At 48.3% G+C, this 144,179-nt stretch overlaps 2 protein-coding genes across 3 annotated transcripts in view; one reads left to right on the top strand and one right to left on the bottom strand.

Moving 5' to 3' along the window:
- Window positions 1–75,379, top strand: part of SLC4A3 (solute carrier family 4 member 3) — a 513,414-nt gene extending 438,035 nt beyond the window's left edge. The window contains exons 14-21 of one of the 2 annotated variants that reach the window (XM_078679131.1): window positions 1,640–1,834; window positions 6,117–6,323; window positions 11,648–11,737; window positions 24,293–24,459; window positions 54,331–54,584; window positions 58,276–58,445; window positions 58,910–59,083; window positions 69,304–75,379. In XM_078679131.1, the coding sequence (XP_078535257.1) occupies window positions 1,640–1,834; window positions 6,117–6,323; window positions 11,648–11,737; window positions 24,293–24,459; window positions 54,331–54,584; window positions 58,276–58,445; window positions 58,910–59,083; window positions 69,304–69,381 (1,335 nt within the window). In that variant the 3' untranslated portion in view covers window positions 69,382–75,379. Of the gene's footprint in view, window positions 1–1,639; window positions 1,835–6,116; window positions 6,324–11,647; window positions 11,738–24,292; window positions 24,460–54,330; window positions 54,585–58,275; window positions 58,446–58,909; window positions 59,084–69,303 lie in introns of those variants that run through there. The other variant, XM_078679132.1, reaches the window with a different exon arrangement.
- A 4,301-nt stretch (window positions 75,380–79,680) lies between these two features.
- LOC144824378 (uncharacterized) lies at window positions 79,681–123,181 on the bottom strand. Its single transcript, XM_078683490.1, has 3 exons — window positions 123,081–123,181; window positions 113,299–114,552; window positions 79,681–80,590 (listed from the first exon to the last, which is right to left on the bottom strand). Exons 2-3 carry the CDS (start codon window positions 114,535–114,537, stop codon window positions 80,432–80,434), a joined length of 1,398 nt encoding a protein of 465 aa, XP_078539616.1. The 5' UTR covers window positions 114,538–114,552; window positions 123,081–123,181; the 3' UTR covers window positions 79,681–80,431.
- Between the last annotated feature and the right edge of the window lie 20,998 nt (window positions 123,182–144,179).

Below are 144,179 nucleotides of genomic sequence, written 5' to 3'. Positions count from 1 at the left end.
GTCAGACGAGTTGAGAAACAAACTGGCTTTTATTAGCAATACTCTTCAGAGGAGTCCAATCTGACCTGCACCCTAAGATGTCTGCCGAGGGACCGATCCCCCAACAGCCCACAACACATAATCATTCCTCTCAGAAGCCTCCAACCACACCCACATCTGAAAGTTACCGGCCTGGGCAGAACATGATCAAAGGAGGCACAGAAGGATGGACTACCACCTGCCAGATGGGTACATGCTAAATGTAATTCCATGTAACCGCGCTGAGTCTCAGCGTCTCCTAACGTGGGAGCAGAACTACACACTCCGGTTGGTATGCAAAGACAGAATGGCCTATTCGTTAGTAAGTTGGGAAGTAGCCTTGAACAGAAGAGAATATAATAACGAAATACAGTGTTCTGCTGAGGCAAGCGATACGAGTAACAAGGCCTAATTCAGGCACTGCCTAAGCAGCCTAATAGAGATTACGAAATACAAAATGGAGTCACACTTGCTAACTAAAGCTTGCACGTTGTAGGAATAACTCAGTGGGTTGCATAACATGAATGCACATGGTGTGTATTTAGCCACACACTGCTAACTTAATATAACATGTAACAAGAGCATAGCAGGAATGGAGTTTTCAAACCTAACAGGTGTGAGGGTGGAGAGCGAAGGGTCAACGAGACCATCTAGGTTGGAATTGACGTTGGGTGAGGGACGATGAGATTGGCAGAAGGGGAAGGGTGGTTAAGGAGGGGGCAGATTTTGTGTTGTTCACCGAGTTTTTTATGGTGGGGAAAAGACATCAAACAAATCAAGCTTGCGAGCAAAGGATGGATAAGGATAGTTCCATTATTGTAAAGGGAGAGAGTAGCTTCAAACGTATAAACTGGTGAGTGAGCAACCGTGATTCTAAGACCATGGGGAGGTTTTTCGGATGTCTTGATTGGGAGTAATGAGTATAGAGCGTTTCTCCATTGGGCATGTCTTTTGGTAAAGAAGATAAGATCACAGAATAACGCTCCTCTTTTTATGCAGAATAAATGATCTGAGATAAGGGTTTCTGGGTGGGATCCAAGGAGTCGAACTTTAAAGTTTTATGATGCGTTCTTAGACAAGTTGGGAGGATACATGATTTTATAAGCATTAAGGGCTGAAGGCGCCAAGTGAGAAAGAACGGCTGTAGATTCATTTGTATCCAAATTCAACTTGATGGAGCTGGAGGAAGATGGAAATAAAAATGTGACTGCTAAGTTACCTGCGAGTGCAGTGTCACCGGAAAGGTGTTACATAAAGGAGGAACGCAAGAAGATGGTCCCAGAGGCTCAGGGAAGGTAACAGGCGAGGGATGACCCTAAAGGAACTAGGGGTAAACGATGGGGAAGCACCCATTAACCAGGCGCCTGACTGAGACATTTTGTTTTCTTTCTTCCACAGCCTGTTTTCTACATTTTCCCCTCTCTGTCCTGTCGTCTCCTTCCCCTCATTTCTTACCTTCTCCCATCCCTCCCTTCTCTCTCATGTTGTCTCATTTCCCTTCCCCTCTCCTACCTCCTCCCTCATGTCTTCTCCTATTCTATTGATGTCCTACAACCTCCATGCCTTCTCTGTCATGTCTGATCATTTTTTTCCTCTCTTCTTTGTTTCTTCTCTCCTGTAGTTCTGCCAAACTCAGGGCATTGAGTACTTGACGGGTCGAGTCTGGATCGGCTTCTGGCTCATCTTCTTCATCTTCATCATGGTGGCAGCCGAAGGCAGCTTCCTGGTGCGGTACATCTCGCCTTTCACTCAGGAGATCTTTGCCTTCCTCATCTCCTTCATCTTCATCTACGAGACCTTCTATAAGCTCTACAAGGTGTGTGCCGGGGGCGAGGGTGGAGGGGAGTGTCGGTCTGCGCCTCTTAATGTGGAGGGCCCATATCTTCTCCAAGCGCTTGTGTCTACCCAGGCCTTCTTGTGGTACCATTGGTCTGGAGAACCTGTGTCAGGTTTGAGGCACCTCATGGTGTCACATGGTGTCAACACACACTGGGCATGACAGAGATGTGCCTGGAGCCCCTTCTGCTGCTTGAAGCTGCCCGGGGTCTTGAAGGGCCTTTTGTCTTTCAACTCTCTGCAGGGGTTCATGTCGCAGTAACACACACTGCACGCCATATACATGTTGAAACAGCTCCTTCCATGCTTGAGCCTCTATTTGTTCCGGTGAGGTGATCATGGACACAGTTGTTCACTCTCACCCTTAGAGTGAGACGCCTGTATGAGAGGACTCGTCTAAGCTTCCATATGCCTCACATTCACAGTCAGGGAAGGTTCATCTAAGTAGCTGCTCTGTGTGTGTGTGTGAGTCGAGGCCCCCTTCTGTGGCAGGTACTTGCAATGAGCGTCACAAAACACAATTCAGCTGGAACAGTAGCGCGTGAGACCCTCGCTGCGAGAGCACGACCCACGATCCAGTGCCCAGATTTGAGGTAAATAATGCACCAGCAAGAGGTCAGATAGAGTTTCGAGTCATTTGATGTTTCACAGGGCGGTGCTAATCCTGGACTGCACAAAGGGATTAAATGAACACATTGTTAGCTGCTCTCTGCTGGAATGGTGACTCATTCTACATATTGTGGTATTAGACTAACTGTTGATACGCGGTAATTGCCAGGGCTAGAGATGTTCATGGAGGGCAGCCTGTCACTCTAAATGAGAGAGACGTTCATGCAAGAGAAGGTCTCTAAACCGTAGTGATGTCCTCAGAGCTCCGCCTCTCACACTAACCCATGGGTTGACTCATTGAGGACAGTCTCTCATTCAAACCATAGAGAGGTCCTTGAAGCCGTGGCGTACTCATCAATAACGCTGCACCATCTCCCTTACCTTCTCTAGCCAAAATAGGATCAGAAGGAATGTGCTTGAGGATTTTGCGTCCTTCTGCACCTAAACAACGACGAAGGATGGCAAACATTTTTTTATGAGTAAAAGAGTCACCTTCTAATGCATCCAAAAATGCCTCAAAAGCTTCCTTCCACTGCTACCAATCAGATTTGTGATTGGTATGACTAGGAGAGAAGGCAGGTGGAGGAACTAGTGAATGTTGCATTTTGGAAAGGAAACAGCACCGTAGACAAGCAAATAATGTTGCATAATACAGTTCTAAGGAAATTCAAACGGAGTTCTTATATTTTTATATGCAACAAATAATTAAGGTTAAATCATAACGACAAGGACTGAAGGCATTGACAATGGAAGAACTAGAACGATTTGTTCATGTATTGTAAGAAGCTACTTGCATGGTGTAAAAAGTTGTGTGCATCAGCGCAGACATCTTCCAGTGTACGCCTCTTAGAAGTGATAACATGAACGTGAAAAATTAGAACAAAAAGAACCCAGCTGGGCATATCAGCAAATAATGACCACTCTGTACACCGCACTCAAGAATGGTGAGTGAATACAGGAAGCAAAAGGAGTTGTGCATATCAGTGATTAAAGTAGCGCTCAAGAATAGCTCAGCGCATCAGCGTAAGAGACTCCTTAATTGATATAACAATACAACACAGCTGTGCATATCAGTGATAGAAAATGATGCTGTACGCTGCACTTGAGACCAGCGGAGTGCATCAGCTTGAAGGACTCTGGTTGCTGTGGACTCAGCACAATGACCAGAAAATGGCTGCACGTAGCGTGATGACGGTAACGGGGTGACGTTAGCCAACATTGAAGAAAGGAGTCGGGCGGAGAAGGCACGTGCAGGGGCTGGCTCAACGCAACACGCTGTGACAAGGTCGTCAAAATCATCCACCAAGTGCTCATGGTTGTGAATCTTCCAGGGTCTTATGCCAAAACCATCAAAATCCACCAAGTGCTCATGGTTGTGAATCTTCCAGAGGCTTATGCCAAAACCATCAAAATCCACCAAGTACTCATGGTTGTGAATCTTCCAGGGGCTTATGCCAAAACCATCAAAATCCACCAAGTGCTCATGGTTGTGAATCTTCCAGGGGCTTATGCCAAAACCATCAAAATCCACCAAGTGCTCATGGTTGTGAATCTTCCAGGGGCTTATGCCAAAACCATCAAAATCCACCAAGTACTCATGGTTGTGAATCTTCCAGGGGCTTATGCCAAAACCATCAAAATCCACCAAGTGCTCATGGTTGTGAATCTTCCAGAGGCTTATGCCAAAACCATCAAAATCCACCAAGTGCTCATGGTTGTGAATCTTCCAGGGGCTTATGCCAAAACCATCAAAATCCACCAAGTGCTCATGGTTGTGAATCTTCCAGGGGCTTATGCCAAAACCATCAAAATCCACCAAGTGCTCATGGTTGTGAATCTTCCAGAGGCTTATGCCAAAACCATCAAAATCCACCAAGTACTCATGGTTGTGAATCTTCCAGAGGCTTATGCCAAAACCATCAAAATCCACCAAGTGCTCATGGTTGTGAATCTTCCAGAGGCTTATGCCAAAACCATCAAAATCCACCAAGTGCTCATGGTTGTGAATCTTTCAGGGGCTTATGCCAAAACCATAAATATCCACCAAGTACTCATGGTTGTGAATCTTCCAGAGGCTTATGCCAAAACCATCAAAATCCACCAAGTACTCATGGTTGTGAATCTTCCAGAGGCTTATGCCAAAACCATCAAAATCCACCAAGTGCTCATGGTTGTGAATCTTCCAGAGGCTTATGCCAAAACCATCAAAATCCACCAAGTGCTCATGGTTGTGAATCTTTCAGGGGCTTATGCCAAAACCATAAATATCCACCAAGTACTCATGGTTGTGAATCTTCCAGAGGCTTATGCCAAAACCATCAAAATCCACCAAGTACTCATGGTTGTGAATCTTCCAGAGGCTTATGCCAAAACCATCAAAATCCACCAAGTGCTCATGGTTGTGAATCTTCCAGAGGCTTATGCCAAAACCATCAAAATCCACCAAGTGCTCATGGTTGTGAATCTTCCAGGGGCTTATGCCAAAACCATAAATATCCACCAAGTACTCATGGTTGTGAATCTTTCAGGGGCTTATGCCAAAACCATAAATATCCACCAAGTACTCATGGTTGTGAATCTTTCAGGGGCTTATGCCAAAACAATAAATATCCACCAAGTACTCATGGTTGTGAATATTCCAGGAGCTGATGCCGGTTTAAGGCAGCGCCTTATGCCAAAACCATCAAAATCCACCAAGGGGCCAGTATGCGGCCGGAAACGATCACCGCTCAGCAACGACTTCCCTCAAGATGTTGCCAGACACAGAGGTCAAAGATCAGGAACACCACATGTGGGACTCTTCCTGTGGTGGTCAACTCGTTGCCACGACAAGGATTCGGTATGGTGAGTAGTAGGTGTTTTATTGAGTATATAGATAACAGGACGAGTCGGTACTTCCGATTACCACAGAAACAAACCCCCAACTCCCAACCGACACAATCCCACATTCCCATGGCAACTGAAAGTTTCCTCAACAAAAGAACCCAAAAGTTATCTCTTGGTGGAGAAAGCAGCATCTTACCCATTATTCAACGGCTTCATGTACATGTTAAGAACCTTCCTGCATGCCTTGCATCAGCATGTAGTACAGGATGTGTCTTGAAGCAGCTAAAATACAAGCGCACAATAAGCAAGTCAAGAGAGGAGTTGGCCTAACGGCTAGAGAGGTCGACCGCGAATCTGGGGAAACGGGTTTGAGTCTCTGCAATGACGCTGGGCATCCTGTGATTCTGGGCAAATCACTTAATCTCCCCGTGCCTAACAACAATGAATGTGTTCTTGTGTAATGCAACTGGTGATATGTAAAGCGGTCTGATACTGATTCTGGGTCAAGTACGCGCTATATAAAACTCTGTAAAAAACACAACACGATAGAATTGTCTTTGTGTAGGATCTTTGTGATTTTTGCAGTCCTTCCTCCTCTGCATCCTCTGATCTCAAAGCTTTGCAGTGATGACTCGGAGCCAATAAGGAACATTTTGCATTCTGGAGGTTCTGGGTGTGGCCCCTGGGGTCCTCCACTTTAACTGGACCTTACTATAAATCAAGTTATTGTGTTTGCGTGACTCTGCCCTTATAATCATGTCTCTCTGCACTCTTCCGCACCTCTGCATGTGTTGACTGAATGTCCCCTGTCTTTATCCCCCGCTCAGGTGTTTACGGAGCACCCCCTCCTGAGGTCGTACCCCCCCAATCCAAAGCACAGCCGGAACTCGAGCACACCAGGATTGAGCCCCTCCTCGGCGGACACCCGGATGCAGCCGAACACGGCGCTGCTCTCCCTCATCCTCATGCTGGGCACCTTCTTCATCGCCTTCTTCATGCGCAAGTTCAGGAACAGCCGCTTCCTAGGAGGGAAGGTGAGAACATGGTGGCGGGGTGGGGGGCAGCGACATAGGACGGGGGCGACACAGGGTGAGGGGGTAGCGACACTGGGTGAGGGGGCAGCCAGCGACACAGGGAGAGGGCAGGGGCCAGTGACACAGGGTGAGGGCGGCGGAATAGAAAGACAACTGGGAACTGGAACCAAGGACATAGGAAGAAAGACAGGGACTGGAAAAGGATATACAGAAGGGGAGGCTACAAGGGCATACTGGAATAATGCTGGTTAGGGAATCACAGGAACAAAGTAGCATTGAAGGCAGTGCTGGAGCAGGTACAAGAATTGAGCTAAGGCTCAGGAGTCAAGGTAGCACTGCAGGCAGTACTGGTTCAAGGAAACAGGAAATAGCTACAGTTCAGGGAACAAGGAGTCAAGAGAGCGCTGCAAGCAGTGGTAATCAGGAACAAGAAATAGCTGAAGCCCAGGAACAGGATCAAAGACTAACTGTAGCTCAGGAACTCAGAAAACAAGGCAGCACTGCAGGCAGTGCTAATTCAGACACAACAAATGGCTATAACTCAGGAATCAAGGAACAAGGATTAACTATCGCTCAGGAATCAAGGAATATCAAAAGCTCAGGAAGCAATGATCGATCTTACCGGTAAACAGCTACAATGACCAACCCTGGCCTGAAGGGAGCTGGGGCTTAAAAGAGCTCACAGTAATCACATGCATCAGGTGTGAGCAGGCTAGCAGCATCCAGCCACAGGTGGGCTGAATTCCTCCATCAATCCTTGGCCTGCAGGGGTGGAGGCAAAGCAGTGAACAGGGAATTCTGGGTAATGGAGTGTCAAACATGAGCAGGCTGGCTTCAAGCATTAGCTGGCTGGCTTCAAGCATGAGCAGGCTGGCTTCAAGCATGAGCTGGCTAGCTTCAAGCATGAGCAGGCAAGCTTCAAGCATGAGCTGGCGGGCTTCAAGCATGAGCTGGCGGGCGTCAAGCATGAGCTGGCGGGCTTCAAGCATGAGCTGACTGGCTTCAAGCATGAGCTGGCGGGCTTCAAGCATGAGCAGGCGGGCTTCAAGCATGAGCAGGCGGGCTTCAAGCATGAGCTGGCGGGCTTCAAGCATGAGCTGGCGGGCTTCAAGCATGAGCTGGCGGGCATCAAGCATGAGCAGGCGGGCTTCAAGCATGAGCTGGCGGGCTTCAAGCATGAGCTGGCGGGCTTCAAGCATGAGTTGGCGGGCGTCAAGCATGAGCAGGCGGGCTTCAAGCATGAGCTGGCGGGCTTCAAGCATGAGCTGGCGGGCGTCAAGCATGAGCAGGTGGGCTTCAAGCATGAGCAGGCGGGCTTCAAGCATGAGCTGGCGGGCGTCAAGCATGAGCAGGTGGGCTTCAAGCATGAGCTGGCGGGCTTCAAGCATGAGCTGGCGGGCTTCAAGCATGAGCTGGCTGGCTTCAAGCATGAGCTGGTGGGCTTCAAGCATGAGCTGGCGGGCTTCAAGCATGAGCTGGCGGGCTTCAAGCATGAGCTGGCGGGCTTCAAGCATGAGCTGGCGGGCTTCAAGCATGAGCTGGTGGGCTTCAAGCATGAGCTGGTGGGCTTCAAGCATGAGCTGGCGGGCTTCAAGCATGAGCTGGCGGGCTTCAAGCATGAGCTGGCGGGCGTCAAGCATGAGCTGGCTGGCTGGCTCTCACAAGCCCCGGCACGGGTTGGGAATCGGTAATAATTTGCAAGTAGAATCCAAGTGACTGGAAGTCAGTATATGCATGGAAGGGAGGGTCTGGGGTCTTATTAGAACGCTGGAGAGCCCCCCGATTCAGCCTCATGGTTGGAGTTACGAGAATGCAGGGAGCGAATCGTGACACAGCAACACAGGGCAAGGGTGGGCCTGTGATACCGGGCAAAGTTGGGGGCCGGTGACACAAGGCGAGGGCTGGAACCAGCAACACAGGGTGCGGGGGCAGTGACATAGCGTGAGGACAGGGCCAGCGACACTGGGTGGGGGGGACCAGCGGCACAGGGTGGGGGGCAGTGACATACGGTGAGGACGGGGCCAGCGACACTGGGTGGGGGGGACCAGCGGCACAGGGTGGGGGGGACCAGCGGCACAGGGTGGGGGCAGTGACATAGGGTGAAGACGGGGCCAGCGACACTGGGTGGGGGGGACCAGCGGCACAGGGTGGGGGGCAGTGACTCAGGGCAAGGGTGGGGGCCAGCAACACAGGGTGCGGGGGCAGTGACATAGGGTGAGGACAGGGCCAGCGACACTGGGTGGGGGGCACCAGCGGCACAGGGTGGGGGGCAGTGACATAGGGTGAGGACGGGGCCAGCGACACTGGGTGGGGGGACCAGCGGCACAGGGTGGGGGGCAGTGACATAGGGTGAGGACGGGGCCAGCGACACTGGGTGGGGGGGACCAGCGGCACGGGGTGGGGGGCAGTGACATAGGGTGAGGACGGGGCCAGCAACACTGGGTGGGGGGACCAGCGGCACAGGGTGGGGGGCAGTGACTCAGGGCAAGGATGGGGGCCAGCAACACAGGGCAAGGGTGGGGGCCAATGACACAGGGTGGTGGGGACCAGTGACACATTGTGGGGGTAAGAGACACACATGAGGGGTGACAAGCGACACAGGGTGAAGACGGGGGCCAACGACACAGGGTGGGAGTGACACAGGGTGAGGGGGGAACAGCGGCACAGGGTGTGGGGCAGTGACACAGGGCGAGGATTGTGGCCAGCAACACAGGGACAGGGTGGGGGCCAGTGACACAAGGCGAGAGCGGGGGCCAGCAACACAGGGTGAGGGTGGACCAGCTACACAGGGTGGAGTCCAGAAACACAGGGTGAGGGTGGGGCCAGCAACACAGGGTGACGGTGGGGACCATTCACACAGGGCGAGGGTAGGGGCCAGAAACACAGGGTGGGTGCCAGGGACACAAGATGAGGGGGGACCTGCGACGCAGGGTGGGGGGGACCAGCGGCACAGTGTGTGGGGACTGTGACACAGGCTGAGGGGGGACCGGTGACATAGGGTGAGGGTGGGGCCAATGACACAGGATGAGGGCGGGGGCCAGCGACACAGGGAGAGGGCTGGTGTGACACCAGGTGAGGACGGGGCCAACAACACAGGGTGGGGGGGACCAGGGACATAGGGTGGGGGTGGGCACCAGTGACACAGGGTGAGGGTGGGGGTCGGAGTGCACTAAAAAAAGTATAGGAACTGTGACGCTGCTTGCAATGGGGCGGGGTCAGTAAGCGTGGGGCGGGGTCAAAGGTTTTGCTAAAAAAAAAAGAAATCTGTACTTTTATTTTGTCTTTTACCTTAGGGTAGCTACATGTGAAATAGCGCACGGCGTAAATGAGAAACAAAAGAATAAAAGTTACGTTAGTCACTGGCAAATTCACTAAATAATACATTATAAAACATCTATTAGTCAATGCAGTGCAGGGGTGCAGGTGTAACCAGAGAGACACAGAGTGAAATCTTGGTTGGTGCAGTGGAGAATAGAGGCTTGTGTATTTTTAGTGTTGTGTATGTGTAAGCCATTATTTTAAACCTCATTATTACACACACTATAAGATAGAAGGATACAAAATGCTCAAAAATACCACATGGTGCTTCCAAATATAGATTTTCGTGATACCCAGACTGTACATGATGCATTTGTTTTATGTACCTGTCCCTTAAATGCAAGCTCTTCACAGCTCAGCTGGCAACTCCCTTGCCCTGCCACCTAAAAAGAATACATCTGTGTCATCAGGAGGCTTCAAGGGGTTCCATCAATTGATGCCAGTTTGGCGCCCAAGCACCCTTTATATTTGCAGATGACCCAGTTGCTCACATTTGCTTTTCTTTCAGGCAGCTGGCACCCTGGCAGGAAGGCTTGTTTATTCTTTAGCCGTGTGCCCACCTTTGGTTTCACAGCACAGGAGACTCCCTCTATGACACTTTATGAGAAGCTTTTAATATTGGAATTAACTGTCCTGGGCGGTTGTCTTTAAAAAAAAATAGGGGAATGCTTTTTCATCAATGAAAGAAGTATGGGCACGTGGTGCCCCTTCGATCCCCCTCACTTCGACCACTGGTGTTAATGCACTCTTTGCTGAAGGATGGGCGAGGCTTGAGCGCATGAGAAAGAAAGGGGTCGAGTGGCGTCGGCCGACATAGGAGAGGCGGTCAGTGTGTCCTACAGTGAAGCAGTTGCCAGTGTGGGGGACATACTTTCACTTTCACTAGAGTCCCAACCCGTGTCGTAGCCTGCACAGCAGGAGTGCCTCGGGCCTCACAGCAAGCCAGGGTGCTTTGGGCCCCTCCGCTAGCATGGTAGTGAAAGGCAGCTCTACGTGTGGCCCAGTGGGCACCGCCCATCCATCGGGGGTGGGGGGATCTACAAGATTGTGTACATCAAGTGAGGATCACACAAACGCATTTGAGGCGCAGGGAGGTTGAGTGGGTTGCCCTGAATCACACGATGTTGCGCCAGATGCAGAGGCCGCACTTCAAGTCTGGGTCCCCAGGTTCCAAATATCGCCAGCTCTAACCTCTAAGCCACATTTCCCCCAGACCTGTGAATAGTTATCTGGCTGCTCTGGTGCCATTGAACCAGTGCTTAATTTGAGACTGTGGTTTTTGGGGCTCCGCACCAGTGCTTAATTGTCAGCACCTGTTCTAGAGGCAGTCCACCACATGGTGGCGCTGTCTGCTGGATTTTGAGAGGAGCACAACAGATTTTAATAAGTCAATATGCATTAAAGATTAACCTTACCAGCCACTCACACCATCATTACAGCTTTGGATCGCCTGGAGTAAGCTGAATTTTAACACTTCTAGGAGTGTGATGGTTAGTAGTTCAATGGAGACTGCTCTAGGTAGGGTTGGTGGAGCAGTGGGTGGGCCTGGTGGGGCAGTGGGTGCTGCTGGTGGGGCAGTGGGTGCTGCTGGTGGAGCAGTGGGTGCTGCTGGTGGAGCAGTGGGTGGGCCTCGGGGGGGGGGGCAGTGGGTGGTGCTGGTGGAGCAGTGGGTGGGTCTGGGGGGCAGTTGGTGGGCTCTGGCGGGGCAGTGGGTGGACCTGGTGGGGCAGCGGGTGGACCTTGGGGGGCAGTGGGTGGACCTTGGGGGGCAGTGGGTGGTGCAGGCAGCAGTGGCCTCCTAGGAAGGGCCCAGGCACTTACTCTTTTACAAATTAAGCACTGCTTTGAACTGATCCATGAACGGATGTCTGAATAGTCTGAAACATGGATATATCTGTGAGCAGACGTGTGAATAGTTCTGTAATACTGGATATAAGTGCAAATAACTTAATGTCAGAGGCCAGCTCTCAAAATAAATTCATACTCCCCACGTGTTGCTTTTACAGGCACGACGAATAATTGGAGATTTTGGGATCCCAATATCCATTCTGCTGATGGTTCTTGTTGACTATGCAATCACTGACACGTATACCCAGGTATGTGCAATTACTGACAAATATACACATGTATGTGCAATGACTGACATATATACACACATATGTGCAATGATTGCCAAATATACACACATATGTGCAATCACTGACATATACATATATACACATGTATGTGCAATCACACACATATATACAGGTATGTGCAATCACTGACACATACACATGTGTGTGTAATCACTAACACATATACACATGTATGTGCAATCACTGACACATACACATGTATGTGCAATCACTGACACATATACACATGTATGTGCAATCACACACATATATACAGGTATGTGCAATCCCTGACACATACACATGTATGTGCAATCACTGACATATATACATGTGTGGTCAATTTTTGACCCATATACACACGTATGTAAAATCACTGACACATATACACATGTATGGTCAATTTTTGACCCATACACACGTACATGTAAAATCACTGACACGTATACCCAGGTATGTGCAATTACTGACAAATATACACATGTATGTGCAATGACTGACATATATACACACATATATGTGCAATGACTGACACATATACACACATATGTGCAATCATTGGCATATACATATATACACATGTATGTGCAATCACACACATATATACAGGTATGTGGAATCACTGACACATACACATGTGTGTGCAATCACTAACACATATACACATGTATATGCAATCACTGACACATACACATGTATGTGCAATCACGGACACATATACACATGTATGTGCAATCACACACATATATGCAGGTATGTGCAATCCCTGACACATACACATGTATGTGCAATCACTGACATATTTACAAGTGTGGTCAATTTTTGACCCATATACACACATATGTAAAATCACTGACACATATACACATGTATGGTCAATTTTTGACCCATACACACGTACATGTAAAATCACTGACACATATACACACGTATTTGCAATCACTGACAAATATACACATGTATGTGCAATCACACACAGATATACCGGTATGTGCAATCCCTGACACATACAAATGTATGTGCGATCACTGACACGTATACACAAGTATGGTGAATTTTTGACCCTTATACACATGTATGTGCAATCACTGACACATATACACATGTATAGTCAATTTTGACCCATATACACACGTATATGTAAACTCACTGACACATATACACACGTATTTGCAATCACACACATATATACAGGTATGTGCAATCACTGACACATACACATGTGTGTGCACTCACTGACACATATACACATGTATGTGCAATCCCTGACACATAAACATGTATGTGCAATCACTAAAACATATACATGTGTGGTCAATTTTTGACCCATGTACACACGTATGTAAAACCACGGACACATATACACATGTATGGTCAATTTTTGACCCATACACACGTCCATGTAAAATCACTGACACATATACACACGCATTTGCAATCACTGACAAATATACACATGTATGTGCAATCACACAGATATACCGGTATGTGCAATCCCTGACACATACACATGTATGTGCAATTACTGACACATATGCACATGTATGGTGAATTTTTGACCCTTATACACATGTATGTGCAATCACTGACAAATATACACATGTATGTGCGATGACTGACACATATACACACGTATGTGCAATCACACACAGATATACCGGTATGTGCAATCCCTGACACATACAGTTGTATGTGCAATCACTGACACATATACACACGTGTGTGCAATCATACACATTTATACATGTATGTGCAATCACTGACACATGTATGTGCAGTTACTGACACATATACACATGTATGTGCAATCACACACATATATACAGGTATATGCAATCACTGACACATATACACATGTATGTGCAATCACTGACACATATACATATGTATGTGCAATCACACACATATATACAGGTATGTGCAATCACTGACACATATACACATGTGTGTGCAATCACTGACACATATACACATGTATGTGCAATCACACACATATATACAGGTATGAGCAATCACTGACACATACACATGTATGTCCAATCACTGACACATATACACATGTGTGGTAAATTTCTGACCCATATACACACGTATGTGAAATCACTGACACATATACACATGTATGTGCAATCACTGACACATATACACATGTATGGTCAGTTTTTGACACATATACACACGTATGTTCAATCACTGACAAATATACACATGTATGTACAATGACTGACACATATACACACGTAAGTGCAATCACACACAGATATACCGTTATGTGCAATCACTGACACATATACATGTGTGTGAAATCACTGACACATATATATACGCATTTGCAATCACTGACAAATATACACATGTATGTGCAATCACACAGATATACCGGTATGTGCAATCCCTGACACATACACATGTATGTGCAATTACTGACACATATACACATGTATGGTGAATTTTTGACCCTTATACACATGTATGTGCAATCACTGACAAATATACACATGTATGTGCGATGACTGACACATATACACACGTATGTGCAATCACACACAGATATACCGGTATGTGCAATCCCTGACACATACAGTTGTATGTGCAATCACTGACACATATACACACGTGTGTGCAATCATACACATTTATACAGGTATGTGCAATCACTGACACATGTATGTGCAGTTACTGACACATATAATACACATGTATGTGCAATCACACACATATATACAGGTATATGCAATCACTGACACATATACACATGTATGTGCAATCACTGACACATATACATATGTATGTGCAATCACACACATATATACAGGTATGTGCAATCACTGACACATATACACATGTATGTGCAATCACTGACACATATACACATGTATGTGCAATCACACACATATATACAGGTATGAGCAATCACTGACACATACACATGTATGTCCAATCACTGACACATATACACATGTGTGGTAAATTTCTGACCCATATACACACGTATGTGAAATCACTGACACATATACACATGTATGTGCAATCACTGACACATATACACATGTATGGTCAGTTTTTGACACATATACACACGTATGTTCAATCACTGACAAATATACACATGTATGTACAATGACTGACACATATACACACGTAAGTGCAATCACACACAGATATACCGTTATGTGCAATCACTGACACATATACATGTGTGTGAAATCACTGACACATATATATACGTATGTGGAATCACTGACTTATATACACAGGCATATGTAATCACTGACACATATACAAATGTGTGATCACTGACTCATATACACATGTATGTGGGTCATATTACTATATTTAGGGTGTGCACATTCAGACTAAAGCATTTAAAGCTGTGAATTTGACATCATTCTTCACAACTGTTGTCACTTTAGCTAGTCTTTTCTGAGAAGGAATGCCCCCTGTGTTGCAAGGCTGTATCTGGCTGTCTTAAGCAGGAGTTTACCTTTCCTGCACTATTCTTGCTGGGAAGCCTGAGAAGAGATTCTGACAGAGACGTCCTGCTGCAGTTTCCACACCTTTTGAATATTTCCCAGTTTTAAGACTGGATACGGAAACTTTTCCACAGAACATCTGCACTTCGGAAGGTGACAGTGTGCGGTTCTGCACTGCAGCTGTTCCTCTCCGGATGACATGCGCGGGTCCTAAATAGGTGCCAGTCCTGGGCACTAATGCCAGTTCCTGTCTTTCCCTGCCGCCAGACACAGATCTGGAGCTTCTCTCATCTCTCAGAGACCCTTTCTTCAAAAATGTATCCAATCAGGCCACTACTGCAAGAGCTGCAACGATGAACCTGAAGGGTGTCAGCGAACACGAGGCACATCTTTGTCACCAAGCCCAAGAAGACGCAGCATCAGACGGCTCCAAGTCCCACTCCCAAGCTCGGTCCCACTCCCGCAGTCACTCTAGACGCTGGTCTTCAGCCAACTCCAAATCCTTCAATGAGCACAAAAAGCTCCAGACGTCAAAGCGGAGCTCGTCCTTTTGCACAGTTCCCACTCCTCTGAGGAAGCACGTGGGTGGCCTCAACTGTATCGCTCTCTAAGTTGGCCAACTTTGGAGCCAATTCTGCAGTCGGTTATAGCACAACTCGAGTTTCCCTACTACTTACCCTGATAGGGAATCAAAGTAATGGTAGACATTTGGAAAGTAGCTCTTCTCATGAGCCATTTTGGCCAAAGATGGATCTTTGTTTCCTGTTTCTTAGGCCTTTAGATTAGCGCTCTCTGGGACTCTGTGTCACAAGTCCTCCCTGGTGTACCAGAAGGCCTTCACCCTGTCCTTTCGCAGGCGATTCAAGATGATCACGATACGGCCAGGTTCACAGATGACGCCTGGTCCTTGCTGATGGACATGCTCTTTGATGGGACTGGCCTGTTTGGAGACAAGACTGACTCTGCCCTTGAACATTTCAAGGAGAGCTGGGCCACATCTTGCTCTCTGGGCCTCTCTGTCCAGCCTCAGCAGCCACACCCATTTCACTGTTACTTTCATGGCTTTGGCTGAGCCATCCCTTAACACCAGTCTGTCACGCCCCAGCAGGAAATCCAGAAGTTTCACAGGAGAAGCCCACCATGCGGCAGACAAGGTCAGCATGACATTCAATCGACCTCCCACGCACAGCCCACCTGCCGAACCTCTGAAGTCTGACCTTACAGAGTCACTGCCAGCTGGCTGGAGGTAGAATCCACCAATTCTATCCAGGTTGGCATGTGATCACGTCATTCAGGTAGGTCCTGCAGAAGTATGCAACGGTTATGCCTTACCGTTCCTTTCTTCCCCGTTGCATCTTCCACCTTCAGCCCAGTGACTGACAGGAAACCAGGGTTCCAGTTTGCGGCAGGAACTGCAAACCCTTTGTGCCGAAGGGGCTGTTGTGATAGTGACGGCACCAGAAGCAGGGCTTGAATGTTATTCCTGTTTCTTTCTGGTGCCCAGAAGGATGGAGGTCTTCGGCCTATTCTAGCTCTGTGCCGCCTCTGTCTCGTCTCCGGAAGAATACGTTTAGAATTCTCACCCTGTCCGAGGTCTTGTCTGCTTTTAGACCTGGAGACTGGATGGTGGCATTGGACCTGCATGACACCTATTCCCATATCCCTGTCCTGCCAGCCAATTGGTGCCAAGCAGTTTTGTGAGAGAAGCATTTTCAGTTCCCTGTGCTCACCCTTCGTTTCACCAGCGCCCCCCGGGTGTTCCCGAAACTGATGGTGGTGGTCGCAGCACACCTTCGGGGTCAGGGGTGCCAGTCGTCCCCCTACCTCAATGACTGGCTGTCACAGGCGGGCCAAAACTGTAAACGTAGTCTCTTTTACCTAAAAAGGGCCCAAAAAAGTAGACTTTGGGACTTGTGGCGTCTGATCTAGAGGTTTTGGGGAAGCCCATGAGGAGGCATTCCAGTAGTCAGACTCAGGACCTGCATTGTCTGAAGCTCCCAGTAGCAGGGCTCTTCAAGAGAGGAGAGAAAGAGGGGGTTTGAGCCTGTTGATTTGGAAGAAACAGTTTTTTGTCCATGACGAATACTTGAGGCTTAGGTCGGTTTCAGCATCAAATAAAAAGCCTAAGTTTGTTACCTTATCTGATGGGTTAGTTGTAAGCAAAGATCTCCAGTAAGCCTAGGGTGTTTAGGGAAGTTCTACCCTTAAAACCGAACATAACCAGTTAAGTCTTCGACTGAGTGAACAGACGCAACCGTTGCAAATCCATACCAAGTTGATCTTCACGAGGAAACCTGGTGTAGACCTGGGTATCATCTGTGTGTGATTGGAGGGAAGCCTGGTGTTTACTAGTCAGCGCAAACATAGGAAGTGGATATGTGTTAAACAGTGAAGCGGGAAAGGGCAGGCCCCTGGGATGATCCACATTCAGTAGACGAAGGATCCACTTTAATCTGGAGGGATTTGCGAATGAAGAAAAAGTGAAACCATTTAGTTTATTTATTTTATTTTATTTTAAAAGTTTTATATAGCGCGGACAAGATCTTTGCAGATATCAGAGCGCTTTACATAGAGGGGTACATGAGGGATCATAGTCATACAAATAAATCAAATCAAATAAATCAATAGATCAAATAGTACAAATAGGTTACAATAGGTTACATAGAGGGGTACATAAGGGAGCATAGTCAGACAGATAAATCAATAAATCAAACAGTACAAATAGGTGACTGCAACGCCAATCATGTGAGTGATGAGACAACTCATACAAGTAGGCAAAGGGGTTAAGCATGTAGTACAGATCGGTGCCGGTGCCATTCCCGAGAAGGAGCGCTTATATGTTTTTTCCTTCCGGAATCTTCTCGGTTTCAGCAGAAGATTGTTTGTGCCTCTAGTGTTTCTGGTTCCGCCAGAGATTGTCAGTTTCTGAGCGAGGTAGCCGGGTGAGTTTAGGTGAACCGCCTTGTGTGTCATACAGGTGATTTTCAGGTGTATTCTGGCTTCAAAAGGCAGCCAATTCAGGGTTTTCAAATCAGGGTTAATATGGGAGTGCTTTTTTGACCCAGTGATGAGTCTCGCTGCTGCATTTAGGGAAGCTCTTAATGGTGCGGTTGTGGTTAGGGGGAGTCCGCAGAGGGCGGTGCTACCGTATTCAATTCGAGGGATGACTATTGCTTGTACTGCGGTTTGGAAGTCTTTGGCTGGGAGGAAGGGTTTTAGTTTCCTCAGAGTATTGATCTGGAAGTTTGCTCCCTTAGTTGCCTTGCTGATATGTTGCTGCATGTTGAGATTGGTGTCTAGTGTTATGCCTAAAGATTTTGCTGAGTCCACGATGGTGGATTGGACATTGAGAGCGGTTAGGTGTTTAAGCCAAATTTCAGTGGTGGAGATCTTCGCTGGAGGTGAGATCAGAAGGAACTCTGTATTCAGGGCATTAAGTTTGAGGTGATTATCGGCAAGCCAAGATTGGGTGCGTCTGATTGTTGAGTTCAGGAGCAGGATGTTATTGGGGGATTGTAATTTGAGATAAAGTTGGGTGTCATCGGCGTACATGTGAAAGTGTACATTGGATGCTTGTAGCAAGGTAGTGAGTGGTTCCATGACTAGGTTGAACAGAGTTGGGGATAGAGAGGAGCCTTGGGGGACGCCTAGCGTTACAGGTATTGGCGAGGACATCTGGTTGTTGCTCTTGAATTTCTGCGACCTGTTGTGTAGAAAGGAAGTGAACCACTTGAGAACAGTTCCAGATAAACCCATTCTTGTATTTAGTAGTTCTAGCAGATTCTCATGTTTAACGGTGTCGAATGCTGAAGAGAGGTCAAGAAGGATGAGGAGGCAGGTGTCGTTTTGGTCTAGTATTTGAAGAGCGTCGTCGATTATGTGAGTCATGGCAGTTTCTGTACTGTGTCCTGCTCGGAAGCCTGACTGGTGAGGATTGAGGAGATCAAATTGTTCAATGTGTTTAGTCAATTGTAGTTGTGCGCATTTTTCCAGCAGTTTGGCGAGAGTGGGAATATTGGTAATGGGACGGTAGTTGTTGAGATCAGAGGGGTAGGCTGTGGGTTTTTTTAATAGAGGTGTGACTTGACCAACTTTGAGGTAGTCGGGTATGCTTCCTTGTTGGAGAGAGCTGTTGATAATTTTAGTCCAGAGAGGGAGAAGCAATGTGGTAAAGTCTTTTACTGCGGAGGCAGGAAGGGGGTCCGTGAGGTGATTGGATGGTTTCAGGGTGCTGAGTAGCTTGCCAATTTCTTCTTCCGAGTATGTGCCAAAGGTTGACCATGTAGCATTGTTTTTTGGTTCAGCGGGTGCTAGGCACTGGGGTTTGGAGTAGAGGCTTGCGTCGGTAAGGAGATCGCTTTTTATGTTGTCAGTTTTTTGGATAAAGAAAGCAGCGAAGTCTTCACAGGATGGTGCTTTACTCACAGTGATGAGTGGTTGGGGTTGATCCTTGGATTGTGATCTGATTAGCTCAAACAGTTTTCTCGGGCGATGTTTTGCTTGGTCGAGCTGGAGGCTGAAGAAGTCTGATTTTGAACGTTTTATTTTCCTGAAGTAGGCGTTTCTCTTTTTCTTCAGGTCTTTTAGGTGCATTGCAGAGGGAGCTGATCTCCAGGTACGCTCTGCCATTCGCATGTCTCGTCTATCCTCATTGAGACTTCCGTCGTACCATGGGTTGGAGATTTTAGATGAGACTCTTTTTAGCTGCATAGGTGCAGCCTCATTAATTATTGAGGTCATAGCGTTGAGATAGTGGTCAGTCAAGGTTTGAACGTCTGTATTGCCTATCGGTGGAAGTAGGAGATTGCACCTGTTAGGGGGGAGAGAGCCTGCGTTGAGTTTTTTCATGTCTCTTTTCCAGACTTTCGGTTTGGAGAGTTGAGCCGGGTTAACTTTAACTTTTTCATTGATGAAGAATGTGAAAATATGATGATCTGACCAGTCACAGGGTTGGATGGACTCGAGTAGGATAGAGTCCTCTTTGGAAATGATCAGGTCAAGGGTAGAGCCTTTCTCATGGGTCGGGCTGTTGCATATTTGGGTGAGGTTAAGGGCGTCAAGGAAATTTTTAAGACTGTTTACCACCGCGTCATTGCGATCGTTCCAGTGGAGGTTAAAGTCACCAAGGTATATTTGGGTGAGCTGCCGTCCGGAATTGGTTGAGATCATATCCATGATTTGTTGGGGGAAGGTGAAGTTCTCCCCGGGAGGGTGGTAAATGCTGTGAAGAGAACATATCGGTTTGCCCTCACTAATAATGTCGAGGCAGATGTATTCCCAGGATGTTGGGGATGGTAGTGAGGTGGAGTTGACTTTCAAGACAGAGATGTTGTTCCTGTAAATGCATGCGATTCCACCCCCAATTTTGCCTGCTCTGTCGAGCCTGATAATGTGGTAGTTGGGAGGGACTAGAATGTCCATTATAGGTGTCGAAGATTCAGTTAGCCAGGTTTCAGTCAGGATGATTATGTCAAGGTCCAGCGATAAGAGAAGATCAGCAATGGCGGCGGAATGTTTCGAGGCCGATCTGCAGTTGAGACGGGGTGTGTTGAGGGTGGTAGGTGGTTCTAGAGCGAGGGGGACTTTTCTAAGGTTATTGGGGATGGAGGATCTGCTGTTTAGTGTGGGGGGTCTAAGGGGATTTGAGTGTATCGTGGGAATGGTGAGGTGTGGGGTGGTTGTGTCATTATGGGGTGCTGGGTCATAGGAGCTGAGAAGGGAGAGTGTGTCAAGGTCAGAAGTAGGGTTGTGGGTACGACGAGGGCGGTTGTTGCGATTGCGAGCTGGGATTGAGGTCCGGTAGGGGGAGAGTTGAGTGAGAGAGTTAATCGGAAGGGGGGAGGACATGTTGGGCTGGGAGGTGTAGTTGTGTGAGGGGTTGCAGGGGCGATGAGGGGGCCGAGGACAGTTTTTGCGACTATGAACAGGGATTGACGCTCGGTGTAGGGCGTGTTGAGTGTGGGAGTCAGCCGGAGGGGTAGTGGACAATTTGGGCGGGGGGGTGGGGGTGGGTGAGGGGTGTATGGGGTGTGTGGAGAGTAGTTCTTTGATGATGTGTATGTCTTCTTTGATCTGGAAGAGAGTGGCCATGATGTTGTCCATCGTGGGGTAGGTGGTGGGGGTGGGGGTGGCAGTCAAAGGTGAGTGACTGACCAGGGAATTCGCGTGCTGGTGGGAGAGTGGGCTGGTGTTCGAGCAGGGTTGCGTTGTGTTAGTGTACGGGATGGTGTTAGGGGGGAGAGAAGTTTTGGGCGGGAGGGGTGTGGATGAGGTAGGTAGGAGGTTGGTGTTATGAGTGAGGGCACTGATGGTAGGCAGGGGGGTCAAGGTGTAGGCTGGGAGACTGATAGTGGTGGTGGGGGTGAGGGACGGGTAATGGGGGCTGAGAGTAGGAGGGGAGATGGGATTGGAGGTGGTCCTGTTGTGAGGAGGGGGAGTTAGATTAAGAGAGGGTGTGTGTTCTGCGTAGTTGGTTAGAGGGTAATGGGGACTGAGTATGGGGGATAATGGGGGGGATTTGTCGATATGTGTGTTGTTCTGATGTTGAACTAGGTTAGGTGTGTTGTGGGAGGGAGCTGTGCTGTCAGGGGTGAACGGGGTGTTAAAGCCATCTGTAGGTGTTAGAGGGTAATGGGGACTGAGTATGGGGGGGATAATGGGGGGGATTTGTCGATATGCGTGTTGTTCTGGTGTTGAGCTAGGTTAGGTGTGTTGTGGGAGGGAGCTGTGCTGTCAGGGGTGAACGGGGTGTTAGAGCCATCTGTAGGTGTGAGAGGAGTGTTGATAAGTGTGGAGGCCCGTGGATTGGTAGCAGGGGTGGGGGTGTGAGTGGTGTATAAGGGGGAGCGATCTGTGTCTGTGTTTGAGGCGCGTGTGGCAACTGCCTGGTGCTGAACTGGGATAGAATAATTGTGGGTGGGAGATGGGGGGTCCGGGGTAGTAGGTGTGTCCCTGATTGAGATGTAAGTAGTAGTTGCTTTGCGCTGAGCTGGGATAGAGGGGTTGTGGGTGGGAGATGGTTGGTCAGGGGTGGTAGGTGTGTCCCTGATTGAGGAGTATGCAGTAGTTGACTGGCGCTGAAGTGAGTTGGAGGGGTTGTGGGTGGTAGGAGATATGAGGTCGTGGTTGGTGGGACTGGAGGAGATATGAGTGTTGTTCCGCGAATTGGACAGGTGCTCTTTGAAAGTGGGGAACAAGTTGTCTAGTAGTTCCAGGTTCCTGTCTGTGGATTGAGATAGGACAATCCCGTTATTGTAGATAGTGAGGGTGGCTCTGCCTGGAAAGAGTTGGGATGGCGTGATGGAGAGAGTTAGGCTGTGAGAGGATTTCTTGGTGGAGGAGACAGTGAGTAAGGAGAGGAACGCTTTTCTCCATTGAGCTCTGCGTGTGGTGTGGAAGATGATATCAGTGTTCAGGGATCCATTGACCGGTGAGAAGTAGGTGTCAGCAAAGGGTGTTTCAGAGTGTGACCTAAGGAAGTTGTGTTTAAAGCGTTTAGCAGCTTTTTTGGTGAGTGTCGGTGGGTAGTTGATTTTATATGTGTGATTGCCGATAGGATCCATGTTGGGGCGGTGGTTTAGGTGGGTGTGGGAGAATACACTATAGTGGTACACATGTGCAGGAAAACAAGTACATAAAGTAAGCTACACAGTACAAAGGTGGTACTAGTGATCAGTCAGTATACCCAAATATAAGAGTGTGCAGAGACACAAATACATACAGTAAGTTACAGAAGTGGCACTAGTGATCAACCAGCTTAACCAAAGTATAAGAGTGTGCAGTAGAGCGAGTACATATAGTAAATTGAAGGTACAAGAGTGAGGTATAATGCTTGTATAATGTACAAAGTAGAAGTATAATACTGGGACAGGATACAGATGCACATAGCAATTACATGGATCAAAAGTGATCCTAGGGGGCAGAGGTGACACTAGTAAGCATCCAGAAATATAAGAGGTAGTAGTTGGTGCATTACAGGAGAGAGGAGAAGAGTGTGAGTGTATGCAGGTTGTAGCACTTTGCAGAGTAGTACAGACTACAGTAGAAGTATATTGTATGTGTGGTAGCAGTCGGTGCGTAACAGGAGAGAAAAGTAGGAATGAGTGCAGGTTGAGGAAATGTGCAGAATAGTGCAGAATACAGGAGAAGTATAATACTGATAAGAGCAGGATAAAAGTGCAAACCACAGTTTACATGAACCCCAAAATCAAAAATCAACATTAGTTAGCAGCCAGAATATATGAGGTAACAGTCTGCGCATTACAGATGTTCACAAATACAGGCAGAAGTGACACTAGTGAGCAACCGGAGATATATGAGGTATATGTGGTAGCAGTCAGACTAATAGAATATAGGAACAGAGTACAGATGCAAACAATAATGTACATGAACCAAAAATCAAAATCAATAAAATCCAAAGTGACATTAGTTAGCAGCCAACATATATGAGGTAGCAAACTGTGCATTAGAAGTGTTCAAAATATAAGTAGAATTATAATATTGCAATAATAGGCAGACATTCTTTCATGTATGAGGTAGCAATCTGTGCATTACAGAAGTTTAAAATACCGGTAGAAGTATAGTACTGCAATAATTGGCAGACATTCTTTCACATGAAGGTGTGAATACCTAACTGAGCACAGTATTTGATAGTCTCAGTAGTTGAGATTAGTCTAATTAGTTGTTTTGCTGATACCGTCGAGGCAGTGTCCATGCCTCTCAGAAGAATTCTGTGGTTTTCTGTGCGTAAGGCTGCGAATGCATCCTGAATGTCGATCCCTCTTCCGTGAAGTTCACTGTATTTCCCAGCTCCCCATTGGATTGATCCAGCTCTGTAAAATGCTCTAAACTCAGATTGTACAAGGAATAGGATTGATTGTGGTTCTTACTCAGCATTATGCAGCTCAAGCGCACTCCACTGACAGCAAAGACGTATACAGATATCATATACAATACAACCGAACACATCAACCCTTCATTCAATCTCCCCAATGGACACCGTCGCAGGTATAGCCCTACATCCGTTTCACTTTCTTCCATGTTTTCCGGGCTTGTTCCACAGAAGCTGAACGTCCCAGCAGGACTGTCGGTCACGTCTCCACACAAGCGCGGCTGGTTCATCCCGCCCATGGGCAGCAGGCAGCCTTTCCCCATGTGGATGATGTTTGGCTCGTCTGTTCCAGCCCTCCTGGTCTTCATCCTCATCTTCATGGAGACCCAGATCACAACGTGAGTATAGCGTGCATGCCAAGATCATGTGGATGAACGTATTCAACATCAGATCTCCAGGCAACAGGACATGTGTCGTCTCCTAGTGCGTTCGCATTCTAATCATATCCTAGTTAAATCAGTATCCTAATCCGGGTTCCAAACCTTCATACCATCCTGAGCTAGAACCCTATTTACTTCCTTATCACAATATCCCATCTAGAACCTCATCATGACTCCAGTACCTTGTCAACATCCTCTCTGGCTTTGCTTACCATCCACACACTATCCTGACTCCAGTACCTCATCAACATCCTGCTCTGACATGGCACATCATCCACACACTATCCTGACTCCAGTGCTCCAACAACATCCTGCTCTGACATGGCGCATCATCCACACACTATCCTGACTCCAGTACCACCTCAACATCCTGCTCTGACATGGTGCACCATCCACACACTATCCTGACTCCAATACTACCTCAACATCCTGCTCTGACATGATGCACCATCCACACACTATCCTGACTCCAATACTACCTCAACATCCTGCTCTGACATGATGCACCATCCACACACTATCCTGACTCCAATACTACCTCAACATCCTGCTCTGACATGGTGCACCATCCACACACTATCCTGACTCCAATACCACATCAACATCCTGCTCTGACATGGTGCACCATCCACACACTATCGTTACCTCAGTACCTCATCGACATCTTGCTTCAACATGGTACTCAATCCACACACTATCCTGACTCCAGTACCACCTCAACATCCTGCTCTGACATGATGCACCATCCACACACTATCCGGACTCCAGTACCACCTCAACATCCTGCTCTGACATGGTGCACCATCCACACACTATCCTGACTCCAATACCACATCAACATCCTGCTCTGACATGGTGCACCATCCACACACTATCGTTACCTCAGTACCTCATCGACATCTTGCTTCAACATGGTACTCAATCCACACACTATCCTGACTCCAGTACCACCTCAACATCCTGCTCTGACATGGTGCACCATCCGCCCCTATCCTGACTCCAATACTACCTCAACATTCTGCTCTGACATGATGCACCATCCACACACTATCCGGACTCCAGTACCACCTCAACATCCTGCTCTGACATGGTGCACCATCCACACACTATCCTGACTCCAATACCACATCAACATCCTGCTCTGACATGGTGCACCATCCACACACTATCGTTACCTCAGTACCTCATCGACATCTTGCTTCAACATGGTACTCAATCCACACACTATCCTGACTCCAGTACCACCTCAACATCCTGCTCTGACATGGTGCACCATCCGCCCCTATCCTGACTCCAATACTACCTCAACATTCTGCTCTGACATGATGCACCATCCACACACTATCCGGACTCCAGTACCACCTCAACATCCTGCTCTGACATGGTGCACCATCCACACACTATCCTGACTCCAATACCACCTCAACATCCTGCTCTGACATGGTGCACCATCCACACACTATCCTGACTCCAATACCACCTCAACATCCTGCTCTGACATGGCACATCATCCACACACTATCCTGACTCTAGTGCTCCATCAACATCCTGCTCTGACATGGTGCACCATCCACACACTATCCTGACTCCAGTGCTCCATCAACATCCTGCTCTGACATGGCACATCATCCACACACTATCCTGACTCCAGTGCTCCATCAACATCCTGCTCTGACATGGTACATCATCCACACACTATCCTGACTCCAGTGCTCCATCAACATCCTGCTCTGACATGGCACATCATCCACACACTATCCTGACTCCAGTGCTCCATCAACATCCTGCTCTGACATGGTACATCATCCACACACTATCCTGACTCCAGTACCACCTCAACATCCTGCTCTGACATGGCACATCATCCACACACTATCCTGACTCCAATACCACCTCAACATCCTGCTCTGACATGGCACATCATCCACACACTATCCTGACTCCAGTGCTCCATCGACATCCTGCTCTGACATGGTACATCATCCACACACTATCCTGACTCTAGTGCTCCATCAACATCCTGCTCTGACATGGCACATCATCCACACACTATCCTGACTCCAGTGCTCCATCAATATCCTGCTCTGACATGGTACATCATCCACACACTATCCTGACTCCAGTGCTCCATCAATATCCTGCTCTGACATGGTACACCATCCATACACTATTCTGACTCCAGTGCTCCTTTAACATCCTTAGTCAGATATGGTACATCAGACAATATCCTTATTCTGGCTCTGGTACCCCATTCTTTTTTTTTGTGGAAGTCTTTTTGTTCAATAAACAAAAAATTATAACAGAATACAGTGCAATATCTTTGATGTTGAGCGAGTACAGTGCATTTGTACAGTATTTATCATAACGTTACACAGGACCAATTTCTTTACATCGTTGACTTATTAACTCCACCGGATTTTGAACATTAATCTCCCAAATGTTCTCCTTCCTGTGGGGTAGAGTCTTTAAATGGTGTGCATATCATCCCTCTACGTTTGTTCCACACTCCCCAGATCCTTGCCCATTTTTGTGGACATCCTCTCCCTCATATATCACCCTCTCCGCCTGTATGCACCAGTCCATATCTGTCCCCCAATCCCTGAATTTGAGCCCGGTAACTCTCTTCCAAGTTTTGCTTTGTTACACTTCACTACCATACAGCCGAGGGAGACCCACATTATCTCAGCTCTCGATAGGTCTGTTGCATCCCATATGTTAAGGAGGCACCACCGGGGCGAGACCTCCATTTTTTTTTTACGGATTACTAACAGTGTCTTGAGTCTTTGTTACCTTCTGCCAATATGTCTGGAGAATCGCGCATTCCCACCACTGATGTATGTACGTCCCTATCTGACCGCATCCTCTAAGACATACTGAGGAATTTAGGGTACCCATCTTAACCAGTTCAGAACTTGTATAGTATGCTCTATGCAGGATTTGAAGTTGGATAAATTTAATTCGAGAACAAATCGCCAACTCCCGGGGGGAGACCAATGCCTCCTGACATTCTTCGCCGCTGATATCTCCCATATCCTCTACCCATTTTTGCACGTGTTTCCCCCATTGTGTCAGGTGTGTTGTTTAGTATTTTCCTGTATGTCAGAGAAATCATCTTTTTCTGAAGGAAGTCTTCAAGGAGTCTATCTTCTAGGGGCAAGGAGGCTGAAAGAGCAGTACCTTTCGGTATCGCCCGGTGCAGGGCATTGTGGACTTGAAGGTATCTTAAGGTTTCCCTTACACTCAATTCATAGTCCCGTTGGAGGCCACCTTCCCCCCTGCCCACATATTGCCCACTCTTGAAAGACCTATCAAGTCCCATTCGTTCGGTCTGTCTCTAACAGAGGGGTGACCTGTGTAATCTTACTTTTCCACTCCAGAGCGGTCGTCGCCGTATGCCATGAATTGAAGGCAGTTGAGGTTGGTGTGTATTTTGGTCTATTCTTCACTCCACCATATATCGCTCTTAGATAATTACCCAGGGTCATATTGTATCTGTCCATCCTGTAGGCTGGTTCAGTTCCTAGGTCGGTGTACCCAGTGATTTGTGACTACTGATTGAGAGGCCCAGTAATAACATTTAATTGCTGGTAGAGTTATTCCTCCATCATACCAGCTTTTCATAAGTTTGATCAATGCTATGTGAGGGATGTCATTGTTCCTCCAGAGCAGGACGCGTACCTCTGATTCTATTGTTGGGAAGTATTTGTCTGGGACTAAATAAGGTGTGTTTTGTAAAGCATAAACAAAGCGGCGAAGTGCCATCATTTTCAACAAAGCGGTCTCACCTAGCAGTGTGAGGGTCAGGGTCTTCCAATGCTGCACGTCGTCATGTAAGCGACATAAAGGAGGGGCCAAATTTTGTTAATAAAATACAGTTGGGTTAGCCGTGACATAGATCCCTAAATACCGAAATCCGTTCGTGACTTTTCTAGCGCCACAGACTCTCGGCAGGGTGGGGCATTCCGCGCACAAGACTTATACCAGCGACTTGTCCCAGTTGATTGTGTGCCCTGAAAACTTTTGAAAGAAGGTAAATATATGTAATATTCTATGTATTGAGAAGCATGGCATAAAGGGAGATTCTATCCTCCCACTCCACCCTCCAGTTGAGTCCTCTGATAATAGGGTCTCCGCTGATCCAGATTGCAAGAGGTTCGAGGACCAAAGCGAAAATTAAGGGAGAAAGTGGAAAGCCCTGCCTCGTTCCTGTCTGCAATGTAAACGTAGCTGACAACCACCATTTACTGTGACTCGGGCCAGAGGTTCTGAGTAGAGGAGTTGTACCCAAGATAGGAATACCTCTCCAAACCCATATCGTTCAAGAGCGGGGAATAATAAAGACCATTCGATCATTTTGAATGCCATTTTTGCATCATGGGACATTATCACTGCCCCTTCTCTGAAATTAAGAGCGTTATTCCTGCCTGGCATAAAACCAGATTGGTCAGGATGGATCAGCTTGTGGAGCAGGGTCAACAAACGTTTAGCAAGTATCTTGGATAGTATTTTTACTTCCGGGTCTAGGAGGAAGATAGGCCAATATGAGCCACAGTGCTCGGTGGGCCTCCCTTTCTTGTGTATTACCACAATATTGGCCATTTTCTGCGCTTCGGGCAGGATACCATATATCATGCTTTCTTCGTACATTTTAATAAGATATGGGGCGATTGTGGATGCATTTATTTTATAAAGTTCAATTGTAAGACCGCCCGGACCCATGGCCTTCCTGAATTGTAGCGCTCCAATTGCCTTGGTCACTTCCTTATTAGTCAAGCTGAATTTAACTCCTCAACATCTATGCTTTCAAGAACAGGTTTTTTAGGGTGGCCAACAGTTCATGTGCCTCATTGTAAGTGGAGGCCCCTGTAGGCGTATAAATCTGTGATTGTCCAGAGACCAGTACCTCCGCTCAAGCCGGTCATCTGTACCCAGTTCCTTTCAAATGAGCTCCTTAGGGCTGGAGCTATCTTGTCGATTCTCATATCCCTGTATACGTCTTTGAGAATTAGATCTTTGAGCTCAAGGGGTGCTCCACCCATCTAGCCATTCCCAGGTCTGCTCCCGGGTCTGAAAGAACCAGGACTTCCGCTCTGATATCACCCGCAGCTTGGCTAGAAAGAGCATCGCATATTTAATATTTTTCTCTCGGAGCACTCACTTCACCCCTAGGAAGGATCGCCACATCTTTTGTATCTTCACTGTGAAGTCTGGGAAGGTGATTGTCGAGTTTTCAAGCTTGAGTGCGGGGTTGTGCATGCTGTCTGAAGGATTATGTCCCTGATCTACAGTTAAATATTCTGGCCAAGATAGGGCGTGGGGGTGTGCCCGATTTCTGAGGCCATCCGGGCACTCTGTATGCGTGCTCCACTGAAAAGTATTGGGAGAGAGTTTGGGGCTGTAAGTGGGTCTGTATCAAATCCTCTATGAACAGGTCTGTGGCCTGTCCCTCCGCTCTCTCTGGCACACCCAAACTCCGCACAATATTCCTACCTGCGCGCCCCTCATAGTCTTCTAGTTTCACCTCCAGGTCCGCCGTTGTTGTCTGGAGCCTCTTGACCGTTGTTTCCAGTGTTTTGGTAGAGTTCTGGAGCACTGAGACCGATTCTTCGGTAGCTTTCACCCTCTCCCCCAAATTTCGTAGGTCCGCGTGCACGAGTGTCACCTCCACTGCTCCCCTAGCCTAAACAGTGGGCTTAGGCTAGGGGAGCTATCATTTCAGAGCCAGGACACCGTTTGGTAATAGCACGCTTTACAAATGTTATAAATAAATAAATAAATAAATGTGTCTATTTTATGTTCCAGTGCTGGGGGAACCCCTTGTATGGCCTCCTTGATATCCACTAGGGTCGGGCACCCTCTTCTGATTGCTGCTTCGTGCCCTGTGCTTCCTTTTTCTCCTCTGTAATTCCCGCTTTAGACTGATCGAATTCATCCAATTTCGTTTGATGTGTTTGTTTGGGCCCTCTTGCTATCAACATTTTGCCAGAATCACTGGTATAGTCTGCCCCCTTTAATTGTGCCATGCATATGTCCATGCAGGACTCAATGTGTTGTGACAGATGGAGTACGACTCGTGCGCATCTGCAATGTCGTTGCAGGCCCCACCTCCGGGAGTACTAGCTAAATAAATGATCTCCAACTGGGAGCGATTGTCCAATCCCTCCGCTCAGTGCACTTAAAATGGCAGCCGACTATTGTTATTGGAGTGCGTCACACCTACGGGGATCACTCAAAATGTTTATGCGGTGCCCTCCATCCAAAATTCCCTTCTTACTTGTTGCTGTTACCACAATTTAGGTCTCTCAATCGTTGTATAAGAACCTCAAGGCATCTCTTGGAGCACATTAATATTTTTTGCCCCTTACCCTCTGCACCGTTTTGACCAGTGCTGGGAGTCAAGTCCTTTTACCTTTTTGTGGGTACGGAAGGGTGGGAGGGAGCGCCCACGCTGATGTTACATTCAACTCCTCTCTACCAATTACAGAGCATCGGATGGTAGATGCTGCTCCGTGATTAGGGCGGAGGGAGGAGGGGAAGCAACTCAAAAAGGGGGGCACCTCCCTGAATACAGCCCACTAGAAGATGGACTACTACTGGACCCGCTATACGAAAAGGTGCTGTCTTGTACATACAAGAAAATCATTAACAATTCACCAGACCCCCTCATGAAGTTAAGAGAGGCATGGGAAACCGACGTAGGTTTACTTGAAGATGATGACTTGGTGGAAGCTGTGCAAAGCCCTAGAGAGGTGGCAATCAGGGCGCAATTTTGACTTGTTCATTTGAGAATACTACATAGGTCTTATTCCACTAGCACACATATGTTGAGGCTGGATCACACTCTCACAGAGGACTGCCAGAAGGGCTGTAAGCAGAAGGGCACCTTCTTCCATATACTATGGGACTGTCCGATTATACAACAGTTCTGGAGGAGGGTGATGCGAGTAATGTTCGTAGTCCTAGCGCTTACAATACCTATGGAGGCACGGTGGCATGTTCTATGTGTATCTGGGGAACAAACATAGCCTAAGTATCAAAAAATCTGGTTACTGGTGACCGTAATGGTGGGCAAGAGAAATATTTCAGGGGCCTGGCGTGCCACCAACCACCGACAGTGGTGCGTTGGAAAATGGACATGGATTGGTGCTGTGCAGCGGAGAAAACAAAATATGAGAGTCAAGGCTGCTCGAAGAAATAAGAAAATGTATGGAGCCAGTGGCATATGTATAGGCATATGTAAGGGAAGCCATGATACATAGACGGGAAGAGGTGGGAGATTAAGATTATTTTGGGGACAGTTCCTGTGGGTCCCAGTTCAGTCGGAAAAGACAATATTTTACAGAAATGTACAAGGAGTCCTTCATTACTGGAAGCCGGGGACCCCTGTGTGTCATTACTGGAAGCCGGGGACCAACAGTGAGTCATTACTGGAAGCCGGGGACCATCGGTGAGCCATTACTGGAAGCCAGGGACCACCAGTGAGTCATTACTGGAAGCCAGGGACCACCTGTGCTTCATTACCGAAAGCCGGGGACTGCCTGGGTGTCATCACTGGAAGCCGGGGAACATCGGTGAGCCATTACTGAAAGCCAGGAACTACCTGTGTGTCATCACTGTAAGCTGGGGACCACCTGCACATCATTACTGGAAGCCAGGGACCACGGGTGAGTCATTGCTGGAAGCCAGGGACCACCTGTGCTTCATTACTGGAATCTGGGGACCACCTGTGCTTCATTACTGGAAGCTGGGACCACATGTGAGCCATTTGTGGAAGCCGGGACCACCTGTGTGTCATTTCTGGAAGCTAGGGACCACCTGTACGTCATTACTGAAAGCCGGGGACCACCAGATAGCCATTACTGGAAGCCGGGGACCACCTGTGTGTCACTACTAGAAGCCGGGGACCACATGTGCATCATTTCTGGAAGCCGGGGACCACCTGTGCGTCATCACTGGAAGCCGGGGACCACCTGTGCGTCATCACTGGAAGCCGGGGACCACCTGTGCGTCATCACTGGAAGCCGGGGACCACCTGTGCGTCATCACTGGAAGCCGGGAACCACCTGTGCGTCATCACTGGAAGCCGGGGACCACCTGTGCGTCATCACTGGAAGCCGGGGACCACCTGTGTGTCATTTCTGGAAGCCGGGAACCACCTGTGCGTCATCACTGGAAGCCGGGGACCACCTGTTTGTCATCACTGGAAGCCTGGGACCACCAGTGAGTCATTACTGGAAGCCGGGGACCACCTGTGCGTCATTACTGGAAGCCGGGGACCACCTCTGAGTCATTACTGGAAGCCGGGGACTACCAATGAGCCATTACTAGAAGCCGGGGACCACCTGTGCGTCATTACTGGAAGCCGGGGATTCCCTGTGCATCATTACTGGTAGCCGATGACCACCTGTGTGTCATTACTGTAAGCCGGGGACCACCAATGAGTCATTACTGGAAGCCGATGACCACCTGTGTGTCATCACTGGAAGCTGGGAACCCTGGCTTAAGCAGTTTTGATTATTTGAATTACAAACCAGTGCACAAAATACACAGAACATTCATCAAACAAACACACAATGATTAAATATTTTACCTAGTTCACAAGTACATTTATTTAAAAAATATTTGAATATGCAGGTTGGAGCTTTCTAAATTCCGTTGAGGACACTTACTGCTCATACAATACTCTGATGGTGCACTTGCTTTTATTCCACAAATCAATCTGAGGACACCAACTTCATTTTTACCATCCAGTTTTACATCTCCACATTTACAGAACATTGTAAAATGTGTATTTGTACATTTTGCTTCTTTCGCTATCTACACCGTATTTATCTGTTAATATTATTTAATTTTCTATGCAGTTACAGACCCCCCCTGAGTAGGTTTCGTGGAGTCCTGGGGTTCCCGGATCACAGGTTAAGAACGCCTGATCTAGAAAGATATTTAAAATATAAAACGAACATATAATCAGGTCTAGCCTATCTGGTTTAAAGTACGTTTTTCAGAAATGTAATGTTGGTAATAACATTTATGAAGTGCAATTTGTAACAAATATAAAACCTTTAATAGAATTTTTTTTAATTGTCCCGAAAATAAATGATATATGAAAATAAATTAAAATTTTACATAATTATAAAACAATTTATAATTAATTATAAAAAAATATTTACCTTGCCCCACTATACCCCTCAAACCTAGCAGCCCCCTCTTAAAATATAACTATAATAAATATGTATAGCACAATTAACATAATTAGCAATCAACAAATAACTAATAATAATTAATTAAGTTGCAATTATTACTTTAATAACTTCCCTCCCTATGCTCCTACAATCCCAGCAACCCACACCTAATAAATAAATAAAACATATAATTATTTCACAATTTAAATCATTAATAATTACTTGAATAATAATAACAAATTAAAAATTAATTATCATTATTTATTACTTATTTAACTTCACACCTTACAATCCCAGCAACCCACATCTAATACATAACAACAAAATAATATTTACACAAGTTACATAATTAATAATCAATTAAATAATGAAAAACAAATTAGTAATTCATTGATTATTATTATTTTATTAACTTGCCACCATACACACCTACAAAAACAAGCAGCTCACAAGTAATACATGACTTACAAAATATAAATAATACACAATGTGCATAATTAATAATTGTTAGACGGGGACCCTGAGGGTCGGCCGGATACCGAGGGAGAGATCCCCGAGGGGGACCGTCTCCGGCGATCGTACAGACAAGTACCCTCCCTCCCCACAAACAGGCACCACACCAAGTCGAGTTCAAGGCTTTATATAAGGTTCTTAAGGCAAGGATATCAGCGATACAGGATAACTTGGACCCGGGGGTCCTCTCACTTCTAGTCTCTGTAGGGAAAGGGGGTAGCGGGACAGTCTTAGTACCGGACGGTACAGGTGGTGGTAAAAGGCGAGCTCACAATCCTCGAGCTGGAGGGTCTGTGGATCGGGCCGCGGCAGCGCCAGCAGGCCAAGGTGATAGTCTCATAAGCAGAGGGCCGCGGCAGCGCCAGCAGGCCAAGTCGATGGTTTCACGAGGCAGAGGGCCGCGGCAGCGCCAGCAGGCCAAGATGGTTTCACGAGGCAGAGGGCCGCGGCAGCGCCAGCAGGCCAAGACGATGGTTTCACGAGGCCGAGGGCCGCGGCAGCGCCAGCAGGCCAAGACGATGGTTTCACGAGGCAGAGGGCCGCGGCAGCGCCAGCAGGCCAAGACGATGGTTTCACGAGGCAGAGGGCCGCGGCAGCGCCAGCAGGCCAAGACGATGGTTTCACGAAGCAGAGGGCCGCGGCAGCGCCAGCAGGCCAAGTCACGGATGAGTTCTTCTCGGGTCTCTCGACTCCAGGATACAACTGCCTTCCTGGTCTGGTCCTGCCCCAGTTATAGGTCTGGTCCCCTTTGATGTCCGGACCCTCGCGCCTGGGGGCCGGGAGGTCCGGGATGAGGGAGTCCAGACACCCAGCAGGGGGGTGGAGCCAGCGCCCAGGCGGCCTGGGGTGATCGACACCTGGCGGAGGAGAGCCGTTGACGATTCCTTCTCCCATTGACTCGCCAAGTGGTCACTCTGCCTCCTGGGGGGAGGTTGGTGCCTCGATGTCGGGCCCGGCCGGGCCCAGGGTGAGGGTCGAGTTGAGGCCACGCGGCCTCGTGCTGCAGTGCCCCAAGATGGCGGCCGGGTCGATGTCGTGGGGTAGATGGTGACCCGGGCCAGCTGGGTCCGGAGCTGGTGTCTTGTAGTGGAGGGATTGCAGGGTACTTCGGGTGGTCGTTGGTGGACTCTGGCTGGGGATGCAGGGAGAGCCAGGGTCCTGGTCCCATTGCGGGGAGGGGGTACAGCTCGAACATGCGGCCTGTCCAACATGCGTCCCCCCCAGCTGAAGGCGGGGAGAGTCAGCCATCTTCCTGGGGACTCTCCTCGCTGAGGCGGAAAAAGCGTGACAGGCCGTCGGCGTTGGCGTGGTCCTGGCCTGGACGATGTTCCACCGTGAAGTCCATCCCCTGCAGGGAGATGGACCAGCGCAACAGCTTCGGGTTCTCCCCCCGCATTTGCATCAGCCATTGCAGGGGTCGGTGGTCTGTTTGCACCCGGAAGTGGGTGCCGAAGAGGTATGGCCGGAGCTTCTTGAGTGCCCAGACTACGGCGAAGGCCTCCCTCTCAATGGTGCTCCAGCGCTGTTCTCGGGGCAAGAGGCGTCTGCTGATGAAGACCACCGGATGGTCGACCCCTTCGGCGTTGAGTTGGGAGAGGACGGCCCCCACACCATGATCGGAGGCGTCCGTCTGCACAATGAATTCCCGGCTGTAGTCGGGAGCCTGGAGCACGGGGGCCGTGCACATGGCGGTCTTTAGCTTCTCGAAGGCTGATTGGCAGCCCGGGGTCCAGTTGACGGTTTTGGGGCTCTTTTTGGAGGTGAGCTCTGTGAGGGGCCCCACGATGCTGCCATAGTCCTTCACGAACCGCCGGTAGTATCCGGTGAGCCCCAGGAAGGCCCGGACCTCCGTTTGGCTCGTAGGGGGTTGCCAGGCCTGGATGGCAGCAATCTTGAGTTGGAGAGGGGCCACCAGCCCGCTTCCCACTTGGTGTCCCAGGTAGGTCACGGACCCTTGGCCAACTTGGCACTTGCTGGCCTTGATGGTGAGCCCGGCTTGCTGGAGGGCGAGTAGAACCTCCCGCAGGTGGCGGAGGTGGTCGGTCCACTGGTGGCTGTACACAGCAATGTCGTCCAGGTAGGCGGCGCTGAAGTCTTCCAGGCCCGCCAGTACCTGGTTTACCAGCCGTTGGAACGTTGCCGGGGCGTTTTTCATGCCGAAGGGCATGACTTTAAAGTGGTAGTGCCCGTCTGGGGTAGAGAAGGCGGATCGTTCTTGGGCCCTAGGGGTGAGGCCGATCTGCCAGTAGCCCGCTGTTAAGTCGAAGATGCTCAGGTAGCGGGCGGCCCCCATCCGGTCAATTAGCTCGTCTGCCCGGGGGATGGGATGAGCGTCGGTCCGGGTAACTGCATTCAGCCCTCGATAGTCCACGCAGAACCGGAGCTCAGGGGCAACGCCCGGGGCAGCTGCCTTGGGAACCAGGACGACTGGGCTCGCCCAGGGACTGTCTGAGGGTTCGATCACTCCTAGGGTCAGCATCTTGGACACCTCGGTCTGGATGCAGGCTCGTACCCGGTCTGGTACGCGGTATGCTCGGTGTCGAATAGGAGGGCTGTCCCCGGTGTCCACATCGTGGAGGCACCAGGGGGTGACTCCGGGGGTGAGGGAGAACAGGGAGGCGAACTGCCTCAGGAGCGTTTGGCAGTCTTGGCGTTGCTCCGGGGACAGGGCCTCGGAGAGCGGGACCCCTTCCACTGAGCCATCCTGCTCGAAGGCCCTCAGTAAGTCCGGAAGGGGTTCGGAGTCTTCTTCTGTCCCAGTATCGGTAGCCATTAGGAGGCTGAGTTCGGATCGCACAAAATGGGGTTTGAGCCTGTTGGCATGGAGGACCCGTAGGGGGTTCCGGGCAGTCTCCATGTCGATTAAATAGGTGACGGGCCCCTTGCGTTCGATTACCTTGAAGGGCCCGGACCATCTGTCTTGGAGGGCACAGGGCTCAACCGGGGACATCACCCAGACCTGTTGTCCAGGTTCGAACTCAATGGAGGACGTGTGCTGATCGTACCACCTCTTCATGTCCTCCTGACTGGCCTCGAGGTTGGCTTTGGCGGTGTCTCGGAACCGCCGGGTCTGGTTGCGGAGAGCCAGGAGATACCGGTAGATGTCCGGGGGAGTTTTCTGGGGAGGCTGCTCCCAACCTTCCTTGACTAGGCTGAGGGGGCCCCGGACGGGGTGTCCGTACAGTAGTTCAAAGGGGCTGAAGCCGAGGGACTTCTGCGGGACCTCCCGATAGGCAAACAGGAGGCATGGCAGCAGTACGTCCCACTGGCGTCGAAGGGGTTCTTCTAGACCCATAATCATCCCCTTGAGGGTGCGGTTGAATCTCTCGACCAGTCCGTTTCCTTGCGGGTGATAGGGGGTCGTGAATTTGTAGGTGACCCCGCATTGCTGCCAGAGGGACTTCATATATCTGGAGATAAAGTTCGTGCCCCTGTCACTGACGACCTCCCGGGGGAACCCCACCCGGGAGAAGATCCCCATCAGGGCCCGGCCCACCACGGGGGCCGTCACAGTCCGAAGAGGGATGGCCTCGGGATAGCGGGTGGCGTGGTCTACCAGGACCAGGATGAACCGGTGTCCTTGGGCTGTTCGAGGGTCGAGGGGCCCCACAATGTCTATTCCCACTCGTTCAAACGGGGTGGTGACGACAGGAAAGGGTTGTAATGGTGCTTTGATTTTTCGGCCACTTTTTCCGCTGGCCTGGCAGGTGGGGCAGGCCTTGCAGTGGTTGGTGACATCCTTCCGCATGTGGGGCCAGAAAAAATGGGTCACCAGGCGGTCGTAGGTTTTATCCTGCCCCAGGTGTCCGGCAAGGGGGACATCGTGGGCTAAGTTCAGGAGGAAGTCTCGGAAGCGAAGGGGCACCACCAGCACCCGACTGGCCCCTAGTTCTGCAATTTTCTGCTCGCTGTAGAGCAGGTCTTGGTCCCAGTAGATCCAGTGGGCCCCCGAGGTATCCCCGGTGCTCTGGGCCAGGGCTTGCTGCCGGAGTCCTTCGAGAGAAGGACAGGTTTGTTGCTCGGCCCGGAATTGTTCCTGCGTGGGGCCTCCCTCCTGCCGCCATTGTGCCAGGTCAGGGACGTCCCGAAGCTGGTCGGGTCCTTCTTCGGTTTGGGTCAAGGGAATGGCTTCTGGGGCGGCCTCCTCTGGGATGAGCGCGGGAGGAGGTTCTGGCCACTCGGGCTCTTCTGGGCTGGGGACCGCGCGGGCGGTCCTGGACCGGGTCGTGACGCAGACCCATTCGGGGAGGCCAAGCATCCCCAGGTGCTCCCTCCGTTCGACAGCTGCCCAGGGAGAGCTTTCAAGGTCGTTTCCTAGGAGGCAGTCCACGGGGGCATCATCGCGGACAGTTACTTTTAACATCCCTGTTACTCCTCCCCACTCGAAGGGGACGCAGGCCATGTGGCATAGGCTTTCGGAGTTGTCGGCTGATCGAACAGGGCAAAGAATGTTCGGCAAGATTTGGTCTGGAGTGACGAGGTGGCGTCGGACCGCCGTTACACTGGCCCCGGTGTCGCGGAGGGCTTCCGCCCGGCGGCCATTGATGTTGACCCATTGACCGTACTTCTGTGTGTTGGCGGGAAGGGGGGCCCGCGGAATCATGTCTCTCTCCCCTAAGCAGACCAGTGCCATGGCGGCGGGTGCCCATTCAGAGGGATCGGTCTCGTACTCCTCTTGGTCTTCCGGGATTATTTCTTCCCCTAGGGCCGCCGCTGCAACTTGGCGGGGAGTAGTGTTCGGATTCTTTGGGCAGTTGGGATCACTGGCGTAGTGGCCGGGTCGCTGGCACCTGTGGCACGTAATGTTGGCCCGGAAACCGGCCCGGACGGCAGGGCTTCCCCGGCCAACCGGGGTCGAGGGGTTTCTGGGGGGTGACGAGGGGCCGGGGTCTCTCCCCCGACCCTGACTTCCTCCTCCCCCTCGGGGGCGATACGATCTGGATACTTCGCTGGGCGCGCTCCGGCCAACTCGGGTGCTTTCCCACCGGTCGGCTTCGGCGGCGAGTTGTCGAGGGTCGGTTAGCTTGCTGTCCAGGAGGTGTTGCCGGAGCTCCACGAAGCAGTTGTTCGACAGGTGTTCCCATACGATAAGGTCAAAGAGTTGGTCGTAGGTGGTTACTTTGTTGCCCTTGATCCACCCCTCGAAGGCTCGGCTAAAAAAGTTCACGTACTCCACCCAAGTTGTACCCGGAATCCGTTTGCAGTCGCGGAACCGTTGGCGGTACATCTCAGGTGTGAGCCCGTATCGAGTGAGGAGGGCGGCCTTCATGTGGTCGTAGGAGGTCATCAGCTGGTCCGGGAGTTGCAGCAGGGCGTCCCGCCCTTCGTTGACAAACCTCCCCCATAATCCGGCTCCCCAATCGCTTCGGGGAATCCGGTGGGAGGTCATTGCCACCTCATAGGCTTTAAACCACTGCTGGATATCATCGTTCTTGTGGTATTCCCGGATGACATCTTTGGGGATGTGAACCTTGGGTTCGGTCGAGGCAGACGGGGTCGGTCGTTCGGGGAGCCCGAGGTCTTTATTCTGTTTCTGAATCTCCAGTGCTTTGAGATTGCGCTCATGTTCGTATTCTAGTCTCTTTTCCTCTAGCTCCCTCTGTCTTTGCTTGTCTTCCCGCTCTTCCCTGAGTCGTAAGTGTTCCAGGGTTATTTTTTGTTCTGCCAGCTTGAGTTCCCCATCCAAGCGAAGTCGGGCAAGTTCTAATTCGTGGAGTCTGGTTTTTTCTCTTTCTCGGATCTCTTCCAGGGAGAGATCCGTTCTTTCTTTAGTTGGTGCGGGGCTCGTTTCGGTTGTTTGTGTTCGGGGTACGGCCGTACCCGTTTCTGCCCAAGCTTTTAGGGCTCGTTTGAAGTCTTCCTTTGTGCTAAGACCTGTGGTTGGAAGTCCAAGTTCTATGCAATATTGCTTCAGTTCCCGGTGGTTGTAGTCTTCCAATTTTTCCATCTGAAATTTTTCCGTTGTTCCGCTCTCTATTGACATGGTTGTTGTGTGTGGTGGGGCGAGTGACTTTCTGTACGATTATGCGTAGGTTCGGATCCCGTCGCTGGCCACCAATGTTAGACGGGGACCCTGAGGGTCGGCCGGATACCGAGGGAGAGATCCCCGAGGGGGACCGTCTCCGGCGATCGTACAGACAAGTACCCTCCCTCCCCACAAACAGGCACCACACCAAGTCGAGTTCAAGGCTTTATATAAGGTTCTTAAGGCAAGGATATCAGCGATACAGGATAACTTGGACCCGGGGGTCCTCTCACTTCTAGTCTCTGTAGGGAAAGGGGGTAGCGGGACAGTCTTAGTACCGGATCGGTACAGGTGGTGGTAAAAGGCGAGCTCACAATCCTCGAGCTGGAGGGTCTGTGGATCGGGCCGCGGCAGCGCCAGCAGGCCAAGGTGATAGTCTCATAAGCAGAGGGCCGCGGCAGCGCCAGCAGGCCAAGTCGATGGTTTCACGAGGCAGAGGGCCGCGGCAGCGCCAGCAGGCCAAGATGGTTTCACGAGGCAGAGGGCCGCGGCAGCGCCAGCAGGCCAAGACGATGGTTTCACGAGGCAGAGGGCCGCGGCAGCGCCAGCAGGCCAAGACGATGGTTTCACGAGGCAGAGGGCCGCGGCAGCGCCAGCAGGCCAAGACGATGGTTTCACGAGGCAGAGGGCCGCAGCAGCGCCAGCAGGCCAAGACGATGGTTTCACGAAGCAGAGGGCCGCGGCAGCGCCAGCAGGCCAAGTCACGGATGAGTTCTTCTCGGGTCTCTCGACTCCAGGATACAACTGCCTTCCTGGTCTGGTCCTGCCCCAGTTATAGGTCTGGTCCCCTTTGATGTCCGGACCCTCGCGCCTGGGGGCCGGGAGGTCCGGGATGAGGGAGTCCAGACACCCAGCAGGGGGGTGGAGCCAGCGCCCAGGCGGCCTGGGGTGATCGACACCTGGCGGAGGAGAGCCGTTGACGATTCCTTCTCCCATTGACTCGCCAAGTGGTCACTCTGCCTCCTGGGGGGAGGTTGGTGCCTCGATGTCGGGCCCGGCCGGGCCCAGGGTGAGGGTCGAGTTGAGGCCACGCGGCCTCGTGCTGCAGTGCCCCAAGATGGCGGCCGGGTCGATGTCGTGGGGTAGATGGTGACCCGGGCCAGCTGGGTCCGGAGCTGGTGTCTTGTAGTGGAGGGATTGCAGGGTACTTCGGGTGGTCGTTGGTGGACTCTGGCTGGGGATGCAGGGAGAGCCAGGGTCCTGGTCCCATTGCGGGGAGGGGGTACAGCTCGAACATGCGGCCTGTCCAACAATAATGAATTAAATAATTAAAATATATATTAATAATTAATTGTGAATTAATTATTACTTAATTACCTTGCCACCATATACCCCTACAAACACAGTAACCCACACCTTTTACATAAGTTCAAAAATACAATAATTACACAATTTACATAATTAATTGATAAATTACAAATTAATTGTTAATTGATTATGCTTAGTTAAATACCCACCCTACACCACTTCAAACCCAGCAACCTGCTACAACACTATAAATTATTATTAGCAATTTCATTAAATATTATAAATCACTTAAATTACAAACTATATTGAAAAATATTACTAACAATTATTCAAACAACAATAACACATTAAATTAATATATGATCTAAAACACATTAAGATAATTTAAAGAATGACATACTTGTGAACTAGAATTAGCACTCCTCTTTTTATGGTATTTTTTTTATTTCCATCTCTGTTATCCATATTTATTTTTTGGCCACCTTTTTGGTATTTATCCATATTTATTTTGTATTTTGAGAATAAATGGAGTCATAAAATGGTATATTTCCAAAATTATTTTACTGGTAAATATACACTCATACTTTTCTACCTGTTGCGTTTTAGCAAATTAAGCAGCCAAATATTGCCAAACTCTACACCCACAGGTAAATATCAGCATTATAATACACATATATGTTAACGTAGGTCTGTATTTAGGGATATCTTACCCTGTTTTTTAACTTTCAATTCTATCTGCTCAGCTGTTGTCCTGGAAATCACGCAGAAGCATGGAGAGTCACCCAAATGAAACACAATTTTCCAAATGTTTCCACTTTTTTTTTTTAAAAAGACAGCCAGGAAACACATTGTGTAAAAATCTGTACAAATGGAAAGCTGGAAGTCTAAGCTATAATATTAAAACGATATTAACAAAAAGATATTAAAACCAATATTGCTTAGCTAAACAATTGATATTTTTGACAACGACATTTCTGCTTTATGATATTTTTGTCTTACAATATTTTGTTTGCGATATTTCTGCAACTCAATATTTTGTCTAAATACCTCCATAAAAATGTCTTAAAAGGTCTCTGTCGCGAGTCCATTAAACTTTCTTTAAAGGTCTTTGTAACTTGAGTCCATTAAGATGTCTTTAAAGGCCTCCATAGCTGAAATTCATTAAGATATCTTCAAAGGCCTCCGTAGCTTGAGTCCATTAAGATGTCTTTAAAGGCCTCCATAGCATCAGCCCAATAAGGCATCTTAACGGCCTCTGTAGATTGAGTGCATTAAACATTCTTTAAAGGCCTTCGTAGCATGAGTTCTTTAAATTGTCTTTAATGATCTCTGTAGCTTGAGTCCATTAACATGTCTTTAAAGGGCCCCATAGGATGACTTTTTAAGATGGCCTCTGTAGCTTGAGATCTTTGAGGTGGCTTTAAAAGCATCAGTAGCTTGAGGTCTTTGACGTGTCTATAAAAGCCTATGTAGCTTGTGGTCTTTGAGATGTTTTTTAAGGCCTCCGCAGGTTGAGGTCTTGGAGGTGTTTTTAAAGACCTCCGTGGCTTGAGGTCTTTGATGCATCTATGAAGGTCTCCTTAGCTTGAGGTCTTTGAGGTGTCCGTAAAGGCCTCCCTAGCTTGAGGTCTTGAATCTCCATAGAGGACGGTAAACCTTCCTCCCTCATGAATTTGATCATTCTTTTTATTACACTGAATTCTGTTCTTCTCAGTAATACTTTCACTCTCCTCTATATTTGATTTGAGCACCACAACCCGACACTTATTCCAAATCCTTCCATCCTTCATATTAAAGGCATTCCTAATTTTTTTTATCAATTGTGTAGGTCTGGAATACTTTGACCAAGACATGTCACCCACCAGAGCTTTCACTTGTACACAATCTCCTACACCTACTTCAACCTGCTTGGTTCTTGTCCTCTCATCAAAATGTTCTTTATTCTTTTGCTGCAACCTCTGTTCTCGATTTCTTCTAATTCGAAAACCATTATATTTAATGCCTTTATCCCAATTCATCCAGCCCAGACATAACGCAGTATTAGGTGCTCTATCCTTAAACAATTCAAAGAGTGACTTACAAGTTGTGGAATTAGTTATCATGCGATGAGCTGTGATACATTCCTGCAACTCCTCTTTCTAATCTAAAACATTTACTCTGGATAATTGTATATTCTCTTTTATTACCCAATTAAATCATTCTACTGCTTCATTTGTCTCAGGGTGATAAATTGAACTCTTCCTGTTTTCTATACCACATGATGTTAAAAAATCTGTCATTTGTTTTGAACAAAACTGTGGACCATTTTCCGATAAAAGAGATTTGGGAAAATGTTGTCTTTTAAACACTTCCTGTAAGTATTTTATCACACAATCCGTAGTAACATCCCTTACACAAGTGAACTCCACCCACTTGGAGTATAGGTCTAACATGACAATCAAATATGGAGTCTTGTCCTTACCTCTCAGTGTACCAACAGTATAAATGGCCACCTCTTGCCATGGGATATCTGGTAACTTACGACAAACCATACGCCTATGTGGTGTCAACATTTTGTCACTGTTCTTAATTTGTACACATTCTCTAACTACTCATTCAATTCCTAAATCCATCCCTGGCCACCAAAAACTGGCTCTGAATCTCTGCTTAGTTTGAACAATTCCTAAATACCCCTGATGAGCATCATCTACCAATTCACTCTTCAACGCAATGGGTGGCATTAACTTTGTTGCTCTCAACATCCTGCCCCTATAAACTGCTAATTCATCAGATATTATATGCCAAATCTTAGAAAAAGTCTTCATCTGAGACAATTTAACCGGATATCCCACTCTCCCTTTGCACATCAGTCAGTCACCAGATCCAGAGATCAGAGATGTATATTGGAAGAGAAAGGACTGAAGTCTCTGTAACCCCACAGACTCACATATGTGTAGTTTGGGTTAAGCTCTCACTTACACTTGGGGAGAAAAGCTACGGCATGAATTTTAACACAACTTTATTTGGAGATGTGCTATGTATAGAACAGCTTCTGGGAGTTATAGAGCAAGCAGTCCCTCCACAGGTAAGGTCCTCGCTCACAGCCCCCCATGTAATGGGAAGAGCTGCTAAGGACACATCAGAGCTCCCCTACATTTGTGAACTGTGAGTCTACGTTAAGAAGTTGTGATGTTATTGTATTCTTTTTACATTTACTTTGATGTTTTACCATTTCACTGAAGTCACTTCTCATGTTGTCCTTGATTTCAAAGATTGTGTAACACTAGTTCCTGTGACGTCATCAAATGTGTTAATCAGTTTTCACTCCTAGGAGTTCAGGTTTTCTATTCCTGGAAGTTTGGCTGCTCGTAAAATAAACATTAGCGTCTGTTTTGGTTTCAGGGCTTGGCCATACCTGTACATGAGGCCTTCCTGTGTCACACCCACTGCTGGAGGTTTACAAACTGGAACATACATCTTTATGTTAAAATACATATCTAGCACCACAACTAACCACCCTTGCCCTTCTTGGACAGATTCACTGTCCGCGTGACACCTAAATGGATTATTAAGCGCACAGAATCAATGTTTCCAGGCGCGCTCGAGGGCAATGAATAAAAGAATCAATCAGGACACTTGTAGAGCACACTACATACCCATGAAGGTCTCAAGGCACTGGGGAGTGGGGGGAGTGGGTAGAAGGGGGGTACTGCTACTGATCGAAGAGCCAGGTCTTGAGTAGTCTTCTGAAGTCCAGTAGTTCTGGGGTCTGCCGTAGGTTGGTGGGGAGGGTGTTCCAGGTCTTGGCGGCGAGGTGGGAGAAGGATTTGCCTCCGGCTGTCGTTCTTCAGATGCGGGGGACAGCGGTGAGGGCGAGGTCGGCAGAGCAGAGCTTGCGGGTGGGGGTGTAGAAGCTGAGACGTCTGTTGAGGTACGTTGGGCCGGTGTCGTGCAGGGCTTTGTGTGCGTGGATAAGGAGCTTGAAGGTTATCCTCTTGTTGATGGGGAGCCAGTGTAGGTCTCTCAGGTGGGGTGTGATGTGACTGCGGCGGGGGATGTCGAGGATCAGACGTGCCGAGGTGTTCTGGATGCGTTGCAGCCGTCCCCGGAGCTTGGCCGATGCTCCTGCGTAGAGGGCGTTATCGTAGTCCAGCCTGCTGGTGACGAGGGCCTGGGTGACTGTTCTTCTTGTTTCAGTGGGGATCCACTTGAAAATCCTACGTAGCATCCGGAGGATGTTGAAGCAGGAGGAGGAGACGGCGTTGACCTGTTTAGTCATGGTGAGGGTGGAATTGAGGATGACCCCTAGGTTGCGTGCGTGGTCTGTGGGTGTCGGAGCAGTTCTCAGTGTGGTCGGCCACCAGGAGTCATTCGAGGCCAAAGGGGTGGACCCAAGGATGAGGACCTCTGTTTTGTCCGAGTTCAGCTTCAGTCGGTTGTTCCTCATCCAGTCGGTGATGGCCTTCATTCCTTCGTGGAGGTTGGTTTTGGCTGTGTGGGTGTCTTTGGTGAGGGAGATGATCAGCTGGGTGTCGTCGGCGTAGGAGATGATGTTGAAGTCGTATTGACGGGCGACGTGGGCGAGGGGTGCCATGTAGTTGTTGAACAGCGTCGGGCTGAGGGACGAGCCCTGGGGTACGCCGCAGATGATCTCGGTGGCCTTGGAGTGGAAGGGGGGCAGGCGGACGCTCGGAGTTCTGCCAGAAAGGAAGGATGTGGTCCAGTCCAGGGCCTTGCCTCAGATTCCGGCATCGCGTAGGCATGTGCGTAGGGTGCGGTGGCAGACCGTGTCGAAGGCGGCTGACAGATCCAGGTGGATGAGGGCTGCTGTTTCTCCGTTGTCTAGCAGGGTACTGATGTCATCTGGGCGGTTTCTGTGCTGTGTTTGCTGCGGAAACTGGACTGAGATGGGTCCAGGATGTTGTTCTCTTCAAGGTAGAGGGTCAGCTGTTTGTTGACGATTATCTCGGTTATCTTCACCAGAAAAGGGAGCAGGGAGATGGGCCGGAAGTCCTTGGGGTCCGCCTTTGGTTTCTTGAGTAAGGCGTTGATCTCCGCGTGTTTCCAGCTTTCCGGGAAGGTTGCCGTCTCAAAGGAGATGTTGATCACCTTGCTGAGATGGGGTGCAATGGATGCACTGGCTTTGTTGAAGATGTGGTGAGGGCATGGGTCTAGCGGTGAGCCGGAGTGGATGGTTTTCATGATCTCGCTGGTGTCCTTGTTGTGGACGATTGCTCAGGAGAGTAGATGGTTTGTGTGTGTGGTGGTGGCGGTGGTTGTCGGTGTGGTTGTGGCGTTGAAGCTGTCATGGATGTCGGTGATCTTGCGGTGGAAGAAGGTAGCCAGTGATTTGCATAGGTCTTGCGAAGGCGGGATGTCGTTGAAGCTGGGGTTGGAGAGTTCCTTCACGATGTTGAAGAGCTCCTTACTATTGTGTGCGTTGTTGTCAAGGCGGTCTTTGAATGAGGCCCTCTTGGCAGCTCTGATGAGTTGGTGATGCCTGCGGGTGGCGTTCATGTGGACTGTGTAGCTGTCCGGTGATCATTCGCGGAGCCAGTTCTTCTCCAGTTTCCAGCATATTTATTTGGAGGCCTGGAGGTCTTCGGTGAACCAGGTGGCTTTCTTGCTGGTGTGGCTGGAGGGTGTCTTGAGCGGGGCGAGGGTGCTGGCGCAGTCGTCGATCCATTGTCGGAGGTTGCAGGTGGCGGTGTCGGGGTCGGTGGAGTCGGTGGGTGGGTTCAGGGCGAGGGTGGTGATGGTGGTGAGCTGGTCCTCTGTGACTTTGCTCCAGCATCGTCGGGGCAGCAGTTGGGTGTGGTGGTGCGCAGTGAGCTTCCTGAAGGTGAAGTGGATGCAGTGGTGGTCAGTCCAGTGGGGTTTGGTGGTGCGGTTGAAGGAGATGTGGGGACTAGCGGTGAAGATGGGGTCGAGCATGTGGTCGGTGGTGTGGGTGGGTGTTGTCACGAGCTGTCTGAGTCAGAGGTTAGTGAGGTTGTCGAGCAGGGCGGTGGAGTTGGTGTTGTTGTTGTTCTCGAGATGAAAGTTCAGGTCTCCTAGGAGGATGTAGTCCATGGAGGCGAGGGCGTGCGTGCTGACGAAGTCGGCGATGGAGTCGCTGAACTGTGGTCTGGGTCCGGGGTGTCAGTAGATGAAGGTTCCTCTGAGGGTGGTGTTGGGATTGGTGTGGATCTGGAAGTGCATATGTTCGACAGTGCTGAGGATGTCATCGGTGTTGGTTGATACTCTGAGGGTGTTCCTGTGGACGATGGCAATTCCTCCTCCTGTTCCGTTGGTGCGGTCCCTGCGAGTGATCTTGTATCCTTCCGGGATGGCAATGGTGATGTCGGGTGTGGAGGTGGGGTTCAGCCAGGTCTTTGTCAGCAAGGCGACGTCAGGGGGAGGTAGAGTCGAGGAGGTCCCAGAGTTCGATGGCGTGTTTGGGGGCGGAGCGGGTGTTGAGGAGGATGCATCTGATGTAGTTGGGTTCCATGGTGGGTGGTTTGTCTGGCCGGATGCTGGAGAAGTTGCAGTTCCGGCAGGAGAAGGGTCCTTGGGTGCGCTTTGGGATTGCCCGGCAACAGGTGTGTTCTCGGCCGGAGTTGAGTGCGTGGAGGATGCTGGCGTCGTAGTGCAGTCGGGTGTTGTGGCATCTCCGGGGTCCAGGGGTCCTGGTGCTGGGCACGGTCCAGGCGCAGACGGATGCAGACGGGCTTGCCTTAGGCGCTCCCGCTGCGTGCAGCCGCTGCACGGCCTCCATATGAGGGGATGTGGGAGGGAGGAGCAGCTGGGAGGCGGGAGCGGGAGCGGGGTGGCCAATGTGAATACGGGGAGGCGGGGCCACAGGTGATGCATCGGCGGGAAACACGGAGGGGTGAGCGAGCGAGCGGGGGTTACAGAGGGCACAAGGGGTAAACAAAAGGGGGCAAGGCAGCAAAGTTACAAAAGGAAAACAGCAGAGATTTACCCAGTACAACAGAGGAGGAAAGCGGGCACACAAACAAAAAAAAACGAGGCACACTCTAGCTATGAGCGGCAGCCGCGGCAGGGTAGCGGGCACACAGGGGGGCTGTGCGGGGTGAGGAGAGCAACCTGCCTGGTGACAGTGATGGGGCAGTGAATTGTCAATGAATTAATTCCCTCCCACACACCCAATTGATACTATAAAAAGCTCCTTCTCCCAGGGCAGGGTGGCGTTGGTTAATGTTCCCAGATCACATGTTGCGGCATCACAGTATTGAGTTCATGTCAATAATCATCTGCCCAGCTAATGAGTGTAAAGAGCCTGCAGGTAATCAATAGATAAGTGGGGCATGTCTTACAGGAGAACAGCTCTTCTGGACAGTGGAGGAAGCACTAACTATTGATTGAACCACGAAATGGGTAGGAAGTGGCACAAGACATTTTACCAACACGGACCATTCTATCCAGCCCTCTCTCCCCACTGTGTCCCCACCTCAAAACATTCAGCCAATTTTGCATAAAGAAATTGGTCTGCCTTTAAAAAGTAAAGCTGAACCACTGCCTGATACCTAACACACTTTTTTAAAATGTAATGTACTTTTGCAAATTGAATACCTCCTGTTTTGTGGTCTCTGCAGTGTTTCAATGTTTTATGATGGAATGTTGATCGCAAAACATTGATACATAGCATATGGATTTGGTATTTGGAAGGAATGCTTACAACAAGCCTATTCCAGATACCAGATTAGTATCTGTTAGAAATGGGGTTTCTGGTTGGCTAAGGCTTGCGCAAAAACCAGGCAATGACCACCAATCTAGTCTGGGCAAAGGAGTTACATTCTGAAGATAACCCCTGCTCACCCCCTTGGTACCTTAACACGAGCTGTCAGGCTTATCCCAGAGGCAATGTGTAAAGCGTTTGTGCACGCACACAGAAACAACATACCAGGCACACCACCAAAGGAACTCCACATAAGGTTATATCAAAAATAGCCTTTGTATTCTCATAACACATTAGAATAGTAATCACATATTAGACATTGTGCCACCTGGCACTAGGCAATATCTGCAAGGGATTATTTACACCTGGCAGGGCCACATGAACTGCTGTCAGCACCATCACTTAGAACACAGCAAATGTAGAATATATAATACGTAGAACTCAACCAGTCCTCACTGGCCATTACTGTACTCAGCATCATCATGTAACATAAACCATGTTATGCCAAAACAGAGACAGAGCACAAACCAATAGTAAGGACTGACCACAAAAAGTCAGTAGTGTTTTTTAATAGAAAAAAATTTAGTATATGCACACCCAATCAAAATAGCAAGAGCATTAGAATGCTTGGTAACGTTTTGCGGTGTTGACACGTAGTTGTCGTAAGATAACAGCTGACACGTGTTTCGTCGCAGATCGGCTTGAAATGTTTGATCAACCAATCCTGAAGTCCAACAGGGTTATAGGCTCAAACAATGTACATCAAAAAGATAGTCAAGTGACTACATGTCTATAAGTACCGGGACCTCTACTAAGTATCCGGTGGATCAGAGGGTCCAAAATTGGCCGTCTTAATGTCTTCAGAGTCGACACGTCAGTCACTCACGAAACTGTAGCTCATCTCAATATTTCCCTTTTATTCGTAGATACTGGACGTAGTTAACGTAGTGAGATCTCCGTTATAGTAGACGGAATATCCAGCCCCCGTTCAACGTTCCACTAATTAGTTTCCGACTCATCCCGACATCTGCATGCGTCTACGGTCAGTCTCCCATAATAAGGTAATACGTCTCCAAGACTACAACACTACTGACTTTGTGGTGTGTGCACTGTCTCTGTTTTGCTTAATGTAAAGTATATTGAGAGAATTTCTCCTCACTGTACTGAGTAGCATTGGAGATGGCACAGTGTTGACATAGAGCACACCAGGATATGTCCTAACTGACTTTTTTGCAAACTATAACAGAGGAGCTGATTATTCTGTTGAGATACCCACTGCTGTCCTTCATTTTGTAGTAATAAACCATATTATGCACAGTGACACATTAGGCGCTATATACATTGTACGACAACCTCATCAGTCTAACATATAAGACCCGTACCTACTAACCATCACTCACATTAGGGGTACACTCCGAGTAGGAAATAATCTCCCCAGCATAAACACATGATGCGTATAATCTCATCCCCAAACGCATTTAGAGGCATGAATCTCAGTAGAGAGACATATTTCCTACATCACATAAATCACTGACCCCCCCCCCCCAGCCAACTGGCCTGGTCTAGGGCTCAAATGCCCTGCGTCCAGAATGCCAGGGCTGCTGCCAACGCAGCAGAATCCAAAGCGTGCCATCGTGCTGGGGCAAAGGAGTGCATCTCACTCCTATCTCTCAACACATGCCCCCATAGAACTGTGAATCAAGTGAAGGTCCTGGCACCACTGTGCCTCCTCTCTCCTGTCCCACTCTGGGACTGCTATGCTCATCTGTCCAAAATGTTGCAGCTGCCCGCGCTGGCGTGGCACAGCTGAGAAGAAAGTAAAGGGGCCTGGCACCACTGTACTTCCTCTGCCCCACTCAGGGACTCTGTAAACAGATTGTGGCCCACGCTGCAGTTGCCCGCTATAGTGGCACAACTGAGAGATCACCAAGGGGCCCACTGGACCCCCACGGGCTTTTAACAACAAATATTCCCTTCGCTGGGGCGGCCCACTCTCTTGCGGGACCGCTCGACCCTCGAACTGGCACTGGGCCTCGGGGCCCCGCTCTTGGGCTCTGTAAATGAAAATGGCCTCCCAAGCCCCACTCCAGGACTTTGTAAACTAAATGCGGCCTCTTGATCGTAGGAGCGGCCCGCTCTCTGGCGGGACCGCTCAAGACTGCCACTGTACTAAGTGGTGCCCCACTCACCGGACCCAGGGCGGTACTCCTACGGTCTCCTCTCCTTGCTAGACCCACGGCGGTCCCCTGGCACCAACAATGTGCATCGGTGGGTCCCGCCCACCGGGGAGCCTCTCTCCCCGTTCCTCCTGACACCGCAGGGCTCTCCCTTGGACTTGGGACAGACGCCGGAGATCCTCTACCGCATGTGCAGGGCTTCCCTCAGCTCTCAGGAGCCCCGTGCACTTCCCCTCTTCCTTCAGATGCGCTGCCATTAGTGGCCATGGCAGCCTCCTCCTCTCGGCCCCACCCAACGTCCGGCACCTCACTTGGCTTCCTGGTCACTGGGGCTCGCTCTGGCTGCGGCAGTAAAAAGCGGGGTGGGCTCCCGCTTCAGTTAACAATAATTGCGGGGTGGGCACCCGCCAAACCAGCGACTATTTTGGGGTAGGCACTGGGCACCCGCCAATCCCCTAAATAAAATACTGCAATGTGGGGTGGGCACCCGCATTTTCAGCAATGAGGGGGAATCCCCCCTTCAGGATTCCCTCGGATCACGGCAGCGGCACGCTGCACGCCGCCAGCTCCTCACTCCCCTTCCAAAAACATCCAGCAGGCAAAGAAAGGAAAAGTCCTTAAGGCCCTTGGGAAAAAAAATGAAAGCGCTCACAGGGCGCAATGCAGAACAAGGTCTTCAGAGATAATGGGGCAATGCAGGGCCCATGGAGGCGAGCCATCATGACAGCCCCCCTGGGCCCCAGCAGCAGCACGCCCCAGCAAAATCCAGAAACTGAACCACCTCATGGGGTCACAGCCCCTTCTTTTATACACCCTCTCTCTTTGTCTAGAAGTGCGGGGCATGGGGGAACCAGATGCAACTGGTTCAGGGGGATTTGGAGCACTTTGTTTTGCAAGCTCCTCTTCCCCTTTGTCGGGGGGGGGGGGTCTCGTCATCAGACACACCACAGGGGGGCAGAGCCAGCATTCACCGGGGAAGACACCATCCGATTCAGTGTCAGGGGATTACCCCTCCCACTACTCTTAACCCAGGTGTCCCATTCAGCCTAGCGCTGACTCACCCTGCCCCTCCTGGAGCCACCCACACCTCTCAGCTTCTGTCACTCACAATCCAGACATGCAATTAACATCAGGCAGGCTGACACATAGCACAGAGGAATGCCAACTTCTAAAAGTGGTATTTCTCCACCAGTCACCATAAATCTGCACACACCATTGTGCAGCATTTATTCTCATGAGTTCATACATACTAAACTCGACTCTGCGGTCCTCTCATACCAGGAATTACCACGGACACTTATCCCCATTGCATTCCTATGGGAGGGCAAGCCAACTTCACCAAATGAGCACAGAGAGCGCACGCACTTTACACCGGACCACAGTGCTAAAGTGCCCAGAGGCCTAAAACCACCAACACCAGGTTACAGAAAAGGCAAAAAGATCAGGGATGAACCTGCCAAAAAGGGCCAAGTCCAACAGTATCCATTTACAATCCTATTTAGAAGTCAGAACATCTTTTTTGACTCCTAAAATGGAATTGGTGCATGTGAAAACCTTTTCTATCGTCAGCAAATGCCTAATCAGAGTGTTAACGACCAATAAAATGCTTAGTACATCTGGCCTGTAGCTTCTGCGTTTATGCTATAAGTGGTTGTTTAAGTTACTGAAGGTGTGCTCTTCACACAGTCATCGTGGCACACTCACCCTCCTGCACTCCTTTACTCAAACACAACATACACTAGATCTCACCGATCTCACAATCCCTTTCAATGCTTAGTGCCACATGTATCAAAAATCTATTTTGCATTCCCTAAACACTGAATTTTAGGTAATCGCTAATTAAGGAATGCAAAATGGTATGTAAGGAAATAGCGATAACCTAATAGCAATTCCTACAGAGTCTCAATCAAAATTAGGTAATTGCTATTAGGTAATACTATTCCATTTGGTCCTATGAGCCTATTGGTGCGAAAGATTTTGCATTACCTAATTTGCGATTACCTAGTCGGTAATCGCAAATTAGGTATTGCAAAACCAAGGGCTCCCCAGGGCCTAAGTCGCACCTGAAGCACCCCAAAAAATGTGCACATGTAAAGAGCACACATGACGTAAGGCATGTGCGCGCTATATGATACTTTGAATAATGCATTTTTGTGCATTTTTCAAAAATTGCATACGGATACCATCCACTTGGAGTTGATAATATAAAAATGTCCTAAATTCAGAGTGTGCACTTTGAAAATGCTTGGTACATGTGCTAAGGGAATAGCAAATTATGGTTTCCTATTTGTAGTCACAATTTTAGGTAATCAAAATGTTTGCGATTACCTAAAATTGCAACCACAAAGCCTTTCATACATCTGCAAAGGCTATTTTACATTCACAAACTGGTGAAATTTCCGATTTGCACCGTTTACAAATGCAAAATTGTTTGATACATGTGGGGCTGAATGTACGACCCTTTTTAGTGGTCGCAAATGGGAAATAAGCCCGTTTGAGACGGCTAAAAAGGGTTGTAGTTTGTACAAACCATATTTTGTGAGTCAGTAACCTATCACCAACTTGCAAAATAGAATTTGTGAGTCACTATTAGGAGGGGGCGTGACAAGGGGCATCCTTTGCTAATAGCAAGTCACACTGGTATGTACAATTGTTTTCCGACTGCAAATGCTATCTCTCATATGCTGTCACTCGGTCACTGTATCGAGGCTCTTACATGAGCCTGCCTCACTTGTTCTCCAGGAATCACCCTCACTCCCCCAAGTGCTCTGACAAGAAATGTCACAGACCCTTCCACATTAACTTGTGAACTGTAGTTTAGTATATTTTTTCTCACAGGACTCTCACAACTTTCACAGCCACCTTTACTCTCTCTCTCGAGTGACCTAAATCACAAACTGACTTTCGTAGTTGCTCTCACAACTGGTGATCTCTCACAGCCTCAAGGCACATTCTCTCACGACTCTCCACTTTGCTCTCTCACAAGCACTCTCTTCCTCTCTTTTCCTCTCTCTTTCTCCACAGTCTGATAGTGAGTAAGAAGGAGCGGAAGCTGGTGAAGGGGTCTGGATTCCACCTGGACCTTCTCCTCATCGGCACACTGGGGGGCATCTGTGCCCTCTTCGGGCTCCCTTGGCTAACAGCTGCCACTGTTCGCTCCGTCACTCACGTCAACTCTTTAACAGTCATGAGCAAAGCCATTGCTCCGGGTGAGAAGCCGAAGATAGAGGAAGTGAAGGAGCAACGGCTCACAGGAGTACTGATCGCACTTCTCGTAGGTGAGAACTCCCTCAGTCCTCGTCTGCATCTCCCTCCTCATTCATGTTCCATATCCTAAAATTCCTCCATTTATTTTTTGGTCCATAAGTCAGAGGTCCTGCTTTATTCATAGTCCATAGGTAACAACTAACCCTGGGTGGGTAACTCGGCTCCGCCAGCGGAGTTTGCGGAGATTTGCCTACTCCGTGCTCCGTGCCGAACGCGGAGTGGGCAAAAAGTCTGCCTCTGAGGCAAAGCGGAGTTAGCCACTCCCTCCCCCTCCCAAATGCTGTAAGAGGATAAAAAAAAGGCACGTATCTGTGTTTCTGCACCTTCCCTGCTTGGCCGCTCTCCTTCCTGCTCCTCTTCTTGTGTCCTCCATTGAAAAAAACACTCCATTGTACGTCTTGCGAGTGCGCATGCGCACTCGCAAGACGTCCAACATAGTGTTTTTTTCAATGGAGATGGAGTCAGGAGGACGCGATATGGCGAGGAGCCGGGAGGAGGACGCAGCCAGGCAGGGGAGGCGGCAGAAACACAGGTACGTACCTCCTTTTTAAACATTTGAAGCATTTGGGAGGGGGTGGGAGCGGAGAGGAGCAATGCGTAGCTCCAGGGAGTTTTTTTCAAACTCCGTGGACCAACGCGTAGAGGCACTACTCCAGCTCCGCCCACTCTTAGAAATAACTTCTTTGTTATTCATGATTGACGGGGGAGATCTCACGCCAATCATGGTAAACAAATGAAACCTTCCCACGCATTGATAATTCATAGAGGAGTCTTTCTCCTTCATTTTTGGTATATCGTGGCCCTGTCCATCATTCGTGGATCATACTTGATATCTTATTCTTAAGTCATGGCCCATAAGTGAGATCTACTCCATTTTTCATTGTCCACTGGTAAGACAACGCCCATGTTTCATGGTGAAGACGTGAGACATCCCTCTTAATTTCAGCATTACAGGTGGATCTTCCACCTTTGCCCATGGCATATTATGGTCCTCACCCATCATCCATGCTTCATAGATGATGTCTTGTGCATTATTTATGTCGAGGCGAGGCCAACTTATTACTCATGGTCCAGAGGAAGTCTTTCTCCATTATTCATGGTCCAAAAGGAAGCCTTCTTCCATTATTTATGGTCCATAAGTAGGACCACCCTTCCATCAGGTTTCCATGGAAACAAGTAAGACCTCCCTCAGCATTTGGGATCAGTGGATGTATCTTCTTCTTAATTTATGGAACAATTTGTCCCTCTCATCATTCATGATTGAAAGTAGAAGAGAAAGCAATTCCCTGCGACAAAAACATTCACTCGTCTTGGTCGGGAGATCTTCGTGCTATTCTGTCCAGTTACCAGTAAAGAGTAAAGTAAAGTAAAGTCCACATTTGTAAAGCGCACAATCACCCGTAAGGGTCTCTAGGCGCTGGGGGCCGTCGGGAAGATTAAGCGAGCTATTGCCCAGAGTCACATGGTGCTGGGCTAACCTGCCGCCGGAGCCGGGGATCGAACCGTGGTCCCCAGATTCCAGCGTCAGTCGCCCTGGCCGCGGCGCCACACCTCTTCCACAGAGAGAGAGATCTATATTTCACAGAAGGAGGAAGTCTAACTTGAAATTAAGTTTATTAAGTGTTATTTAATGTGTCATTCTGTGTCTGAATTCCTAACCCCTACTAGCTCCTAGCGTTATATTGTGTTATATTAATTTGTGTACCACACTAATCACCCAAGAGCGTATCCAGGTGCCTGAAGAGGTGTGTAGGTTGATGGTCCCCTAGGTGCTTAGATGACGAGCCAGGCCTTCACTTTCTTGCAGAACTCAAGAAGTGAAGCGGAGGCTCTGAAGGGTTGAGGTAGGTCGTTACATGTCTTGGGTGCGATTTTGGAGAATGAGCGACCTCCATTGTTGCAGAGCGAGTTGTCTGGTGAGTTGATGAAAGTGTATCTGGCTGTTCAGGTATTCTGATCCTGTGATGCATAGGGCTTTGTATGTGTGTGTGAGAAGTTTGAAATGGCTGTGCTTGTCAATGGGGAGCCAGTTAAGCACCCTGAGGTGCAGTGTGATGTGGGTGCTGCATGGAAGGTTGAGTATGAGTCTTGCGGTGGAGTTCTGAATGTTCTGGAGTCTATGTGGGCATGGTTTGAACATTTTGGTGTAGAGCGTTGTCGTATCCCAGCCTAGTGGTGATGAGTGCCTGCGTAATGTTCCATATTGTGTTTTGAGGCAACAATTTGAAGGTTTTTTGCAGAATTCATAGGGTGTGGAAGCAGAAGTTGCACACTGCATTGACTTGAGCTGTCATGTTGAGCCTGTACGTTCATCTTGTTGGAGTTGAGCTGCAGGCAGTTGGTTGGCATCTATCTGCGACCGTGGTCATGCAGTTGGTGAAGTTGGTTCTGGCGGTGTTTGTCTTATTCATCAGGGAGAGGATGAGTTGGATGTCATTGGTGTAGGAGATGAAGGTGATGTCTTGTGAGCCAATGATGTTGGTGAGCAGTGTCATGAATATGTTGAAAACAGTAGGGCTGAAGGACGATCCTTCTGAGACTCATCATATCATTCTTTTGGTCTCTGATGTGAATGGCGGCTGTCTGAACCTTTACCTTTTTCCCGTGAGGAAGGAACAGATCCATTTGAGAGCGGATCTTTGTATGCAAATCATGCGGAGTCTTCTGATGAGGTTTTATGGGAGACAGTGTTGAAGGTTGCAGAGAGGTTGAGCAGACTGAGAACTGCTTTTTCTCCTTAGTCGAGGATGATTTGAATGTTATTGGTCGCCGGATGAGTGCTGTTTTGCTGCGGTTCTTTCTAAATCCTGATTGAGAGCTATCCAGAAGATGGTGAAGTTCGAGGTGAGTAGTTAGTAGCTTGTTGATGAATTTCTCAATCGCTTTGGTTGGATAGGGAAGCAGGGGTCGGAAGTGGCTCAGTTAATTCAGGTTTGCTGTGGGCTTCTTGAGGAGGGCGTTGATTTGTACACGTTCTATTGATTCTGGAAAATGGCAGTCGTGACAGAGGAATTAATGATGAGTGCCTGCTTGGTGCTGATTGGCGATGTTCCCAGGTTGTAGATGTCGTTGTTGCCATGGGTCCATTAGGACCCCTGAGTGGATGGCATGCATGATTGCATGACTGTTTCTTTTCTGGTGAAGGTTCTCCATTCGGTTAGTGGCTGTCTTGGTTGGTGGTGGGTGGGTTAGTAATGAGCTCTGTGGATTAGGGTTGGTGTGCAAAGTTGTAGAATAATGATGAGTGATTGTTTGTGCTACCCATGGGAGTCAAGTGCCCAATGTAGGAATGTGACTATCCATTGGAAGTGCACAAGTATTGTGACCCTGGGACATCAGTGGTAAGCCAAAGTACCCACCACAAACATGGCCCAGTAACCACTGACTGCCCCAGACATACAGACCTCAAACACTCATATTTTAATTTATGTAACCTCTCATCTGCCTTTTTGCATGCACCCTGTGTGCCCAACTGTGTGTATACATGGCTCAGATACCCTCTTTATGGTATAAAAGATCTTTTTTATACCTTTCCACGAGTGTCCTCTCATTCTTCAGGATCCACATTCTCATGTCTGCCTCACCTCTTCAACCCCTACACATCCTTGTATGTACTGATTGTGTTCTCAGAGACTTGCTCTGGCTGGTCGCTTCTCTTGTACGGCGCAAAAACGGATAACTCGCTTTTCCGTTGCCACTCAGGTATGTCCATTGTGATGCGGAACGTGCTCCGCCAGATCCCGCTTGCTGTTCTCTTTGGAATTTTCCTCTACATGGGCGTCACTTCTCTGACTGGAATCCAGCTGTACGAACGGATCCTCCTGGTGCTGATGCCTTCGAAACATCACCCTGACCACACCTACGTGGTGAAGGTAAACTGAGTACCTGTCTGATCTCACCAGAGAGGGATCAGTGTTGTAAGGTGGCCTTATTTCATGTGTGACACCTTCAAGCATCCCTTGCTTATTGGTCTACAGCACCTTGCTGTTGTTTGTTTTGCTGCAATTTTTTAAGTCAAGATTGGTAATGGTAAAAGGAATGCTACAAGTTCCAGAATGCTAAGTGCTCTTGGCTTGGTTTTAAGGTTATTGGTTTTATGACTTTATCTTTTTGACATTTCGGGGAGTATTGATGTACATTCTAGTTTTTTCTCATGTTATCAGTGTTCATCCATATTACTTACTTTAGAATATTGTATTGCATTGTCATATTTTCATTTTACGCTACAATGATAGTTGCAGATCATGACCTTGGGCAGTGTTCCTTGTTTAAATTAGAAATGATTATGTGATGTTCCTTGATGAGTGTAGGTAACACTCACCTCTTGCCCACCTAGGTGAAGACCTGGAAGATGAACCTCTTCACCGGGATCCAGCTCGCTTGCATTGTGGTCTTGTGGGTAGTTAAATCCACGGTTGCCTCGCTGGCCTTTCCATTTGTCCTGATCCTGACTGTCCCTCTACGCCGATTTCTTCTGCCATACATCTTCCAAGAGAAGGAGCTTAAAGCTGTAAGATTTTTTTTCAAATGCTCAACTGTTCTATATTTATATTCAAACAATGCACCTGCCCTCATCCATGTTTAGTTTAGTTTAGTTTAGGGCATTTGTAAAGCGCCTGGTGATGCCAGAAGGCGTGTCCCCGCGCTATGATAAGTGAGCAGTTGCCGTCCCCCCCTCCCTCAGGAGCTACCTGCTAAAAAGGTGAGTTTTCAGTTTTTTTCTGAACAGGATTTCTGATGGTTCGAGACGCAGTTCTGGAGGCAAGACATTCCAGCATCTGGGAGCAAGATGTCTAAAAGATCTCCCTCCCATTCGTGCCTTCCTAACTCTGGGTACCACTAGTAGTCCCGTCTGAGAGGACCGTAAATTGCGGGTAGGTTCATAGTGGGACACCAGACTCTGGAGTGGCACAGGGGCTTTGCCGCTCAGAATGCGATGGCACGTTGAGAGGGCCTTAAACTCAATTCTCTTCTCCATCGGGAGCCAATGGAGGGCTTGGAGGGCGGGTTTAGAAGGTGACCTAGGGAGTCTAAGCACGAGCCGTGCTGCAGCATTTTGAAGCACCTGGAGGCGACCCATGACCTTGCCTGAGGCCCCCAGATAGAGCAGGTTCCCATAGTCTAAGCGCGAAGTGACCAGGGCGTGCACCAGGGTCCTACGAGCAGAGATGGGAAGCAGATCTAAAACCTTCCTCAGAGCTCTCAGGACACCGAAACACACCCCCGTCACCCGGCCAACCTGAGGACCAAAGGCAAGGTCTTTGTCCAGCCACATGCCAAGATTCTTGGCCTCCAGACAGGGAGTGGGGACCTCGCCCAGACAGGGTGGCCACCACGTAGGCGACCACGCAGAAGGCCCGCCCCCCACCACGAGCACCTCGGTCTTGCTACCGTTCAGCTTTAAACAGTTTGCGGACATCCAGGCTGCAAGATCTTGCATGCAGTTCCTGAAGATGTCCGCTGCAAGACCGGGGGCACGCGATAGGGAGACGACCAACTGCGTGTCGTCGGCGTAGGACACCAAGTGGAGACCGTGGCCCTCCGCGATGGCTGCTAAAGGGGAGACGTAGATATTGAATAAGGTTGGGCTCAGGGACGAACCCTGCGTTACGCCCTGGCCCAACTCGATCTCCCTCGAGTAGCATTCTCCCATCCTGACCCGGAAACACCTGTCAGACAGGAAGGACTTGATCCAGCCAAGCGCAGCACCTGTAACCCCACCTTCACTCAGACACTGTAGCAAGATGGCATGTGCTACAGTGTCGAATGCTGCACTTAAGTCGAGTAGGATCAGAGCCATAGTCTGGCCCTCATCCACGCCCTGTCGCAGTGCCTCCACCGCCGCAAGAAGTGCCGATTCCGTCGAATGACGGGGACGGAAGCCAAATTGCGAGTCGTGGAGTAGCGATGCCTCCTCCACGAACTGCATCAATTGCGTGTTGGCAATTTTCTCCGCTATTTTAGCCATGTAGGGCAGAAGGGAGATGGGGCGGAGGTTGTCAAATTTCTCAAAATTCACATTAGCCTTTTTTTGCAGGGGGAGTACAATTGCCTGCTTCCAAGCCTTGGGGACACTCTGGGACATAAAAGAGGAATCGAGTAGATTGCGAACATAAGGTTCAAGCACTTGCAAACTACCCTTGAGTCGGCTGGGAGTCGTCGGGTCTCTTGGGGAGCCAGATTTAATTGACCCGCAGATACGGATTAGCTCTTCTGTAGGCGGGGTGGAAAAGGAGATAAGCTGTCGTTCTCCTATATTTTTGACACCCTCCCCCCATGTGGGAGCGTTATTTGCCTGCTGAGGAAAGGAATTGTAGAGGTTAGTGACTTTATTAGCAAAGAATTCTGCAATACGGTCACAGCCCTCCACAGTGCAGAGTTTCGTGGGCCATGCCGCCGACTTCCCTATAGTAATGGACTTGTAGATTGAGAAGAGTTCCTTGGTGGACTGCTCAGCTTCTTCAATCCTAGCGCAGAAGTACGCTGATTTGCCCTTTCGTAGCAGTTTATGATAGCTACGCCTGCAGTCAGTGTACTCAGCTTTAGCGGAGGCGGAATATGCTACCCTCCATTGCCTTTCGGCCCTTTTGCACGCCGCTTTCGCCACCCGCATGTCATCATTAAACCAGGGAGCAGATCTCTGTGCTCGGCCCCCCAATTTGGCCGCACCAAGTGGAGCCACCAAATCCAGGGCCTCTGTAATACGTTGGTCTAGGTTGGAGTTGGTATCTACCACACCTATTCCACCTGGATGACCTTTAGCAGTTAATGCCTGATTAAATGCGGTTTGGGAGAATGCTGCCCATCTCCGCCTGGGGTGTTTATCGGCAGGAGGGTCAATCGGAGCAGGTTCCTGACTCCCAATGGTAAATGGAATAAGGTGATGGTCTGACCATGGGATGGGGACCGGCGTGCATGCTTCCACTTGATTCCAATTAGCGAAAATTGGGTCGAGAAGATGGCCCAAGTTGTGGGTGGGATGTTGCACTTTCTGCTCAAACTGCAAGTTAGCCATTGTGAGACAGAGATCATTAGCTGTCTTATCTGTTGGGGTATCTAGATGTAGGTTCAGATCGCCTAGGACTAGATATTTATCAGTACTCAGTGCAGCTTCGGTGACATCCTCCACTAGTTTCTCAATGAAAGCTGTGGGGGGACCCGGTGGGCGGTAAATCAAGAGGCCTTTTAGGGTGGACTTGCCATTAAGCGTAATGGAGAAGGCACCTGCTTCACTACCCTCAATGTTGGTGCGTTCCAGCTGGCATTGATATTCCTGTTTCGCCACTATGGCTATGCCCCCACCTCTCCTTCTTAGTCTATCAAGTCTTTGAAGACAGTAGCCCTCTGGGATGGCCTCGATGATTTCCGGCATGGAGTCCGAGTCCAACCATGTCTCCGTAAGGAAGAGTAGGTCCCATCCCTTCCCAACAAGGAGGTCATGGATATCAAGGCTGTGCTTTCGTAGGGAGCGAACATTCAGCAGCCCGCACATCAGGGGATGGTGGGCGCTAGTGTTGGTTTGCCCTGAGCAGAAGGTGAAGCTGCAGAAATTGCAGCCCACGCTCTTATCCGCCTCCATGCTGTGTAAGCATGGTCCCAGGTGGCCATGGCGGAGGAGAAGAAGGTCATCTCGACTCCAGCGAATATGTGCTGCAGGGCGGCCAGGGATTCTGGCCCTGGGCCGCAATCGGCCGCGGACGGGCGCAGACGGGCTTAACTCAGGCGCAACTCCGGCGCGCCTTCGTCGCGCCCGCTGCGCTCGTCCGCTGCGCTGCCTGCAACACATCCGCCTTATATCCCCCCCAGCGTCCCAACAGCTAGAGCGCTGCAGGCAGCTTCCGGAAGTGTCTGGCTCGGACCCTCCACGCCCTCTGCTCGAACGGTGCTAGCCACCGGCGTCAGAACGAGGCGGGAGGGAGGGGCGAGTCCAGCACTCCGTTGCTAGGTGGCGGTAGAAGCGTCTCCGCTAGTGAAGCTCAGCCGAGCAGAATAAAGATGGCGGGATCAGCATAGAGCGCAGTGAGGCTTGTACGCGCTGTCTCACCGCAATGCCAGGTCAGGAAAATGCAGTTTTAAAAATTAAAAGTTTAAAAGGTTCAGACGCCAAGTTAGCACGCAGCGCACAGGTAGCAATCACCCACGCACTGACAAGCGCTACAGTAGAGAAGCGGTAGGGACACTGCCACTGCCCACTTACCACCATAATACAAAAACATTGCTGAAGTTTGAAGTTTGAACTCTGACGGTGTGGCTGGAGAAGTACATTAGGATGAGAAGTTGAGAACCTGCATAGCAAACTGAGAATCCTTGAACTGGCAAAATTAAAGTTAGGACCACGTCTCTATAGGAAATTGAGTTCTTGATTTTTTTGGTTTGCTTGGAACTTTGGCATGTTAGAAGAATGTCCACAAAACTTTCCAAAAAATGTCTCATCCACCTTAGCTCCTGGAAAGTTTTGAAGTGATATGTCAAGTAGGAGCCGAGCAAAAGGGGAGTGGGGCCCAAAATTACTTTTCCCTATGCAGTTTTCCACAGGAAAATTGAACAGCAAGACATCGAAAACCGTTGAATGGAATTACACCAAGTTTGGCAAAAAGCAAGGTCTTAGTCCAGAAAGTATTCTTTGTGTGATTTAGTTTACATGCGCTCATTATTTATTGAGAAATTAAGGTTCAAAATATATGTATATATCTTATAATGGAGGACCTGCAGTTTCAACAGTTTAAAAGATTGGATCGGATTGACTGCCACCTGCAGCCACATCAACCACGAAGTGGCGGGTGCCATTTTAGGACTTGGAACTCAGTATGCTGTCCTGTAAAAAAAATATATCTAGTTTTCTAGGGAATGATGAAATGAAATGAAATGATTACGCACTTGTATAGCGCACGACTACCCGTAGGCATCTCGGCGCTTGTACGAATACCGCCGAGGAACCCTTCCTGGCTCTCCCTGTGAGGAGCCCACTCCTGGGCACCCCCAAGGTGAAGTCAGGCATCCTCAGCGTTGTTGGGGCCGTTGTAGAGATTAAGCAAGCTATTGCCCAGAGGTGCAGAGTGGGACTCATGATTAGAATAGGCACCGAGGCGAGAATTATCAGGTCTGAGGAAATTGAGCCCGAGACCTGCAGAGGCGGGAATTGAACCCTGGTCCCTGCCGGACTACTGCATCAGGGTCTGCCGCTCTAACCATTGAGCCACACTTCTCCACTCTGCCCCCCTCGGCCTGGTGGGTGACCTGTGGACCCCAAATAAATATTTTTTTCAATTATTGCAGTAGATCCGCACCTCCAATAAAAAAATAAAATACAAAAAACTGGCTCCTTCCCATTTTAACACTTAGCCCCCAGAGGGTCATCGCTTTTATCTTTTTTGGAAGAAGGACAGCATACGCCCCCCTCGCTGAGCCTTTATGAGGCCCCAGGTACCACATCCCCTGGTGCTGTTTATCAATAAATGGGAGGACCTCCTCTCTGACCCATTTTAGGACTTCTTGACCCTATCCCCAGGGTTGATTTTTGTTTTTAGACGAGGGGGTATGCGGTGCCCCTCCCCAATTCACTTTAAGGCCCTAGAGAATCAATCCCTAGGGGCCAGTGTTTTCTTTGGGGAAAGGGACATCCTACCCCCTTCTTGGTCACAGATTGTTCCAGGAGATACCATCCTCTGGGTCTTGATGCTGGTACAGTCTTTGGGGGTTCCATCCTTTGGGAATTGGTGGTCCCTGCCTGGGGGAGTGCAGGCAAGGTATATAATCTTTATTCCCTGCCCAAACACTCCTGGGCAGGGAACAAAGATTTGCGTACATATTTACATGACACGCTGATGGCGTGTCTGCGAGGTACCTTGTGAATATCCGGTTGGACTTTCTTTGATGAAGAATTTCACCTTTTAAGAAAATTATCTATTTTCTTCCTTTGTTTGGGCTTTTGGTTGGACTGTGCTAGTTTCATTTCCCGGCTGACTTGATAGGTCCACTCCATTTAAGGTCCATTGGGGTTTCCGCTTCAGAAGTTGACGTTCTTTGAATATCTGAACCATTTTTGAAGGATTATTCTTATTAGTCTTCCATCCCCTTAATCAGGGGGGTAAGTATCCTGGAGTTCCCAAATTGGTTGAGCTTCACTTTTATTGAGATGGGTTTGGTTACCCACTTTTTTGTATCTCAAGTCCTGAGAGGGTAGTCCAACAGCCTTGTTGTGGCTCTCCTGAAGAAGGCTCTTTGTTTCGGCAAAACACGCATAATGATATATCTTCTGCAATATACCATCTAGAACTATACTTACATTGTCGATCTTATTGAAATATTGATGTTGATTTATTGTATATTTCTTGTTCCGTTTTCTGTTAGGAAATGTGTATTTCTGCTCTAATATGTAAATATTGGAAATGCACAAACCTATACTATAAAGCGCTTTCCTACGCTCCCACCTGGACGCAAAGGTGTCGCTGTAGCGTGACTCGAAGGTGCCGCCCTAGAGGTAGGGGATTAAGTCCCCGATCTTCTTCCACAGGCAGACCTTGGACACGTCGAAGCAGTCAATGATAACGTCCTCCAGGGGTCCAGGCAGTGGCGTAGTGCATTGGATTTGAGTAAAGTGGTGTAAAGTGGATTGGCATAGAGGGCAGTGGTGCAAAGTAGAGTGCAGTTGTGCAGATTGAAGTAGGGTAATAGAGTGGATTGTTTCAGAGTAGGGGAGAGTGGTGCACAATAGAGTACACTGGTGTAGAGTGCAGAGTAGATTACAGTGGCCTTGGCAAAGAGTAGAGTGGAACAGAATAGAGTGCATTGACGTGGAGTACAGTGGCATAGAATGCTGTCTTGCAGAGTAGAGTGGCATAAAGTGGAGTGGTGTAGAGTGCAGTTGCAAAGAGGGTAGTGGTGCATAGTAGAGTAGTGTGGGGTAGAGTGCATTGGCATAGAGTACAGTGGTGTAGAGAGTAGAGTACAGTAGAGAGGCGTAGTTTGGACTGGTGCAGAGTAGAGTGCAGTGACACAATGGTGAGTGGTGTGGAGTGGCATAGTGTGGAGTGTTTCAGTGTAGAGTGCATTGACGTAGTGATGAGTGGTGTGGAGTGGAGTGGCATAGTGTGCCATAGGGTGGAGTGGTGCAGAGTAGAGTGCAGTGTTGCAGTGGTATTGTGTTGCATAGTGTATTGCATAGTATGGAGTGAAGTAGTGTGGAGTGGTGCAGTGTAGAGTGTAGTGAGTGGTGAGAAGTGTGAATTGGAGTGGCATAGTTTGGAGTGATGCAGAGTAGAGTGCAGTGACACAGTGATGAGCGGGACAGAGTGGAGAGGCATAGTGTGGAGTGGTGCAGAGTAGAGTGGAGTGGAGGTGGGTGGAGTGGTGTAGTGTGCAGTGGTGTAGAATAGAGTGGAGTGATGTAGAGTGGAATGGCTTAGTGTGGAGTGGTGCAGAGTTGAGTGCAAAGATGCAGTGATGAGTGGCGTGGAGTAGAGTGGCATAGTGTGAAGTGGTGCAGAGTAGAGTGCATTGATGCAGTGATGAGTAGTGAGTGGTGTGGAGTGGAGTGGTGCAGAGTAGAGTGCATTGATGCAGTGATGAATAATAATTGGTGTGGAGTGGAGTGGGACAGTGTTGAAAGGTGCAGAGTAGAGTGTAGTGATGAAGTGGTGAGTAGTGTAGAGTGGTGTAGTGTGGAGTGGTGCAGAGTAGAGTGCAGTGACGCAGTGATGAGTGGTGTGGAGTGGAGTGGTATAGTTTGGAGTAATGCAGAGTAGAGTGCAGTGACGCAGTGATGAGTGGTGTGGAGTGGAGTGGTATAGTTTGGAGTAATGCAGAGTAGAGTGCAGTGACGCAGTGATGAGTGGTGTGGAGTGGAGTGGCATAGAGTGGAGTGGTGCAGAGTGAGTACAGTTATGAAGTGGTTAGTGGTGTGGAGTGGCATAGTGTGGGGTGTTGCAGAGTAGAATACAGTGATGCAGTGATGAGTGGTGTGTAGTAAAGTGACATAGTATTGGGGGGTGCAGAGTGGAGTGCAGTGATGCAATGATGAGTGGTGTTTAGTGGAGTGGCATAGTGTGGAGTGGTGCAGAGTAGAGTGCAGTGACGCAGTGATGAGTGGTGTGGAGTGGAGTGGCATAGTGTGTGGTGGTGCAGAGTAGAGTACAGTGACAAAGTGGTTAGTGGTGTGGAGAGGAGTGGCATAGTGTGGAGTGGTGCAGAGTAGAGTACAATTATGAAGTGGTTAGTGGTGTGGAGTGGCATAGTTTGGAGTAGTGCAGAGTAGAGTGCAGTGCTGCAGTAATGAGAGGTGTGTAGTAAAGTGGCATAGTATGCGAGGGTGCAGAGTAGAGTACAGAGATGAAGTGGTTAGTGGTGTGTAGTAAAGTGGCATAGTATGGGGGTGCAGAGTAGAGTACAGTGATGAAGTGGTTAGTGGTGTGTAATGGAGTGGCATAGTGAGGAATGGTGCAGTGTAGAGTACAGTGATGCAGTGGTGAGAGGTGTGTAGTGGAGTGGCATAGTGTGGGGTGGTGCAGAGTAGAGTACAGTGACAAAGTGGTTAGTGGTGTGGAGAGGATTGGCATAGTGTGGGGTGGTGCAGAGTAGAGTACAGTGCTGCAGTGATGAGTGGTGTGTAGTAAAGTGGCATAGGATGGGGGTGCAGAGTAGAGTACAGTGATGAAGTGGTTAGTGGTCTGTAGTGGAGTGGCATAGTGTGGGGTGGTGCAGAGTAGAGTACAGTGATGCAGTGGTTAGTGGTGTGTAGTAAAGTGGCATCGAATGGGGGGTGCAGAGTAGAGTACAGTGATGAAGTGGTTAGTGGTGTGTAGTGGAGTGGCATAGTGTGGGGTGGTGCAGAGTAGAGTACAGTGAAAAAGTGGTTAGTGGTGTGGAGAAGAGTGGCATAGTGTGGAGTGGTGCAGAGTAGAGTACAGTGACAAAGTGGTTAGTGGTGTTGAGAGGAGTGGCATAGTGTGGGGTGGTGCAGAGTAGAGTACAGTGATGAACTGGTTAGTGGTGTGGAGTGGAGTGGCATAGTTTGGAGTGGTGCAGAGTAGAGTACAGTGGCAAAGTGGTTAGTGGTGTGGAGAAGAGTGGCATAGTGTGGAGTGGTGCAGAGTAGAGTACAGTGATGAAGTGGTTAGTGGTGTGGAATGGCATAGTTTGGAGTGGTGCAGAGTAGAGTACAGTGACAAAGTGGTTAGTGGTGTGGAGATGAGTGGCATAGTGTGGAGTGGTGCAGAGTAGAGTACAGTGACAAAGTGATTAGTGGTGTGGAGAGAAGTGGCATAGTGTGGGGTGGTGCAGAGTAGAGTACAGTAATGAAGTGGTTAGTGGAGTGGAGAAGAGTGGCATAGTGTGGAGTGGTGCAGAGTAGAGTACAGTGATGAAGTGGTTAGTGGTGTGAAGTGGCATAGTTTGGAGTGGTGCAGAGTAGAGTGCAGTGACAAAGTGGTTAGTGGTGTGGAGAAGAGTGGCATAGTGTGGAGTGGTGCAGAGTAGAGTACAGTGATGAAGTGGTTAGTGGAGTGGAGAAGAGTGGCATAGTGTGGAGTGGTGCAGAGTAGAGTACAGTGATGAAGTGGTTAGTGGTGTGAAGTGGCATAGTGTGGAGTGGTGCAGAGTAGAGTACAGTGATGAAGTGGTTAGTGGTGTGAAGTGGCATAGTGTGGAGTGGTGCAGAGTAGAGTACAGTGATGAAGTGGTTAGTGGTGTGAAGTGGCATAGTGTGGGGTGGTGCAGAGTAGAGTACAGTGACATAGTGGTTAGCGGTGTGGAGTGGAGTGGCATAGTGTGGAGTGGTGCAGAGTAGAGTACAGTGACAAAGTGATTAGTGGTGTGGAGAGGAGTGGCATAGTGTGGGGTGGTGCAGAGTAGAGTACAGTAATGAAGTGGTTAGTGGAGTGGAGAAGAGTGGCATAGTGTGGAGTGGTGCAGAGTAGAGTACAGTGATGAAGTGGTTAGTGGTGTGAAGTGGCATAGTTTGGAGTGGTGCAGAGTAGAGTACAGTGACAAAGTGCTTAGTGGTGTGGAGAGGAGTGGCATAGTGTGGAGTGGTGCAGAGTAGAGTACAGTGATAAAGTAGTTAGTGGTGTGGAGTGGAGTGGCATAGTGTGGAGTGGTGCAGAGTAGAGTACAGTGATGAAGTGGTTAGTGGTGTGGGGTGGCATAGTTTGGAGTGGTGTAGAGTACAGTGACAAAGTGGTTAGTGGTGTGGAGAGAAGTGGCATTGTGTGGGGTGGTGCAGAGTAGAGTACAGTGATGAAGTGGTTAGTGGTGTGGAGAGGAGTGACAGTGTGGAGTGGTGCAGAGTAGAGTACAGTGATGAAGTGGTTAGTGGAGTGGAGTGGCATAGTGTGGAGTTGTGCAGAGTAGAGTACAGTGATGAAGTGGTTAGGGGTTAGAGGTGTGGAGTGGCGTAGTGTGGAGTGGTGCAGAGTAGAGTACAGTGATGAAGTGGTTAGTGATGTGGAGTGGCGTATTGTGGAGTGGTGTAGAGTCAAGTGCATGACGCAGTGGTGAGTGCTGTGGAGTGGCGTAGCATGGAGTGGTGTAGAGTCAAGTTCAGTGACGCTGTGGTGAATGGTGTAGAGTGGAGTGGGTTGGCGTACGGTGGAGTGGTGCAGAGCGGAGTGTCGTAGAGTTGAGTATGCACGCTGTGGTAGCGCACCCTAGGCAAGGAGACAGTCACATAGCATGCCACTGTGGTCTCGAGTGCTGCTCAGTGTCATGACTCCCCTCTATCTCTCCTCTCTCCAGCTGGACGCAGAAGACGGTGCCCCAAACTTTGATGAAGACGGACGTGATGAGTACAATGAGCTGCACATGCCAGTGTGAGGCCGAAGCAGGGAGTCCCTTCACCGCTGAGTACACGTGTGCGACGCCTGGACACGTGGACATGTGCACATGGATGGACAGACAGGGTCAAAGGCCATGTACAGTACATTATAATCAGAACCTTCTGTCAAGAATCAACACATATGGAACGGGCAGATGGCACCACAGACACCACACAATACTGACACACAGCCTTTTGTAGCAGAGGAACATGTACATATGTACAGATAGACAGACACACATGACCAGTGCTTTGAGGGCTCCAGTACTGTCAGTACTGATGGACTCTTCCAGGTTTGCAATACTTCTCCCCCCGTGTAGGCGCTCAGTACACTCAGTTGACAGTGCAGACAGGTGTGTGGATGCACGAGGCGCTTGAAATGGTGTGTGTGATTGCGAGTACCACAACAGAGATAGGCATATACACACTCAAGACAGTCACACTGACAGAGACTGTCTTAGACACACACAAGACAGTTACACCAACAGAGATAGGCATATACACACGAGACAGTCACACCGACAGAGACTGTCTCACAAAAACGCAAGACAGTCACACCGACAGAGATAGGCATATACTAACCCTGGGCATAATTTGCAGAGTTGCACTACACGGAACTCTGCGAAGTTGCAAATAAACTCTGTCGCACTACATGGAGCTCCGCAAGTGGCGGAGTTCCATAGAAAAATGCCGTTCATGGTGATTGCACAGTGCCTTATGGTTGTCTGCACTGTGCAACCATTGTGAACGGTCGCTTGCACATCACAAGAGGTCCCTTCTTTCCTTTTCTGCCACTCGAGTAGACTTTTACTCAAGCAGGAGCTTTCTCAACACGAACAGGCAGTTTCTCAACACGAGTGGCCACGAGCATACGCAACCACTCTTAATGAGAAAACTGTCACCCCCGCGTTGAAAAATCTCGCCAGGATGTTCTTTTTCCACGCTCGCCAACTTGATGTAGACGATCGCGAACGATGAGAAATCTCGCAAGGAGGTTGATTTTCCTTGCCCGTGGTTGCCAACTTGACGTTGATGAACGTGAGCGAGGAAAAAATCTCAGCTCCGCTACGCAGAGCGGAGTTTTCGGAACTCCGTGTAACGCGGAGTGCGGAAAACTCCGCAAACGGAGTGGAGTACACCGCCCAGGGTCAGCATATACACACACAAGACAGGCACTCTGACAGTGACTGTTTCACACATACACAAGACAGTCACACCGACAGAGATAGATATATACATACACGAGACAGTCACATTGACATAGACTGTCATCGATAAACGAGACAATCACACCAACAAAAACAGTTGCATACGCACAAAAGACAGTCACACGACCAAGACTGTCATATACAAACAAGAAAGTCACACCGACAGAGATCGGCATATACACACACAACACAGTCACACCCACAGAGACTGTCTCAGAAACACACAAGACAGTTACACCAACCGAGACTGTCATATACAAACAAGACAGTCACATCGACAGAGACTGTCACATACACATGCAACAGTCTCTTCGACAGAGACTGCCATATACAAACGAGATAGTCACACCAACAGAGGCAGTCATATACACACACAAGACAGTCACTTCGACAGAGAAATTTTTATACAAATGAGACAATCACATCAACAGAAACCGTCTCATACAAACACAAGACAGTCACACCGACCGAGACTGTCATATACACAGACGAGACAGTTACACTTACAGACCCAATCATTTACAAACAAGAGAGTCACATCCACAGAGATAGGCATATACACACACAAGACTGTCACATCGACCAAGACTGTCATATACACATGCAAAACTGTCATATCGACCCAGACTGTCACAGACACACACAAGACAGTCACACCGACCCAGACTTTCTCATACACACACAAGACAGTCATACCGACCAAGGCTGTCAAATAAAAACGAGACAGTCACACCAACAAAGACAGGCATATAAACACACAAGACAGTGTCAGAGACAGTCATATATAAATGAGACAATCACACCAACAGAAACAGTTGCATGCACCCACAAGACAGTTAAATATACTTGAGGCAGACACGCTGACCGAGACAGTCATATATATCTGAGGCAGACACACTAACAAAGACAATGTGGCACTCACCTTGAGACACGCATCGTCCACCAAAGATGATGTAACATTGAGCTAAGGGTACACAAGAGCAGTCTGCCCTGCCCCACCCCCAATGGTGTGACACTCGCCTTGAGATGGTAGAATCCACCAAATATGATTTACTATTGAACTAGGGGTACAGAAGCACTGCCTGCCCTTTCCCAGATGTGGCACTCACCTTGAGACACGCATGGTCCACCAAAGATGATGTAACATTGAGCTAAGGGTACACAAGCGCGGTCTGCCCTGCCCCACCCCCAATGGTGTGACACTCGCCTTCAGATCATAGCGTCCACCAAACTTGATGTACCATCGAGCTAGGGGTATGCAAGCACTGCCTGTCCTTCCTCAGATGTGGCACGTGCCTTGAGACACGTAGGGTTCACCAAAGATGATTTAACATCGAGCTAGGCGTATACAAGCATGCCTGCCCTTCCCCAGATGTAGCACGCGCCTTGAGACACGTAGGGCCCACCAAAGATGATGTAACATTGAGCCAGGTGTACACATGCACAGTCTGTCCTGCCCCACCCCCAATGGTGTGACACTCGCCTTGAGATCGTTGGGTCCACCAAACATGATGTACCATCGAGCTAGGGGTATACAAGCATGCCTGCCCTTCCCCAGATGTGGCACGCGCCTTGAGACACGTAGGGTCCACCAAAGATGATGTAACATTGAGTTAGGGGTATGCAAGCACTGCCTGCCCTTCCCAGATGTGGCACGCACCTTGAGACACATAGGGTCCACCAAAGATGATGTAACATTGAGCCAGGTGTACACATGCACGGTCTGTCCTGCCCTACCCCTAATGGTGTGACACTCGCCTTGAGATCGTTGGGTCCACCAAACATGATGTACCTTCGAGCTAGGGGTATACAAGCACTGCCTGCCATTTCCCAGATGTGGCACATGCCTTGAGACACGTAGGGTCCACCAAAGATGATTTAACATTGAGCTAGGGGTATACAAGCATGCCTGCCCTTCCCCAGATGTAGCACGCGCCTTGAGACACGTAGGGCCCCACCAAAGATGATGTAACATTGAGCCAGGTGTACACATGCACAGTCTGTCCTGCCCCAACCCCCAATGGTGTGACACTCGCCTTGAGATCGTTGGGTCCACCAAACATGATGTACCATCGAGCTAGGGGTATGCAAGCACTGCTGTCCTTCCTCAGATGTGGCACATGCCTTGAGACACGTAGGGTCCACCAAAGATGATTTAACATTGAGCTAGGGGTATACAAGCATGCCTGCCCTTCCCTAGATGTGGCACGCGCCTTGAGACACGTAGGGTCCACCAAAGATGATATAACATTGAGCTAGGTGTACACATGCACGGTCTGTCCTGCCCCACCCCTAATGGTGTGACACTCGCCTTGAGATCGTTGGGTCCACCAAACATGATGTACCTTCGAGCTAGGGGTATACAAGAACTGCCTGCCATTCCCCAGATGTTGCATGCACCTTGAGACACGTAGGGTCCACCAAAGATGATGTAACATCGAGCTATGGGTTCACAAGTGCTGTCTGCCCTGCCCAGTGAGTGGAAACTGAATTGCGAATGTCAAAGGAAGAACACAAGTAATTCTATTGATTCAAATCAAATAGCAGCTGACAACAGGCACTGTTCTGCAGAAACACCAACAATGAATGGCACTGCAGATCAGTTCACCAGATGATTAAAAAGCACACATCAGTGACTGGATGTAGGATACACCATCTGGAACTGGCTGGCTGGTTCTTCCACCAGGGTGAAAGAGGAGGACAGTAGACACTCTTGGAAATTTAAACTGTAGCATATTCTCCTTCGAGATTGATTAGACCTGGTGGCAAATCCCTGTAAATTGATTTGGAGTTTTGTGGGACTTCTTTCAACAAGACCCGTTAGATGTGCTGTCATCTTCTTCAGAACTTCATCAGACCTAGACTTTTCTCTAATGTTGACTTGAAACCTATTTCATCTTCTGCAAAAAGCAATTTGTAATTGTTCTTCGCCTCCCTTCACCCATTGGGTGTTTTGTTGCCTGTCAGATATTGTTGTCTCCACCGGCACCCACCTAGTATGTTCTTATCACCTTCGGACAGCTGTGAAAAGTTATCTTCTCCCCCAACGCTCCCAGAGTACATTGTTATCACCTTTGGGCATTTGTCGGAAGTTGTTGTCTCCTCTAAGTTCCATCCAGTATGGTGTTATTATCACCTTCTGACATCTGTGAGACGTTGTGGTCTCCTCTCGGTCCCATGGCGTATGTTGTTATCACCTTTGAACATCTGTCGGAAGTTGTCTCATCTGGCACCTGTTGATTATGTTGCTATTACCTCAAAAGTTATTCTTGTCGTGGGATTCTACGCCTTTCCCTGAGTCCTTTGGAAGGGCCTTGAATCACTCGCGGTGTGTGTTGGTGGGCTAGCCCCAAGGTTTGTACAAAGACATTTTGACTCGAGCGAGCCTCCACCTTCACCGCATTCCCACTCTTCCTAGGTGAGGAAATACACTTAGAGATTTATCTATTCAATGGCAATGATGGATTCTGGGGTCTTGATGGCAAATTATCTGCCTCTTGTGTCTATACATTTTCCTGATTGTTTCTTCTCATGGACCTGCTTCCAAAGCCAATTGATCACCAGCAGCTTCTGATGTTCACCCAGAGATTGACAATGGAGCAGAACCATGCCGCGGCGTCCAATATTGCCTCTATGGCCAGTGGCGAGTCAGGTTCTACAATGGCCAGTTGGGTTTAATGAACTGATGCTTTCCACAATCGGTGTCACCAGAAGAGGCTTGCCAGACATAAGCCTCTGCTCTGGATTTAGACATTGTCAGGAGTTGTCAGGGGCACTGTTACTTCCATTCCCTGGCCCCCACTTGGATCCAGTCCTGGTTGCGCCCAGTTTTCCATGGTAATACCAGAGGCAATCTCAGTCATAGCTTTAAGCACCCAGTAAGTGGTGCCTGCTCCCTCTACTTGAATCATTTTTAAAGGTGAGAAGAAACACGAGCACCTCACATGCTTGATTTGCACTTTTTGCATATTTAAATACTGGTGTAGGTGGCACATGTCTCTCACTAGTAGGGGTGGCTACCATGAAGGACATTTGCACTGACAGATTATTCAAGCCCAAAGTGTTCATACCAGCTTTGCAAGAATGAATAAAACCTTCTTAGGGTCTTCTCCATGGAGGGTGTGGGATCAAGGCCTGTCCCTCAGATATTTGCACACAGTAGCACCTGCTGTCCTTCCTGGGAGCTTGTCTTCTCACCCTGAAGTACCAGGTGTGCCAATCTTCTGTACGTCATCATGTACACACTTGTTTGCTGCCTGAGGAGGTCTCACTGACCAGGACTTGGAGTCCATCGCTTCGAGAGGTCAAGCTCTCCCAGAGACCAGCATGTTGTGCCCATCCTTCTGTAGCTTCCGGCACCTCTTCCGGCAGCATACGGGACCTACCATTTGTACCTTACGTCTACTCGTCTAGTTGCACTAGGGGCTCACCTGCCAAGGGTGGAGTCATGCCGATTGTGGAAGAAGGTCTTTGCTCTTCGGATGCTCGGACAGGGGCCGGCAGCTAAGGTGAGGGGTAGCATCTCTTCCAAGGATCGCTTGCAGCTGATTGGTGGTCCCTGTGTAGCACCTGTTGGATCCCTCACCCACTGCCTACAGCAAAGATGATTTCCAGATCACTGTGTGCAATGAGTTTTATGTTTTGAAGGTGTAGCTTTTCATACATTTCCTCATTAACACCCCAGAATTTTGATATTTTTATCACTGTAATTGACCTTTTGAAAGAATCATTGTAGCATTGCTCAGTATTTATTTTTTTAGAGTACCAAATAAATGTGCTGTTTAAATTTCCCAAAATATGCCAACCTTTATTGAAAAGAGCGAATGTAATGGTATGCGGGCCCTTGGCCCGCATCTGGGGAGTGTTTCGGAATTCTAAAAATCTAAGTGAGGTAAGGATAAACGCCACCAGCAGGGGGCGATCATGGTAAAGTAACGCTAGACAACAACAGAAGGAAGCAATCATGGTAAGGTGTGGCTAAACGCCACCAGCAGGGGCGATCATGGTAACGTAAGGCTAGACAACAACAGAAGGATGCAAACATGGTAAGGTGTGGCTAAACACCAGCAGGGGGTGATCATGGTAAGGTAAGGCTAGACAACAACAGAAGGAAGCAATCATGGTAAGGTGTGGCTAAACGCCACCAGCAGGGGGTGATCATGGAAAGGTAAGGCTAGACAACAACAGAAGGAAGCAATCATGGTAAGGTGTGGCTAAACGCCACCAGCAGGGGGTGATCATGGTAAGGTAAGGCTAGACAACAACAGAAGAATGCAAACATGGTAAGGTGTGGCTAAACACCAGCAGGGGGCGATCATGGTAAGGTAACGCTAGACAACAACAGAAGGAAGCAATCATGGTAAGGTGTGGCTAAACGCCACCAGCAGGGGGTGATCATGGTAAGGTAAGGCTAGACAACAACAGAAGAATGCAAACATGGTAAGGTGTGGCTAAACACCAGCAGGGGGTGATCATGGTAAGGTAACGCTAGACAACAACAGAAGGAAGCAATCATGGTAAGGTGTGGCTAAACACCAGCAGGGGGTGATCATGGTAAGGTAACGCTAGACAACAACAGAAGGAAGCAATCATGGTAAGGTGTGGCTAAACACCAGCAGGGGGTGATCATGGTAAGGTAACGCTAGACAACAACAGAAGGAAGCAATCATGGTAAGGTGTGGCTAAACGCCACCAGCAGGGGGTGATCATGGTAAGGTAAGGCTAGACAACAACAGAAGAATGCAAACATGGTAAGGTGTGGCTAAACACCAGCAGGGGGCGATCATGGTAAGGTAACGCTAGACAACAACAGAAGGAAGCAATCATGGTAAGGTGTGGCTAAACGCCACCAGCAGGGGGTGATCATGGTAAGGTAAGGCTAGACAACAACAGAAGAATGCAAACATGGTAAGGTGTGGCTAAACACCAGCAGGGGGCGATCATGGTAAGGTAACGCTAGACAACAACAGAAGGAAGCAATCATGGTAAGGTGTAGCTAAACGCCACCAGCAGGGGGCGATCATGGTAACGTAAGGCTAGACAACAACAGAAGGATGCTAACATGGTAAGGTGTGGCTAAACACCAGCAGGGGGCGATCATGGTAAGGTAACGCTAGACAACAACAGAAGGAAGCAATCATGGTAAGGTGTGGCTAAACGCCACCAGCAGGGAGCGATCATGGTAACGTAAGGCTAGACAACAACAGAAGGATGCAAACATGGTAAGGTGTGGCTAAACACCAGCAGGGGGCGATCGTGGTAAGGTAACGCTAGACAACAACAGAAGGAAGCAATCATGGTAAGGTGTGGCTAAACGCCACCAGCAGGGGGCGATCATGGTAACGTAAGGCTAGACCACAACAGAAGGAAGCAATCATGGTAAGGTGTGGCTAAACGCCACCAGCAGGGGGCGAGCATGGTAACGTAAGGCTAGACAACAACAGAAGGAAGCAATCATGGTAAGATGTGGCTAAACGCCACCAGCAGGGGGCGATCATGGTAACGTAAGGCTAGACAACAACAGAAGGAAGTAATCATGGTAAGGTGTGGCTAAACACCAGTAGGCGGCGATCATGGTAAGGTAACGCTAGACAACAACAGAAGGAAGCAATCATGGTAAGGTGTGGCTAAATGCCACCAGCAGGGGGCGATCGTGGTATGGTAAGGCAAGCACCAAAAGCAATCACGATCAGGCACGGCTAAACAGGTAAGGCTAAACACCATCAGTAGGAGCCAATCTTAGTAAGGCTAGACTGCAGCTGTGGGGGACTTCCATGGTAAGGTAAGGGTAGACACCAATTGGGGGGCCATCATGGTAAGATAAGGCAAGATACCAATAAATGGGCATCAGATTACCTCCACAGACAATGAGGTTTACAGCTGTGGTTGGAGCTGACAAAGAGTGGTACAAATGTCTCTTTATTTAGAAGAATAAGAAGTTTTTGGACCAGAACACAGGAAACTGTTGAATTTTGTTCAATCAATGTTCTTTAAATCTGTCCACTTGAACTCTTAATTCAATGTATTTGTGATCAAGGGCCAGATGTAGGTCGGTCGGTAACGGCCGAAAATCGGTATTTTCGGCCGTTACCGACCGGTATTTCAGAATTGGTATGTAGGGGGCATTATTTTACAGAATCGGTAAATTTACCGATTCGGTAAATTTACCGATTCTGTAAAATACCGAATCGGTATTTTTACAGATTCGGTAAATCTCAGATGTAGGTGGGACTCTTCAGAGTCCCAAAGGCCCTACAAATTCGGTATTTTAACACCCAATCCAATTGGGTGTTAAAATACCGAATTCAGGTGTGCATGCACTTGTGTGCATGCACACCTGTGCCATGTGACACACAGACATGCCCTTAGGGCATGTCTGTGTGCCACATGGCACACATGCCTATTTTTGGGGTGCCAGAGGGTGTCAAAGTGACACCCCCTGCACCCTTGCAAAAGTCGGTATTTACCGATTCGGTAATTACCGAATCGGTATTTCCCATTGATTCCTATGGGCTTCAGAGCCCATAGGAATCAATAGGGAATACCGATTCGGTAATTACCGAATCGGTAAATACCGAATTCTAACGATTCGGTATTTCCACTTCTGGAAATACCTACATCTCCCCCCTTCATATTTACCGACTCTTAAATACCGAATCGGTAAAATTCGGTATTTAAGAGTCGGTAAATATGATTTACCTACATCTGGCCCCAAGTCACAAGATTGGCCTCAGGTATTAGTAGCCAGATGTGTCAGCTGGTACCCCCTGCAGGTCCCCCCCCCACCCTGGTCTGAGTGATCTTGACATCAGGGGCAGGAAATGAAGCAAACAGCTTGTAAGAGTGATACTTTGCTGAGACGCTTGGTTTGGCACCAGGCAATAAATATATGACGGTCGAAGAGCACGCGTGGCACTACAGCTAACTAGCATTTTTGTGAATCATCGCCAAGCAACCAAATAACGTTTTAAGCATTTTTCAGCACCGCGAGTGTCTTACAACCTCACTGCCAGCTCAAAGAAAGCCCGGTCACTAATTTCCTGGTGGCACTGTCCCATGTATCTGATAGAGACTTCCAGCTGTGTATTCCTTACCTTAGAATTATCCTCAGGCATCAGGCTAGATCCAATGTGAAAGGACAGGAAGGAACAGTATTTATGAAATACGGTGCATCCCTATCCTTTCCCGCTGCGCTGACGCCATGTCAGCAGGCCGGTGCCAAGGCATGTCCCCGTGTACCTTGTTGCAAGGGTCCCTCCATTGCAGGCAGCATTGTTTTTGTACAAGAAGGAACACCTCCCTGCACAAAAACAACCAAGAGAGACATTTCCCTCTTTCTATGGGAGCTTCAGAATGCAGCACAGATGGAGAGAGGAAAAAATGAGGAGAAATAAAAAAGAATGTCCTTGTCACGTCTGCTCTAGGGAAGCGTTAGACGTTGGCGCTGCCCTAGGTTTACGTGATCAGGTAATTCTGGGGCAGCGTCAAAAGCCATGGGTGTTGCATGGAAAAACCATCACAACGCCCCTGGAGCGCCTCCTTGATCTGTAGTGAGGCGCGGCAGCGAGTTACATTGCTCGGTCCCACTCCATCTCTATGAGGGCGTTCAACGCCAGGCAGAGGGACGTCGCTTCACCTCATGGATATGATTCAGAGGCCTTGCACCGTCAGAGCATCCGAAAAAGTGACGCGGCGCAAGTCTCTTATAAATAACACCCCTGCAGCTTCTTGACATCCATGTCACCCACTTCCTGCCTTTTTCACTCCTACATGTAACTTGCTGCAGCAGACTCAAGCCTGGCCTTAGCTCCACTTCGTAGGATACCCGAGGGATGGAGAACAGGGCTCCACCTGCCCTGGCCTCACCACCATCTCTGCCCTCCCTGGGGTTTCCATGGGTCTTGGCATGGACCCCTCCCCAGTGCATGAGGTGATCTGCCTCTGTGTATCTGTGTAGACCCTCATTCCTCATCTCCATGAAGCGCTCCGAAGCCCTTCTATCCGTACCATGAAGCGCTGCACTACAAAGTGATTTAGAAATAGGTATAAAAGATCTCCCGACTCTTCACTAAGGGCTGTTAAGTGGGTATTTCAGCTCCAGTTCACCTTTATTGAATCTAGCTGAAGAGCCTAGTGTGGGATGAATACATTTTAACAATACAACTCAGCAGTGAACAGCAGAACGTAGCGTGTCAACGTCACTCCATAGATATTAGATGGAGAGAGGAGTCTTGTCATCATGGCATCTCTGCTGATGGGCCAGGGCTACCACCAAGGCTACTCCTTTCAGTCCTTTGGTTTCCTTGGCATCCTTTCTAGCCAGATTGTCTTCTCACCAGCCCACTGTGTGTTTCCTGCAACCTCACATTGTTTCAAAGAAATTGAGGGGTGGAAGAAACAGTTCACTCTCCAGAAGCAACTAACAACAGCTGCACCCCCCTGTCCTTGGAGTAGCTTCAGAGACACTGATGGACTCCAGAGAGCCCCCATGCAGGCTGTAATTGTAAACAAATATTATTCATTGTCTGCAGAATTATGTCATGGGTATTCATTGTGAAATGCACAGGGCCTGCCAGATTCCGCCTCTGCGGTTTGACAGAGTGCAGCCATGTTTTAGCTGGACGCGGGGCATGCTGGAAGGCCACTGGACGGATGAGTGTGTGGATGATTCATGGCTGTAGACCGCGATCCGGCTGCACCGGTAGAGTCGTCCTGCTGTTGGACCCCGGTTCTAGTGAGGGTCAGCTCTGCTTTCTGTCCTACAGGTGTCTAGTTTTCAGTGACGGTGCCCCCCACTGTGATAATCTCTTGGTGATCCTGCAGGACTCCAGGGACAAAGACACTAGACCTTGGTAAAGATGTTGGACATGCCACGGGAGGGCTCCGAGAAGAGAGACAGGGTCTCTGAGTCGGTCTCACTAGATGGCCGAAGACTGTCTTCTGATGGCTCAGTGTCTCGCTGCTTCAGCACCAACTCTAGCCGGCAGCATCTCTCTCTGACCTGTGGGTGAGAAGAACAAGACACCTCAGACACGTCACAAGTTGGCATAACTCATCGCATTGTATCCTGTCCCTAAACAACTCCTCACTGAGGCTCAGAGAATCTTCTGACTCTAGGTGGGCCTTGGCAGATCCTCTGCGGCTCAACCTGCTTTCATTCCAACCTTTGAGACAGGTGACCCCAACTATAAGCAGTTCAGAACCCTGTGTCTCTGCACTCTACAGCCACAAACCATGCTCTCCCAAATATTTTAAGCACAGACAAAAGATTACCTGCTCTGTCCTCTGCTTCTCTGGTGATATCAGATGCCTCACTCTGTGAGAGCAACTCATCTTCTAAGGCAAATATTGTGTTAATGCAGAGAGAAGACACATCCACCTCAGGGCAAGACACATCCATCTCAACACACACTGACCTAGGCATCTTGTAAGGAACAGAATGCGTTCCTCCAGAGGTGACACACATCCATCTCAGGGCAAGGCACATCCTTCTCAGCACACAATGAACTAGGCATCTCTTAAGCCAAAGAATGTTTTACGACAGAGGCGAGACACATCCATCTCAACACACACTGACCTGGCATCTTCTAAGGCACAGAATGCGTTCCTCCAGAGGTGACACACATCCATCTCAGGGCAAGGCACATCCTTCTCAGCACACAATGAACTAGGCATCTCCTAAGCCAAAGAATGTTTTACGACAGAGGCGAGACACATTCATCTAAACACACACTGACCTAGGCATCTTATAAGGCACAGAGTGTGTTGCTGCAGAGACGAGACGCATCCATCTCAACACACACTAGACTAGGCATCTTCTAAGCCAAAGATTGATTTACAGCAGTGGCGATACGCATCAATCTCAACACACACTGACCTAGGCATCTTCAAAGGCATAGAATGCGTTCCTCCAGAAGTGAGACACGTCCATCTCAACACACACTAGACTAGGCATCTTCTAAATAACCCTGGGCGGAGTTCGCGGTGTTGCACTACGCAGAAAACTGCAAAGTGGCAAAAAAACTCTGCTGCACTACGTGGAGCTCCACAATCGGCAGAGTTCCATAGAAAAATGCAGTTCGCAGTGATTGCACAGTGCCAGGTGAACAGCATCTTGCACAGGGCAAGCAGTTGCTTCTTTCTTTTTCTGCCACTCTAGTAGATTTTTACTCGAGCTGTAGCTTTTTCAACGCAAACGGGCAGTTCCTCAACACGAGCGGTCACGAGCATACGCAACCTCTCGCAATGAGAAACCTTACCCCCCCACGTTGAGAAATCTCACTGGGATGTTTATTTTCCACGCTCGTGCACGCCAACTTCATGTTGACGATTGTGAACGAGGAAAAATCTTGCCAGGAGGTTGATTTTCCTCGCTTGAGGTCGCCAACTTGATGTTGATGAACGCGAGAGGGGAAAAAAACTGAACTCGGCGAGCTCTGCGTAATGTGTAGTACGGAAAACTCCGCAAACTCTGCGAGTGGAGTAGAGTTCACTGCCCAGGGTTACTTCTAAGGCACAGAATGTGTTAGTCCAAAGGTGAGACATGTCCATCTCAACACACACTAGAATAGGCATCTTCTAAGGCACACAGTATGTTACTGCAGAGACGAGACGCATCCATCTCAACACACACACTAGACTACGCATCTAAGGCACAGAGGGGTATATTACCAACAACTAGCGATAATTTTTGTCTCTAACTTGTTTAGAGACAAAAATTATCGCCGCACATCGGCGATTTTTATCGCAGATAAACCTTGCTATTAGCAAGGTTTATCGCAAATGCGATAAAAAACGGCCGCAATGCATGAATATCGCTGAAAAGTCAGCGATATTCATGCATTATCGAGCAAATGCTCTTAGCCATGTTATCCACCTCCCATTGGATAACATGGTGAAGAACTGCTCAGGGCAGGTGTTAGCTTTTGGAGATATTCGCGCTTAGCGCGAATATCTCCAAAAGTTGGTAATAGGAGATAGCGATGTTAGCGACTGTTTCCAGTCGCTAACATCTTGGCACGCCCACTTTGCATGTCATTAGTGATAAATATCACTGACATGCAAAGCGGGGCCCAAGATGGTCGCTATCTCCTATTAGCTGTCACTAACTGGTGTTAGCGACAGCTTGGTAATAGGGAGATAATTTTATCTCCGCTTTCTTGGCTTTTAAAGCCAAAAAAGCGGAGATAAACCCCTTGATAATATACCCCCGAGTGTTTTACTGCAGAGAGAAGACACATCCATCTCAGGGCAAGACGAATCCATCTCAACACACACTGACCTAGGTATCTTCTAAGGCACTGCAAACTTGACCCGAAGATATCAGTGCTAGAGCTCTTTCCATGAGCACCAGTTACATTAGGACACATTCCCTTTTTTTAGGCACGGGGAGATTACTTGATTTGCCCAGAATCATATGATGTTGAGCGTCGTTGCCGAGACTCGAACCCGGTTCCCCAGGTTTGAGGTCGATCATCCTAGCCATTAGGCCACATCCTCTCTCCATATCCTACATCTATAGTTGTCAAAAAACACCTCATCTTTTCTATTTCCAAACTAAGGACTTGGCAGGTAACTAGTTCTTCTCTAAGGAGAGCATTCAGGAAAAAATGATTAGGGAATACTTTTTGGGAGCAGCGTGCGGAGTCGTGCCGCGTTGGGTGACAGCGCTTGTCCCTTTCTTTACAGAAGCGGTGGAGCCAGGCCAGGTATATGAGAAAACAAATGCACCTAGAACTCAAGATGTGCCCGAGTCTATGAGACTCTCGCTCGATGGATGCAGGAGAACTGGCTCATAGGGATGAAGAAGAAAGAAGTAAGAGGCACGAGGGACAGAAGTGGCTCTGGAGAAAAGAACCCCATGAAGTCTCCTCCCTCTAGTTGTCCCCAAAGCTTTGAGTGTGGAGAATAGGGCCGAAATGCCTATTTATTGCCAAATAGAAACCTTCCGGCACCAATGGATGCAAGCCAGATCAGAATCCTTGGGTTGGCTCGAATATTGAACCCTGTTTGTTTTAGACAGGAACCGCATCACATCCCCCATCATCTCATGCCCTAGAAAGAGCTCACAAGCAGGAAGGCTCCACACCTGTGCCCACAAGACCATACTTTCAATCCAGCAATCAGGATTTTGAAAGCGCAGCTAATTACCCGACAGGTATCCAGGCGCTCGCAGGTCCCAGAGGCTTATTCGAGCAGCCTGGTCTTCAGGGCCATTTGGAATTTCAGAAGTGAGGTGATGGTCCGGGGTGCGTAGGGGGCTGTTCCAGGTCTTGCTGCAATGTGGAGAAAGAGCGTCCTCCACTTCAGCTTCGGTGGATGCGGGGAGTGTGGACCAATGAAAGGGAGGCGGAGCGTAGGCTACAGGAAGATGCTCAAGGCCTGGCTGCTTCAGATGAGGCAAAGCTGCATGTAACCTCCCCCCAGCACCTTGAGACCCTCACGGGTGTGTAGTGCGCTTCACAAATGCCTGACTGATTGAATGGTTGGTGGAAGTTCAAGCGGTGGTTAATGTAGGCGGGTCCTTGGTTGTGCAGAGCCTTGTATGGGCGTGTCAGCAGCTTGAATTTGCATCGCTTCAGTATGGGTAGCCAGTGGAGATTCCTGAAGTGGGGCGTGATGTGGGTTCATCAAGGAGGGCTGAGGATGAGTCTGGCTGTGTTGTACTGAATGCTCTGAAGTCTCTGTTGAAAGTGTGCAGCGATTCCTACGTAGAGGCATTTCTGTAGTCCAGTCACATGGTGATAAGGGCTTGTGTCACGGTGCATCTCGTGTGTACAGATAGCCACTTGAAGAACTTACGTAGCATGCGCAGAGTGAGAAAGCAGGTGGAGGAGACGGTATTGATCTGTGATTTTATGGTGAGCTTGTTGTCAATGATGATTCTGAGGTTTCTGGTGTGGTTGGAGGGAGTATGTGCGAGTCTGAGTTCTGATGGCCACCAGGAGTCATTCCATGTGTTGCTTTTGTTGCCAAAGATCAGTACTTCTGTCTTGTCTGCGTTTAGCTACAGGCAGTTGTTCTTCATCCAGTCGGTGATGTATGTCCTGCTACAGTGCATGTTGGTTCTGGTGGTGGTGGGGTCGTTGGTGAGTGAGAGGATAAGTTGGGTGTAATCCGCTTAGGACGTTATGTTGAGACCTTGGGATCTGACGATGTTGTCCAGTGGGGTCATGTATGCACTGAAGAGTGTGGGGCTGAGGAATGAGCACTGGGGGGGGGATCTCCTTGGGTTTAGAGGTCAAATATGTCAAGTGGATCCTCTTAGACCAATAAAGTTTAGCACCTTAGAGCATTAGGAGAAGTGACCTGAGTTGTGGAAAAAGGGGAATCAAGTGCAGGATGCAACCTAGTGAGGCTTCATGCTGCTTGGGCTACTTAGCAACTGAGCACCTCAGGATGTTTTAATCTGGACTGGTTGAACGTCCCGTCTGCCTCTAGTTGAGCCTGACCAGTGATGGTGTTTTCAAGGCTGGTGATCTGCAGACTGCCGGCCGCATGGCCATGGAGAACGCTACACGTGGCCCTTGATGGTGTCAATGCTAGTTGACCGCTCTCCCTAAAGCTGAATGGTAAATGCTGAGCCTGTGGTGTGTGGCCAGGGGTTCAGTGAGTGAGAGGCGAATAAGGCTTGCAAATTTTCCCAGTCTGGCTAGGGTGCGTGGCGTGTTTATAGAGATGCACAGCTACGTTGCCTCCCTGCAGCACCTGACACCTTTAGAGCGAAACAAGGGGAGATGCAGGCGGCGCAGCACAGCAGGTGGAGCCTAAATTATTTGCGATAGTTGCATAGCCTGGATGAGATTGCGTCCTCTTGACAGGCACAGGCAGGTTTGAAGTCTGAGACAGCTAAAGCGATGATCCTTATGTAGAGGATTTCCCCGTGAGCCTGGGCTGAAAGTTGAAAATAAGACTGCCTACCCCGGGATGTAAGATGCGTCCAACGTCTCGGTCATGGGGCTTGTACAAAGACCTCCGAGATCCCATTCAAAGGAGGTTCATATCACCTGCCTGTTCACGGCTATTTCCAGGCTGAGATAGTAATGTATGCAGGCTGTCTTCCCTCATCTTCAAAGTGCTAGTTGCCTTTGCTAGCCATGTTTGCCAGGGATATACCTCTTTGTCAGCAATTATTTTCAGATTTTGTTTGAGGGAGGTCTCTGGGGCTCGCAGATCCCTCAGATATTACTTCGTTAGATCCCCCTGACACCCAAGGTCTGGGCTCCCAAGGCCTGCTCCAGCCTCAGCCTTGTTCTTCCGGCTTGCCGGGAGGGCGAGTAGAACTTTCTTATACATCTTGATCTGGGAGTTCATTGGAAACATGTTGAGGGCACCAGGAAACGCCAAGTGGCCGTAGTTGAGAGCCGGGATCAGTTTTGCTCTCAAAACTGTTAGCATAAGCTCGGCGGTTGAGCTTTGCAAGCGGCTGCATAGGCGCTTCAATGTATGGGTGACACTGTTAGACTTAGTTCTGAGGTACCTTATTTGGATGGCCGGTTTGGCCCTCTCTGAGAACCAGACACCAAGGTAGTTATAAGCTGGGGTTGTCGGTATTTGTAGGTCTCACAGCTAATGTTGGATCTATTTTTTTATGGGGATACTTGCTGAAAGTGGCTCATTTGGTGTTGCTCTGATTCACCAGATTCATTCAGTTTGTTCTCCTGGTTGTCGCCGTGCAGCGCAGTGAGGGGTCTGCAGGCCGCCTCTGGTTGGGTGCATGATTCCAGTGTCATCTACATACTGCAGGATGGAGAGACGCACTCTTCCCAGCCTCGGTGTAACTGAACCGGCTCCTTCCAAGGCTGGTCCCAAATCTGTGGTATAGAGCTTGAGAAGGAGGGGGGCCAACACGCAGCCCTGTTTAAGCCCGTTGTTGGTCGGCACTCTGTAGGGCCTTGTTTTTACCTGGATCCATGTCCCCTGATGTGATGATGTGATCGCCCAAAGGAGCAGGGGGGTGATCCCCCATGGGACCAGCTTCCCTATAGCCTGCCCCGGTCCACCCTGTTGAAGGCTGTACTTTAAAGAATGAAACAGCAGAACAAAGGGGGTTGCTTCCCTCTTACGGCTTGTGTGGACAAATGCACCAGTGCTAACATGTTGTCCATTGTTGAGCTATCTGGCCTGAATCCAGATTGATGCAGTGGGAGGATTCCTGTTTCCGTTGCCCACATTTCCAGCTCCTTTAGAAGGATGTGGGCATAGGCCTTGACTTACAGATTGTGAAGGGTGATGAGCCTATAATTGCTGGGTTAGAGTCGTCTCCCTTTTTGTGAATGGAGAAGAGGATTGAGCCGTTCCAGGAGGCCGATATGCTTGCCACAGCGAAAGTGTGTTTGAAGAGTGGTGTTAGAACAGTCATCGAGAAGTTTTGCACTGTTTTGAACACAGCAGCAGAAATCCCATTCAGCCCTGTTCCCTGTCATTCCTCATTTTCTTAATAGTGGCTAGTACTGTGCCTTCTATAATTGGTGTGTGTTAGACCTGGTCCCAATGGCCTTCCCAAAAAAAAAAAAACTTACTAAGGGAAAGAGAGTAGGATCTGCACCCTGGTACACACCTGAACTGAGATCGCTAAGGAAGGGTTGCAAGAGGCTGGAGCGGTACTGGAGGAAAGATTGGTGCGAAACGAGCCGTAAAGAATACCGGGCGGCTCTTAGTACCTACAAGTCTGCCATTCGGGTAGCTAAAACTGGATTCTTCACGGAGAGAATTGGCTCTGCGGCCAACTCCTCGAAGGAATCGTTTAGGGTCATTAAAGAACTTCTGAAAGCTCCCGAACCTCAGGTCACTCACGAGGACCCACGAGAGAAATGCTCAGAGTTAGCCACTTTCTTTAAAACCAAAATTGATAACATCCTTGCTTCCCTTCCCCGGCCAACCGAGGATGTTTCCTCGAGTGACAGTCCAGGGTCTCAATCTAGGGCGCGACCGGTGGAGTTGGACTCCCTTGGTCCGGTTACTGTGGAAGAAGTCCTCACAGTGTTAACATCTATGAAAAGTGGCTCTCCGAAAGATCCGGCCCCCATGAAATACCTGAAGCAGGTAGCCCTTACCATCGGCGGGCCTGTGACGGACCTCATAAATCTGTCCCTTGCCCAAGGAGTAGTACCCCCTAGTTGGAAAGGTGCGGTTGTGAAGGCTCTTTTAAAGAAGCCTAATCTGGATCCAGCCAACCTTGCCAACTTTAGGCCTATATCCCTGCTCCCCGGCATCAGTAAGGTGGCCGAGAAGCTGGTGAATAGCCGCCTGTCACGTTTCTTGGAGTCCAACGCCCTTTTGGGCAATTCTCAAACTGGGTTCCGTCCCGGTCAGGGGACCGATACCGCCCTGTTGGCAGTCGTGGAGAGTGCAAGGAGCATTCTGGACTCAGGGGGATCAGTGGCAGTGATCCTCCTGGACCTCAGTGCTGCCTTTGACACCGTAGACCATCAGGTGCTTCTCCGACGGCTGTCAGGGGTAGGGGTCTCCGGGGTGGCCCTCGAGTGGTTCGTATCCTTTTTGGAAGGGCGGTCATTTGAGGTATGGGAAGGCCCTGAGAAATCATCCTCAGTACCTCTCCAGTGCGGGGTGCCACAGGGCTCTTCATTGAGCCCTACCTTATTTAACATCTACATGGCCCCGCTGGAGAGTGTGGTACTGCCTCTGGGTATTAAGATCATCAGCTATGCTGATGATACCCAGCTGGTAGTAGGCCTCCCACAATCGATCCATCATCCCGACCGGTTGCACACATGCCTGGAAAAGATCTTTACATGGATGTGTAGCTCAGCCCTCAAGCTCAACGGCTCCAAGACGGAACTGATGCTGCTGGGGAATTCTTCACCTTCTTTACCCCCTAGCAGCTAGCCCAGCTGTTTGGGACCTGTGCCCACCCCTAAACGGGAGATCAAGAGCCTCGGGGTGTGGCTTGAGCAGGACCTTTCCTTTAAAACACACGCGAAAAAGATCTCAGGCGTGTGCTTTGGCCTGCTCCGGTCAGCCCGGAAGATCCTACCTCTCCTGCCAGCAGCCTCTAGGAGGTTACTCATTCAGGGGCTTGTCATCTCGCGGTTGGACTTTAGCAATGCTCTCTTTCTGGGTGCCCCAGAATGTACATTAAATAAACTGCAGCAAGGGCAGAATGCGGCCGCCAGGCTTTTGACGGATGTCCCTAGGCGTCAGTCCGCTCGCCCTGCTTTAAAGGCGCTACATTGGCTCCCCGTCAGAGAGAGGGTTAAATTTAAGTCGCTTTGTATAGCCCACAAACTTCTACAGGGGAAAGGGCCACCTATCCTTGAGGATATGGTCCAAGCCTATAAGGCCCCCCGCTCTCTCCGTTCCGACCATCAACACTTGCTGCAAGTCAGTAGGGTGAGGAGAGAAAGAACTGGTGGAAGAAGATTTTCCATAAGGGTGGCCACCCTGTGGAACTCCCTCCCTCTGTATTTGCGTTCGGAAGCAAGTTTTTTACGTTTTCGTAAACTTTTGAAAACTTTTCTGTTTCCTGCCTGATGTCCTGTGCTGATGTGACGATGCCTTTCTCTGGATAAGCGCGGGGATGCCTTTTTGGTAACCAGGCGCTATATCAAAATTCGTAATAATAATAATAATAATAATTGGCGTGAGTCTCCCTTCCATTTTTCGCTGTTTTATCCTCTGTGTTTTTGATATGTTTTTGCTGGTTTACATGCTTTGGGCACTTTGCCACTGCTATTCAGTGCCACAGTGCAAGTGCTCCCTATTGTAAATTGTTGTAATGGATTAGTGACTTAATTATTGGCTTATTTGATTTACTTGTCAGACCGTAGTACAGTGCACTGAGTGTGCCCAGGGCCTGTAAAGCAAATGCTGCCAGTGGGCAGCACTTTTTGTGAACACCCACAAAAGCAGTTTGTAAAGTGTGTCTCAGGCCTGCCATTGCAGAGCCTGTGTGCAGTCTGGTACTGCCATGTCGAATTGGTAAGTGCACCCACCTACCAGTACCTAAACCTTCCCTTTTCTACATGTTAGCCACCCCTACAGTAGGCCAAAAGGAGGGGCACATTTTAAGTACAAGGTAGAATATGCCCTGGTGTGTGTGGTATGTCCTGATAGTGAACTGCAGCCAATTATGTTTTTCACTATTGCAAGGCTTCCTGTCCCCATAGGCCAGAATTGGCAGTTTGTTTATAACATCTTATAACCTAACTGACCCAGGGAACATGGTCGAAAAACGAATTTAGTATGCCTGAACTTACACCTTTTAGTGAAGGTGATTTTTACATTTTGTGTTTCAAAATACCACTTTTAGAAAGTAGGTATTTTCTTACCTAACCATCCAGCCTGCCTCTGCTAGGTTGTGCATTGCATGTCTGGTTTGTGAGTGACAGGAGGGCTTAGGCTCCAGCATTCTGATGAGTCAGGGCTGGTCTGAATAGGACCTTGGATGCATAGAGAGTGGGGGGAGGAGATTTCCTTTCGGCTACCTGGGCCAGGTCTGCTTTCAACAATGCTCTCTTCACCTCCTGCCAGGAAGCTGCACAGAACTGGTTTTGGCCTTCAGAGGACAAAGGATTTACTTGTATAAATATGGGGGTCCAGAACCCAAGACTTTAGATCACTACTGGGAATCAAGACAAACCTTTGCCAAGGAGAGGAACGAAAAGAAGAAGCTGAAGGACTTGACTGCCCCTGTGCCATTATGCTATTTTCTGGGATTGGCCTGTATTGGTTGCTTATTTGCCAAGGAAAGGAGAAGGAACTTTTATTGAACTTTCATCATCTTGAAGAAGAATCTCCAAGAGCTTGAACTGTGCTTGCCTCCTGCTGATGTCTCGGGGATACAAGACTTCACCACCAGCTCCCCCCTGAATTTCCTTGATGGGAATTCTGTCTGCAGAAGCCTGGGCATTGTTGGGAGCTGGAAGTTCGATTCAACAAGAAGAAGCGTGTCGCATCTGCAGCTGTTGCCGTCGCATAATTGGAGAAGCATGTCGCCACCGCAAGGGTCGCTGTCGCATCACTGGAGAAGCGTGTCGCCGTCGCAGCTGTTTGTCGTCGCATCACCAGCGAAGTGTCACCACCACAGGGGTCGCCATTTCATCACTGGAGAAACATGTTGCAGGGCCAGTCGTGGCTCAGAAGTTCCAGAGTTTCCGCACAGCCGTCGGGCATGCACGCATCGCCTTCACGTCGATGCCATCTTGTCGCATCGCTCCGGATCATCGCATCGCATTGAGGCGCCATCTTGTTGCATCGCAACCGGAACGCAACACCAGATCGATGCATCACCTCCTCTCCGGTAAGGAACAGATGCATCACCTACTTTGCGCAAGCACTGTGGAACAAACTTTTTGCCTCACCCAAAGCAAGGAACTGATGCATCGTTCTCTCTGCAAATCTTTTGTTTAACTTGCGTGACGCATACAAAGTTACTTTGTGCGAAACATGTCGCATTTACTATCATCTTTAAACTAAGCTATTTCTACCATCTAAAAGTTATTTTTCTGAATACTGTATTGTGGATGTTTGTCGTTTTGGGTCTTGTATTAAGTCTATATAAAGAATACTTATTTTTAAAAAGCCTGTGTGGTGTCCATCTGTAGTGTGTTCACTGTATTACTGTATGTGTTCACAGATGCTTTACACACTGCGTCTGAGATGAGCCTTGTAGGGAAGGTGGATATCTGACTATATGGTTACCCCAACTTTTTGACTAGTGTTTCGCTGATTTTTGACTTAGTTGGCCTGGGATCCTGCTATTCAGGGCCCCAGGCTATCTGCTCTCTCTGTAAAATGGACTCCATGTACTTTAGGTACATACCTAATTGGGATTGGGTCACCTTTGTGAGCCCCTGTATAGTGTACCATAGGTACCCAGGGCATAGGTGCATCCAAGGCCTACCAAGGGCTGCAGCATGTATTATGCCACCCCTGGCTGGCCATCCAAACTGACACCACAGGCTGATTACTTAGCTTGGGCAAGGTCATGTAATCACCCTTTGTTTAGATATAGTATACCTATATCTACCCTCTTCCTCTCTTGATTGTTTTCCTCCTATCTCGGAGGATTCTTTACATTACTAAGGAAAGTTAAGTCCGGCTCCCCGGCCGATTGTGGGCCGGCTCGTATCCTCAGAGAACTTTTCCTTGGTTGTCCCGATCCCCCCCTTTCCCTTCTTAATGCCTCCATTTCTCAAGGTACTGTCCCGCTGTCTTTTAAATCGGCTATAGTCATTCCCATTAAAAAAAAACCTGGTTCAGATCCTTCTCTTCCGTCCAACTTTAGGCCCATCTCTCTCCTTCCCTATTTAGGGAAGATCTTGGAGAGCCACATTACCTCCTGCCTCTCTGCTTATATTGAGGACAATCATCTCTTGGCCTCCCACCAAGCGGGATTCCGCCCGGTCCATTCGACCGAATCGGTGGTCCTGGCCGTCCTAGACGAGCTTAAGAGTAAGGTTGATTCCAACCAGCCTCAAGCTTTGGTGCTCCTTGACTTGTCCGCTGCGTTTGACACGGTCGACCATCCCATCCTTCTCGGCCGTGGCATTCAGGGCACCGCTTTCTCTTGGCTCGCCTCCTTTCTTAAAGGGCGGTCGCAGGCGGTCCACCTCTCGGGTTTTTCTGCCCCTAACCGCCTGGTACCCTGTGGGGTCCCTCAAGGTTCTTCCCTGTCCCCTCTTCTTTTCAACCTTTATATCCATCCCCTTATTGTTTCTCTTCTCGATATGGGGTCTCTGTATATAACTATGCAGATGACCTCCAGCTCGTATTTGATCTCTCCTCCTCCTTTGACTCCCTTTCGAAATTTCACTCTGCTCTTGTTTTCATTTCCGACTAGATGAACTATAACTACCTCAAGCTTAATTCGGATAAGACGGAGTTGGTCCTGACTGGCGGCTCCACCAGCCCTTGGTCTGCTGCCTTTTGGCCTTCCATCTTTGGGCCCACCCCGGTACCGGCGGTGTCTGTTAAGACCCTGGGCATTAAAGTCAGTCAGGACCTCTCCATGCATTCCCAGATAAGCTCAGTAGTTTCATCCTGTTTCTTATCCCTTCGTATCATTCGTAAAATCTCCCGCTTTTTCTCTCCTGATGCCCTTAAACTTATTGTTTTGGCTATGATTCTGTCCCGTCTCGACTACGGGAATAGCCTGTACGTTCGACCATGGCTATTCCAGCCTACGAACTCCGCCGACTACAGGCTATCCAGAATCAAGCCACCCGTCTTATCCATCACCTCCCCAAGTCCCATCATATCACTCCCCTACTCAAGTCTCTTCACTGGCTCCCTATTCACCAGAGATCCCTTTTCAAGATGGGCTGTTTGGTCTTTATGGCCCGTGCCCGCACGGCCCCGGGTTTCTTAAACTCCCTGATCAGTTTCTACGTCCCTAGCCGCTCCCTTCGTTCCTCCAGCCAGGGTCTTCTTAATGTCCCTCGGTTCCGCAAGACTCGTGTCGGCGGGACCAGGTTTTCTGTTGTTGCCCCCCGCTTCTGGAACAGTCTTTTCTTGTCCCTCAGGTCTATTACAGGTTACACTCAATTTCGTAAAGTGCTTAAGACCTTTCTGTTCTCCCAAGCATATTCCTGCTAAACTCCCCTAGGCTTTATCTGTTGTACTTTGTCAATACTCCAGCGCCAGGAAGCCGCTTGGTCGCAGTGCGCTTTACTAAGAACCTTCAACTTCAACTTCAACTACCCTTGTATATAGACACATATGTACCTATAAGTCACTCCTATGGCAGGCCTTAACAATCCTGGAGGCAGGGTGCTGGGTTTTAAGTGAGGGGGTGCTCTGGCATGAGCCGAGCTCCTCTGCAGCTTTCGGAACCAAGTCCTTATAGCTGTTCTCTGATATAGCCATACCATATACTCTTAAGTGCATTATAATCCTCGCGGTTAATGCTATCTTTGGTTTGCTTTATCAAAACATGTCGTGTAAGGTGTCATACGCTTCTAGAGGGAGAAGACATGTTGGTTACGGCTTTACCCGGTTAAAGTTAAACATAGCCTCAGCATCACAAAATGGATGCTGCTGCCACAGACATGAGTCTGACGGTGTACAGTCATAATATCGAGTCAATTATTTCGACTGGACAGAATATCGAGTAAAAAATATAGAATGGACATAATATCGACTAGACATAATATAGACAACAAAAATATCGACTAGAGAAAATTAATATCGAATAGAATGGACATAATATCGAATCAAAAATATAGAATGGACATAATATCGACTAGACATAATATAGACAACAAAAATATCGAATTTAAGGTAAGTTAATAATAATTTTTATTTTTTGTGTAATATAAGTCTGTAGCGGGTTGTGGGTTTATAGGGGAATAGGGTGGGAAGTAATTTAATTCTAATTAATTAAATATGTTAATTTATTTATTGATATATATTTAGAATTAATTGTTAATTAATTATTAATTGGTAATTAATTAAAATATAATTGGTAATTAATTATAATTGATTAATTGATAAATATTTTAATTTTAGTAATTTATTTTCTGTAGCGGGTTGTGGGTTTATAGGGGAATAGGGTGGGAAGTAATTTAATTATAATTAATTAAATATGTTAATTTTTTATTGATAATAATTTAGAATTAATTGTTAATTAATTATTAATTGGTAATTAATTAAAATATAATTGGTAATTAATTATAATTGATTAATTGATAAATATTTTAATTTTAGTAATTTATTTTCTGTAGCGGGTTGTGGGTTTATAGGAGAATAGGGTGGGAAGTAATTTAATTATAATTAATTAAATATGTTAATTTATTTATTGATATTTTTTAAAAATTAATTGTTAATTAATTATTAATTGGTAATTAATTAAAATATAATTGGTAATTAATTATAATTGATTAATTGATAAATATTTTAATTTTAGGGTTCAGGGTCAGTTTTCAGTTTTTGGGTAAAGGGGTATTTTTAGGGTTCAGGGTCAGTTTTCAGTTTTTGGGTAAAGGGGTATTTTTAGGGTTCAGGGTCAGTTTTCAGTTTTTGGGGTAAAGGGGTATTTTTAGGGTTCAGGGTCAGTTTTCAGTTTGTAGGTAAAGGGGTATTTTTAGGGTTCAGGGTCAGTTTTCAGTTTTTGGGTAAAGGGGTATTTTTAGGGTTCAGGGTCAGTTTTCAGTTTTTGGGTAAAGGGGTATTTTTAGGGTTCAGGGTCAGTTTTCAGTTTTTGGGTAAAGGGGTATTTTTAGGGTTCAGGGTCAGTTTTCAGTTTTTGGGGTAAAGGGGTATTTTTAGGGTTCAGGGTCAGTTTTCAGTTTGTAGGTAAAGGGGTATTTTTAGGGTTCAGGGTCAGTTTCAGTTTTTGGGTAAAGGGGTATTTTTAGGGTTCAGGGTCAGTTTTCAGTTTTTGGGGTAAAGGGGTATTTTTAGGGTTCAGGGTCAGTTTTCAGTTTGTAGGTAAAGGGGTATTTTTAGGGTTCAGGGTCAGTTTTCAGTTTTTGGGTAAAGGGGTATTTTTAGGGTTCAGGGTCAGTTTTCAGTTTTCGGGTAAAGGGGTATTTTTAGGGTTCAGGGTCAGTTTTCAGTTTATGGGTAAAGGGGTATTTTTAGGGTTCAGGGTCAGTTTTGGGTTTTTGGGGTACAGGGGTACTTTGTAAAAATAAAGTAAAATTACATTTAAATTACATTTATTTAATAAAATTAAATTATATTAAATTATATTATAATATTTTTTATTAATTTATATTCAAAAAATTATTATATACTTACCAATACTTATGTTGTAATGGTATGCGTTGTAAAGGTATATGCGTTGTAAAATCTTGCGTTGTAAATGTATGCGTTGTAAAAGTTTTTGCGTTGTAAAAGTTTTGTTGTAATGGTAGGCGTTGTAAAAGTATGCGTTGTAACGTCATACATCCCTGGAGTGGGAATAGTAATTTTAACCTCTACGCTATCCAGCGCTTTCCCTACTGTTGCACCCACTGGAGTGGGAGTAGTAAATTTTACCTCTACGCTATCCAACACTTTTGCTAATGTTGAACTCACTATAGTTGTAACAATAAATTTTAAACATTTTCTAAAATGTTATATATGTTTATTTAATAATATGTTTAATATATATATATATATATATATATATATATATATATATATATATATATATATATATATATATATATATGTGTGTGTGTAATTTTTGGTGATATAATTTTTTTAATTATATAAATTATTTATTAAAATTATATTTTTTTAATAATTATTTCTAAGTTTATATTAAATATATGTATTACTATATTAGTTTTAACTTAATTTTAAGACATTTTAAAAAATCGATATTTTGACAGTCTAAATTTTTGTAAGTCGATATTTTGGAGTCGATATTTTGGTACTTACCTGTTTGAAGATAGGGAGTCGATATTTTGTCAAACGATATTTTTGACTCGATATTTGTGTATCTCGATATTTGTGTCGTCGATATTATGTCAGTGATCCGAGTCTGACCTCCTGCTGCTGGACGAAACTCCGGCAGGGGAGGCCTGGACAACAGGTTTTCTGCCTTGGGAGGTGTTTGCACCTCCCCAGACAGGCTTTTAGTGTATTGGGGCAGGGAGGGCTGCAAAATGAGACACTGCCTGGGGCACACAAGGTGCATAGTCCGGTTCAAACCAGTTGCTGGGGCACTCCAGCCCCAGCTCTGGCGCGAAACTGGACAAAGGGAAAGGGGTGTAACCAAACCCCTTCCCAGGTTCCACCCATAGGAGGGACCTAGCAGGTAATCCAGCCCCTTAGTTTGGTATAAAGTTAGAAGCTGAGTCTAGAGAGATTAGATTATCCTGGAAAGAAACTCTGAAATGAAACTCTTGGACCTTCGACGTTCCATATCGACTAGAAGACTGAAGAGATCTCCCTTGTGGTCAAGGAGTGAGCACCCTGTGCAAACAGGCACCATCAGTAACTTGCTGGTTTGCTTTGTTGATGCTCCTGCCGGAACCCGAAGACTTAGCAATGCAGGAACTAGACTTCCAGACTTTTCTGACTCTAACCCACATCCACAGCAAAGTGGAGACCCGTGGCAGACACGAGAGACGTGGGACCGGACATCCTGGATTATCTTCTTTTTGCTACCTATGCAGCTTCTGAGGTACCCTCAAAGTTGTGCATTGGGGTTTGAGAAGCCCCAGACCCAAGCAGCATTTTTACCAAAGCTCAGCCCTCCACACTCCACGAGTGCCACGTGATGCTACGCCTGCATTTCAGCTTGACGCGTCTTTGCGGTTGCTAGCCCATTGGCTAATAATCCCTCTGAAGACATCTTTGTGAAACTACACCACTTGCCTGGTTGCTCCGGGCTTGCTTCAGCTTTCATGCGAAGGAGAAGCTCCCCAGACCTTGCTGGTCTAAACTGAAGCCAATCTTCCTATCCTACGTGGATTGCATTTGCCAAGAGTTGTTAGATCCAATCTGGATACCGACACCCCCAACAGCTAGATCCGTTGAGGGACAGCTTGACTCCAGCTCCTGGTTGTCGTCGACGCCTCCTGGTCCTCATGGCTGCAGAGACAAGCTTCACCTCTTCACCTGATTGCATCTCGACATCGCCTGGTTCCTTCCTGGTACCTTCCTGGTCACTGGCTAGTGACCCAGACTCTGTCCCCTCTGCTTTCAGATTCTTTTCGACTCCGATCCACCCTTGGATCCACCCGGGCACTTTTCTCCTGGTCGCCTGCAGCACTTACTTCGTAACTTTTACGTTCCCATTGAAACTCTATGGCAACCAGCGTGTGTGTTTAGACACTGCACACGCTTCCTGTGGGCCTCCTGCTTCCAATCCCTTGGTTGTTTCGTGTGGCCCCAGCGATTTCCTAGGCCCTAGGCCTACTCACCTTTCCTGAAGTGGTTCTTATACCACTTACTTAGTATATGGTTCGTGAGGCTCCTAGGGCAGAATTATATTTGTGCAACTTATAGTATGCTTATTGAGTAACTTGTGCTGTATCTCAAACTCTGACCTCATAAAGAGTGCAAAGGGGTTGTGGTAGTAATATACCTTGTGTGGTGTCCTTTCATTTGGTATTCAAGGGATTATATATGGTAAAACAGCTGGCTTCACATGCTCTCTGAAGTTTTAGCCTAAGACTGCTTTGTCCATGCTACCACTAGGATAGCTGGTCTATAAGGTTGACTTTACAACCATCACCATAAGGGTTGTTTGGACTGGTGCAAGGTGCCCACTAGAATAGTGGACATCATATACCAGGCCAACTTCTCACAAGCCTGCCTGCTCGTGCCAAGCTACCAAGGGGGTGATCGGGGGTCATTTTAGGAGTGTACCCCTTTACCCTGACTAGAGACAAGGGTCCCTATTCGTCACAAGTACCTACCTCTGCCAACTAGAGACCCCCAAATCTAACATTGGTGGTCAGCGGTGAGGATTCTGGACTTGCATTTGTGACTCATATACAGTGATTGGTGTACAATACTAGTGAGTGCAGACGAAACGCAACCACACACATTTTGGTGGAATTTTTTTTCTCTCTTGGAACTGTTATTTTTGCTAAGAACTGCCAATTCTTATTGCCATGAGCCAGCAGCGTCCAACGCATCTATGGATCTAGAGTTTGGGAAAGTGAGGTTGGATGCCCACACTGTGAAACAGCTGAAATCTCTTTGTAGTCATTGGAATCCACTGCGGGGATCCTTCAGGGAAGGAAGGAATGTTTGCTCATAATAAACAGCCCAGGCCTTCATGCGTGGGCAGAGGAGATGTTTGTGGCATCTCTCGTCCCTTCTTCTCTTTCCAATTCCGTGACTGTTTTCATTAAACTTCTTTTTGAATGGTATGCTATGATGAAGGAGTGCGCGTGACTGTTTCTATATAAACGAGTACATTGGAAGTTAGTTGAATGGAGCACCGCTTTGCCTCGTGCCGCAGGTCCGGCTGGGGCTTTCATGCTTGGCTGACCATCCTGCAGGACAGGTACAGGTGTGGGTACATAAACAACCTATAATCCAGGCTCTGAGTGCCCGGGCTCATGTACACAAAGGCGCTCCGTGCTCTGCTAGCTCTACAAGTCCACCTGTCACTCTGCCTCAGAGCCCATGAGTCACTGGCAACTTCACAGTGTGCCAGAGGGTCAGAACAGAGCTTTAAAACCACAATCTGCACCTCTGTGTGCTTGTGGTAAGTAACAGAGGCTTTCAGGCACTCGTGTCTAAACACAATAAAAACACATTCAGGAGCATATTTACTAGGAGAGTGGCGAAGCGTGTCGTTAAGCCAAGAAGGCTAACAACACGCTTTGTTAAGTTAGAAACGCAGGCTGCATCGTATTTACTAGAATATGGTGCAGCCCTGCGTTTCCCCGTGTGTTGGCACTAAACTTCGCACCCTAGTGCCAACATAGGCACACTATAGTGCAAGGCTGTCTGCATTGAGGGGAAGATTGTTTATGTGCAGGAATGTCTACCTTCCTGCACATAAACAATCTGAAATGGCGTTTCGAAACTTCTATGTGTGCAGCTGAATGGAGCTCACATACAAGTTGCAAAACATCATAGTTTTTTAATGATTGTTTATGTGTAGAAAGGGGACCCTTCCTGCACATAAACAATCAATGGTGTTTTGCTGTTTCCGTGTGTGCGTCACGATTCAGCACACATAGAAACAGCAAAAAAGAGGGGAAGTTGAATAGTTCTCCTTGTTGCACCTGTGTAGACAACTGGTCTTAATTTTGGAGCTGCCCACATTCATGCCACCCTTGTGAATATGAGGCAGTGTCAAAATCGATGGGTGTTGTGGTGGAACGCCTACATGAACACCCATTGCACGCCCCTTTCACACTAAGCATAGCATGAAAGGGAGCCTTATTTACAAGGCGGCGTTAAGACAGGTTTAGTGGCTTAATGCTGCCATGTAAATAGGTTGAAGCCCCTATTGCCACCAAGTCGTGAAAAGTGACTTTGTGGTGGTGATAGGGGCTTGTAAATATGCCCTTCAAGTCTCAAACCAGCTTTACAGACATAAATCACGGGGAATGTTTTGACTGCCTAAGAAGAGGATGCAGAATCAGTTTGGTCATTGGCCATTGATGGGGGCCTCCTACAGGAGCAGAAGAGGGTCCCCAAATCTCCCATGGCTGACAGATAACAATAGGCCCTGGGCTGAATGGGGCCCCCTTTGAAGTGCTGTGGGCCCCCCAGAGAGCTGCCCCGCCCCCGCACCGCAGGAGCTGCAGGGGTCTGAGTTCCCACCATAGTTATGCTGTCTCTTTCACGTCCAGGTTAGTGATGGAAGATCAGACAAGCAGTGTTTCTCCCTCATGTTCAGCCGGCTTTAAGAGTCGGCAGTTCGGGCTGGATTGTTCCCATGAGGCACAGGGTCAGACTGATTTGCATATGGCCATGTCTGAACTGGGGTGGCTGAGTGAACTAAAGAACGGTGATGGATTAAACCCAGATCAGTTGACTGGGGGTGAGTGTTTGATTTGCTCAAACGCTCCGTCCATCATCCCCTTTTGTATCGCTTTGTTCGCCCTAAGTGTGGCAGGGTATGCTCAGACGTGAGTCCCTTGCTCACTTGGCCACTGGATTCAAGATAGCCTGGCTGATGAGGATTATGAATCCGAAACCGGTCCCAGGATGCTTGTTTCCGGTCCAGGGAAGACATGGCTTGGCAGTTCGGGCTGGACTGTTCCCATGAGGCACAGGGTCAGACTGATTTGCATATAGCCATGTCTGAACTGGGGTGGTGGAGTGAGCTAAAGAATGGTGATGGATTAAACCCAGATCAGTTGACTGGGGGTGAGTGTTTGATTTGCTCAAATGCTCCGTCCATCATCCCCTTTGGTATCGCTTTGCTTGACGGGTCGACATTCCCTGGCGCAGAGTCCCCGTGACTGCCTGCCCCTCATTTTCGCTGTGTGATAGAAACCCACCCAAAGTGGTACTCCTTTTATCTGGGTGACTAACATCTCCATGACCGAGCCATGGCAGGAGTAATATCTGGTGGCAGGCTTCTTCTACTCAATTCTGTTGCCTTCTAACCGGATATTTAGGAAGCTAAACGTACAGCCTACTAGGGTCTCGGCGCTTAGAAGCCCCTCACACACACGCTCCAGCCTGATGTAAAGATGAACTAATCAAAGAGAGTATTTTTGATCCCAAAAGAGCTTGACATGTGACATGTTCTGCAGCTCAAGCAGAAGAGATGTCTGCCCTGCCAAGGGAAGCTCGGTTAACGCTCTTGATTTGGGGCACAACAAAGAAAAGAAAGTGATGGTGCGTGTGGGGATAGGGGTGCAACAACGACTAACCAAACGAAAGGTCTGGTAGTTTGGTTCAAGGCGGATACAGAGGGGCAAGAGATTCTACAATTTAGCGACATTGTACGCGAAGCGACAATGACGGAGGATTTCCACAAGAAACTGGACAAAATGATAAACAGATTCATATGGAAGGAAAAGACACCTAGGATCAGCCTGAAAAAAGATTAGACAAAAACTTAGGAGGGCTGAACGTCACAGACTTTAAAGTCTTCCAGTCAGCATGCCTGGCCAAGCAGGGAATTTTTGGATAAGGCAAAACCAGGAATACCCACCAGTGTGGCTAGCACTAGAGAGAGACACCCTGGGCGGGCTAGACCCTATCGCCATGCTTACAGCCAACACACACTCGGAAGGAAGTAACGCTATCATCAAAAACACCAACACAGCCCTATTGAAGGTAGACAAGAAGATGAAGCAAAGCATCAGAGGACCAGATGGGAATCGATCTGGTTCAACACTAAAATACAATACAAAGGGCAAACACTAGACAATCAGACTTGGTATGAGAAAGGGACCACCACACCGACACAACTGGAAAAAGGAGACAACCCTCTAACTTTTGAGACCGTTAAACGGGCCTACAACCTGCCTAGCATAGAATTCTACAAATTCCTGAAGGTTAAGACAGCTATAACCAAGGCGAACCTAAGTAAAGAGCCACCCACCATCATACAATACATGAGTAACCTAAACAAGGTCGGGCACCAGACCACCCACCTATACAAACTCCTACGCCCTAACACGACTAAGCTGAACACCAAACAATTAGTTTCTGGGAAACACTACACAACAGACATTTCAGTGAAGAGGAAAAGGCCCGCCTCTGGGCCTCAGCCTCCAAGAACAAAGTCTCCCCCCAGCTAATGCAAACAAAATACTGGCTTCTGCACAGAGCGTTCTGGACACCAGCTCGCCTAGCGGAGGTCGGTATTAGTGAGAGCGACACATGCTGGAACTGCCACAAAACAAAAGGAGACCTGGCACACCTCATCTTCGATTGCCTGAAGGTTAAAACATTTTGGAGGAAAGTTACTGACCTCATCAACACAGTAGTGAGGGGAAACATACCGCCTGGATTCGGAGGACTAACCACCGCGTTCATGGCCCCAGACCTAGAGTGCAAAGAGGACAGGGAACTGGTTGGCCTCCTACTCACTGCAGTAGTCAAAACTGTATTAGCGAACTGGAAGAACACAGCTAAGGCGACCTTTAAGGGCTGGGTCAACTGGGTCATCTTCCTCAGGCGAGCGGATAACATCACGGACAGCCACTCGCCCAACCACACTGCGAGAGGCGAGATAGACACACACTTGAGGTCACACAAACCTCCGTAGGCGCACATCCACCAACAACACAGCCCCACCCCTAGCACCAGACTGGCGAGTGGCGCACAACGAGCAACAACGAACGACATGTCCCCCCCCCAACCACCCTTTCTACCTCTCCCTTTCTTTTCTCTTCTTCTCTCTTGGGGCTGTACAGGATCTTCAACGACAGAACAAGCCTACCCTGCGGCACGACTAATGTAATCACAAAGACACCAAGTATTGTACCTGTACCGCCTTGCATTACCCCTGTACTGTATATCTTTTAAAAATTTTCAATAAAATCTTTGAAATAAAAAAAAGAAGTATTCGTGAGCAGACGTGCTGCGCAATTTTGCACAATCTGCAATTTTTTGGTGGTAGTAAGTCGGGTTCCCAGATATAGGGCATTAGCGTAGTCATGGCGTGACAAGATCAATGCTTGGGCCAGCACTCTTCTTGCAGAGAAAGGTAGCAAGGGGAGGATCTTTCTTAACATTCTTAAAATCCCATAACAACAAGCTGCAACCGTGCGTGCTTGCTCCTTAAAATCAAGATTGCGGTCCAGCCATACACCAAGCCTCTTCATTTGTTCTTTTGGGGAAGGTGGTAGCCCCAAGCAGCCAGGCCAAAATGAGCCTATGCTCAATGTGGTGGGATTACCCCAGAGCATCAGCTCTGTCTTAGCTCCATTTAGTTTTAAACAAGAGCTGTCCATCCAAGCTGCAGCCTTGCTTGTCCGGTCCCCTCCTCTATTTCGATAAATGCTGGCACCTAGACGCCCTAAGGCAAGCCTGTCTGCGCCCGTCCGCGCCGGGTCGTCGCCAGTCGCCAGCACCCCTGCATTTCAACCAGGTGAATTACGTAGTTATACTCGTGAGGAGCTCCTAGGTCTGACTTCTGGGTGTCAGTCGGCACCCTGGGCTTTTCAGGAGCCGACTTTCGAAAGTGATTTTTGTGCGTTTAAGGTGGATGCTGGGGAGCAGCCATCACGCGCATGCAATGACACTGAATACAAGTTTTCCAGCTTCAATTGTCGCTCTCACTAGGTGATTGTTTAACGGATGAGAGCCCGGATGTCCTTTTCCTTTCTGAAACCTGGCTTACTCATGACTCAGTGGCAGAGCCTTGGCTCGCCCTCCCAGATGGCTATATTTTAAATAACATTAACAGAGAGGGGGGGGAGAGGGGGTGGTATTGCTGTGCTGACCAAGGAAGCCTATGCTGTCAGTTTGATCAAGGACAATATAGCAGATTGTGAAAGCGTCCTGTTTAAAATTAAGCTTATCTGCAATTTCACAATGTCCGGTCTTTTGATTTATATACCCCCTGGGCCGTCAGGTACTTTTAGAGAAGAGCTAGCGAACAAAATCGGACAACTGGCCAGCAAGGCGGCAAACTTTACTATCCTGGGGGATCTTAATCTCCACCTTGAGCTAGTTGGAAAGGTCCGAGATTACGAGTTTTTTAGCGGACCTGGAAGCTTTCCAGCTGCCGCAACTCGTCCTCGAGAACACCCATGTAGCTGGTCACTTACTTGACCCCCTTTTTTCCAACCTTAGCTGCTTAAAAATCTTCCCCCCTGTCCCCCAGAGGTGGACTGATCACTCATTGGTGTCATTCTCCCTGCTTTGGCCTGGTAGAGCCAATTTGGCCCGCCCAGCCTTAGTGAAAAAGCGGCCTTGGCATAGGTTAGACCAGGGGATGCTTGCCTCCTGGTTAATATAACACAAACCCCAGCTTCCATCAGATATTGAGAAGGCGCAGTCGTGTTTACACGATTGGCTGGTGACTGGCTTAGACAGCTGCATCCCGGCCAAATGGGGAGGTAAGGGTCGTGGGACGTCGAACCCTTGGTTTAATGACTCCATAACTCAGGCCAAGAAGGGATGCAAGCAACTGGAGCGCGCTTGGCGCCGCTCCTATGAGGCACCTGCTAAACTAGCTTATCGTGCGGTGGTTAAGGAATACCACAGGCTCCTCTGCCGAACGCGGGCTGAGTTTGTGGCTAAAAAAATCCTCGCCAGCTCTAATCCTGCCAAGACCATCTTATCCCTGCTTTAAAAACATGAAAAGTGCTGGCGAAACTAGCGCCTCTCCTATAGCCTCTAATCAACAATGTGAGGACTTAGCCCACCTCTTTGTAAATAAAGTTGAGCTGATACGTCAGAGCCTATCCAATGAGACTACCCCCACTGGGAATGATATGCTGGCAGGGACGGACAATAACGTATCCGTCTTCCCTTTGTTGTCACCCCAGGAATTTGAGGCCTTAAGTGCGAAAATTAAGTCTGGCTCCCCAGCTGACCCGTTACCATCCGCTCATTTTCGCCAGCTTCAGTTACCTATCGCTCCTGTGGGCTTAGAACTAGTCAACCTGTCTTTGAAGTTATCCGCCGTTCCGAGGGCATGGAAACATGCTAAAGTTATTCCATTGTTAAAAAAGCCATCATTGAACGCGGAAGATCCCGGAAATGATCGCCCAATATCCCAGCTTCCGTTTTTGGCTAAACTCGTGGAGGTGCATGTGAATTCTATTCTGTCCAAATACATTGATGAGTGTAACATCTATGATCCATCGCAACATGGCTTCCGCGCTCGCCACAGTACTGAGTCAGCACTCTTGGCCGTCAGGGAATCTATCCGGAGCAGGCTAGATGTAGGAGACTCTGCGGCCTTGGTCCTATTGGACCTAAGCGCCGCTTTCGACACGGTGTCTCACGGAATTCTCCTTGAACGCCTATGGGCAGTTGGAATTAGGGGTAGTGCTCTTGACTGGATCCGGTCCTTCTTGGCAGGGAGGTCTTTTCAGGTTTCAGTGCCACCTTTTCACTCTCAGGATCATGCTTTGTGCCATGGGGTACCTCAAGGATCTATTTTGAGCCCGCTCTTATTCAATCTATATGTGAGGCCCTTGACTGAGGTGGCTAGAGGCAGGGGGTTGTCGCTGGTGTCATACGCTGATGACACCCAGCTGGTGATCGCTTTTTCTAAAAACTGCTGCGCCAATCTTGAGAAGTTTAAAGAGGATTTGTCAGCTGTCTCGGACTGGATGAGAGCCAATTGTCTCCAATTAAACGCGAGTAAATCCAAGGGGCCTCATTTATGAGAAAGGACGCATCACTGCGTGAAAGCAGTGATGCGTCACTTCTCAGTGCGCACTCCTTGCGACATTCCTGATGTGTCATATTTAATGTATGACGCATCATGTCGCAAGGAGTTACAGATACGTCAGTATTTCTGACGTACCTTTAAGCGCAAAAGTGACGCATTGCTGGAGTGTGTCACAAAAGTGACGCAACTCCAGCAATGCGCCCTGCAAGGGCCTGCGCCAGTCTTACGCCTGCTGTGAGGCAGGCGCAAGATTTTGACGCAACAGTGTCCTAAAAGTGACGCAGTGAAATCTCATAGATTTCACTGCGTCACTTCTACGACCCTTCCTTGCGTCAATACGCCCCCCTTGCATACATTATACCTGGCGCAGGTATAATGTGGCACAGGGGTTTAAAAAGTGACGCATCTACCTAGATGCGTCACTTTTTAAATATGGCGCAACAAGGCGCATTTTTTACACCACTGGTGCGTCACAAAAAGTGACGCACCGGCGGTGTAAAAGTGACACACAGCCTCATAAATGAGGCCCGAGATTCTTCTGTTCGGGAAGGACCAAGATCTCTGGTCTGAACAGTGGTGGCCTGTCCACCTCAAACCCACCCCTTTACCCAAGGAGGCTGTCAAGAACTTAGGCGTTTGGCTGGATAGTGGATTTACTTTCGAGAAACAGACAAGAGCAGTTGCCGATGTTTGTTTCGGGCTCTTGAGAGGACTGAGACCCTTACTGGCTTTCTTTCCCCCCAGGGCGCGCCAGACCATTGTGCAGTCTTCTACACTGGCTAGACTGGATTATTGCAACTCTCTATACCTAGGTGCCTGCAGCGGGTCCAGAACGCGGCGGCGCGGATGTTAGTAGCCTTACCCAAATTCCATTCAGTGGCTCATGTGCTCCCTAAGTTGCGCTGGCTGCCTATAGCAGAACGTATTCAGTTCAAAGTGCTGTGCATCTCTTATAAAATCTTGATGCACCCACTGGATTATCTGGCTTATTGAAGCCTTATGTGCCCAGGCGCACTTTGCGTTCTGTTGATCAAGGGCTTGTCTGTGTCCCTCAGGTCTGGAGAGCAGGGGCCGGTGGCCGTTCATTCGGCCTCCTCGCGGCCAAGCTCTGGAATTCACTCCCAGTGCAGTTTCGAGGCATTCCTAATCTACTGATCTTTCGCAGGGCTATAAAGACCTGGCTGTTTCCTATTTCTTCTGTTTAGGTGCATGTAGGCTTTTCCGGTCTTTCTCTGGTTTCTGGTTGTGCTGGGACGTCCCGTCACTGTGGCAGCCATGCGCCTTACAAATCCAAAAATAAATAAATAATAAATAAACTCGATACCTTTTCAAGGCATAAGGCTAACCCAGAGCCTGAATTATCCAGTTGATTGAGCGAGACCACCAACTGAGTATCATCAGCGTAGGTAATGATCTGAATGCCAGAAGGTGTTACTACTTCCGCCAAGGGGCTCAGGGAAGATCCCTGAGGAACCCCACATCTAAGAGGCATTGGCTTTGAAGCGGTTTCATCTTCAAAGGATTGGTCCTCTAAAAAGGACTGTAGCCACTTTAACGCTGTTCCGGCAACTCCTACATTCCTAAGTCTTTGAATTAACCAATGATGGTTCAAGATCGATCGATATACCATGGGAAATATAGAGGCATACTTCTTCAGATACATTATATATAATGTTATCGACCAACAATGTCAAAAGAAGAGGGGGTCCTATTCTGTCATGGTTTTAACATCTGCTGCATTTCTTTCTCTCGTCCTCTTAATAACTTTCTGTAAGCATTCCAAGCCTCCATTTTATAACTCAACATCAACGCATGAATCTGGAATGCATTGACTAGGTGGTGCGACGTTTGCGTAATATGCTTTTTTTGTGTTGCAATTGTTTATTTAACAAGAATTAAGAATGTACAACAGGGATAATCGTCAACCAGCATTCAGATGTGATAACATTGTATAATTGGAAAAAACAAGATGAGTTGGTACTTAACAACAGGGAAGGGGAGGAAGGTGGAGGGGTGGGAGTCATACAAAGTGCGGTACGGGACAGCGCCTCAGGGAGTCGTACAAAGTGGGGTACGGGACAGCACCTCAGGGAGTCATACAAAGTGGGGTACGGGACAATGCCTCAGGGAGTCATACAAAGTGGGGTACGGGACAGCGCCTCAGGGAGTCGTACAAAGTGGGGTACGGGACAGCACCTCAGGGAGTCATACAAAGTGGGGTACGGGACAATGCCTCAGGGAGTCATACAAAGTGGGGTACGGGACAGCGCCTCAGGGAGTCGTACAAAGTGGGGTACGGGACAGCGCATCAGGGAGTCATACAAAGTGGGGTACGGGACAGTGCCTCAGGGAGTCGTACAAAGTGGGGTACGGGACAGCGCCTCAGGGAGTCGTACAAAGTGGGGTACGGGACAGCACCTCAGGGAGTCATACAAAGTGGGGTACGGGACAGCGCCTCAGGGAGTCGTACAAAGTGGGGTATGGGACAGCACCTCAGGGAGTCATACAAAGTGGGGTACGGGACAGCGCCTCAGGGAGTCATACAAAGTGGGGTACGGGACAGCGCCTCAGGGAGTCGTACAAAGTGGGGTATGGGACAGCACCTCAGGGAGTCATACAAAGTGGGGTACGGGACAATTCCCCAGGGAGTCATACAAAGTGGGGTACGGGACAGCGCCTCAGGGAGTCGTACAAAGTGGGGTACGGGACAGCGCCTCAGGTAGTCATACAAAGTGAGGTGTACGGGACAGTGCCTCAGGGAGTCGTACAAAGTGGGGTACGGGACAGCGCCTCAGGGAGTCGTACAAAGTGGGGTACGGGACAGCACCTCAGGGAGTCATACAAAGTGGGGTACGGGACAATGCCTCAGGGAGTCATACAAAGTGGGGTACGGGACAGCGCCTCAGGGAGTCGTACAAAGTGGGGTACGGGACAGCACCTCAGGGAGTCATACAAAGTGGGGTACGGGACAATGCCTCAGGGAGTCATACAAAGTGGGGTACGGGACAGCGCCTCAGGGAGTCGTACAAAGTGGGGTACGGGACAGCGCATCAGGGAGTCATACAAAGTGGGGTACGTGACAGTGCCTCAGGGAGTCGTACAAAGTGGGGTACGGGACAGCACCTCAGGGAGTCTTACAAAGTGGGGTACGCGACAGTGCCTCAGGGAGTCGTACAAAGTGGGGTACGGGACAGCACCTCAGGGAGTCATACAAAGTGGGGTACGGGACAGCGCCTCAGGGAGTCGTACAAAGTGGGGTATGGGACAGCACCTCAGGGAGTCATACAAAGTGGGGTACGGGACAGCGCCTCAGGGAGTCATACAAAGTGGGGTACGGGACAGCGCCTCAGGGAGTCGTACAAAGTGGGGTATGGGACAGCACCTCAGGGAGTCATACAAAGTGGGGTACGGGACAATGCCCCAGGGAGTCATACAAAGTGGGGTACGAGACAGCGCCTCAGGGAGTCGTACAAAGTGGGGTACGGGACAGCGCCTCAGGTAGTCATACAAAGTGGGGTACGGGATAGTGCCGCAGGGATTCGTACAAAGTGGGGTACGGGACAGCGCTTCAGGGAGTCGTACAAAGTGGGGTACGGGACAGCACCTCAGGGAGTCATACAAAGTGGGGTACGGGACAATGCCTCAGGGAGTCATACAAAGTGGGGTACGGGACAGCGCCTCAGGGAGTCGTACAAAGTGGGGTACGGGACAGCACCTCAGGAAGTCATACAAAGTGGGGTATGGGACAGTGCCTCAGGGAGTCGTACAAAGTGGGGTACGGGACAGCGCCTCAGGGAGTCGTACAAAGTGGGGTACGGGACAGCGCCTCAGGGAGTTGTACAAAGTGGGGTTAGGGACAATGCCTCAGGGAGTCATACAAAGTGGGGTACGGGACAGTGCCTCAGGGAGTCATACAAAGTGGGGTACGGGACAATGCCTCAGGGAGTCGTACAAAGTGGGGTACGGGACAGCGCCTCAGGGAGTTGTACAAAGTGGGGTTAGGGACAATGCCTCAGGGAGTCATACAAAGTGGGGTACGGGACAGTGCCTCAGGGAGTCGTACAAAGTGGGGTACGGGACAGCGCCTTGGGGAGTCGTAAAAAGTGGGGTACGGAACAGCGCCTCAGGGAGTCGTACAAAGTGGAGTAAGGGACAGCTCCTCAGGGAGTTGTACAAAGTGACGTTAGAGACAGCGCCTCAGGGAGTCGTACAAAGTCAGGTACGGAACAGCTCCTCAGGGAGTCGTACAAAGTGGGGTACGGGACAGCGCCTCAGGGAGTCGTACAAAGTGGGGTTTGGGACAGCACCTCAGGGAGTTGTACAAAGTGGGGTACGGGACAGCTTCTCAGGGAGTCGTACAAAGTGGGGTACGGGACAGCGCCTTGGGGAGTCGTACAAAGTGGGGTACGGAACAGCACCTCAGGGAGTCGTACAAAGTGGAGTAAGGGACAGCTCCTCAGGGAGTCGTACAAAGTGGGGTACGAGACAGCGCCTCAGGGAGTCGTACAAAGTCAGGTACGGAACAGCTCCTCAGGGAGTCGTACAAAGTGGAGTAAGGGACAGCTCCTCAGGGAGTCGTACAAAGTGGGGTTCGAGACAGCGCCTCAGGGAGTCGTACAAAGTCAGGTACGGAACAGCTCCTCAGGGAGTCGTACAAAGTGGGGTACGGGACAGCGCCTCAGGGAGTCGTACAAAGTGGGGTTAGGGACAGCGCCTCAGGGAGTTGCACAAAGTGGGGTATGGGGTACGGGACATCGCCTCAGGGAGTCAGACAAAGTGGGGAGGGCGAGACCCGAAAGTAGTTAAGGCGCACAAAGCCAGCTGGAAGGCAGCATGTGGGCAGGTGTCAAAGGTGTGGCGCAGAGCAGGGAGGGGGAGGGTTTCCTCCTTGACCTGTTGGCAGTGGCTTATCCATTGGGTGCTGGGGGGTGGATGGAGGTACCATGAAGAGATAAAGAAGAAGAGGAAATGAAAGGAGAGCGTGTTGAGGGGGTCAGAATCCTCATCTGCTGGCTCCAATGGTGGGGGGGCCTCGCCCAGTGGTAGAACGGTGCGTCCCGGGGCGGGGGGGGTGGGGGAGGGAGAAGGAGGGGAGGGGTTGGGGAGAGGGAGGTTTGGTGGAGAAGAGAGGCAAGAGGGCCCCGTCCTCCTCATCCCCCCACCACTACCACTCCCTGCCCCCCATGCCCTGCTCCTCCATGCCCCCCTCCCCTGCACCTCTCCCCATCTCTCCACCCTTCCTTTCTCCCACTATCCTCTATCCTGCCTCCCCCCTAACCAATCATGGACCCCTCACCTCAGTTCCCTCCCCATAGCCTCACAGGGCCCCTCCCATACCAGTCCTAAAGTCTAACTTTACTACTCCTAAACTGAGAAAAATCCTAACTTTAAGACTTTCGGTATTCACAGAAGGCATTTAGGAATCCTAAAGTTAGGCACCTAACTTCTGTGAAATGAGTAAGTGCCTTCTGTGAATACCAAAATTGTTAAGTGCATTCTGTGAATACCAAAATGGTAGTAAGTTTAGGATTTTGTCTTAAGTTCGTTCTGTGAATCTGGCCCCTGGTTCTTATTGCTGGGGGAGGGGTGAGCGTAATATGCTTTTGTGTAATTTTGCAAACATTCGGGAAATTTAATTGTAATTAGGCAAAAAGAAATCTCGCATTTAGTATTATTTTGTATTTAGTATTATATATTCTATCCTCAGATCCATTTATATGCAAGGATGCATTTCACACACTAAACATACCGCCCAAAACACAGGCTCTTTGAACGACCCAACTCGAGATCTGGTCACGTGCATGACCCCCACGATATAAATGTCGAGATAGTGTGGTGTAATGAAGCAATGTGGGGGGAATTCAGGAATTTCAAGTAACTAACATACAGCTAAATTTCTAAACTGCATGAATTACACTGCGTAATTACAATTCCGCCTAGGCCAACAAGTGATATCTGAGGAGAACAGAAAATACACACTAAAGACATTTCTGCTGGGAAAGGTGCAGTGAAAGCTGCACTAAAGCTTCACCTGGTGCGTTTCGCTCCAGGTGACAATAAAACCTGGGCTTTTCCTGTGCTTGATTTGTGGCAGTGTTTGTTTAGAAGAACAACAAGTTGCAGCATTCGCAATATTTCGGTCAAAAGTTCATGATCATAAGAGGGTTTGTATCACGGTGTGTTATGTTATGCTTAGTGGCTTATTCTGCACCAAATTGATACATGAGTGTGTCGCATGAAGCCTCAGTCTGTTTGAAGCACAAGGAACCTGGACGACATTGAAGAAAATTGCACACATTGCATCAATCGCATGCAAAAAATGGGATATCTAATATCTCATGAATATTTAATGTCTAACTCTCACTAATATCTGATGTCCTGCTCTCATGAATATCTTCTGTCTTGATCTCATGAATATCTAATGTCCTGATCTTATGAATATCTGATGTCTTCATATCATGAATATCTAACGTACTCATCTCCCAAATATCAAATGTATTGATCCCATGAACACATAATGTCATGATCTCATGAATATCTCATGTCCTGATCTCATGAATATCTCATGTCCTGCTCTCAGGAATATTTTATGTCTTGATCTCATGAATATCTAATGTTCTGATATTATGGATTTCTAATGTCTTCCTCTCATGAATAGCTGATGTCCTGATTTCATGAATATCTGATGTCTTCATCTCATGAATATCTAACGTCCGCATCTCACAAATATCAAACATATTGATCCCATGAATTCATAATATCATGAATATCTCATCTCTTAATCTCATGAATAGCTCATCTCTTGATCTCATGAATATTTAAAGTCCTGATCTCATGAATATCTCATGTCCTGCTCTCATAAATGTTTGATGTCTTGATCTTGATCTCATGAATATCTCTTGTCCTGATCTCTTAAATATCTAACGTCCTAATCTCATGAATATCTAACATCGTGATCCAGTGAATACCTAAGTGAATACCTAATTCCTTGATCTCACGAGTAGCTAATCTCTTGATCTCATGAATATCTCATGTCCTGATCTCATGAATATCCCATGTCCTGCTCTCATGAATTTGTGACGTCTTGATCTCATGAATATCTAATGCCCTGATCTCATAAATATCTAACATCCATACATCATGAATATCTAATGTCTTGAATCTGTGAATACCTAATTTACTGATCTCATGAATGTGTCAGCTCTTGATCTCATGAATATCTTATGTCCTGATCTCATGAAGATCTCATGCCCTGCTCTCATAAATATTTGATGTCTTGATCTCATGAATATTTAATGTCCTGGTAATGAATATCTAATGTCTACCTCTCATGAATATCTGATGTCCTGATCTAATGAATATCTGATGTCTTCATCTCACGAGTACTTAATGTCCTGGTCTCATGAATATCTCATCTCTTGATCTCAGGAAAATCTCATCTCCTGATATCATGAATATCTAATGTCCTGATCTCATGAATATCTAATGTCCTGTTATAATGAACATCTAATTTCTACCTCTCATTAATAGCTGATGTCCTGATCTCATGAATATTTGATGTCATCATCTCATGATTATTAAATGTCCTGATCTCATGAATATCTAACATCCTCATTTCACGAATATCTAACGTCTTGATCCAGTAAATACCTAATGTCCTGAGCTCATGAATATCTCAAGAATATCTAATCTCTTGAGCTTATGAATTTCTCATGTCCTGCTCTCATGAATGTTTGATGCCTTGATCTCATGAACATCTGATGACCTTATTTCACTAATATCTAATTTCTACCTCTCATGAATGGCTGATGTACCACTAACAGGTGACTTCCATGAGGAGAACTAGCAGTAGTGTTAGTACTTGGTGTATTACTACTACCTCTTCTGTTACTAGAAATATTACTGTTACTGGTTGTGATCATTCTGGTACCAGAAATAGCAGTAGTAGAGTATTTCTGGATTTTGCCTTCTTTGTCCCAATACACACATTTTCCATCATGGCTGTAAACCTTCACGAGCATTTGAGTTACCGTGTCAATTTGTCGGATGAGAGATGGACGGACAGCAAGCTCCAACAGCCAATCGCTTTGCAGGATCTTCTTCTGAAAGCGCTCCAGCTTAAGTTGCCGGTCCAGGGTGTCGATGAGCCGCAGCAGCTCCTGGCCGTGGCTGTTGATGGTCTTTGCCTGTGCAGTGTCCTTGCCTTCTTGCTCTAGTCTCTGCTGGAGATTGTCCAAGGCCTTCCTCTTATCCTCCAGCTGCTGCTCCAAGCTGACAACCCTTTGATTTGTCTCTTGAACCTGCATTTCCAGAGCCTCTGCTCTCTCCGCCCTCCAGAGGAGGAACATCAACTCCTCGCGCCTCTCTCTTAACTTGGCCCGGAGGTCACCAATACTGTCCGACCACCCATCAGCCTCACTGCTGGGGTCGCCATTTACGAAGGAGTTCAAGCGAGACCCAGAGAGGGTCGTTGGACTTCCCTTTGAAGGACGAGGACGGCTTCCAGGTCGCTGCTCTGTACTAACTTCAGACTGACCGCTTCCCTGGACGTGTTTGGACAATCGTTGGATGGACTGGCTGCGGCGCTCGTGCAGGTCGATCCATTGCCTCGCGAGGCTGGCGGTGGTGAGGCTCTTGTAGAAAATATCTGGGACCAGCCTGAGGACTTTGGCGAATGAAGCAACGTTCCCAAAAGCGTGGATGTCCAGCAGGCTCTCGTAGGTGAAGCTTTTCTCACTGATGGTCCCGCCCTTGAGCAGCAGGGCCCACTTCCTCCTGTGGTGGAACAGCTCCTTGGCGGTCTCGGTGATGGACGTCATGGAATGAGGTCTCTTCATGTCAAACAGCCCCGATTCGGATGAGCTCCTGGAATTCAGGGACTCGCTTAGAGAAAGGGCAGGTGCGTCAATGGACTCCATGTCCTCATTGACATAGAGGTTCTCGCAGAGCGGAAACACAATCTTGTTATCAAACATCTCCTTCATAGACCTCAGGTAGCCCACATACGACATGAACCAGGAGACGTAGCCTTGAATGTTAGACGTGCCGTTCTTAAAGGTGGTCTTTATCCCATCGCTTCTAGGCACGTCCTTCGTACTCTCTGCAAGCTTCACCAGCTGCTCCATGCTGTCCACTTCCCTTGTGGAGGTTTCTGTCAGTAGCACAAGCAAGTTGTACAGAGTCTGGAGGTCAAACTTGGCTTGACAGCTGTGGACATGTTCCTCAAAGGTTCGGATCTCGCTTCGCAGGGAAGCGTAGAGCGGCTCCATGGCCGCTGGAAAAACCTGTAAAATATCAAAGGCAAAATCAATGGTGACCTCAGCAAAGTAGCCTTACATGTTCATGCCCAACTTGTTACTGCCTTCAAAAAGCATGTCTCTAACCACTTAACCTGTGAGAACACCTCGACTTCAACCCATAAACCACTTTCATGTGTGAGAGAATGAGCTTTGTTTTCTGCAGGGAACAAAGATTGTCTTGTATGAAAGAATACTCATCTGACCATCAGGTGGTACTTCAAGTACTCATTCTCAAGAGTTTACCACTATCAGACGATGCTTTGCTTGTATGCTCAGAGGCATCCCTCTCTTTTCCGCAGGACCCCGTACCACAACCAGAGCATGTGCGGCTTATGCCCTCTGAACCTTCCTCCTTTGTAAGATCCACACACCCGCACAGAGCCTGGTTCTTCCCCTAGACTGTCCTTCCCCTCACCAGAAGACACTGCCGCTAGACCCCATAACAACTCATCTCTCTATGGTGACCACTCGCATCACCAGGTGACAGCTTTGACATCTTCTCTCCATCATAGGGTGCAGGGGTGGAACAGTAGGGTTCTCAGCGCGGCTGGCTAACCGTGCCAACTAAGGGCGAAAAGTGCTGCAGCAACAGATGATGGACGGAATGCTGAATAAATCAAATATCTGGGTTAAATCCATCATTCTTTTGCTCACTATTCCCCCCCAGTTTGGACCCAGCCATACGCAAACCAGTCTTGACCCTGCTCCTCATGGGAACAGTCCAGCCCGAACTGCCAGGCCATGCCTTCCCTGGACCGGAATCAAGCATCCTGGGAGAGGTTTTGAGGTAACACCCCTCCTCAGCCAGGCTTGCTTAAATCCAGTGGTGCAGCGAGCAAGGGACCCCAGCAGGCCACAATTCCTGTGATGACTGTGATTCCTAATGGGTCACAAATTGCAACCTAACTCATTAATATTTATGAGGTAGATCTGTTTTAGCCCCACTGGGAATCGCTAATGAAACTCAAAAGAGATGTATACATTAGGAATACTGATTTCCTAATTGTGATCCGCAGAGAATCGCAGTTTGAAAATCAGTATTCCTAATGTTTGTCCACCTAGCGCCCCGGTTCTAAGTCAGCAGCTCTAGGCACTAGTCTACAAGGAGAAGAGAGCAGAGCCCTGGTGTGGAATGTGTCTAGTGCCTCCACCTCTGATGGTTTTAAAGTAAATATTGTCGTTACTCGCAGGTAATGCCTCCACCCCTGGTTTTCATGCAGCACTTTTCACAACTCCTGGCGGTGAAGGCCGAGACCACCTCAGCTATGTAGACCTTCACATGGCCGATTCTAGGCCTAAATTAAGTCCGTAAAGTTACTAGTAGTAACTTCACAGTAGTATTTTGAGTCACACGTGTCCCCACCCTCTAGTATAAGTGGCAGGACATGTATTCCTACTACTAGTAAATCTGCTCTCATTGCTTCCAAATTGCATCGCGGTGAGATTTACGTCGAAGCGGAGGAGTAAAAGCTGTGTGCGGAGGTCTCTGTGCATGGAGTTACCTTTCTGTTGCGCCTCTAATGTCTTGAAACTTTAGAAAGATACATGTTCCTTAATGAGTATTGTAGCCCTGCCCCCTCCCCCTCCTCATCACCCCCCGCACACACAACATAAAGGATTCTCAGACATGATCCTGCCCAAAGGTCGGATGTTCATAGGACTCAGGGCCTCATTTATGGGAAATTAGCGCAGGGCGGCGCTGCGAGCCTTCTTGCTGCGCTGCTCTACGCCAATGTGAAAGGGCCGGAAAGCACTATATGTATCCAATACGGTGCATTACTGGCCTTTCCCCCTGTGGTAGCGCCATTTGAGCAGCCTTGCGGCAACGCAGGCACCCATGTACCATGGTGCAAGAGTGCCTCTGTGGCAAGCAGGATTGTTTTTGTGCAGGAAGGGGCACATTCCTGCACAAAAACAATCAATTGTTGTGTTTTCATTGTACTCATGGAAAGAGGAACAAGCATTTGCAATGCTATAATAGGTCTCACATTTACCAGAGTTTGAGCTATTGGCACTGTAAATGCCAACAGCTTAAACTCTCACACATGCAAGACCAATGGCATTTCATGTACTTTTTTGTTGTTAAAGCCCCCATGCCACACCCATGACACACTTTCACGTGCATGAAGATGGCATCCCTTTCTTTAAAAAAGCAGTGTCTCACAAAAGGTGCATGGCCGCTATTAAAGTGAACCCGGGGCATGGTGGCTTTTACAAAAAAAAGCATCTGTTCGTCCCAAAACTTTTTTTTTGCAAAAGTCCCCATCCTGAGGTTACACTATAATAGCGGCAATGCACCTTTCCTTAGACAGGGCTCGTCTTAAGAAAGGGACACGGTCTTCATGCACGTGAAAGTGCGGCATGGGGGCTTTCACAATAAAAAAAATATTTACAATGCCAATAGCTCAAACTCGTTGCAAACAAGTGCCCAACATTGTCCCAGCTGCTTTGAAGGTGAAAGCATGCTTGGAATGTAAGGAAAGCATGTTGGGACTGCAGTAGGACAAAACCCATTAAAGAAAATAGTGCTTAAAGACGAATTAAAATATACTGTGCCGCAACAGTAAAATGGCCAGTCACCATGGGAGGTTTCAAATGAAGACAAGGCTGTACTAAGGAGGGACTAACAAGGCGAGTAAGGAATCAGAAGCCAGCATTTACAAAGGACAACAACACAACCAATGAAAAATATGGGTGGAGAGTGGACGGACCCAATCACCAGTCACCAGGGGGTGAGTGTTTGATTTGCTCAAACGCTCCGTCCATCATCCCCTTTTGTATCGCTTTGTTCGCCCTAAGTGTGGCAGGGTATGCTCAGACGTGAGTCCCTTGTTCACTTGGCCACTGGATTCAAGATAGCCTGGCTGATGAGGATTATGAATCCGAAACCGGTCCCAGGAAGCTTGTTTCCGGTCCAGGGAAGACATGGCTTGGCAGTTCGGGCTGGACTGTTCCCACGAGGCACAGGGTCAGACTGATTTGCATATAGCCATGTCTGAACTGGGGTGGTGGAGTGAGCTAAAGAATGGTGATGGGTTAAACCCAGATCAGTTGACTGGAGGTGAGTGTTTGATTTGTTCAAACGCTCCGTCCATCATCCCCTTTGGTATCGCTTGAAGTAATGTAAAGCAGCTTGCTTTACCTGTCTATAATCTCTTGAATGACCAAATGAAAGGAGAACCACACCAGGTATATATATAAAATATATGTATTTATTACTAAACACTCTCTACTAGTCTCTTTATGAGGCTAGAGGAAAAAGTACATAAGTTAGACTTAATAGCACACAGTAAATTAGCACAATATACGTTGAGCCCTCGGGGCGTACCAAACCATATATTAAGAAACTAGTATAAGAACCAAAACTTGACTAGACACATGGCCTAGAGCACGTAGAATCGCTGGGACCCCAAGGAACCACCCAAGGTAGTGACACAAGGGACCCACGGGGGGCATGTGCAGTGTGAGAACACAGCCGCAAGCTTCGTTAGCTTCGATTGGGAAAGTCACGGTTGGAAATCTAAAGATTAAATACACTTAGGAGAGGACTTTGAGCAAACCCCTTTAGACTTAAGGGGTTCTAGGGCCAACACCCACAGGAGCACCGGAGTACTCGTTACCTCAACCAGGGAGGCCAGGTGCATGGGTGTCTTTTGGTGTCGAGAATCGTCGTTGATTTCAATGGCGATCTGCTGCAAAGTGCTGCTGCCGTCGAAGTGGAAAGTGTCCGGTGTGATCCAAGCCTGGATCATAGATGTGAGGAACCTGAAAGCAGAGGGGACAGAGTCTGGGTCACTTGCCAGTGACCAGGAGCACGATAGACGAATGCCCACCGATGTCGGGTGATTTCAGGTTGAAGAGGAGAAGCTTGACTCTGCAGCCACGAGGACCAGGAGGTGTTGACAACAACCAGGATCTGGATTCAAGCTGTTCCACAAGGGATGTTGAGTGCTGCAGCGTCGGTGACCGGATTGGACCCAACAAGCCTTGGCAACAGCAACCCATGCAAAAAGTGAAGAAAGGCTTTGGTGCAGACCAGCAAGGTCTGAGGGACTCACCCTTTGGAGGAGAGTCAGGGCACATCTGGAGCAACCAGGGAACCCGATTGAAAGTTAAAGTTTCCTTCTCAGGGACTCGCCAGTCAACAGACCAGGGATTGCAAAGGTACCTCGAGTGAAAACACAAAGGGACGGCTCATGGAACACTCGTGGAGTGTAGGCCAGCAATGTTTTGTAGAAAAAGTGCTCGGGGTCTAGGCTACAAGTAACCCAATGCACAGCCTCAAAGATCGTCGAGAAGCTGCTGCACTTGCAAATGTGCACGGTGTCCAGGGGTTCCGGTTCCACGGTACTCACGAGGGCTGCGGGTCTCAGCTTTGATGGGGACTCAGGTCGTCCTTAGAGAAGTCTGGAAATCCACCTCTTGGGCTGCAATTACTTCGGAGTCCATTGGGAGCTTCGGAGATGCAGACCAGTCAGATGCGTCTTTGGTGCCTGTTTGAACAGGGAAGTAACTCCTTTACTCCAAGGGAGATTCTTCAGTCATCTAGTCGGGTAGATCATCAAAGTTCCAGGATATCTGTAGCAGAGTTTCGTCCCGGTCTAATCTAAAGTCCTGTAGTCAGGGGTTCCTTTCTTATACCCAAGGAAGGGGTTGGACTTGCTCTGGGGAACCACCTATGGGAGGGTCTGGAAAGAGGGGTGGCTAAACCCATTTCCTTTGTCCAGTTTCACGCCAGAGCAGGGACGGGTGGCCCCTGCAACTGGTTTGAACTGGGCTATGCACAAGGGCACCAAATGTGCCCCCAGTGCAGACTTCAAAGCACTCTCAGAGTGCACCCACCCAGCCCCAATACACTTAGGCCTGTCTGGGAGGTGGTCACACCTCCCTGTGACAGGAAGCCTATTGTCCAGGCCTTCCCTGTCAGAGTTTCGTCAAGCACTCAATATTAAAGGGGGGAACCCAATTAACCAACAGGCATCTGGGTGAACAATACAAAGATAATAAAGGTGATGCCTATGGAGCATTTACAAATATTTTATAGGAACAGATACCATTAATTATCTCTTCCACAATACAATTACTTTTGTAGAAAATGAATCATGAGTTTTTTACTCTCATTCGACTAACTTGCAATCCACCAAATTCAAAAAATCAACAAAGATCAAGACAATCTAAAAAGATCAAGTAGTTGGTTTATATACTTCATTTAATAAACCATGTATTTCTCAAAAGGTTGATTCTATTTTCTTTTTTTATGTTAATAGTCTATTTTTTACATATATATATATATATATATATATACACACAACTTCAACATATATATACACACATATATACAATATACAAACACATTTACTATGTACAAAAAAATATAAAGAATCCTTGAACCTTTTTTAGGGTTCTTTGCCTAAAATAGTATCAAAAAAGGATGTTTTACATTTTTACAAAAGAACATTCCTTATAACGAGGTCACCAAAACCAAATTCGAGGGAGCATCCAAAGGTATAATCCTTTTTTAACCTTTCCTTGTATTTGAGCTCCTCACAATATTATTTCATATGTTCAACAAAAATTCTTTTGTAAAGTGTCTTCCGAACAACAGTCGACGCGTTTCAGCCTTTCAACATCTTAGGCATCATCAGGACTTTGGGCAAACAAGGCTCTGCCGTCATATCTTGCATCCATCTGCAGTATCGATATTATGCTCTCCTATCCATCTCAGTTAGACCATTTGTCAACACCTCCCTCAGTAAGGTCGAAGTCCTCACTCTTCAAAGGTTCGGTCAAACCATTTGCATATGGCCATGTCTGAAGTGGTGCCCCTCCCTTAGAGACTCCTTCATTTGAGTGTCTCAAGTTTCTCAAACAGACATCATTTGGGGGTCACTGGGGCTTGCAGCTGAGACCCCTGGTGAACCCCTAGCAACTCCTGGCACTGCCTTTGAGACCCCGGCCTCAGAAATGGCAAAATCAGTGCCAACAAGACAGTGGCGGCTCATCATTATGGGCGTCAAGGCACCTTCCTCCTTGGTTTCTCTTAATAGTGAATAATAGTTGTCTAGTATTTATTATGGTAAGGAAGACTGGAGCATCAAAGTTGCTCACACTTGGTGCGCCAAGTGCAGACTCGGGAGAGGGCCCTGGTAGAGTCAATCAATCAATCAATCAATCAATCAATCATTTGTAAAGCGCACTATGTACCTGTGAGGGTCTCAAGGCGCTGGGGTGCTGCTACTGCTCGAACAGCCAGGTCTTGAGCATCCTCCTGAAGGTTAGCAGGTCTTGGGTCTGGTGTAGGCTGAGTGGGAGGGTGTTCCAGGTCTTGGCGGCGAGGTGGGAGAATGATCTGCCACCGGCGGTCGCTCTTCAGATGTGGGCGACGGTGACGAGGGAGTGGTCTGCGGAGCGGAGCTGGCGGTTCGGGGTGTAGAAGGTGAGTCGTTCGTTGAGGTACGTTGGTCCGGTGTTGTGTAGTGCCTTGTGAGCGTGGGTGAGGAGCTTGAAGGTGATCCTCTTGTTGACCGGGAGCCAGTGCAGGTCTCTCAGGTGGGGGGTGATGTGAGTCGATGGTGGTTCAAGGCCAGCCGGGGGGGGCACAGCCACCTCGGGGGCAGTGAACGGTGGAGCGGCTCTCTGAAGCAGGCAGCACTCGTTCTGCACTTCAAAGGGTGGGCATAGAGCCCCCTGTCGGTGGGTGCAGTGAGTCACTCCACCTGCCTGTGGGGGAATATCTGAGGGGCCCAAGAGAGACTTTCCCCCTTGCAGGGGTCGATTTATGGGGGGGCACACTGACCGTGAGCCACCTTTTCGTAGAACACAGCCGGTGTGCCTCCTCACAACCTCTTTACTCAGCGAGTATGAGTGTGAGTGAGTGTTTGTGAGTGTGTATACGGTGCTATGCTTGCGAGCCTGCCGTCTGCCCTGGCATACTGGTGGTAATTCTTGGCTCACAGCAGCACCCGCGGCAAAATGCTGGCACTGGCCTAACAGAGGCAGATCTTGGCATACTGGGCAACCATGGTAAATGCTGGTGCTGTCTGTAGACGGTGTCGGCATTAGACAGGCACCCCCATGTTAGAGTGTCTCAGTCACCCCTCTGTTGGAGTGTCTGTTTTGTTCTCTCAGCATAAGACAGGCACCTCTGCCCAAGTGTCCCCCAAATGTCTTCTCTGTATTAGACATGCACCCTGGGTTAGAGTGCCTCACGTGTCATCTCAGCATTAGACAGGCACCTCGTATTAGACTGTCTCAGGACAGTGTCTTCTCAGCATTAAACAGGCACCCCTGTGCTAGAGCGTTAGACAGGCACCCCTGTGCTAGAGCGTTAGACAGGCACCCCTGTGTTAGACCGTCTCAAGTCTCTTCTCAGCAATAGACAGGCACCCCTGTGTTAGACCGTCTCAAGTCTATTCTCAGCATTAGACAGGCACCCCTGTGTTAGAGCGTCTCAAGTCTCTTCTGAGCATTAGACAGGCACCCCTGTGTTAGAGCGTCTCAAGTCTATTCTCAGCAATAGACAGGCACCCCTGTGTTAGACCGTCTCAAGTCTATTCTCAGCATTAGACAGGCACCCCTGTGTTAGATTCTGTCATAGTAAGTGGTGTCAAGAGAGATGTAAATTGATCTCTCGGATTACAATGTGTGATCTTGGGCACGTCGCCGCGCCTCCCCGGTCTCAGCTCAGTCTGCGCCAAGCTGGGAATGTCAGTTACAGCGCTGGACGCTGAATACAAAAATAGATTGTTTTTAAACGAACAGAAAGACTTCCTCGCACTCAGATCTCAAACACTTTAGTGTTACAGATGTCGAAGAGGCCGTTTTTGTAAAGTCAACTTTAAATGTTTGCCGCAGACTTTGCTTCAGGGCGAACCGACCACACATGCCTTGTTTGTCGCCCATCAGCTCACCTCACTCCCCTGCACTCACTCACTCATTAGCGATACTCACCCCCCTGCAGTCTCTCACTCACGGCTTCCCAGCCTCACTCACCTGCGGTCTGACTGTCACTCACCGCCTCCAGACTCACTCACCTGCAGTCTGTCACTCACGGCCTCCCAGCCTCACTCACATGCAGTCTGTCACTCACGGCCTCCCAGCCTCACTCCCCTGCAGTCTGTCACTCACCTGCAGTCTGTCACTCATGGCCTCCCAGCCTCACTCCCCTGCAGTCTGTCACTCCCCTGCAGTCTGTCACTCACCTGCAGTCTGTCACTCACAGCCCCCCAGCCTCACTCCCCTGCGGTCTGTCACTCACCCCTCCCCTCGCTCCCCTGCAGTCTGTCCCTCACAGCCCCCCAGCCTCACTCCCCTGCAGTCTGTCACTCACGGCCTCCCAGCCTCACTCCCCTGCAGTCTGTCACTCACCCCTCCCCTCACTCCCCTGCAGTCTGTCACTCACGGCCTCCCAGCCTCACTCCCCTGCAGTCTGTCACTCACCTGCAGTCTGTCACTCGCCCCTCTCAGCCTCACTCACCTGCAGTCTGTCACTCACCCCTCCCAGCCTCACTCACCTGCAGTCCCTCTCGCCCGTCACTCCCGGTGTCCGTCTGTCTTTGGACTTCCCTCCTCCTGCTGGGCTCGGCACCCGTGTGTGCTGCGCTGTTGTGCACTGCCCTCTCCACAGCAACTGTTGCTAACAGCGCGTGGGCGACTGCTGAGCACACACACAAACCGCCCGCAGACAGACAGACAGACAGACACACAGTGCCTCTGCGCTGTACCCTCTGTCCACACACACACACACACACACACACAAACCGCCCGCAGACAGACAGACAGACACACAGTGCCTCTGCGCTGTACCCTGTGACCACACACACACACACACACACAAACCGCCCGCAGACAGACAGACATATAGTGCCTCTGCGCAGTACCCTCTGTCTACACACACACACAAACCGTCCGCAGACAGACAGACTGACATACAGTGCCTCTGTGCTGTCCCCCCACACACACAAACCGTCTGCAGACAGACAGACATACAGTACCTCTGTGCTGCCCCCCCACACACAAACCGTCCGCAGACAGACAGACAGACAGACATACAGTGCCTCTGTGCTGTTCCCCCACACACACAAACCGTCTGCAGACAGAAATACAGTGCCTCTGCGCAGTACCCTCTGTCTACACACAAACACACACATACAACCTCCACACACACACACAAAATGACCACAGACAGACATTCAGACACACACACGCTGCCTCTCTGCTGTCCCCTATGCCCACCCACACACAGTCCCCGGCCGCCTGTGAACAACACACTCTACAAACACACAACAGGGGGCCCTTACAGAAACCTCCCGTTATTAGACGCAGGGACTGGAGGAAATTCAGTCACGATGCCTTCAGTCAAGCCCTAGAACAGGACCCCCCAAAGCTTAGCGACAATTTGGTGGAGGCGTACAAGATGTATGAAGAATGGGTTCAAGGTGCGCTGGACAATGTAGCCCCGTGGACTCACAAACCCATGGCACGGAGCACGAAATCCGCTCCGTGGTTCACCGCTGAGCTACGCGCCGCAAAAACTAAATGTAAAACCTGGGAGCGTAGATGGAGAGTGGATTACGCCCCCTCACTACGCGAAGTCTATAAGAGCGAACTTAGAGTCTACCACAGCCAGATCAGGAAATCTAAAAGAGAGTACTATAACAACAGGATAGGCTGTGCAGAGAATACATCGAAAGAGCTCTTTATGATCCTGAAGGAACTCTCCGCCCCTCCCGCGAGTTCAGGGGAAGTCCCACCCACGACCGAGTCATGCAACGAGATCGCAGACTTCTTTATAGGGAAGGTAGAAAAGATCTATGCTTCGTTTCAGACTAATTCAGATGCTACTAATTTGCCCGACCCTAATTACGGTAATAAGGGCAGAAAAGAACTTAGGAAATTTGTGGTTCCCCAAACTGAGGAGTTTATCAACATCCTATCGGACATTCACTCGGGCTCTCCCCTAGATGCGGTACCAGCGAGAATTCTTCGTAGTCATCTTCCCCAGGTGGCGAAGCATATAGGCAATATGGCCTCGCTTTCCTTCTATGAATGTCTAGTTCCGGAGAGCTGGAAACTGGCCCAAGTCGTCCCAATAAAAAAGAAAGCCCACATAAGCATAGCGCAATTAGACAACCTAAGACCAATCTCCCTTCTCCCCTACTGTGCGAAGGTAGTAGAAAAACTGGCTAACCGACAGCTGGTAAGCTTCATGGAGGAAAACTTGCTCCTGCACACGTCTCAATCGGGTTTCAGAGCTAAACACTCGACTGAGACCGCCCTCCTCCTATCAACAGAATTGCTGCGGAGCAAGGCGGATGAAGGTCACACGGCCGCACTGGTCCTATTGGACTTAAGTGCGGCGTTTGACACCGTATCACATCCCGTACTACTGGACCGACTGAGTGAAAAGGGAATAACCGGACCTGCTCATGAGTGGCTGGGATCCTTTCTTAAGAACAGGAGATTTCAAGTGCATTGCCCACCATGCAAATCCAGTGTAAGGTGTCTCAGGCAAGGGGTTCTGTGGAAAAGTAAATTTTGCCATGTTATATGTGCCTACGTGTTCCCCATGTTATGTTATATGTGCATGATCGATATGCATGTATTCCCCTCTGATCGATTAAAGACGCAATTACAGTTGTGTCCATCTCTAGTATGCCAGTTTCCAGTTTTCGTAAAAACAACGAATATTAGGCCTATGTAAAGCTACGTTGCCACGTTTTTCAGTGTGCACGTTAATTCATTGAATTATCCCCGTTTCTAGGCCTCAAAAGGGCCCGGACTCAGATTCAGCTCCTGTCTCCTGAACCCTCTCCGAGGAGCGATACAGCCCCCACCTGTATCCCTGACCCTTCACTTACTTCATGCCTCGCAGTGCCCGGCCCGGCCTGGCTCTGCCTCCCAGTCTGCCAAGAGTATGTTATGTTTCTAGTTATCAGTCCAGCCCTCCTTCTCTGCATTCCTAAGCTACTGAATCGCATCAATAGTTTCCGTCATGGTCTAGCCTTTATGTCTCCATGTAAGAGAAATACTGTATTAATATTCATAGAATACTCCTCGCACACGCACTACATGTAGAATAATGCATGCCCCAGTCTTAGTGTCTGTTAGCCTTTGCCCTGATAACTTTTGGATTCTATCAACATGTTCTCTAAACACTAGATACTAGATAGGCTTTAGGTACATGTCGCTCTGACACTCCAGACTTTCGTCTCCTCTTCTAGCACAGAAGTCATAGCCCCCCAGTTCTCCCTAGTAACACTTCATTGTCAGTTTGCGCGCACCACTAGGTTAAAGGTCCCAGCTGCTCAGGTAGCCCCCTCCATGTTTCCGCCCCGTTTATGACATATTCTGTTACGTTTGCATCACATGTCTATGTATACGCCCTGTACACACCTCTTGTTACACCCACTTTATGCCTTATCTTTCGCGACTGCTACAAACTCCGCCTACTGCTACGCCTACTGTATTGAATACAATGTATTTGTTTAACTATAAATATTGTGCACTGTTATTAAAGTTTGCTAGCCATTCCCAGATCCTGCCCCGGCAGCTGCCGGGCCCTGCCATCCCATTCCCGTACAGGCTGTCCTGTTCCAGTCCTTTATGCTTAATTAAAGCCTGTCAACTCCAGCTACCTCGAATCTTGACTCTTATTTATTGAGCTATCTGTTTATATTGTATCCAGTCAAAAATAGAACCGGTAATTAATTATTTATTTAACACATAATGGCGCCCGAACAGGGACTTGCCCTTTCCCCACGCGCCGGAGAAGCCACGCAGGCCCCCTGATCCTCTGCAGCCGTGACGGAACCATACCGTGCACGTGCAGATATTTCTGCTTCAAGTATCCCTCAGGCCCACGGAGGAGACGGAGGTTGCGGTCCAGCATCCAGACGAGGCGGTGGAGGAACGCGGCGAGTCCCGACCAGAGCCCAAACCGAGAGTCCAAGGTCCGAGGTATCCGGAGGCCCACCTGTAACTGAAGTCCGAAGTTCGTCCGTCCGTCGTCGTAGCAGTCCAGTCCAGTCCGAGGCCTTCCGTTCTTGCTGCCCGGTGAGTACCGTTGCTGGGGTAGTATCTAGACAGGGTCAATTAATTTGTCTCTGGTCCGTGGGTTTGGGTACACAGATCCAACACGAAGTGTCCACCTAGGTGGATGCGGGTCCTGACGTGTCTCTTTATGAGACCGGTAAGTTTCGTACTGTTTTAGCAGTGCATCTAGTCATTCCAGTAAGATCTGTTCTGTTCTCGAGAAATTAATGTATTCAGTATTCCAGGTAGTATTTTGTCCGAACCGTTATTTTTAAATGTTATTTCATGTGTTTTCAATGTCGTGGTATGAGTGATTTGTTTTCTTAAAGTTATTATTGTGTTTATTGTGTATTGTATTGTTTCTAGACTCCAGTCTAGTCATGCCTCTGTTCTCTAAGTTACGTCAGTTAAAAACTAGAAAAGGTCTGCTCGAGGAAGCAGTTCCTGTCCCGCCTAGGGACAGTCCAGGTCATTTTATGTATCATAAACATGGCATAAGTGCCATATTATATCTAGATTTATGGGTAGAGTACACCAAGGAATTAGAAGAGAAATATAGATGGCCTGTATCAGGCACATGGGATGCCGAGTGCATCATGCGAGTAGAAGAAGTATTATGGAAAAAGAAATCAAGACAGTCCCAGAAAGATGCCATCGAGTTATGGCGCAAAGAATCTCATAAAAGAACAGAGAAAGAAATCAGAAAGTCAGAATTAAGTAGAGAATCCTCAGAAAGAGCCCAAGAAAGGGAATTAATCGAAATAGGTGAACGAGTAAAAGCCGAACAGTCAGACAGACAGAGAAATGCCCTCATTAAGGGTATGTATCCTCTTCTTGCCGAGGGCTTGCCAAAAGCAACCCCGGAAGCACCATGTAATTTTCCGCCGCCATTAGTTCCGATTAAGCTACGTCACAAACCGACCGCAGCTGATATTTTTCTCTCGTCCTATTTGGACGATACAGTCCCAGAATATGCAAATCCTGTTCCGCCAGCTCCCGTAAATAATGTAATTCCTGTTCCTCCAGCCACCGGGGCACCCGTTGCAGCACCTGTTACGGTACCCCCGGTCCAGCCCATAGTACAAGTTCCCGCTACATCGGTCACTCTGCCAGCACGAAGAGTATCAGTCGACGATTCCAGTTTAGGGGCCGCGGGGGGAGGTCCTCCTGGTACCCCGCCGCCACACAAACGTGTAACGTTAGTCGAGTTACATGAACGTGCGTTACAGCGTACGCCCAAATATCAGTCCGTTGCAGATATCAAACGAGCTCTTACAGAATGCCGTTATGATCCAGTCCCAGGCGATGATAATATGGTTATATATTCATTGCGTGTAAGACGGGTGACCGAATATTTGGACACCCTACCGAATATGAAAGAAGATCTAGACAGAATATATCGTTTCATCCGTACAGGAGACGATCCAGAAAGTATTGGCGAAATCATGTCTCTAAGGAAAGCTGAGACCCAGCTCATGCTATTAAAATTTCTAATTAATTGTTTAATAAGGGAACAAGATTGTCCGACTAAAGATCCGACCGAAATGAAAGTCCTGACAAGGTGGAGTGATAATATAGCCGAGGGTAGACACAAGACACTCAGTAGTATAGAGAGTATGTACAAGAAAATTCGTAAGGAAATAATAAGGTTACACGACAATCGTAAAGCAGCACAAGTAAGCGAAAAAGAAGACAACTCTTCTACTGAAGAGGTAGACGACGAGAATCCCACCAGAATAGCGTATGTAGGTAGAACTAGACTTCCCGACCGACATTCACGCCTAGAACACAAGAAAGTTTTTCCTCCTCCAGCACCAGAACAAGGTTCTCTCGAGCAAGTATTTCAAGCTACCGATCACATTCTGAAATCACGTATCGGTTATAGTGAACTTAGTACCATGCATGAACAAGAACTAGCCCGATCAGCAGTCCGATGGATTACTGATTCTACCACTTTTCCAGACGAAATAGTGGCACAAATGTTTCTGAAACTGCCCCCAGCCGAGCAGCGACTGGTGGGTACGTATATGATCCAGCACCTCATTACACTGTATGAGGGACAGCATTCTGATCCAGGTCCGTTACATGATGTTCTGAACAAGTTACTCCAGTATAAATGGAAAGGTTTAGGTACCGATTTAATTAGTGTCATTCTAGAACAGCGCCACAAATATAGAATGTTTCTGAATCCGCATTTTGTTCACGTCTCACCTCCAGAAAGTAAACCCTTTTACATAGATAGACAGCATCCGTTACGAGAAGTACACCCAGTTAGGACAGCGGGTGGCGATCTAGAACGAGTATTTGTTTACACTCCTATCACAAAGATGGAACTCTTAGAGATAAAGAAGTTAATTCCCTGTCACGACAAAGATCCAGCAGGGTTCCATCGAGAATTAAAAGACATGCTCCGTATGGGAGAGTACACGTATCCAGATATTATTAAAATGTTAAAGGTCCTGTTGCCCGCAGGGGTATATGAAAAACTCAAGGAAAAAGAATGGGAGGTGGGAGAGAAAAAGATTGATTGGACAGCTCTAGAAGCTGAAGATAAAATACGAGTACCAGGTACCGGTCTTGGGGAGAAATGTAAAGAATTGCCCGAGTTATTGATTCAAGTTTTGCCAAGATTATTAGCCACGAAAAAGGAAGATTGGGATGCAATCTCAGCTTGTAAACAGAAACAGGATGAAGATACTAGTGATTTTTATTCTAGATTCGAAAAATGTTTTATAATTAACAGTGGTTTGAAGACAGGTAGCGAGTCATACCCTCACCTTTTTGTTACTAAACTAGTCGAGAATTCAAGTCCACAAGTTAAAAATCGAGTTTTGAAAGTCGAAAGTACTTGGCAAGCTAATACCCCGTCACAAATGCTCCAGATGCTCCAGTATCACCAGAACAGAATCAGGGAAGAGCAAGAACACGAAAAGAGACGTATGAAAGACACGAAAATGAAGGTACTAGTTGCACAATCTGTTCCACAAGACAGTCAGAAGAGGGGTCCGAATCAAACCAGTCATCCTGCAGCTCCCGTTAAAGGGACATGCAATTATTGTAAACAGCCAGGTCATTTTATAAACGAGTGTGCAGTTCTGAAACACAACATAGCCACTGGTAAGACTAAAGAAAGACCACGTCCGCCTAGACAAGAACAAGTTTCACAGACTTCACCGTCATCACAGAATGCACAACAGACAGTTCCAGCACCGCAGCCTATCGCTGCAACACAGCATGTTACACAGCAAATGTACCAGTATGCCCAGACAGAGTATCCAGAGTATCAACAGTATTCATGAAACAGCCTAGAGAGGGAGGTAGGCTTGCCTCTCATCGAGATACCTGTAGATCAAGAGGGTCCCTATGTACACAGTCAAGTATTAGGGAAAGACAGAAAGTTTCTGATTGATACAGGGGCAAGTAGGACTACTATCAGTCATGACGAGGTTCCAGGGGCTCCGCTCTCAGGCTCTAGAAATGTTTCCCTTGGATTTTCAGGAAAGCCTATTGTAAACGAGATTTCAAAGCCAGTTACTCTAGAAGTTGGTCCATTGTCCCGAACTACTGATTTGTTACTTACGAAGTCATGTCCAGAAAATTTGTTAGGTATTAAAACATTGAAAGAATTAGGTGCAGTAATTTGCTGTTCCCCAGAAGGAATACGATTGTTCTTAAGGGACTTTAAAGGTCACTATGTATTACGCGATTTTGATCCAAGATTGTCCAATGTACCACAGCATTTATGGGCGCAAGGTCCAACTGATGTAGGTTTTATGCAAATCACACCCCATCGTGTGACTCTCAAGCAAGGTATAGTCTTGCCACGAATCAGACAGTACAGATTGCCACCTGAGGCTGTAGCAGCCTTATCCAAAATTATTGATGAGCTCATTGCTCAAGGAGTGGTCGTAGAAACTGACTCCAATGTATGTAATTCTCCTATCATTCCAGTCATGAAACGTACTGATCCAAATGCACCTCCAGTATATCGATTAGTGATTGACCTTCGAGAACTTAATAAATGTATCATACCCCAGTATCCAGTAGTCCCAGATATTTCATCCTTATTGACAGCTATTGATCCCGAAGCTACATTTTTTACTGTAATAGACCTCAAGAATGCATTTTTCAGTGTCCCCATTCATCCAGACAGCCAGTACCTTTTCGGATTCTGTTTAAATGGAAGGAGCTATAAATTCACACAAGCTCCTCAAGGTTTCACAGAAAGTCCTAGTATTTACAGTCAAGCACTTAAGAGACAACTAGACAACATTCACATGCCAACAGACACTGCCCTGCTCCAGTATGTCGATGATCTACTGATCACAGCCCGTTCTGAACGTGACTGCGAGCGAGCGTCACTTACAGTTCTGTATTTCCTAGCCGAGATGGGGCACAAGGTGTCCCCTTCGAAGCTTCAGTTCTGTGTCCAGCAAGTGATCTACTTAGGCCACTTACTGTCCAAGTGGGGTAGGCAGTTGACACCAGACCGTATCCAGTTAATAGCGAGTCTTCCACAGCCCAAGACACAGAAGGAGGTACGTGCTTTTATTGGCCTCACTTCTTATTGCAGACAATGGGTTCCTCAGTATGCATTTCTAGCCAAGCCACTGATACAGTTAACGACACAGGAGGCAGCCGTATCGACTGTCCTCCCTTGGACATCTGAACATACACTTAGTTTTAATGAATTAAAGAAAGCCTTATGCCAAGCACCTGTTCTAGCTACACCGAACTACAGTAAGCCTTTTACACTTTTTGTCACAGAACGTGATGGTACTGCATTATCTGTTCTCACACAAGATCAAGCAGGACAGTACAAACCTTGTGCTTATTTTTCGAGCACATTAGATCCAGTAGCCCAGGCTCTGCCTGCGTGCCTCAAGTCAGTTGCAGCCACAGCTCTAGCTATCAGACAAAGTGATTCCATAGTATTAGGACACTCCCTGACAGTACAAGTTCCACATTCCGTGGAAGTTCTTTTAAACCGAACACAGACTCAGCACTTGACCATTGCACGTTTAACAGGTTACGAACTGACACTGTTCCAGCCACACATAGAAATCAGACGCTGCAACGTTTTAAATCCTGCTACACTGTTACCGTCAGTTACTTCAAATCCTACCACGCATGACTGTGTGGAAGTCATTAACACTATGACCAAGCCAAGACAAGACCTGACAGACATTGCATTACCTAATCCCGACCTGACACTTTATGTGGATGGTTCATGTATGAGAACTAGTACAGGAGAACTAGTAGCCGCGTATGCAGTGACTACTGACACTGAAGTTATCGAAACACACCGTATTGACACCCTGTCTGCTCAAGCAGCAGAGCTAGTTGCTCTGACCCAAGCCTGCATACGTGCCAAGAACCTGAAAGTAAATATATACACAGATTCACGTTACGCATTCGGAGTTGTACACGACTTCGGAGTACTCTGGCAGGAGAGAGGTTTCATGACTTCTCATGGAACCAAGATTCAGCATGGTCTCCTCATTCAAGCTCTGTTAGATGCAATACATTTACCGACAGCTATCGCTATCATGAAGTGCAAAGCACATACGAAAGTTACTGACATCATTTCCCAAGGTAATGATCTAGCAGACCGAACAGCCAAGCTTACAGCTCAGACTCCAGACATTCCAGTTAACAAGACACAGACATGCATTCCAGAACAGACTACTTGTATGACAGTTAAGGACCCTACACAAGATGTCATAGACATACAGTTACATGCTACTCCTGAAGAAATCAAGAAATGGTCCGAACAAGGAGGGGTCCAGACAGATCAGGGATGGGTAACGAAGGGAAAAGCCACATGGTTTCTCCCCGACTCTATGGTTCAAGTCATTATTAATACCGCACATAGTCCAGCACATCTAGGAGAAAAAGCCATGTTAGACAGTATTCAGAACCTTTGGTTCAACAAGCACTTACGAGCTGCAGCCAAGCAGAAAGTCCGTACCTGTATGATATGTTGCCAGTTCAATCCAGGTAAAAGTGTCCCGGTGGAACAAGGTGGATTCCAACCTCCTGACCACCCTTTTGAAGTCCTCCAGATGGATTATATTCAGATGGAGCGATGTCGAGGTTTCAAGTATGTTCTTGTAGTTGTATGCGCTTTGTCCAGGTGGACAGAAGCATATCCAGTTCCAGATTACACAGCAGCGACCACTGCCAAGCAGTTGGTTCGTGAATTCTTCCCCCGTTATGGACTCCCTAGGGTCGTGTATTCTGATAACGGCCAGCCATTCTCATCTGAGCTTATGAAACATGTTTCCCTTTTGTTAGGGTACCAGTGGAAGTTCCATTGTGTGCGCCATCCAGAAGCAGCCGGTCTCGTAGAGAGACATAATCAGACCCTGAAAATACGTATTGCCAAGATATGTCAAGAGAAAGGTGTAGACTGGCTAGTTGCCCTGCCAGTTGCTTTATTCTTTATGCGCATGGTCGCACACTCCAGATCAGGTCTGTCCCCTTATGAGGTCGTATTCGGCCGCCCCCCAAACATGTGGGGTATGCCTAGACCCCGCAGTATTACAGATGTTTCCAGTAATATGTTGACAGATTACCTAGCTTCCTTGATGTCTGCCCTACACTCTTGTCGTTCACAGGTTGCCGCCGCATTTCCAGACAATACCGAAGTGAAACCACATGAGGTCATTCCAGGCGACCTCGTGTTGGTCCGGAATTTTGATCGTTCAAGTCCGCTGGAGCCTCGCTGGAAGGAGCCGAGACTAGTCCTTCTGACCACCCGTACGGCCGTGAAGTTGGAAGGCCGCAAGGGTTGGGTCCATCTGTCGCATGTCAAGAAATTTCATGGACTCCGTGATAAAACTTTTGCCAAGAACATTTCGAAGGACTGTTCCATCTCTAAAGACTGCCTGAAACCAGACTCTAAATCAGACATTGATTCAAATCCGGAACTGAAAGTTCCTCTGTTAGAGAAAACTCCGCAGCAGGAGTATAAGTTAAAACTCCGGTCTAGTAAAATAAGTCAGCCAGTTTAATTGTCTAAGTCCCCCTCGGGTGAAACGGTTAGACAGGTATCTGACATGTATGAGATAGACCCCCATAGTGAGAGAGTTAGTCAAAACTCTATACGATGTATCATTTTTCTAAGTTTTCTATTGTTTCTAAGTTTGATGGTTACCTGCACAAGTTATGCATTACATTTATGTTTTCCAATTTCTCATGTAAATAAGTTTTCTAATGCCACAGTAGAGCACACATTTAGTGATCTGCCTCCTCACGAGCTATCCTATCGTCTTGCTATGCGTAATAATACATTCATCAGAATGTTACACTATTCACACCAGACCAGCAATGCCACTAATTGTTGGGTGTGTGGTCGACTCCCCCCTTTCCAGACACCGAAGGGAGTTCTGCCACTCTTTCCTTATCCGTTTTCACATAATGGTTCGTGTGGAGCATGGTCCACGTTAACGTCATCTTCCAATGATATGTCCCTTCTGAATAGAACATGTTTTCCAGACAAGCAAGGTCTCCCCCATAGAACAGGGTTAGATCTAGAAAATGAAGTTTATAATTTAGGTAATTATTCTTCGAATTTTATGGTCCTGAATGTTCAGTCTGATACTACTCCAGACTTGCCTGCTATTTCAGTACTACCAGTCAAAGGCGAATTATGTGTCAGAAAGAATGGTTCCGCACATGTAGGACATAGTGATTGTACTACTACCGTCGAGTATAGTGACAGTGGGAAATCTATTTTCAAAGCCTCACGTCATTCTTATTTTGTTTGTGGTCAGACCGCATATGTTCGTCTGCCCCTCGATTGGGATGGAACATGTTTCATTGCCTTTCTACTGCCACCAGTTTTTCTAGCCCCATCTGATTATCACAGAAACACACATCTAGTACACGTCAGACCTAGAAGGGAGATCGAGTCCCCAATTGTCGATCAAACTGAAACTACTCTAGAACAGTATCAAGATTTCAATAAAGGTTTCTTCTTCTTTATAGGACCTATTCAGAATAGTAAGTTAATACGTAGACTAACCAGAACCCTTGAAGCAGTAGTGAATGAGACTACTTCTGCTCTAGGTAACTTAACTGAAGAGCAATCTGCTATGAGATTTGTCGTGCTCCAAAATCGTCTCGTTCTTGACGTCATACTGGCCGATAGAGGAGGAGCATGTAGAGTCATCGGATCTAGTTGCTGCATTTTCATTCCTAATAACGCGCCGTCTGTTTATTCAGCTATAACCAGACTTCATAAAATTGCCCATCAGTTACACCAGAATCCAGGCACCTGGACATGGTCCGGTTGGCTCTGGGATATCCTATCTGCCTGGGGATGGAAAGTATTGTCATTTCTAGGTATCGCAGTAATGATCATATTCAGTTGCTGCCTCTGTATACAATGTGGCCCTGCGATTTGCGGCATGTGCGCTACCTCTTGTATCCCTAGTCCTAAAACCCGTTCCAAGACAATTCGAGACGAGCAAATGATGCTGTATGAAATGATAGATGGTATCATGAATATAGATGTTTCCTGATGGAAACGTAGGGCACAAGGAGGGAATGTGGAAAAGTAAATTTTGCCATGTTATATGTGCCTACGTGTTCCCCATGTTATGTTATATGTGCATGATCGATATGCATGTATTCCCCTCTGATCGATTAAAGACGCAATTACAGTTGTGTCCATCTCTAGTATGCCAGTTTCCAGTTTTCGTAAAAACAACGAATATTAGGCCTATGTAAAGCTACGTTGCCACGTTTTTCAGTGTGCACGTTAATTCATTGAATTATCCCCGTTTCTAGGCCTCAAAAGGGCCCGGACTCAGATTCAGCTCCTGTCTCCTGAACCCTCTCCGAGGAGCGATACAGCCCCCACCTGTATCCCTGACCCTTCACTTACTTCATGCCTCGCAGTGCCCGGCCCGGCCTGGCTCTGCCTCCCAGTCTGCCAAGAGTATGTTATGTTTCTAGTTATCAGTCCAGCCCTCCTTCTCTGCATTCCTAAGCTACTGAATCGCATCAATAGTTTCCGTCATGGTCTAGCCTTTATGTCTCCATGTAAGAGAAATACTGTATTAATATTCATAGAATACTCCTCGCACACGCACTACATGTAGAATAATGCATGCCCCAGTCTTAGTGTCTGTTAGCCTTTGCCCTGATAACTTTTGGATTCTATCAACATGTTCTCTAAACACTAGATACTAGATAGGCTTTAGGTACATGTCGCTCTGACACTCCAGACTTTCGTCTCCTCTTCTAGCACAGAAGTCATAGCCCCCCAGTTCTCCCTAGTAACACTTCATTGTCAGTTTGCGCGCACCACTAGGTTAAAGGTCCCAGCTGCTCAGGTAGCCCCCTCCATGTTTCCGCCCCGTTTATGACATATTCTGTTACGTTTGCATCACATGTCTATGTATACGCCCTGTACACACCTCTTGTTACACCCACTTTATGCCTTATCTTTCGCGACTGCTACAAACTCCGCCTACTGCTACGCCTACTGTATTGAATACAATGTATTTGTTTAACTATAAATATTGTGCACTGTTATTAAAGTTTGCTAGCCATTCCCAGATCCTGCCCCGGCAGCTGCCGGGCCCTGCCATCCCATTCCCGTACAGGCTGTCCTGTTCCAGTCCTTTATGCTTAATTAAAGCCTGTCAACTCCAGCTACCTCGAATCTTGACTCTTATTTATTGAGCTATCTGTTTATATTGTATCCAGTCAAAAATAGAACCGGTAATTAATTATTTATTTACCACAGTTCCACAGGGCTCTATACTGAGCCTTACATTATTCAATCTGTACATGGAACCCCTTGCCAATCTGGTGGAGTCATATGGTGTGGCAATAGTCTCCTATGCAGATGATACACAACTGGTGATCAATCTGTCCCGTGATCCAGTTGTGGATGCTGAGAACTTCTCGGCTTGCCTTGTGGCACTTGACGGCTGGATGAAACAGAACTGTCTCCGCCTTAATGGTAACAAGACGGAAGTTCTTATTGTAGGTCCATGTCCTTCCATCTGGACCTCTGCCTGGTGGCCCACTGAACTGGGCTCTGTCCCGGTCCCAGCAGACACAGTTAAGAATCTTGGCTTTCTTCTGGACTCTAACCTAGCCTACACCAATCATGTGGGTAAGGTCGCGGGAAAATGCTTTGGACTCCTGAAGGTCCTAAGGAAAATCCTGGACCTATTGCCCCCTAGCTCCAGAAAAACTATGGTACACGCCTTGGTCACCTCCCAGTTGGATTATGGGAACTCCCTCCTATGTGGACTTAGTAAAAAGGGCCTAACACAGCTGCAACGCGTCCAGAACGCAGCTGCGAGGCTGGTCCTTAACCTCCCTAGGAGAGCCTCTGGTAAACATGCATTACGCTCCCTTCATTGGCTCCCAATAAAGGAAAGAATCAAATTTAAAACTATGTGCATCACCCACCGTATAGCTCACAAAAAAGCACCTCCATATCTTCAGGACTTGCTTCCAGTCTATCGCCCTGCACGTCCTTTGAGGTCGATGGGTAGCATGCTATTAGTGGTGCCTCGGATACATAGAGCAAGGATGGGAGGACGTTCATTCAGACACCATGCCAGCAACGACTGGAATAACCTACCCATCGAACTGAGGATGGAGCCGTCTGAAACCAGGTTCAGACAGAGGCTGAAAACCCATCTTTTCCCCATGATAAACTCAGCATAGTTCACCCGTGCCCCTGTGTTCACCCTCTGTGAGCTAAGCTGAAGAGATGTAGGTAGGGTCGTCAGCGCGGGGACGCACTGTTCTCTGTGCAACCAAGCGCTTAACAAATGTCATAAACTAAACTAAACTAAACACACACCTCCCGCAGACAAACAGTCACACCCTGCCTCTGCACTGCCCCTCTGTCCACACACACACCGTCCCCGGCCGCCGGTGAACTACACACTCCACTTATACTGAAACCTGCCATAGCCTCCTGTGCACTACTCCTCTCTCTACACACAGAACACAGCTGAGGCCGCCTCTGCACTACACACCTCTCTACAGACACACAAATACAATCAACAGCCTCCTGTGCACTACACACCTCTTCACACACAGAAAACAGCCACAACCACCTATGTACTACTACTCTCTACACACAAAGAAACACAACCACAGTTGCCTGTCTACTACTCCGCTCTACACACACACACAAAAGCACAACCACAGCCACCTGTGCACTACACATCTCTCCACAGAGATAAAAATACCAACCATAGCCTTCTTTGCACTACACACCACTTCACACACAGAAACTAGCCACAGTTGCCTGTTTACGACTCCCCTCTCCACATTCACAAAAACAGAACCACTGCCTCATGTGTACTACTTTTCTTTCCACACACACTGAAACACAACCACAGCCGCCTGTGTACTACTCTTCTCTCCACACACAGAAACCTGCCACAGGCACCCATGTACTACTTCTCTCCCCACATGTAGACAGCTGCCTGTCTACTACTAGGCCTGGGTGGTGAACTTTGCTCCGTTCATGGATTTTGCAGAGTTTTCTGCACTCCGCCCTCCGAACGGTAAGTTGCCGAGCGCGAGCTGCCGCTCAGGTAGAATTTCTACCCAAGCGCACTGCACTCTGCCACTCCTGGAACTTCGCAGAGTTTTTTTGTAACTCCGCGGAGTTCCGCCTAGTAAAACTCAGCGAACTACCCCCAGGCCTATCTACTACATGTCCTTCACACACACACAGACACAGAAACCAGCCACAGCTGCCTGTGTACTAAACACCCCTTCACATACACAAAAACCAGCCACAGCCGCCTGTGCACACTGCTAGGCCTTGATGTGAAACTCTCCCAGAATTCATTCCACTCCAAGCTCCGCATAGCGCGCGGAGTTCCGAACAACCCCGCTCCGCGAAGAGCAGCAGAGTTTTTTACTTGCTCGCCACCATTAAGCTGGGTTGCGTATGACTGCGACCGCTCGCATTGAGAAACCTTTCGTTCACGTTGAGGAAGTTGCTGCTTGAGTAGAACATCTACTTGAGCGGTTGAAAGACGCTGCGCCCTCTTGCGCTGCTCATGGTGCCGTTTGTGCTGAGTTCCCAGAGTGGGACAAACATTCGGCATAAAAAATATGTGCAAACTGTGCAATCTAACGCATTCTGCCACTTGCGGAACTCCACATAGCACGGCGGAGCTTTTGGTCATTTCATGGAGTTCCACGTAGCGGAACGCCACCCATGCTTACACACTGCACATTTCTCCACACACACAGGGCCCGGTTCACAGAACTAACTTAAGATAAAATCCTAAACTTACTACCATTTTGGTATTCACAGAAGGCACTTACTACTTCCGGTATTCACCGAAGTTAGGTGCCTAACTTTAGGACTCCTAAATGCCTTCTGTGAATACCGAAAGTCTTAAAGTTAGGATTTTTCTCAGTTTAGGAGTAGTAAAGTTAGGACTCCTAACTTCTGTGAATACGGAAATGAGTAAGTGCCTTCCGTGAATACCGAAATGGTAGTAAGTTTAGTTAGTTCTGGCCCACAGACACCAGCCACAGATGCTTGGACACACTTCACGTCTCTCCACACACATAGAAACCAGCCAGAGCTGCCTGTACACTACATCTTTATGCCTCTTCACAAACAGAAACCAGCCACAGCCGCCTGCACTACACGTCTCTTCACACACAGAAATCAGCCACGGATGCACGTGGACACTACACATCTCTCCACACACACACACAGAGAAACCATCTGTGTACTACACGTTTCTCCACACACAAACAAGCACAGCCACCTGTGTACTGTTCCTCTCTCCACACAATCCAATGGATCCTAATCTCGTGGGCACTGCCTGCTGGTGCCCTGCCCTCTGGACGCACCCACTTCTCATAAACACTCGCCCACATTCTGGGACCCTCTAAAAGAGGAAGTATTTATCAGGTTTCAAAAATGCTAATTATTTTATTCATGGTGTCACCAAATCAAATCATTGCAAATGGTTGTTTGTGACAAAGCGAGACATCCCACGAGTGAAGTGTGATCACCGTGGGTGTTCTTAACGTCATCAGATACACTGACAGTCCAAATAGCCGCTGAGCGACCATGTGTCATGCATGTATCCGCAGTGCCGGCAGTGCCCCCCAGCACCCTCTTCCCATGCAGAGCCTTGCAAGGTTCACCAGTGCAATGTCTATCACATGCTTTCCTAGGGTAGTGCCCCCCCGTCCCCCTGAACCATGCGTCTCTGTATCTAGCACTCGGGGTGGGGGTGTAGGTGGAGGGGGGGCGACAAACAGGGGACCAGAACTGGTGTGGATATGAAGGGTTTGTGGAAGTGGGCCACCGTCACTCTCTCTCTCTATTTTACACTCTTCTTTCCTGTTTCATTCCTTCCCTGCGCCTTTCCTCCTCTCAATTCTACTTTCATTCCCAACTTCCCAAGTTTGTTCCTTCCTCTTCCCCCATATCCCTCACCCTTGGACACTTTTCCATTTTGCTTGCCTTCATTTCCCTTCCTTCTCTTCTTGGGTAAATGTTGTCTCCTCTTTTCCTGCACTCCTTCCCTTCCTCTTACACCAAAGATTTCACGTTATATCAAGTGAGCTGTAACCTGGGTTGTAGTTTTTCCTCCTCTGCAGTATAAACCACAAGGGCCAGAATTAGAAAGAAGCTGGCATCAATTTATTTGCCTACATTTTTAGGTCTCGGCTAGACGGTGCTTGTGCTGTCTCCTTGAGACATGTTGTATATACTTGGTGGGCTTCAGCCTGCCCATAGGCTTCCCTGCTGGCTCCATTGTTGATCTACTATCGTTTCTCCACATTTGTCAATGGTATGCATTTGTCATTTCTCTTCCTGTGTTTAGCCTTTCCCAGGAGCAGGGCCCTAGTACTATATCAATTAACTTGTTAGCGGCTGTTTTAGCAATGACTTTTTTTAAATTGAAAATCAGCTCACACGAGCACGTGTTTTTCACTGGCTCTGAGCTGCATAAACATTCCTGTAAATTCTCCTCAGTGGCGCACTTTCCTTGCCCCGGCATTGCTGCAGTGCTGAAGGTGTTGGCGTTTGGAGCGCGGCTTGGCTGCCGATCGGCTGATAACCTGTGCTGTTAACTTGTGCTGTCCCCCCCCCCCGGCCGAAGCGGCCCGGTGGTTCCAGCGATCTTGCACCGGGTGCGGCTTGCGGGCGCGGTGTGGCGTGATGTGTGGACTGCGCTCTGCAACCGGGCTGGGCTGAGCACGGGGTTGCGCAGCAGGGAGGCTCCGCTCTGTCCTGTTCTGCCTGCCTGCTGAGCCTGCAGGTGCGGGCAGGTGACTCAAGTAGCGGCATGTGGGGCGCGGACAACACAGGGGCCACGAATCGGCGGGTTGGCCCCTGATATCAATGACCCACCGAGATCAATCGAGCCACACACCTGATCACATGCCGGCCCAGCCTACACCGTGTAATTCGTGGTGCCCAGCAAAAAAACCCTACCAATGCCTCCTTCGCCCCGCTACTTTGCTGCTACCACCACCTGCTACCACCATCACCCAGCCGGTTGGCTGCCAGCCATTCTGTCCAGCCCTGCCCTGCTGCCCTCCACCTACACTCCACCGGACTATACCTGATTCACCCCTGAAACTCGACCTGTTCAACTGCCAGGGGGTTCCAGGGGGTGAAGTTAGCTGCAGCGGGCAGCAAGGCGGCAAGGCGATAAGGAGAAGAGGGCTGGTGCAGGGCGAGCAGAAGGAAAAAAATAAACCCAAGTGGCGACTTTGACTGCGACAAGTTCCCCAAGGTCTTCAAGGCTACAAGGCTGAGAAGCACAAAGACAGGAGGCAATACTTGAGCGAGCACTCCCGCACTCACCGCACTCATTGGACCCACCTGACCTGACCGCACCCGAGAGGCCTGATCAACAGTCCCACCTGCTTTATCCCTGAGGTGAGAGAAGGTGAGAGAAGGGGAGGGCTAAGAGAGACCAGGGGGAAGGTGGACTGTAGCCCCCGGAGGGATACCAAAAGGGGGAGCTCCTCCCCCAATCATCACTGCCCAAGACCACGTGCCAGTTTACGCAAACTCTCAGCCCATACAGGCAACATCTACACACCAACCCAATCCAGACCCAGCTCACATCCGCCGAGGAAACAAGGACAGCGAGGCGAGGGTAGACAAGAACTGACAAGGACGTCCAAGGAAACTGTCTGGAACTGCATGGGAGACAAGTCAAACGGGGATATATATAGGGGGAAAAAAGAAAAAAAGAGAAAAGACAACAAGGCAGCAGCCGTCTGGCAAGGAATAGTTAAGGAAAAGCGGGGAAAACTCAGAAGGGGCATTGATATTAACTACATTAATGAGGTCGGGGAAGGCAAGGCAATAGCGAACCCTAATAAAAGAACGCGCAGGGTAACAAAGATGGCGCTTACTAAAGAAAGCAAAGAAGAACAGATGAAGAAGAAGGAGGAGGCAATCCCCCCGATCTCACGGCTCATCACCAGTCCGCAAGCACAGCCAACCACCATGGAAAACGGTGCAATCACCCTCACCATTCCGACCAAATCAAGTGGCCAACCAAAAATATATACCAAATTTTCCTTTATAAAAGATGCTGAGCCGGTTTTTGTGCCTGAGTAGCAACAAAGTAAGCAATCTCCCCACTCCTTTCCAACCAATCAAAGCACACCAGAGAGTGCAACAACAGCTGGAGATTGACTGTGGAGAGCCTGAAGTCTTCAGGGACAGGTCAAGCACAGCAAGACTATGAGACACAAGCGAAGAAGAAGAGAAGACTAAAGGGAATGAGGAGCATGAGCAATGAAGCCAAGACATACGGGACCAACCAGAGCTGATCGCGCCCAAAAACATCGATAAACCCAATGGGAGGGAGAAAGACGGCCCAGGACAGGCCACAAGTTACGCAGCAGCAATGAAAAAGGAAGAAAAAGAAAGCACCAACAATCATAACCCTCCCAGTCACAACAAGGAAGAAATTCTGGACAAATGGTTACCTTAAAAAATGGGAAAAGAGGAGGTGAAGTCACAAGTATGTGGAAACCTCACCAATAACAACATCATCTTAAGGGGAAAAACAGGACCTCTCGAACTCCCCCAGAAATACAAGGTATATTCAGAGGAGGACTTCAAACAAGAAAAGCAACTCAACCTCTCATCCCCATTTGTGCTTGAGCCACGGAGGCCACAATGGGTAAAAAAGACCCCTCACACACACCAACCAAAACAGTAGCTGGAAAAATTCAACCGGCTTCTCAAAAGACAACTCCAGAATGGCCTGGTCAATCAACCCAGGAACAACTGCACAGCAAATCCTTGGAAGGCACTGCGCATGTCCAACCAAACAAAAAAATACAAGGGCCACACACTCCAACAACTCATGAAACTGAACCAGAGTCATCTTACCTCACACCAGAGGAATGGGAGGAACTGGTAGTCTCATACTCACTAGCCCCTCAAGTTGAACCTCATGGAAGAATTAGCTCTAAAAAGTTTAATACCAAACAGGACAAACGGCAGGAAAAAGAAGACATTTGGACCACACTGAAGCACACAATACAAATGTCCGGGAATGCCATGCAATACCAATCAGAAAAGATGGATATCCAACTGTCAGTCCTTGATTCGCTCTCGACCTTCTGAAGAACCGGGTTTTAGAACCCAGCGGCGCCAGGGGCACACCCAAAGTCTTCGGGTTCACCTGTCTTAGAATACAGAGACACTGGATACTTCTGAGTGGCATCAAAGATCAAATTTATTGGCTGCAGCCAGTAACAGAAGTCCTAGAAATCTTCACGGTATGAGTTCTCAGGAGACTGCTCAACTTTACAAAGCAAGTCATCCCTTTTTATGCCAAACATTATGCTTCAGGCAAACATTCCCTGGTTACAGTTTAACCAATCACATGTTTCCACAACAAAAGTATTGCATGACGACAAACCCATTTTACAGTTGTCCGGCCCATAATCAATCATTGAACAAACCCAACATTCTTCTTTAGACAAGCCAGACAAACCCATAATAAAAAGGACCACAACCCATATCGTAAATAGATCATAAAAGAAGAAACAGAAACAGATAGAAGTAGGATAAGGCTTGTTTGTGTGCAGTAAAACTTTATGAAGTCCTGTGCTCTGATCCTTAATCTTGATCAGCTAAAGGGCAGGAACTGGTTTAACAAGGTCAGCTTCAGGCAATAGGGTCAGTTCACTCAGGTCAAACAGAAGTCAGCACGAACTCGAGCTAAGGTGTACATGTCCTTAAAAGACTAGTTCAGCCACAGTCATCGGCCTATGTGAGGGCAACCACAAAATGGCTGCCATACACAAAATGGAACCCAAGGGTTCAGAACGAAATCCCTAAATACGCAGTGAATCCATCGGTCTAACATGATGAAAACACTTGTACTTGCCGCACTAACTAGTTACGGTTCGCTAATATCAAATTCGTAACAAAACCATGACCTTTATGAAACGGGTTCAGAATTCACGGAACCTCACTTCGTCCCAAACATCGACAACAAACTGGCAGATCTCAACTTGATCAGAAGGGCCCAATTGGAGACACAATTTACACAGGCCAGCTGCACCTG

The sequence above is a fragment of the Lissotriton helveticus genome, chromosome 3_1, assembly GCF_964261635.1.
Source record: "Lissotriton helveticus chromosome 3_1, aLisHel1.1, whole genome shotgun sequence".
Lineage (NCBI taxonomy): Eukaryota > Metazoa > Chordata > Amphibia > Caudata > Salamandridae > Lissotriton > Lissotriton helveticus.
This window is presented reverse-complemented; position numbering and strand designations above follow the sequence as displayed.

Coding starts and splice junctions, on each gene's coding strand:
- LOC144824378 (XM_078683490.1), bottom strand. CDS start 114,537: ATGGAGCCGCTCTACGCTTCCCTGCGAAGCGAGATCCGAACCTTTGAG. Junction 80,591..113,298: donor TCATCCGACAAATTGACACG/GTAACTCAAATG, acceptor TCTCACCCACAG/GTCAGAGAGAGATGCTGCCG.